This window comes from Mytilus edulis, chromosome 6 (genome assembly GCF_963676685.1).
Source record: "Mytilus edulis chromosome 6, xbMytEdul2.2, whole genome shotgun sequence".
NCBI lineage: Eukaryota > Metazoa > Mollusca > Bivalvia > Mytilida > Mytilidae > Mytilus > Mytilus edulis.
In genome coordinates, this window is record NC_092349.1 from 42382555 (window position 1) to 42513537 (window position 130983).

Below are 130983 nucleotides of genomic sequence, written 5' to 3' on the forward strand. Positions count from 1 at the left end.
ATTTAAAACAAAAATGATTATTATATTGTATTTACTTTTGTTAATCTTTTTTTGTATCTTTAGTGTAAATAAAAAAAGTTGTCATTATTGTCCATCTGTAATATTTTGAATTATGTACTATACCTTTTGATCCTACTTAGTAATACCTAGTCCTAGATTAGAAATTCTATACAGTGCAGCTAGGTGATTTCTGTTCAATTTTTAACAAAGAAAAACTATTTGATTTTGATCACATAATTCTATCTCAATCTAATGATTTTTTATTCATAAGTTTTAATTGTTTTTGAGATTAACGTGTTAAACTGTGTTATGAAGAAACCTAAGTTTTTTTCTGGTTTTTTTTTTTTAGATTTTTGTCTGTTAATTTTTTATTTTCCTTTTTTCTACTGAATGCACAAAAAGAAATCAATACCCATATTTAATTTTATCAATTCACAATTCACATTTCATATAGATTCCAATGAAATACGTTTATATTAAAATCAAAGGTTCAAATTCAGAAATTAAAATTAATAAAAATAAAACATATCTAATTTTTTTTACACACTTTTACATCTAGAATCTTTAAATCATCAAATATACAGGCATGTATTCCTTTTTATTTTATATTAGTTTTATCAAATAAAAACATGCATTTGTTTTGTTCTAATTCTAATTCTTATTGTCAAATCGTTTGTTAATGAAAGCTGTATTTTGTATGAATAGAATATTTATAATATACAAAATAGACAGGTTTCATCACATCGGTGCAGAAATGCAGTCATGAATGCAATTAAAACCAGATGCTCCGCAGGGCGCAGCTTTATACGACATCAGAGTTCGAACCCTGAACAGTTGGGGCAAGTATGGACACAACATTCAAGCTTGATACAGCTCTGAATTTGGATTGTGATTAAATAGTTGACACAACATAGGTTTCTAACACAGAATAGATGTGGTCTTAGAACTTAAACTTACAAAAATTTAAAATTTAAATTGGACATTTAATTACCTATTATGGTCCAATATCCAAAATCTAAATACATGGTTAGATCCAAAATATCAGAGAACCCCAAGAATTCAATTTTTGATGAAATCAAATAAAGTTCAATTTTGGTCCCTTTAGATCTCAATGTGGACCAATTTGATAACCGGGTCCAAATATCAAAAATATAAATACATGGTTAGATTGAGCATATCAAAGAACCCCAAGGATTCAATTTTTGTTGATTTCAAACAAAGTTTAATTTGGACCACGATTTGGACCAATTTGAAAACTGGTCCCATAAGCAAAAATCTTAATATATGTTTAGATTGAGCATATCAAAGAACCCCAAGGATTCAATTTTTGTTTAAATCAAACAAAGTTTAATTTTGGACCCCGATTTGGACCAACTTGAAAACTGGGCCCATAATCAAAAATCTAAGTACATGTTTAGATTCAACATATCAAAGAACCCCAAGAATTCAAATTTTGTTAAAATCAAACTAAGTCTAATTTTTGACCAACTTGAAAACTTGGACCATAATCAAAAATCTAAGTACATGTTTTGAATCAGTATATCAAAGAACTCCGAGATTTCATTTGAAAACGGGACCAAAAATTAAGAATCTACATTCACAGTTAGATTCGGCATAACCCCAATTATTCAATTTTTGATGAAATCAAACAAAGTTTAATTTTGGTCCCTTTGGGCCCCTAACTCCTAAACTGTTGAGACCAAAACTCCCAAAATCAATCACCACCTTCCTTTTGTGGTCATAAACCTTGTGTTTAAATTTCATAGATTTCTTTTTACTTATACTAAAGTTATGGTGAATGTTAGGGTGCGAAAACCAAGAATAATGCTTATTTGGGCTTCTTTGTGGCCCCTAATTCCTAAATTGTTGGGACCAAAACTCCCAAAATCAATCCCAACCTTCCTTTTGTGTTCATAAACCTTGTATTTAAATTTCATAGATTTTTATTAACTTAAACTAAAGTAATAGTGCGAAAACCAATGTTTTTTCGGACAACGACGACGACGACGACGCCAACGTCATACCAATATACGACCGTAAAAATTTTTTGCGGTCGTATAAAAAAATTATCAAAATTATGCATGTCATTTGCCATTCATTGTTACAGGAGTAAATAAGGGAGCTACCATTTGATTTTTATGGGGGGGGGGGGGGGGGGGGGGGGGGGGGGCTAGGATGAAATTTGAAAAAAATAGGCAGGACAGGAGTTTTGAGTAAAAAAAAAAGGCAGGATGAGACACTTGCAAAAAAAAGAAGTCAGGACGACAATTTAAGTAAAAAAAAAACTGGATAAACTAAAAAAAAAAGGCAGGACCGAACAGATTGAAAAATAAAAAGGCAGGACAGAGATCACAGCTAAAAAAAAATGCAGGACAAAATTTTTCATCCTAGCCCCCCCATAAAAATCAAATGGTAGCTCCCTAAATAAAGCATGAAAACTATTCAATACATTTAGTTTAATTTTGATTTGAGTATGTTTCTGCAAAAAAAATGTGTATGCATATTGCTTTTCATCTGTGCTTCGTAGTCCCAAATTGGGTATACGGTTGGTCTAGTTGACTCCTTCATGTTTTGAAAAATAGAACTTTTATATTATGTAAATTATTATATAAAAAAGAAGATGTGGTATGATTACCAATGAGACAACTCTCCATAAAAGACCAAATAACACTCGAAATGACAATGTAAAACAGTTAAAATGAGGAAATTAACTAGTTTCTTCAGTTTATTATCAGTTTACTTAACCCATTAAGTGGTACTACATTCTTGCATACAACCAGCAAGCATTTTTGTCTTTTTCTTTTTAAATCCAAAGGACCATACTGGTAAATTGAGAATGGAAATGGGGAATGTGTCAAAGAGATAACATACCGACCAGAGAGCAAACAACAGCCGAAGGCAACCAATGGGTCCTCAATACAGCGGGATTTCTCGCACCCAGAGGCGTGCTTCAGCTGGCCCCTTTACAAAAATGTGTTCTAGTTCAGTGATAATTGACGTCATACTAAACTCCTGATGTATAAATGACTAATAAGGACCAGAGGCTCCTGACTAAGGACAGGCTCAAAAATGGGGCAGGGTAAAACATGATTTTTTTTATTTTTGAATAATGTAATACAAGAGTGCACACACTAAAATGTCTCGCCTTCTTTACTAATCATTGATATTATGTTGATAGTCCTAAGTATAAAGCTTTATTACAACTGTCACATAAACTTAACATAAACCAAGATAGCTAAACAAATACCAATGAACCATGCCAGGCAGATATGTACAGCTAACAAAGCTTCCATACAACAAATATAGTTGACCTACTACTTATAGTTTAAGAAAAATAGACCAAAACACAAAAACTTAACACTGTGCAATGAACCGTGCAATTGAGGTCATGGTCAAATAAAACCTGCGGGACTGACATATAGATCATAATATATTTCCATACACCAAATATAGTTGACCTTTGGCATATAATATTAAATTAAAAGACCAAAACTTAAAAACTTAACTTTGACCACTAAACCATGAAAATGAGGTCAAGGTCAGATGACATCTGCCCGCTAGACATGTACACCTTACAATCATTCCATACAACAAATATAGTAGACCTATTGCATAAAGTATGAGAAAAACAGACCAAAACACAAAAACTTAGCTATAACCACTGAACCATGAAAATGAGGTCAAGGTCAGATGACACCTGCCAGTTGGACATGTACACCTTCCAGTCCTTCCATACACCAAATTTACTAGCCCTATTGCTTATAGTATCTGAGATATGGACTTGACCACCAACACATAACCTTGTTCACTATCCATGAAATGAGGTCGAGGTCAAGTGAAAACTGTCTGACGGGCATAAGGACCTTGCAAGGTACGCACATACCAAATATAGTTATCCTATTACTTATAATAAGAGAGAATTCAACATTACAAAAATTCTGAACTTTTTTTTCAAGTGGTCACTGAACCATGAAAATGAGGTCAAGGACATTGGACATGTGACTGACGGAAACTTCGTAACATGAGGCATCTATATACAAAGTATGAAGCATCCAGGTCTTTCACCTTCTAAAATATAAACCTTTTAAGAAGTTAGCTAACACCGCCGCCGGATCACTATCGCTATGTCGAGCTTTCTGCAACAAAAGTTGCAGGCTCGACAAAAAACGAAGTACAAACAAATATCTATTACTTAACACAGGTAGAACTGGTCTGCATAGCAAGACACTAATACCCCTGTAAATGTATAAATTTTGGTTGTTTTCTGTGAAATTCAGTATTGAGATTATGACATTTTTGTTTTTAGTTTAATGGTTCAAGGGTCAAGGTCAGAGTCATCTGGTATTGGTATTTTACACATTCCAATTCCTTGTTAATCAGTATGTGATCGATCTGGTTTTTCACTTTCCCATTTGGATGCACCCATGTGGCTTTGTGTATGTTTTTATGTTCAAAGATTGTTTCCCCAATTATCAGATTGTTAATAATACAGATCTCTACTAATCTTTCACCATTGTTGCTAATTTCTCCAAGCCCATGTTTTTCCATCACTTCTTCTGAACCTGTGTTAGTTGAACCTACGTTTGCATTAAAATCCCCAAGTAAGTACATCATGTTTTGGTGTGCCCATTATCATCTGATTTAATTTATCATCAAAATTTCCCTTTCCATAAAAGAGGGACGAAAGATACCAAAGGGACAGTCAAACTCATAAATCCAAAACAAACTGACAACGCCCATCTATGTAGTCATAGCATTAAATAACCTAAATTAAACAGTATATGTGCCCATATAGCCCAGCGCACAACCCCTTACCAGGAGAGCCAGGGATTTTATATATTCATCAAGGTCTCCTTCCTCTAGATGAGCCACTAGCCAAAGTTTATGATTCCTATCTTGCGATTGGTTTTGTATGGAGTTGTCCTTCTCTTAGATTTACTGCTTTAACATAGCTATGATCTTCATCTGACCAACTATTTACCCAAAGCTCTGGCAAGGTTGGTGAGTGCTAGGGCATGTCCACACGCCGGTTGGCCTACACACTGCATCTCTGGGGATCTTCTGCTCCGAGATCCTCTACAATTTTGCCTAGGATGCTAGACCCTAGTTACATATTAGCGGATATTTAATTTCATGGTTTTGGCAAAGTCTGCATACATTTCTTTGAACAATTTGTAATTCGATGAACATTTAAATTTGTGGTTCCCTTGTACCAACGAAATCCACAAAAAATGGTATCCAAAGAATATTAATGAATCCACAGTAGCCAATTTACTATTCATGACCTTTAACAGCATATTAAATGTCCAACACCTAAAAATTTTAAAGAAAAAATCAATGAATAGTTGTTTGTAGGATCAACCTGCAGTTACATATTTTTCTTAAACAAATCAGACACCAAAAGAATTCTGGAAAATCAGTGCCAACAAATGTGACGTTTTCATATGCATAATAAATCAACTGACATACCTGTCAACTCACCCGTTTTTTGCGGGTGACACCCGTTATTTTCACCTCTCACCCGGGAGTTTTTCTTTACCCGGCGGGTCCCGGGAATTTCTAATATTACCCGTTTCACCCGGATTTCTGACCGGAATTGTTTCCGGTATTTAGAAGTAATGCGACCTTCGGTTTTATCGGTCTTTTTCAATGTAACCAAAAGTCAAAATGTAGGACTGTTTACCTGAGCTGTGAAATAGCTTCAGGTTATTCCTGTGGAAAAACTAAAACCACCCAAATAGTAAAGAGGGCCCTTTCAGTTGAAAATAACAAAGTGGTAGTTGAAAACAAGCCAAGATTTTTTGTTTTGTCAAAACTTGCTAAAACATTACTGGTTTTGCCAAACAGCAATGCAGACAGTGAGAGGGCATTTTCTTTAGTAAAGAAAATAGCTACAGAGTGTAGGGCTGATCTTAATAAGGATACACTGTGTGCTCTTCTTACTTGTAAAATGAATACACATTTGCATTGCTATGAACTGAAACCAAGTGCAGTTCTTTTAAAGAATGCCAAGTCTGCTACTATGGAATATAACAATAGTCTGAAATAAACTTGTATACATGTTCTAACTGTTTCATATACATATTGACTATATAAATTATATGTAAACATATTTTTGTTCTTCAATTGAGCCCGCAAAATGTCGTACGCGTTATGACCTGAGATTTTTTTTCTCAATGCAGGTCATGACCTGACTTTTCATTTTCAGAGGTTGACAGGTATGTCAACATCATATCAAATCCATTGTATGTTATATTAGGGAGCTACCATTTGATTTTTATGGGGGGGGGCTAGGATGAAATTTGAAAAAATAGGCAGGACAGGAGTTTTGAGTAAAAAAAAAAGGCAGGATGAGACACTTGCAAAAAAAAAGTCAGGACGACAATGTAGGTAAAAAAAGTCAGGTTAAACTAAAAAAAAAAAAAGGCAGAACCGAACAGAGTGAAAAATAAAAAGGCAGGACAGAGATTACAGCTAAAAAAAAAGGCAGGACAAAATTTGTCATCCTAGCCCCCCATAAAAATCAAATGGTAGCTCCCTTACTGATAAATATTATCTACATCAAAAACACTATTGTAGAACATTCATGTGAATTCACAAACATTTAACTGAAAGGTTGTTGTTTGAAAAATGTCCAGTGACAAATATGTCATGCCTTGCAACCAAGCATCTCAAGTATTCTGATCAGTAGTTTAGAGCACACTATAATGTGCTGAACAAACAGCACTATTAAAATGGGACAATAGAATAAACGTCCCAGACAAAATGGATATCATCCCATTGAAATAACCATAATGTTCTGTGCAGCACACAAAACTACCTATTACAAAAAGATAGCACATTTTCAATAGAATGTACTGTGCCGCGCACGACACTATCTATACAAAATTCATTGTCAGTGGCATAGCTACCATTGATGCAACAACGCACTTGCGTGCATAAACAAAATGGCCAGAAAAAAACATAATAAAAAAATCATTACAGTCAAAAAAGAAAAAGTGAGACTGCCTGTCAATAAATATATATATATATATAGGTGCTCTAACTTGTCAGAAAGGTTTCCATGTTTTCTATAAGTTCAGTTTTGTTGTGCGCACATCTACATCACCGGTATATACAATTTTTAGACCATCTACTAAACGAACTATGAGATCGTCTTGTCAATTCAAGGAACGTTTTCTTCCAAACAATCTGAAAAGTTTGAATCGGGACCATCAAATTCGCATATTTCCCCGCCTACAAGTCTGATCTTCAATCAGAAGACTGATCAGTTTCCTCTCAAAATTAAAAGGTGGGTTGCACGATGTGATATTTATTTATCCATCTAAGAAACAAGACCAACTCACTGCAACATTGGAGATGATGCCGAAAGAAAATTTGCCCAATATATTCTGTATTCTGCAAATCCTTCTCACCATGCCACCCCAAAACTCTACTGATGAACCCTCTTTCATCGCTATGAAACGTGTAAAAACGAATCCGAGTCGACTATGGGATAAGAAAGAATTTCTTCACTTGCACTGCTGCACATTCATTCTGATTTTGACATTGACAATCAAGAAGTTATTGACAAGTTTAACAATGCTAGGCAGATGAAAATGTTACTCTCCTAAAGGACCTCGGTTGTAAACTTCAGTCTTACATACGGTCCACAGGCACTTGTCTCAGATAAAAAAAAATCTATATGCCTTAATACAAAGGTAGATAGGAAAAAACATTCTGAGACAAGTGCCTGTGATACGGTCTTACATACAAATGTCACATTCATATATCACAAAATTAAAAATTGATTGTTTGAATTGCTTTGTTTTCGTATGTTAACATATATGTCATAAGATGATCCAGTTCTCTAGCCCTTCCTTTCTCAGAAGCATAATAAATTGATGAGCATTGGAATTTGTGATTTTTTTCAGTCAGTTTTAGGTCTTTGATTTGACATATAGCAAAACACTCAACTGTGCATACTTCACTTCAAAATTAACAATCTTAGACTTAAAAAAGATTCATATTCTGCAAAAAAAGGGTCCAAATTTTTTTTTCGCATCACCCCGCTCGGCAACTTCTGCATGCAAATCACTAGAAGTCTTTCTACGCCACTGTTTGTATACAAAGTGTTATGCCCTGCTCTAAACATTGTAATACAGAATAAACATGGAATTTATTAAAAATTTCAAGCACAAGAAATTATGCAAATTCCTTAATTAAAAATAATTCCAAGTTGAAATAAAAGCCTGTTCATTGTATGCAGCATATTATGTATTGGCTTTGAAGTTAGAACATGACAAAAAAAAACCAGTAGAATTTTAATGTGCTTTACACATTGAAAACTAACAAAATTTGTACAGATAACAAATTTGGTCAGGACTATACAATACAGAGCTTGAGACAGAAAATTGTAAATCTATCACAGTGTATAATCACTCATACTTCTATGGATTAAAATATAAATATCCTTCATGAGATCTAAGAAAATTAAGATACAAAAAAAAAAACGATTTAGGATTCTCCTTACATGGATGTTAAAGGGGAACGGGAAGGTCTATTAACAGGACAGATAAAACCAGGACAGTTATTTTCGATACATTTTTATCTGTAACTTTTGTTTTACTCAACATATTGTTAAAATTTGAATTGTATAATAAAGAACATGGTATTTACTTATATTATTTGTAAAAAATATAAAAATGAATAATAACTAAGTTAAAAAAATCTGCCAGGACAGTTTAATTTTATGAAAAAAAATGGCTGAAATTGCCGAGAAAAGTTTACTTATAATTAAAATATTTTCTCCAAAAAGACTGTCTGGCATAATATTTTTGTACCATTATAAAGATTATTAAATATTCATTCTAACAATCTATAATTTAATATTTTTTTCATCTTTTAAAGGTAAAAAAATCTGCCAGGACAGTAGCCTTTCACGTTGGTAATTTTGTTGAAATTATTTCAATATCAAAATACAAAGTTAAATATCTTCTTCAAAATAAATGTCTGGTAAACAAATGTTAGTTCATTGGAAAGTTTAGAATATAAGCTTTATGAAAATATAAAATTATATGAACTTTTATGTCATTAACACCAAAAAAATCTGCCAGGACAGTAGCCTACTCCGCTAAATTTTAAGAAAAAAATGGCTGAAATTGTCGAGAAGAGTTTACCTATAATTGTTATATTTTCTTCAGTACGACTGTCTGGCATAATATTTTTGTATGATTATAAAGATTATGGAATAATCTTTCTAAAAACCTATGATTTAATATTTTTTTCGTCTTTTAAAGGTAAAAAAATCTGCCAGGACAGAAGCCTTTTACGTTAGAAATTTTGTTGAAATTTGTTCAAAATCAATATATAAGGTTTAATATCTTCTTTGAAATAAAAGTCCGGTAAACAAATTTTAGTTCATTTAAAAGTTTGAAATATAAGCTTTATGAAAATATAAAATAATATGGACATTTTTTTCATAAAATTAAACTGTCCTGGCAGATTTTTTTTAACTTAGTTATTATTTATTTTTATATTTTTTGCAAATAATATAAGTAAATACCATGTTCTTTATTATGCAATTTAAATTTTAACAATATGTTGAGTAAAACAAAAGTTACAGATAAAAACGTATCGAAAATAACTGTCCTGGTTTTATCTGTCCTGTTTTTAGACCTTCCCAAGGGGAACTAGATACAAGATATATAGAAAAAAATCTAATAAATTATTTTTTTTGCTCAAACATTTATCAAATGCAAAAAGTGAAATAATAATTCTCTTTTAGCAGCCAGAATGGTTCAATTTTGTCAAAATATTCTAAAAATCACTTGCAAGTGAATAATTCGACCTCATTGAATCCGTATTCATGTGAACTTTAATTTAACCCCTAAGCTTGAGATGAATAACACGTGAATTGTATGTGTAAAGTTATCTAAAGGAAAAGAATTTCAACATTGAATGTGATACAAAGGTAAATCATTTGATTGACTGATTTGATCCACAAAAAATCATTCTCATACAGGTAAAAACGATGATAAACATTTATTTTCAATCTATAATATGAAATTAAAATGACCTAGAAAAATCCAACAGCATGAGTTTGCTTAATCTATCTATATCTATATTTATGTTTACATCGCTAATGTGGTCATCGGATGACTTTGGAGGTCATTAGATAGTTAATTACATGGCATCTAAACTAAAATACACACGAAACGAAGTTACAAATTTTCATGCCCCTGCCATGTTAATTGTTTATTTCAGACTTTTAATAGTTTGAAAAAATGTTTTACATTGTTATTAATCAAATATGAGAATTTATTTAAAATCGAGGAACATGAATTTGACAGCTAGTGCCCCTTTAACTATCCTGATACTGATATGTTTTTACAAAAACAACTGAATAATAATAAAATATATACTGTAAAATTAGAAATAATTGTGAGGTTTTTAAAATTTGTGAAAAATGTAAAATTAGAAATAATTGTGAGGTTTTTGAAATTTGTGAAAAATGCAACTACTTTAGTATTACAAATGCAGGCAATAATTTAAACAATTACATATATAGAAAAGACAAATCATTTTTAGCGGAGGGCAAAGGTTTCTCAAATCCATTTGGATATAAAAATAATATTACTTTCCCCCCTTTTTAAGTTAAATTTTATCAAAAGAAGTTTATCCAGACTGTTTAAAACTGTGTGTTTCCTTAAATATTAAAAAGAGTTAAACATAAAGCTTTAGTTGCAGCAGACAGCACTTAGACAGGATGCAAATCTAAAAAAAATATTTTTAGACACTTGTAATATTTGATTATTGTCTGATATGAGGACATTTTAGGAACCTTTAAAAACAAATAATGATATATTGTAACGATTAACAGATATGATAGCAGAAAAATATAAAAACATTATGGACGGTTTGTCAATTTTCAGGAATTCCTTGCACAACCTTATAATAATCAAAGCACTGTTCTCAACACTATGGTCAAAACAACAATTGACACTCAATATCTGTGTTTTCTGGACTACTGTTGTGTTGTTGTTTAGCTGTACCAATGAGGCTAATAGCTGTTATTCACTATTCAGGTGGTTAAAGATGCCACATTTCATAATTAAAAAATCCATGAACAGTCATCAAGAAATCTTTCATGTTGTTGTTGATGGTGGTGGTACAACTAAACTATCCAGTTCTCTTTTGTAGTTTGTCTCTGCTAACCATACCTACAAATATATATAATTTACCCTGCAATCAGACATGTTTATATCTAAATACGACTGTTCATTTGTACAAACAAACTTATTGGATATTCAACTACCTAGTATATAAACATCTACTCGTGGTAATTTTCTCGTTTGAATTGTTTTATATTTGTCATTTCACAGCCTTTTATAGCTGACTTACTATGCTATATGGGTTCAACTCATAGTTAAAGGCTGTACAGTGACCAATAGTTGTTAATTTCTGTGTCGTTTGATTTCTTGTGGAGAGTTGTCTCATTGGCAATCATACAACATCTTCTTATTTTCCTAACCTGCTTCTAAAGCAGCAATAGTTTATCTTAAAATTACACAGTTCTTTTTATGTATTCTTTGGCAGTCTGTTTATTAATTAGCACTGTCAATTTCGAAATATATTGTTAAATATCAATTATAAAGTATTTTTTATATGTCAATTTTTTTTTATAATTTATATATGCTTGAAATAAGCAAAAGCATAATACATGAATTGACAATGATTGCTGTTCAAGGGTTGACCTTTTTTTTCTTATACTTTTGGTTTCAGAGAACTTTAATCCTCTAAAACAGGTCTAAATAAATGACAAATCTAGCTTAAAATTGCAATTCTTATAAATGGCAGGACTATAACAATCCAATAATTTTTTTAGGAAGTCACAAGAAACCAAAAAAATACATACATGGAACCTAGATTCTACTAATTCCTGGAACTCTTTCCTCTGCTGTTTATTAAGTCCAGCATCTTTGACAGTTTTCTGCCAGCTGTCAATTTGTTTCTGTCTCTGAGTCACAGCTTTCTGATATTTGTTTGGTAGTCCTCCTGGAATGCTCTAGAAAAAAAATAATAACATAAACATATAGATATAAAATAAAGCTACCCATTATGGAGAAATTAAGAAATTCACTTGCTATAGAGGAAGTTGTATTTTACCAGATTGGTATTTAAATTATAAGTGGTGTTTTTCTTTTAATACAGTACATGTAAATCATTTTATATATTATGTTCTCAAAACTATGCATTGAAACATTCTTTATTTGTAAAACTAAGTTTTACTGCAATGTGTAAATCAAAAAGCACAAAGAGAGATAATACTTGTTTCACACAAAAATGCTTATTTCCACATATTATTAAGAATCTACAGATTCTATTGAAAATAATATGCCTCTATTACACAATTTCTTCTGTCTTTTCAAATTGCAATTTTAAAGAACGAGTTTTTTATATACCAGTACTTGTACAATATGTTTAAATCAACGTGTTCAGGCTTTTCTTACGAGCATCTGACATCACTCCATTTATTTTCTGTTCTTGTAATTTTAAAAAGAAGCAATGGAATTTTAGCCTTTAAATTTTGTAGGGTATATTAATCAGCCAAAATCAGAGGATCCTGAAAGGTCTTTAAAACAGAAAGTAGAATGAAGCTTTTTTAGATCTATGTACTAAGCAAAGCTTGGACACAGGATCTGTATATGTACTTTCTTAATCTTAAAAAATGATAGTTTTAACTTAAATCCAAACTTACAACTTGAAAGTCTTAATTCAGAAAATACTTTTTAGCATTTAAAAAATTAAACTGAAAGAATTTTGATCTGAAACATTCTAAAATAACTGAAAATGAAAACCTACTATAGTTGTTCCTTCCACTTCAAATGGAATGTTAAAGGTAAAGAATTCTGACACCGGTAACAGTTCCCATACTGGTCCCTCATCTTTGTGGTCTGGTCCTGCAGAAAACATTAAGGATGATTAAACCAAAGGTAACAGATTATATCAAATCTCTCATTAGTTCACTCATGTACAAGACTGATAATGGTGAGTTTATCACTATACTGTAAACCAACTTATTTTTCGCAGATACTTAATTTCCCGTTTTACCCTTCCTAGACCACTTCGCAGCTATTTAATTTTGTGATTTTCTGAAGTTCAATAAGGAATGATCCAAGTGTTACATATTCATGACGATTAATATTCGCATTATTATTGTACTCGTGAAAGTCGCGAAAATAAATTGCTCATGAAAATAAGTTGGTTCACAGTATATAGAATGAAATTCAAAACAGTGTGGCTGTGGCCATTGATTGACACATTAAATTCATCCATTGACTGGGACAATTTACGTGAAGGTTTGTCTGTAACGACCACTGTTCAAGACGTACCTACGATAGACATTTAAACTGTGGGGTCACCAAAGGTTTCTTAACGCCTTTAATTATAAAATAATTCGAAAAATTAATCAGGAATAACCTTTATGTTTTGATTTATATAATTGGTATAAATCGAAACATCGTGTTATTTCTGATTAATTTTTCGAATTACTTTATTTCGGTGTTGAGAACCTTTGGTGACCCCATAGTTTAAGTGTATTTAAAAAGTACATAGTGATCAGTGGTCGTTACATACAAACGTTCACCTAAATTGTCCCAGTCAATGGATGAATTTAATGTGTCAATCAATGGCCACAGCCACACTGTTTTGAATTTCATTCTAAACATGATGTTATAGTAAACAAGAATGTGTCCATAGTACACGGATGCCCCACTCCCACTATCATTTTCTATGTTCAGTGGACCATGAAATTGGGGTCAAAACTACAATTTGGCATTAAAATTAGAAAGATCATATCATGGGGAACATGTGTATTAAGTTTCAAGTTGATTGGACTTCAGCTTCATCAAAAACTACCTCGACCAAAAACTTTAACCTGACGGACGAACGGAGGCACAGACCAGAAAACATAATGCCCCTCTACTATCGTAGGTGGGGCATAAAAATAATTGAAAACTCTGTTTTCACTGAATTAAAATTTACTAAACACAGGATTTCTGAGAAACAAACTGTATTACTTGTTCAAATTCAGTTGTAAAATAGTTTGATCAATATATAATGAGCTGTGTTGGATAGAAATTGACCTTATGCAAGTTCACAAATACATGTACATAAATAAGACTTTGATTGATTTTGGAACAGTCAAATATGAAATAAAAGATGAAACTCTGTCTGTTTAGTTAGGTTCTTAAAACAACTGAATTTTTAAACAGATACATTCTTTGTGAAATGATTTTCAAACAGGAAATAGTTTTACAGATGTTTTGATAATCATTTTTATACTGCAATCAGCTATTTTACTATACAGATAAAGCTATACGTATAAACGTTAGCTTTATACGTCAATGATCTCAACTCACCTATAAGCCCCGCCTACTTACAACGTCACGTCACAACCATGACAACGTGTAGTAACAATGGTCAAACTTTTATGTATTTAAACCTGTTATGTCTTCAAATTGGTAATTTATATACCATGTTTATCAAATGTTATTAATCAAATTCATTTTCCCTTTCTAATTCCTTAAATTGTCAATGCTTACCGCCTAGACTACGCTCATAGGGAAATACCCCAAAATGGTACCCCAAGGGGGAAATTCCTAACACTTTTTTTTAATAATATTTGTTTCATATTTTTATTATTTTTTTTTGTTTTTTTATCGATTTCAGTATAAAAACAATATACGTATAGTGTCTTGAAATATGAAATTTATTTGTATTCGGCACGAAACGGGAAAATGCTCGGTAGAACCTCGCATTTTCCCGTTTCTAAGCCTCATACAAATAAATTTCATATTTCAAGACACTATACGTATATTGTCTAAGAATAAGGTCCATTTCTATCAAACACAGCTTGTATAATAAAGATTATTCCAATACCTACCAACACATAACGGCTGATCCCAGAGATTTTTAGAATTTCCTATTCCAACTTTGTTCATATGATCCTCAATGCTAGGATAGAATGTGTGATATGGAGCTAGAAGTAATGTGTCATTCCCGCCAAGTATTACTGGTCTGTTTGGTGTCAGTGTGTATAAATTACACAGAGTACTGCCGCTGGAAAATAAAATAGATCAAATATTATACAGGAGGATGTTGAAAATAAATAACCTCACCTGGTAAGACTGTCACGGAACAGAAGTTCCTTCATAATATAATTTCCAAATGGAACAAATATTCTGGAATATTATTTCCACAGGAATAAATATTACAGTAGATGTTCCTAACGGAATAAATAGTATAGAATATTTGTTCCATCAGGTACAGGTATTATGACATTGTTTATAACAAAGTTTCCACTGGAACTTCTGTTAGGTGGAACAAATATACGTTAACAAGACAAGACAGGATGAAACCGAATATTGTACAGTACAAACTGCAGGATACAAAAGTGTACAAAAGTGAAATATACATTTTTTTGTGGAGCATACCTGTGATGCTTTGCAAGTAATGAAAATATATATCCAATCCACAAAACATCCCCTTGCACCCCCTTAGTATTTCAAATGTTGTCCTATTAGTAATAGTCTGTAATATTCATCTCCTCCTTCTCTATTGTATTTCTATATATATATCAAATAGCCATTACCAAAAATTTACACATAAAATCCAAATTTTTCTTGCTTTTCTAAAAAAAAAACACCCTAAAATTACTGTACCTGATCATAATGTTTCTACAGGGTGCTATCAGTGTAACCTTCTCACAATGACTTAGATATATTGTGGTTTCTACAGGTCCAAGAACTATAGTTGTACTTCTACATTTTTCAATTGTTACTGATCTGAAAACAATAAATTATGTTACTATAGTATGATTTTTTTTTTCAATAAAAAAAAGAATATAATATTAGTGCTATTTCATTCCATAATCCTTGCTCAGCATATGTATTAACCAAAAGTTACTAAGACTCAGGAAATAGTAAAGTAATATAATTCCCAGACTTTTTCATTTAACAAATACTATGTTATTTTCTATTTGCGTTGTTAAGAGTCTCTTCAAATTTGTACTTTATTTGTCCTTTTTATTTTTATACCCAATTTATTATGCCCCATTTATGGGAATTATGTTTTCTGTTCTGTATGTCCGTTCATCTGTTCGTTCGTTCTTCTGTCAGTTCATTTGCCTGTCCCGATTCAGGTTAAAGATTTTGATTGAGGTATTATTTGATGAAGTTGAAGTCCAATCAACTTGAAACTTAGTACATATGTTCCCTTTGATATGATCGTTCTAATTTCAATGCCAAATTAGAGTTTTTACCCCATTTTCACGGTCCACTGAACATAGAAAATGATAGTGGGGATGGTGCATCCGTGTACTAGGGACACATTCTTGTTTTTATTTGAGTCACTAATAATTCTTTTTGTAGATAAAATGTGTGTCTTTTATGCAATGTTTTTAATGATCATTACTTAAGGTAAGGCTTATCAATGAAACATCCAAAACATAAAACTAATATATGATATTGTTTGATAACTGTATGTGTCGATCATCATCATCATCTTCTAATAAATACAGAACTTACATTCAGCAAAGTTTCAATAAACTGTCGACAGAGAATTATGTCAAGCCTGCCTGTAATTCCAACAGTGTAACGCAAAAATTAAAATGGCAATACTTTTAATCGGTGAAGCATGACTGAAGGTGCAGGGAAAATAATTTCAAGGAAATGAAATCTGCCAATTCTAATACAACAGCTAACAAATACTACTGACTTATTCTCTAATTATTGTAATTCTATTTAGTTACCTTACCTCAGAGGGGACAGTAAATATAGGTAAGAATAATGACATCTGTGTATCTTCACACTGCTATTCTCTAATGTATTGGAACTCTGAAGTAGTGAAATGAACAATTATTAGTTTCGGATATCCACTGAATTTTTACAAAAAAACATTTGTTTGTAAGCAATTTAGAAAAAAAAGTGTAAAAATATATATAAATGTAAAAAGATCATCGAACAGAAGCAAATATGAATCAAAAACTCTGTTTCTTGTAGTGTCAAAAATTATAATTGATTAGATTATAAAATTCCATAGTTTCCAATTAAAAAGTAAATATTTTATCTCTTAAAATATAGCTTCAATTTTTTAGGTTTCATTTTCCTTGTGTCAAAAAAATTAAGACAATGACTAACATTAATTTAATAAGAAGTATACCTCATATAGAATAAGATGTTTTATTGTATAGCAATATAATATTTCCCACAGAAAGTAACCAAAAGTTAGCGTGCAATAAATTCTAATATTGCACTAGTGCAATAAATCCAGGCACGGATCCAGAGGGGGGGGGGTGGGGGGGGGGGGGGGGGGGGGGGGGGGGGTTCCGGGGGTTGGAACCCCCCCTTTTTTTGGACGATCAATGCATTTGAATGGGGACATGTAATTGGAACCCCCCCTTTGTCCCTGGGTTAGGAACCCCCCCTTTTTAAAATGGCTGGATCCGCCCCCTGAAATCTTCAAAATTCATGATGTCATTAACGACAAAATCTTAGTTTAAACCAATTTTTACTTTTAAATATTATATTGCTATACAATAAAAGGGTTATTGCATGAATATTAGGGAATATTGTCCCTCGTAGAACATATATTGCACTCGCAAGCTCGTGCAATATAAAATTCTACTCAGGACAATATTCCCCAATATTCATGCAATAACCCTATAGTATGATCATCGATAAGCCAACTATCCATTAGAATCTAAATGATGTGGATTTCAGGAACCATATTATTTTATTTTTCCCAAATATCAAACAATTCCTTAAAACATAAGTATATTGGGAATTTCGTGCTACAATAAAGACCCATTGGTGCCTTTCGGCTGTTGTCTGCTCTATGGTCGGGTTGTTGTCGCTTTGACACATTCCACATTTCCTTTCTCAATTTTATAATATGTTATAAAAGGACTAACAATGTAATTCCAGTTTTCCAATGTGTGAATGGGGAATAAAATATTACAAGGAAAATTTTGGCAAAATTTAGACAGGGCCTGATCATGAGCATCACCTAAAATAAATAATATAATCACAAAGTAAACTCCATGTTTAGATCTCAAAGCTTGTGCTTTTTATTACAATCAAGCTTGAGTCAAGGCAATCAACTCTTTTAGTAATTCTGTCATTTTTCAAATGATTTCTCATCATATAGTTCTATAACCTATGAAAAGGAACTATTCTAAGGGGAAAAAGTGGAGTTTTAACAAAGAACATAATTCTGCACATTGATATTTTTTTAAATTGCAAATGATTCATGGTCAATTTGGCCCAAAGACCTTGTCTTGTGTTTGAAAACCTATATAGTACAGATGTAACTTTCCACACTTACTCGTCCTATCGTCTGTTTGCTGACCTGACTCATTATTATGATCTTGTTTCTACAAAAAAAAATCAAAAATATATCTTAAAAAAAGATCTTTTAATCATAAAGAAATCATTTTCCTAATTTTGAATAAATGAAAAGTTAACTTTATGAAATAATTCTTAAAAAGATTTAAAGATTCAACAGATTTTTTTTTTAATAAAAGGATTAAAAATCTATCTATATCTAAAGTGAATATTCAAACTATGATACTTTTTTTTTTTTAAACATATATGAATTATTTGAAAGATAAGATAGCTTTTCAAGCTTTGGATAACATAATCAGCACTTAATTAGAATTTTTTTGTAAGCTGCAGTATAAAAGATTTAAATGCTTTACAAGCAATGTCTGTATAGACAGAAAGAAGGTTCTGTAAATATTTTACAAATAATTGTCTTTGAATCTATCGTAAAATGTAAGACGTTATTCTTTTTAAGTATAAATGTAAGACATTATACTTACATTTTTTATGCATGGTTAAGATAAAATGTCATCCTCTCAAAAACCAAATCAATTATTTCTGAAACTGTTTGATTCTTACCCTTTAATGTGTTCTTTTGGCACAACATGAGCATTTGTGGCTATTTTCCCTCTCTTCTTTGTTTCTGATTTAACATCCTTTTCCTCTCCTAAAAGAATTTTTATTTCTGTAGTATTGATCTTTGAAACAATGTATTCTTTGCTTTCATCTATACCTTTGTTTTTTTGGGGGAATTTGGGTGTTGGGATTTAGTGTAATCTATTTAACTGTCCAATATTTTTGGTACTTTATGTTGACCATTTATGTATTAACCCTTTTCAAATCTGTATTATTTTATTTTTTTATGTACTAACTGTTAAATTCACTTTTATTGGTTGGAATTTGTGTAGGATTATTTGGGTACTGGGGACTAATAGACAGGGTTATCTGCATCTATTAACTAGTTTTTATTTAAGGTGAAGGTTTTATTTCTAAATATAAACTGGGGTAGGGTCTTTAAAAAGAAACAAACAGTTGAATTTTAACAAAATAATTTTAAATTTAGCATTCTAATATGACGTTCTTCTTGAGCTTTGGGTACAAAGCCATGTTCTAATTCAAATAGAACATGGGCTGCACGTGATTGACGTCACAATTGAAATTGCAACGTCAGATGAATTTTGAACAACGCCAGGGATCAAAATGGACATTTTTGTTGGTGTTGCTCGCTAGGAAATTAAATAAAAACATTCTAAAAGTAAGTTTAAATGTTTCTGTTCTTTTTTTATTGATAAACTGTTGATTTTCTATAACGTTTTTGGTTCATGAAATCAAAATGGCGACATTCCGAGCGTCTACTATAGGTCAGCATCGAAGTGAAAAAGTTCAAATATTCCTATTAGAATCGAAATAATTCTATCCTGCCATGCTCTATGCTCATTTTAACATGGGTAGGCATTATATTTGTAAACATTTAATACCTCGCTTACGCTCGGTATTAAGATATTAACAAATATAATGCCTACCCATGTTAAAATGAGCATAGAGCATGGCAGGATAGAATTATTTCTTAATTAACTTCTAACTAGAAACTAAAAACAAATGTTAATGTATTAAAAATTTGATCTGTTATCTGTTTGTTGTAAAAGTGTCTGATATCATGATCCATATATTTGAGTGTTTTACATTGATATATCATGATTCTGATAAGTCTGTTATTAGCACCACCCAGTCATTCAATATACCTTTTATAATCTATACTGAGTATCAAATTCATAATACATTTGTAATGGATGGAACACAATTTCAATTTGATTATCTCCCCTTTACCATAAAAATGTTACTTATATTTATGTGTAAAAATAATTCAAGGTGATCGCCAATTACATATAGCTTGGATTATTATTATGATTACTGTGGATTCATTTATTTTTCGTAGGTACCAATTTTTCCTGGATTGAGAAAAACTTTTTTTTTGTAAATATTTATTTTATGGTTTAGGCAAAGTCAGCATACATTTCCTTAGATATATTTTAACTTGATGAACATCTACCAAGGAAATCTACGAAAATTAGTGGCCAACGAGTAATACTGAATTCAATGTAACCAATTTTGAAGAGTCCTATGATAAGATTATGGCTGAAGTAGTTTTTTTGTACTCGTCTTCATTAAAATTGTAATTCACAAACCTGCTCCTGCCCAAGACAATCTACGACCACTTGCTATGCAGGCTGATATACCAAACATATTTTGAACCAAACAATCCTTTATCCATAGCTGTAAAGGTCTTAGAGTAAAACTTTTTGTTAACTGAAATGTAAAGAAAACATTTACCTATGGTGAAACAATTGAGTGAGGCCTATTCAATTCAAAACATATTTTTTTTATTATTATGTTAGGATTTCTGTATAGATATACTTACTTTTAAAATAGAAGTCTTGTCTAAAAACTTAAAGTTTCAAAATAAATATTGCTTTTCACAATGATGAAAATGTGATGTGGGTATATGTCAATGAGACAGCAAAATAAAATCCCTATAAAATAATTGATTTAAATTATATTTCTGTGAAAATTTATGTAGTCATTTCAGTTTCATACTTCTTTATATATAAATAGAAATTTTAGACTGCATGTCCTCAATATATACTTTACCAATACATAACAAACAATTATATCATTTTAGAATTTGACAATTTAATTTGCTTTATGCATAAAATCCTTAGGCCTTTCTTATGTATAATGTATAGGCATATGTTGATTTTAACATATGATAAATATTATGTATTGTAATTTTGCTTGTGTTTTCCCCTTTATGTTACCCCTTTAATTTACCTTTGAGTAACCTGTTCTATGCTGCACTGTTTGTAATACTGCTATATCTTGAATAGGTAAAAGGGATCTATAGAAAAAAAAAAACACATTATAAAACTAAACACATTAGAAAATTTTACAGGTATCATATTTTACACTTCCATCCACCTCAATCAAAATATTTGATGGCCTTTATAAAAGGTTAGTGGGAAGGGATGAGGCAATTTGCAAACATTCCCTCATGCAAATTTAAAAACAAACACAGCCTGTCCTAACAAATCTGAAAACATTTCATAATCTTTCAATTTCCAAAAGGGCAGTATTTAACTAACTGCATCATCCAACTGGTCCAAGGACTCAGTTATCGTCCTTTGGTTTCGTTGTCTACGAATATAGTCCCTAGTGTAAACAGTGTATAACTTGCATGTTTTATTTAATACACTTTCCCAATTTATTTCTTGATATTAAATGAATGAAATATTAAGTAGGGGGATGTAGTTACATGTTAAAAAAATTTGGGTGCTGCATCTTTATGTTAAGTAGTGATTTGGTCCAGTTGAAAAAGGTCAAATTTTATCACGTCTGAAGCTGTCAAACTGAATTTTACACCCCCTTAACACAGAAGTGTCAATATTTTGAGTTAGAGCTGGTAGAAGTTTCTATAATTTTGATATTATTTGTCTCACTGGTAGTACAATACACTGTAAAAATCTTTTTGAGAAAAGATTTTTTTAATTTGAATTTATGGTCTAAAAGAAATGCACTACGAAATAAACTTATTGTAGTAGCAAGCATATTTTTACCCTACTTTTTAAATTTATGCCTGTTTTTTTTATTTCCTTCTACAAATTGTCATTCTGTTTGTGGGACCATTGTGGAGGTTCATTATTGGGTGTATTTTTACAATACAGTTGAACCTCGTTGTGTCGAAGTCGAAGGGACTGGACCAAAGTATTCGACTCATCCGAGGTCGAGTGTGTCCTCATAAATTTTCAGGTGAAAAATGTTGAACACACTAACATTCCACTTGAACAATCAGCAAAGGTGTTAATTAGTGGTCACCATAAACATGTCATTTTAACTAATATACAAACAAGTATGTTTACTCAGCTTTAATCTCTTTTGAAAATGATTAGTTGACATAAAAAATACATCCGACTTAAATTTTTATCATTAGGTCTGCATCTTTCGAAAAATTCTTACTTTCAAAGTTCGAGACATCAGGGTCAATTTACATTAATTTTACTTAGGCAGGACTATTAAATTTATTGACTTAACCAAGTATTCGAATCATCCGAGTTTGACTCATCAGAGGTAATTATGCATTGATCAAACAGGAATTTTACCGGGACCGAGAAATTACTTCTACTCATCATTTTTTTCGTTACAACCGAGTTCGACACAATAAGGTTCGACTGTATATAGTTTTGATAGGCAAAAGGTGGTGGTGTTTGTGCATACATACAAATGTTTTAACTCTCACTTCGTATGTGTGCCTCTACCAAATCAGGCTATGTAGACCATGTGTTATTTCTTTCTTTGTACATATCTTTCTGGAGAGTTAGATGTTGGTGATTACTGTGTGGTGCTGTACAGTTCAATGTTTTGAGTCATTACTCTTATCTTATTATTAATGAATTATTTTAAAAACACTGTCCTATCATGTAATAAAGTATGCTTTTGCAGTTGATTGGGATCAAATGATTAAAAGCTTTTTCAAGAAAATGAACCACTTACTTGCATTTATCTATGGAACCAGCTATGAGAAAACTTATTGCTGACAATGCCTGTATAGAAACCAGGGACTCTGATGGATTGTTTCTGTTATAAGACTCTGAAAAAAATTGAATTTATATCATATCACGTTACTTTATATAGAGATTAATGCATGGCCTTTTCCATATCGGCCCGGGTATCACCCCAAGACGTAGTCGAGGTGCTGATATAGGTCGAGGGATGATACCCGGGCCGATATTGAAAAGGCCAAGTATTAATCTCTTTATCATATACTTCAGACAATTGTTTTATGTATGGCAAATTAACAAATAAAATTACTAAAACAGTCAAAACTTTATAAAACAGTTAAATTATGAATCTAACAAATACACCATAACTGCCCAACAATAACATTACTACCTCCATATTTATTTATGTTACTATTTCCCATAGACGCATTTTGAAACATTGAAAATTTGGAAGAGTTTTATTATTATTATTATTCCATATTTGTTGTACTATAGAAGGATTCATAATTGTCAATGGCATTTGTTTATATCAAGTACAAAACCCCCATAAAAGTTCCCGTAAATTTTGACGTCATCATAAAAAATATTTGATGTCACAATGGAAAAGTAAACAACCGATACCGGAAATACCAGAAGTAATTTGCACAAGAGGCACTATTATGGGTTTTGTGCCCAAGATGCCCCTGATATGGGTTATCAGCCCGGGTTGGAAATTATGGCTTGTGTACTTCTGCTCATTACACATATGCAAAAGCTATCATATCAATGCTAAGTATATGATAAAATGAAATAAAATCAATCAGCAATGAATAATTGTCTTCAGGTTGGAGACAAATGCACCTTCAACTAAAGATGCCAGGCTAGAGATTACTGTATACAAGCTACTTAGACCCATTGATCATTTATGAAAGATTTAAAATATTTAGTTTTAAAAATATAAATAAATAGAGCATTATGATCCTGGCAATAACATAATAATGACTTTTCAAACAAAAATATATATATGTTGAATTTATGCAGTAATATTAGGAAGTTTTATACATTCATGTGATTTTACAGCAAAATCCATGCATATACCATAGTGGTGCTAGTTTGAAGTGTAAGGCAGATGTTGGTCAATAAATTTAGACAGATGACCAATCACAGCCCCTCTTTATATAGGTATTCAACAGGATACTTTTTTCATACTAAACTAACCTGGATCTACAAGAAGTTCAAGTATTTCATGCATATTGCTCTGTATATATACCAAATGACTGTGGTCATCTAAAGTCTGAAAATACAAAAAATAAATAAAACATAAAAAAGTTCTTTTCTCAGTGATTGATTTCTCTAAAATAATTTATTCACAGATACAATTCATTAAAAAAAAAATAACCAGGTGTTATCAAAATTGAAATCAACATACATTCACTGTAAATTAGATAGAAAAATAATATATGTATAATTTTATTATGGTTGCAACCTACAGGAACATTTTACATCTTTCTGATGGTTGGTCAATCTTAAAATATCTCGAATGGACAGTACAGTTTGTGTACTGTTCATATTGTTTTCATTCTGACTAAACTATCTTCTCTTGTTCTTTGCATTTGATTGATAATCCCCTTAGTAGTCCCCCCCTATATTTTTGACCAAAATAAATAATTACACCATTATCATGAGGTTATGTTCTATTTCTATATCATTTGTTCTTTTATATTCATTGCATGCTAAATAACAAGATAAATTGCCCTGATTATGATCTATTACAATTTAATTTAATTTTGGATGTAACACGTCTTCTGATTGTCTGACGTTATTTTGTTATCAGCCCAGACATAATTAAGTCATGTGACCGTGACGTCATCAACGTTTTTTCATGGTTTTCTACGGTTTAAAATGGAATTTAGAATTAAATTATAAGAAATGACTGTAATATTTTTTCTGTCTATTGAAATAACATAAAAAATGTGGTGCACACTGTTAAATAACCCGCTACATGCGTTATTCGGTGTGCACCAAATTTTTATGTTATTTCTTCAAAGACAGAAAAAATATTACAGTCATTCCTTAAATGTTTTATTTGCTCTTCAAATGGTGATCTTTATTTTTTTTTTTTTTTTTTAACTCTATATATCTGATGCTGAAACAGAACATGTGTTTATACCAGCCTATGTTTGCATCCAACATGACTTATCCATGAATACCTCCACTAAATATATTCATTTTATATTTTCTTCTGCAGTTACTGCCCTTGCAATATCAAATTAAAGATAACTTTCTTTTGGGGAAAACTTTTATGTACAGTCCACACTGAAATATATTTTTTGTACCATAGTCACACATAGGGTTGAAGATGTGTGTTCCTCGGTTTTAGTTTTTATCCCTTATTATTTTTCTCGATCGATTTATGACTATTTAACCAAAGGTATACTACTGCTGCCTTTATTTAAAATACAAATGGTTTGGTGCCAAAGTAAATTTCCCAAAAATATTTCTGCAGAATACTAAAATAGTATGATACCTGAATAAATGAAAGTTAACTTTTACAGAATAAAAAAAATGTAAATATAATACATTGTAACAGCTTTATTCACTTTGAAAAATAACATGACAAAGACTCACTTTATTTCCTCTAGGCGTTGATCTCCCTGTACCATCCAGATCTGGAGAACTACTTCTTGTTGTAGGCCATCTAATTCAGTGTTAAGGTTGTAAAGAGATCTGCTGTAATTTCATTTCATATAGACAAAACAGTTATTCATAGTACTTTTGTGTATCGCTAAGTTGCTGTCACAGATATGTTTTCCCCACACTTCCTTTCTTTAGTATTTAAAATCAAAAACTAAAGTTGTCAGGAAACTTGAAATTGTTATTACAGGAAACTTGAGAATTCAAATGTGAATATCTTGTCATAAAATATGACTGTTTTGTAAAGAGTAAAAATGTACAAGGTAAAATAATATTTCAACATGTCATTTATTTCAAATGCCTTTGTTTATTTTCTATATATAATCATGAAGATGTTGAATGAATGACAATCAGACAACTATCCACAAGACAAGAGATTTAATTTATAACTATGATAAAAATTAATGTTTAAATTATATATTTTCATTTATTGTATTTCTTGCTACGGCTTATCCATGAATTACTACAATAACCAATTAGGTGGAAGATACATAGTTCTAAACAAGTTAGATTTAGATGAAACATTTTTCCATGTTAGGACTATCATTTTTCAAGAGCATATCAGAATTTACTTCACCAATCAACTTTTGATTGTTAAAACAGAGATGAAATGAGTGCACACAGCCTATAAATTAGATAGACAATGATGAAAACTTCAAAAGATCATGATGTGATATAACTTCTTCCTCTCTCATTATTTCTACTAATTGTATAGTTATGATCTGAATAAGTGTACAAAAAATGTATTCCATATTAAATTGGATTATTTTCTTTGGTGTAACTGTTTCTTTGGTTTCTGTTTCTTTGATTGATATATTTACTGTTTATGTCACATCTAGATTTTATTCTTTTTCAACTTGATATTAAGGATCAGTAGGGAGTTTGTTAATACTATTCAAGTTTATCATTTTGCCACTTCAAATTTTCAGCAAACACACAATAAAAACCAGACAATAAATTGTTTTTCAAAGGATACTCATCTCCAGCCACAAGCGAAGCTTTCAAGGACACTTTATGTATCTGTTGTACATATAAATACAAAACAAATTTCAATGTGTTTACTTTTACTCTGGATTTCAGATGATCTGAAATAAACATAAAATTACATCTAAATGTTAGACAAAATTCATTTATTATTATAGGATTAAACACATTTTTTCTAGAGGTTATTGATGTGTAAACCAGGGTGATTAACTCACAAACTGAATAAAAGTCCGAAGGACTTTTATGTTAAGTTTGTGAGTAAGAGACCCGGTTTACACATCAATAACCTCTAGAAAAAATGTGTTTAATCCTTATAATTCTTAAGCCAAACATACACGATAATTAATTTACATTATATGTTTGATGGCTGCTATGTTTGCCATCAAAAGCACAATGGCATGTTGTAACTAAGGAGTACGCCGCCATCTTAACTTTCTAAAAACCATAAATGTCCGATAAATGCATCAGAATCTAAAATGAAATATAGCACCTACCTCAAAAACTTCATTTTAATTATATATTATCCAAATTTGAAGCGTACACGTAACGAAATAATCTTTCCCTTGAAAATTTTCACCCGTATGACGTCGTGTTATGCCAAGACGTAAATTCGGCAGAATTTTATTTAAATTTTATTTTTATACATTTTCGAAGCTTTAGTGCATTTGTTTAATATTTTTTGTTTTTTTTTTGGTTATATATGCATTATAATAGAAACAACTGTTATGCAATTGTTTTATAATCGCAATTTGCTGAAAATCCAAGTATTCCTGCAAGAATCGTGCATGAATAGATTACGAAAGTAGTTGCGGAAACATGGTTTATCGAAGTGTAAACCAAGAGAAAAATTTGAATTGACCAATCAAATTCAAGTATTTAAAGATTTGCAAATGATATAAGAATTATCTATCGATATAAGAATTATCTATCAAACAATTTTCACAATTTATAATTTATGAAGACATCTCAAAATTTTGTGTTTTAAGTAGAGATCTCAAAATTTGCATTTATTAAAGAAGAAATTCATTTTTGGCCATTATTACTTTTTCACTTATTTAAAGTGTCCCTTTGATCTGTAACTGCATGTAAGTTAAATGAAATATACAAAGAGAATGCATATTTGAAAACCATTCTAACTTTCAAACCTCAAAATATATAATTGACTTTTCAAACTGTCTGCCTCCAATGAAACTCATAATGGTTTTTCAAGAAATGTTTGGGTACAGAAAAATAGATATTTCATAACTTTCGTCTATACATCCATACAAACTATATGAAAATACCTGCTCATAATGAAAATATACATTTTGATAAATTTGACTGAATCTGTACCTCTTTCTTGTTTTGTTGAGCAATTTGACATTTCTTGGTCCCATTCCATCCTCTCAACAGGGGACAAGTCTTCACTAAACAAATGGCAAGTGTGGAAATACCTTAAAATAAACAACTTCCATGTGTTTATTTATTTATATCATATTTTATAAATGGATTATTTGAATTTTGCTCAAATAACACAAAAAAATTAACATTCGTGAAGCCTCATTCACTTTGCTATTTGGACAAATGTATGTAAACAAACTGCAAGATACACAAGAATTTACCAATTGCAATATATAATTTCTTTTTATCATTTGCTGGTGGGAGTTTACTGAAACACATGTAAATTATACAGATGATTCAAATACAAAATATCATGAAAGTAACAAAGAAACAAAGACATTTGAATGATATAGTAATCATAGAGTCAAACCTGGTTTCTACTGATCCCATTTAAAGCAACAAGAGTTTTCTGTCAAGCTTGAAAAGGAAATGATATTTACACAGAACTGACATGTTTTGAATAACATTATTTTTGTTTTTGGAATGACTTTACAAATATATTTTGTAGAGTTATAATTATCATTCAGTCACATGACTTAAAACTTAGGATGTACTTAGGTGATCTAAGGTAAAATTTAAAAAATCAAGAATTCAAAACTGATACTTTAAGCTGGAAGAGTATTAGTTCAGGATCAAAATAAGCTAAAAATATTGAAAGGTCATGGAGCTCCTTTTCGAGATATTTGTTTTATAAAATATGGAGGGAAAAGGCTGACTCAGACTTTTATCTTATATTTGCATTGGTATTATTTGGGTCTCAAATCAAAAGAAAGAAAATCAAGAATCTGCTTAAATTTTGTCAAATGACCTTTTATGAGCTATTTAAAAGTCTTATGTTAACCTTGTAACTTATGGAAACACACCAAGGGTGTGGTCACGATTCTCCAACATTTGGTAATTAGACAAAAATAACATTAGGGATTATGGGGTCCTCTTAAGGACTGGATCTTGATATCCACCTGTAATTCACCTGTTCTTAATCAAAATATTGTTGAAGGGGTAAATATTGTTGAAGGGGTAAATATTGTTTTAAAGATATACATGTTTTTTAATAGTCTCCAAAAATGTAAAAGTCGATATTATCTAACGCAATGATGTATTTTTTCTTTTATATCAATAAAGATGTGCATGGTATGATAGACAATAAGACAACTCTCTACAAGAGACCAAATGACATTGAAGTTAACAATTATACATAAAAAATGAAGATGTGGTATGATTGCCAATGAGAAAACTATTCACAAGAGACCAAATGACACAGATATTAAAACAAATATAGGTCACCGTACGGCCTAACAACGCTGAGCAAAGTCATACCACATAGTCAGCTATAAAAGGACACGAGAAGCTTAAGACAAATGTTTAACAACTCAAACGAGAAAACTAACGGCCTAATTTATGTAAAATATAATGAACGAAAAACGAATATATTACACAGTAACGACAACCACTGAATTACTGGCTCCAACACTCCCCCTTATCTTGAGACATTGGTGCAATAGAACAATAAAAGAACTGTACAAAACATAAATAGGCAACAAATAATTTAAGACTAAATTATCAATCACTACACATCCAGTATCTGTTACCGTACGGCCGGTTACAAAATAATTACAAAATGAGATACAGCCAGTGAACATTTCGATTTTTCATGTTACTTTTAAATTAAAAAAAATCTTTTAAAAAAATAATTTCGAGATTATTTCTTGATATTTTTTTATGAAATTTTCAGTTTGATTAATATTTCCATTGTCTATATAAGATATTTTTTTGTTCAATAAACTTTTTAATTTAGTATATCAAATACGGATGAAAATAATTATGTAACAGTTTCGGGATATACTGATCTATACTCGACCAAAAATTTTTGGTTTGTTAATGTTTTGATATAATTTTTTTTAACAATATCCCTTTTTACAATATTTTAGTTAAGACCTGATATAGGTGAATTACAGGTAATTATCACGATGCCAGTCCTTATGAGGACCCCCTAATCCCTAATGTTGTTTTAGTCTAATCATCAAATGTTGGAGAAACGTGACTAAACCACACCAAGGAGTCAGATCATTTGACACTTTTTTCAAAACATCACCCAAGTACATCCTTAATACACGCCTGGTAAACCATCTAATCTCAACCAAATGGTTGAGACGGAAAAAAGTATTCTGGCACTTCCTGTTGAGCTTTTCTGGTTCAAAATATTGAAAATAAACACAGGGTAGGTCGAATTTTCGTCGATTTACTGAAAATCAATCACTTTTTCGTAAAATCGGAGAATGTCATGCCATAGATAAATCATAATTGTAACTTATATGTCTCTTCTTGGTTTAAAATATTTTAAATTGAAGTCACAATCACTTTTCTCCTACGGATAATAATGTTTACATTCTTTAAATCCGATAGAACTGCTATGATATTATAATGACTAGCAAGAAAATATGTCAATTATTTGTGTTTTTTTAGGCTTTACGATAACCACGTCTGTAAATTGCCCAAATATTTTTTTGTCAAGCCTACACTGAGCAGAAAAATAAAAAATATATAAATGGTTGAGATATAAAGGTATTGGTTGAGTCTTTCTGTCACAATGTTGAGACTTTCTGGTTGGGCTGTACTATTCGAGTTTACCTTTTTTTACGGTTAACCTGATTCATGTTTTCTGTCTGTGGTAACATAAAATCTAAATACACTCAGATACAATTTTAAGCATTTGCCGATAGAAAAATGCATGCCTTACAAATATAAATAAGATTATTTTACAATGGTTATTTATTAATATGATTTGGATGAATTCGATTCCTAACAGACATCAAAATTTATTTAATGCCGAAAATGCGTTCATTTATAAAGAAATAAAATAGTTAAAAACTAAACAATCGAACTGGACCCCTTTTCTAGGTTTATTTTATCGTACACATTATTTCGGGTAAAATGTGGTGATAACTTAAATATGAGTAAAAGATGTCATTTTTGTCATTATAATACTTATCACAAAAAAAATATGATTCGATTTTAAAATTGCTTTGTAAGTATTATAAGTGACGTCCAACTTAGTGTAATCACAGGTGTTGTATTGAAATAATTAAAACTTTAAGTTAGATGTTTGTTCACAACTGCATTCAAGGCAAATCCTTAATAATTGGTAATATTCAGCAACATTTATATTATAACCCGAGCCCTGTCACACTAGGCCGTGATCGCACTACGATCTCTAAAAATATAATGCTATTGGCGATCGTAGTGCAGTATGGTCATGTTACGGTCTTGATGAGGTCTTGGTATTCGTGTTGAGAGTAGCCAACTTTTATTAATTTAAACATGTTCAAAACAATCGTGATGCGTTCGTGGCGTAAGCAGGTCGCAGTTCTGCGTATATTTTTTTATTCTTGATTACCCAGACGCATATTTAAATATATCTACTTTGAAAAATAAAGCGGCTGAATGATCGAGATTAAGATTTTTTTAGCCGTGGAACTGTCAGGATCAGTTCCAGGTTAAACTGTGTAAATCGATTCTACGTATAGAACTTACCAATGACCAAATCAGTTCTTGGTTAGAACTGTTCTAGCTTGAATTGTCTTAAAAGTGTCAGGAGATAGTTCCACATTTGTCCGCTAGAACAGTTCTCCTTCAGATTATGACAGTTAGAGGTAATCTCCATTGTATGGCGTCTCCTTTGCAATTTTTTAAATGAGAATAACTTTTGATGAAATGAATGAATTTAATGATTATCCATTTCTGAATATTAATTCAGTTTTCTTTTGAAATATTTTAAAACTAGATTCGACGTAGGTAAATTGTGGGAGATGGTTAGTTTGAACTCTGGCCTGGTCAACTTAAATTCTAAAAAAAATTGTGTGTGTCTATGCTAAGCATGCGATATCTGCTAAAAACTGTGGTCATACCTTACCAGATAGCTCGAATGAACGCAGAAAGGATAAACAAAATTTTTACATTTACAAAATTTTTGCATCCGTTAGGATAGTCCAAATAATTATGACGTCTTGAAAGGCTATTATAATTTTTTTCTTTGACGCCTTACTTCGTCGAAGTAAGGCGTCAAAGAAAAAAATTATAATAGCATTTCAAGACGTCATAATTATTTGGACTACCGTTAGGAGACCGCGATGTAATGACCAAATAAAAAAATATGCCGAAAAATAGGGTGGAAGAGGAATAAGAAAAAATAATAATATCAGAATAAAAAGCCAATAATTTTGCCTGATCATGATTAAGAAGTTGAGCCAAAAATATTAATGATACCAAAGAAAGCTAACATACCAATAATTGATTTTTCTTACGCGATTTGTTTTCAATTTGTATGTATCCGTTTTATTATCAATGTTCTTTCTGTGGTACGATTTCCTATAATACAACTCTCCACAAGAGACCAAAATGACACATAAAGTAACAACTAGAGGTCGCCGTACGGCCTTCAATAATAAGCAAAGCCCATACTGCATAGACAGCTATAAAAGGCCCCGAAATGACAGTGTAAAACAATTGTAACGAGAAAACTAACAGCCTTATTAATATATATATATATATAAAAAAAATGAACGAAAAACAAATATGTTACACATAAAAAAAAAAAAAAATTCTAGCCCTGGAGATGTCAATTACAACATTATTGACGCTAAAGATTTTGTGCAAAACTGCATCTTAAATGCTAGACTTAATCTCCAGCGTTAGAACTTTAATACTAGTACTTAAAACACAGCTATTTACTATTTAGACTCTATTACAACCAAAGGCCTCTTTAGAAGCTGCTGTGATAACTACAGACAAGATTAAAATGACTTTTGAAATGTCAAACAATATACGGCAAGTTTATGAATTTTGACAGTTGTATATGTAATTGATACTAAGCTACACAAAGTCATGTTCTTCTCTGACTGTTTATGACGTCTTTACACTAAATTCATTGGATGTTGGATGTGTACGGATTGATAGTTTAGTCTTAGATGCATGATTTTTTTATTAGTTGTTAGTGGCTTTGAACTAGCTGTCAGATAACTGCGAGTACCCTCAGATCTGTTCCTATTGTCTTTTTGTTGTCGGGATGTTCAAGAACCCGGCCACGTCCAATTGTTTTTTTTTTTTGGTATATCTGATGAGTTAAACCTTTTTCAACTGATTTCAATTATAGTTCGTTCTTATGTTCTTATGTTGTACTGTTATATATACCACTGTCCCAGGTAAGGGGGGGGGGGGGGGGATCCCGCAAACATGTTTAACCCCTCCACATTATTTATGTATGTGCCTGTCCCAAGTCAGGAGCCTGTAATTCAGTGGTTGTCGTTTGTTTATGTGTTACATATTGAATCATATTTGTTTTTCGTTATTATTTTTTTTATAAATAAGGCCTTTAGTTTTATCGTTTAAATTGTTTTGCATTGTCATATCGGGGCCTTTTATAGCTGACTATGCGGTATGGGCTTTGCTCATTGTTGAAGGCTGTACGGTGACCTATGGTTGTTAATATCTGTGTTATGTTGGTTTCTTGTGGACAGTTATCCCATTGGCAGTCATACCACATCTTCCTTTTTATAGTTGAAAATTTCATTCACCAGAAGATCTCAACATTTTTCCAGAATATCTCAACCGATACCAGAAAATCTCAACATGACATACTTTATAACATATTTAGCATAATGAAATTATATTAGTAAAGAAAAAGAACAAACTATAATTTTATGTTTATAATGTTTTAGAAAAATACTAATTTACTAATATATATGCTAGTTTATCAATGATATCACTGTCATTTTGTCAATAGCTGACTGCGCTGGCCACATTTACCTGCTGGAGAAAAGTCATTACGATGTCATTTTAAATCCCATTCATTTGTGTTATACACGAGACAAACTGTAAATCAAATATCTCTGGCATGACATTCTCCGATTTTACAAAAAACACATTGATTTTCAGTAAATTAACGAAAAGTCGACCTACCCTGTGTTTATTTTGAATATTTTGAACCAGAATAGCTCAACAGGAAGTGCCAGAACACTTTTTTCCGTCTCAACATTTGGTTGAGATTAGATGGTTTACCAGGCGTGTAATAATCAAACTCCATTTTGCTCTTCATTGAGACCTGACAGTTTAGTCCCTTAAAGGGAAAAGCAGAAATTCCTAAAATTTCCTTTACTTGTTCTGGGATATCAACATATAATTTAATTAAAATGCACTAGAAATTTACATTTAAGGGGAGCTTATCTTGCAATTTGCTATCATTCTAACCAAAAGTTATCTCCAGATTTCTTGGACACACAAAATATAACTCAGGATAAGGATAACTTGAAGATGTTTAGGGGGGCAAGTTTTTTTCAGTAATGTTTGAAATTCACCTACATTGCGGATTGGTAAGTATAATTTTTTTGTTTAACTTAACCTTCATACTGCTACTACTTACATCCATGCTAAATCTTCTGTCAACAGAAGTTTGTTACAAGCTATGTGTCTCCATACTGAATAACTGTAACAAAAAAGTAAATAAATATGCTAAAAATAGAATTTTAATGTCTTGATGTAAAAAAGGTCAATACATGTATAAAAATAAGAAGATGTGGTATGATTGCAATGAGACAACTCTCCACAAGAGACCAAATGACACAGAAATTGACAACTATAGGTCACAGTACAGCCTTCAACAATAAGCAAAGCCCATACTGCATAGTCAGCTACAAAAGGCCCCAAAATGACAAATGTTAAACAATATTTCATTGGATGTTAACCAAACAAACAAACAATTTTAAACAGTACAATTATATTATACATTACATCAATAATAAATCAGAATTAGTCTCTTGTTCAGAAAATGTCATGTTTATTGAGTATAATTCACACGAAAATATAAAAGTGTATGATAGTATGAGACACTAAAATATATAAAAGTCCTTGTTCATGTTGTTACCTTTCAATAATGTTCTCCTTTCTTATGTGGACATGTACCCATGAATATAAGATAAAATATAAAGAATGTATACAAATAAAAATTCATACCTTATTTTTGGAAAACAAGACTCTCCTTTATTTTTAGCATATATAACAATTTTCTTTATATTCTACAAAGAAAGATAGAAATTTATGATAACAAAATTCTACAAAATCATCGGAACAGTAATAAGAAAACTATTCTTGAATTATTATGTACAAGATAAAGTGTAGTACCTATAACAAATAAATGATAATGAATTATATCATAATTTTATTTAATAAAATATGATCTTGCAAATAGCCTTCTAAACCATTTTTTTTCTTACTCTTCATACTTTCAAATTGCACATTTCTATTACACATTTTGTTATCAGAAATAAATTCATACAAGAAAATCCTTTTTGTACCACCTGGATGAAACAGTTGTGTTTGTTCATCATTTAAAAAAAAAAAAAAAAATAAGTAAGCAAGAAATTGAAAAAAGGCAGTTATCTCCCATGTCAACAAGCAGTTTCATGGTGTACTAGTGTAGTACTGTGTGGTTACATTCATTATGCTAATTTTCATTGATTTCATGACAAGGATATAATGATATCTGCAATTTATATTAAAAACTTTTTATTAGTTCGAATATCTCCCTTTCAAGATGTCCACTAGAATGTGTTCATGTACTACATTTGTTTGAAGTTTCATTAGAATTCATTTGAAGTTAATCTTTATTTATCAAGATTAATTACACTTACAAGACTCATGGAGAAAAATATGAATGAATATTTTATTACAGAAGCAAACATAAAGCTATAGCAAAATACATAATATATAATGACTATAATAGAAAATAAGAAACCTCAAATTATTGTTATACAGGCTTGATGCTTAGAAACCTATAAAAGATTTTTTTTTTATTGTTGATTTTCAGCTCTTGCTTTCTCTGGCTAAGAAATTTTGCGGTTCATGGTGTTAAAATGAATGATTATAAACAGATTTTCATTAATTAATCTGATACTTTTCAGATTTATTAGAAAACACTCAAACACATAAATTATAAAAACTTGTAACTTGCGGTGATCAATACATTGAGCTTCTCTGCCCTATTAAATGGTGATAATTTGGCTTTGTTTTTACTCATTAAGAGCTGTAATTGCAAAAAGAAATCTTCAAAAGACTCCCTCTAGCTGTGAGTGTGAGGTGTGTACATGTATGTTTGAAAACCAAAACAGCCATGGTGTTACATGTTGTATATATATTTTCAAACATGTTTTATAAGGACTTACATTAAATGTTAGTCTTGGATGAGGAGCTATTGGAAGAGCCCCATAACTAAATAATTCTGATTTAACCCACAGGGTGATGTTAGAATCATTTCCGGAAGACATCATGTTGGTGACAGTTGGTATCAACTCATCATCTGAAAAATAAGAGAGACATTTATAAACTTGAATACATAACAGTGTTCTCCCCAGAAATTTTGGATAGCATCACATTTGGTGTAAAAAAATTAATTGATTTTTTTTCAATGTTATTTGTTGCGTCGTGGCAATGCTCCATTTCCTTTATGTTATATACATTATTGTTTATTACAAAATGTATTATATTGTTTGTATGCTATAGGCCCTTATTTGGTGAATAAAATATTCTATTCCACCCTATTCTTTGTGTTTATATTGTTGAATTCATAACTGAGAATACAATTAAACTATAACCATGATAACAGTATTTTCAGTTCATGTTTTCTATATTCATTTATAGTTCCAGAAGTATTTTTTTTCCCTCTTAGGCCAAATAAAAATATATGCGTGCTTCCAGTTACCCTTCCTACCCAGCTAAATGAATGAATGGTTTATCATAGTGCAACCTGTATCGATACAATTGCACTAAATATGTAGGAAAAAACACTGGTTCTTATAAAAAAAGGGGAAGAGAAGATAAAGAATCATATAGCAATAAAATTTAAATTGAAAATTTTTTGGTTTATCATGTCTATCATGTCTATGAAATTATATTGGTTCATGGTACTCAATGAATTAGTCCCAGTTGTTTCTTTTTATCAAAATGATACATATTTTTAACAAAGTTATCTAACAAATAGTCTGTTAATGCTTAGTTTTCTCATTAGGTATCATTGTTTTCTGTCTGCTGTGCCATTTGTGCATATGTAGTTATTATCGTAAAATGAAGATTTTTGTCATATATGAACCCCCCCTGGCTACAGGTATGATTTAGTATTTATGTATATTACTTCAGCTTGAAGCTGATATAAAGTGTGTTTTTTTTTAATTAGTTAACCAGTGTGTATGTACATTGTACATACATGACATAGATCTTCTCATTTTTTTTCGAAGTACTTTTTGTACCCCTAGTGCTCTGTGTATTACCCATTTAAGGATCATTGGAGATGTGTCACTAACTTTATACAACATATTTACATGAACTTATTTACAGGTATGGACAATCCTCGAGCCACAGAACAGTGGGAGTGTTATGACACTGAAAAGTCTGTAATGATCTGCAGGTCAAAGTCAGGGGCCACTTTAACCAACCAAGGCCACATTACTATCCATATAGTTTGAAACTCACTAGTCCTGGCTTGGTAATAATCCGAATAATTATGACTTCTTGAAAGGCTATTTTAATTATTTTTTTGTGAATGTGTCACAGAAAAAAATTAAAGTAGCCTTTCAAGACGTCATAACCATTAGTACTAGCTAGGTAAATCACTATACTGTATATGTATCGTTGTCTCATGGGCATGATGGTTTTTCGTACTATTAACATGATGTCCCAATTTCTGTTGAAAAAGCATGCATACTCACAGTAGTACAAATTCATATGACGTACGAATACATATGATCTGACCATACTTTTCCAAAAAAATTCCAACACCCAAACTTGCGACAAGTAAAGAATAAATAACCTGAGACCTCCAGCACTTCTGCCATCAGTCATAATCATTAGGACGGCAACCAGTACTGTATAGTAGGGCTGAGAATATTTTAACTTAGTATAAGTAGTCGCAGAGTACTGAGTAGGGGCACTGATTTTGTCAGTAGTCAGTACACTGACAGTGACTGAGTGACTCCAGTACTGAACCAGGGACTTTCTATACTAATAAAGTCCCTGCCTGAACTCACTAAGATCATGAAGATAAAATATTATTCATGGATTTTTTCTTTCAATCTATTTTTGACAAATTTAACTTAACAATTATTAAGAAGTACACAAATATTCTTCATTACATTATTCTTCGTAATTTTGTTGTTGTTGCTAAACTGACATGCTGAAACAGAACATTGTTTACAAATTTCAATGAAAAAAACACAGACTTCCGAAAATCAACCGTCCTTATGATGACTCTAGAGAAATCAGAAAAATAGAACCAATCAAAATAAGTTTTGTGGCAAACGATTTATTATAAAGCGAACGTTCTCATTGGCCCACATCATCTTATTGTAAGCATGGAACCAAAAGCAGAAGTCTATCTTGGTTTTTTGCTGTTATTTGCTTTAAATGCAATTGGCAACACAGAAACAGTTAAAGGATCGATCCAGCTGAACTCTGGGGTGTTTGAAAAGGTAAAATTGATCATAGATATTTATGTATAAATCATTATTCAGCATTTACCCAACACCGGCTTCTGGTCACAGATGACTGTCTATATAAGTAATTTAATAAAAATATGAATAACAAAAACTCTTCAATTTTATCAAAATTTTCTGTAAGCCCTATTCTTTCTACAGATAAGTCTCTTTAATATATGTGAATTTTCTGTCTAATTGTGTTTCGGTGCGTCTGAGTGTGATCAATTGATTGGTTGTTTAAAGCATGTGCAGTCGCAAATATTTCATGATTGTTCATATGATTACAGATTAACAATGAATACAATTGGTAGGTCCTGTAAATAAGGGTGTCTGGGATGAAAGACGGGGGAGATTTGACATGCCAATGGAAAATGAGGGTATATTGGATTATAGGGAAAAGAGATTTGACAGTTGCAATTTAACAGGCCACTTACTGATCCTTTAAACAGTTATCATGGTTATTGCAAGGGATTTTATATATGCCCATTTACAGAATGTATTATGGCTTGCCGTTGACTCTCTGTTGTCAACATGTCAGACCATTAGATCAAAAACACTTGAACCAATTGGTATGAAACTTTGCTGAATTGTTTATATCTATTGATATATTGACATTAGCTCCTTTTCATTTTTAATCAGTTTTAGATTTTAAGTTTTTTCAAGTTTTGGTGTTTTTTTCATGAAAAAAGGGGGATTTTCCAAGTTTTTGGACAATTACTCAAAAACACTTTCATCAATTTGCAAGAAACTTTGTTGAATTGTTTAAATCTATTGAAGTAAGCTCCCTTTCAATTTTTATAAATTTTAGATGTAAATTTTCTGAGTAATGTGATTTTATTCTTAAAAATAGGGGGTTGGATATTAAGAGTTACCCCCCTTTAAATGGTTTTGTTATTAAGAAATGTTTTGTCTTGAGGTGATAAGCTGTCAATTTAATTTTAGGAAGCTACTATTAAATTCTGATGAAGGTATAAAGATTTCAGAAATTAAAAAAAGAAGATTCTCCAATTATGTTTTTGGCAAAAAAAAGGGGAGGGATTTTTTTTAGGGCAGGGTCAATTCACAACAGTATAGTGTATTGCTCAAAAGCCAAAAATTGAATATAAATTCAAATCATATGACCAATTCTAAGTTATTTGACTATAGTTATTCTGTGTCAGAAACCTATTATGTTTCAAATATTTAGTTACAATCCAAATTCAGATCTGTATTCAAGCGTGAATATTGTGTCCATTTTTGCTCCAACTGTTCAGGGTATGCAAAGCAATTTATAAAGTAAGGCCAAATAAAAAAGTTTGTGTGGTTCCAGTTACATCTGAAAAAAAGTTAGGGTAGGTAGGTAGGGATTTTTTTTTTTTTATTTTATGTTTTTTTTTTACATTGAGTCTATGGGAGCAACATTAATTCTGACTTTAACAGTGCTTAATGAAAAATGACAATAAAATCTTTAGGGTAGGCTATTTTTAAGCCGAAAAAGTAGGGACGGTAGGGTTACTTGAACCACTCATATATTTTTATTTGGCCTAAGTTACACATGTGTGTACTGTATAATCCAAAAAAAACAATTATTTCTTTAAAATTTATCTTAATTCTATATACATACATGACATACATTACACATATGACTAACATTTAACTCTTTACAAACAGGATATAGTTTGTTGACACCAAGAATATATATGCAATTCTGCAATACTTAATTTTTGCACATTTTTTAAAACCCCACATGGTTGGTGTTTACCAGTCAAAATGATAAAATTGTGTACAATACTATTCAGCTATTGTATATTCATGTTTTTCCACAAGTACACATGTAGTATATTATTGCTATAAAATACAATATTTAACAAATTAAATGCTTGATTTAACATGTTTACCTGACACACATGTAATTTCCTGGTATTAGCAATGTTTTATTTAATAGGAATTTTCTTGTAGGGTTGTAAAACCATTCAGAGTGTGCTTTGGTCTATACTTTAACATCACTGGCAATAAACTATTCAGTTCTTAGATATAGTGAAAAACTATTTTATTATGTACACAAAATTGTATTTATGAATTATAAATATGGACTGATTTGTTGAAAAAAAATCAGGAATTATAGATGATCACTTTTAATTGTTTTAAAATTGTATCAACAATTTGAATTTGGTCTTTTGAATTATAATTGAGATAGTACCCCTGCCTGTAAAAATTGATATGTCGATGATATATTCACGTTCTGAATACACAGGTACTTGAAATATAAATTTATAAATTGAAGAAATGAAGCTACAATCATATAAGAATTACAACTTTTACAAAATTATGTAAATGTTTTCTTTATTGATAAATTACCATATGTCATAATCAATAACAGGCGTAAAGCATGTTACATATATTGGAATTAAATTGTACAACATTGAAAATATTGTTCAAAGGTAAGTAGGATTTTATGGTAAAATGTTGTCAAATTACAATTCTTTGTACTTATTGTAATTGAGGGTCTTACAATACAGTATGATACATTACTATTCATAGGACATTGTATTTGTAGTCAGGTTGTCAATATACAAGTTGTCAAGACAGTTCATTTGAGGTTATTTGTAATTTTTCTTCAATGAAGATCAAAGGTCATTGGTACTACTTTAATGAGTTTAGTATGTATCTGGAAATTTACATTAGATTGAACTTTGATGGCTTTTAAATTTGCATTTACCACAAAAATAAAAATCTTTATAATAAAAAAAATGAATTAACATGATAAATATTTTAAAAGAGTTAAAAATAAAAATTGTTTTATCTATCTTAGTATTTTTTTGTAATAATGTTACCCTTAGTAGACATATACATAATATCCATCTGCCTACAACAATTGTCATGATTGTAAGCTTACTGAAATTAAATTTGTTAATCTGAAAATGATTAAATCAAGGTATGATAATTCATTAGCTTGTAAATTTTAAAGGCAGCCTGGTTATACTAAGTGATGTATTTGAAATGACAATTGAGGCTACAGATGAATTATTTTTGTATGGAAATAGGTGCCAACACTAGCATGACTTATGCATTCTAGATCTGTAGCAGGAATAAAGTTCATAGTCAAATAAGTATAAAATATGGAGTCAGTGGCGGATCCAGAGGGGATTCAGGGGGTTGGAACCTCCCCTTTTTTTGGGATGATCAATGCATTTGAATGAGGATGTATAGTTGGAATACCCTTTTATACTGGGTTAGGAACCCCCCTTTTTAAAATGGCTGGATCCGCCCCTAAGAGTTTTAAGTTACCCTAGAATACAGTATCGTATATATTTTTATTCTTCAGATTGTGAAGCACCACAAAGCAGTCCTTGTTAAGTTTGATGAGACGTATCCATATGGAGATAAACAAGATACCTTTAAAGAAGTCGTGGAGGCCACTATGTCTCAGGACGATGCCTTATGTGCTGAAATACAGGTATCAGGTAAGATTTTATTTACCATGTTTACAGCAGACCTATATGTATACAGTAGAGCAGAATCCACAGATGGATTTAGAGGGAACAGGTGCCCCGGGCTTGGTCCTTTTGTCGAAAAATTTGGTTGATTATTTAGGGAATCACTGAGATGTGACTACCCCACTTATGAAAATTTTTGGATCCCCAACTGGAATAAAATTTATTTCAAATGTGTTTATGGGAATCTTGGACATCACACAATAAATAAGAGTTTTAAAAATGCAAATTTTTTTATTTTGGAGTTGAAATTTGAAGTATCCAGTCAGAGTTTTAATACATTGTACTAGTCGAAAGATTTTCATCAATTTTTCTAAACTTATAGTATATCATGGTTTCTATTAAAGTGTGTAAAAGATCAAGTTTTAGCACAATGTAAATTGTCAGTGCTTTAGAATTAGTACATGTAGTATGCACAGTCTCATTGTCATATTCAGTTATTTGCAGCAAGTCCAGAAAAAAATGAGTTTTTTAACGTTGAAATCTATAACTGTAAAAGTTTAGCATTTCCTTCTTTAGATGTTTAAAGGAGATATCTTAGGTATAATAAAAAGCTGCACACCTTTTTATTTGGTATGTGCGACGTAGTGCCACAGAGATGTTAGCTATTCACTTTTTAATTTTATCGTTAAATTCTTTGCTAATTGTTCAAATTTAATTTTCCAGACTATGGAGAGAAAGAAAATCTAGACTTGGCCGAAAGATATGGTGTAATAAAGGAACAATTCCCAGTTTACAGATTGTTTCTGAATGGAGACCTTGATGGCGTCCTATACAAAGGAGATACAAAAAATGCTAATGACATTAAATCATTTTTGATGAGTGAAGCAGGTAAAACATGTATACATATATAATATAGAGGCTTAAGTTTTAGGGGGTAGAGTTTGCTGTAACATTATTCTTGTCATGTACAGAATTTTTAAAAAGAAATTTCTTATGCAGTGATTTCAACAATATATAAGTTTGTGATTTGCTCATTTAAGATGAACCACTGATGATGAGCGTTGTATTTATGTGAAAGTGGGAAAAAATTGTTTTTCCTGAGGAAGATGAATGGTAGTTTTATCTTTCTTCCAGTCACTTTTTGTTATAACATTTTCGAAACAATAAAAAAAAGTAACCTTTTTTTCTCAATGTATTTCATGTATTTAGGAGAGAAAGTTTTTTTTTATGTCCCTGCTACTTATATTACATATTAATATATACAAATTTTTCAACATATCCACATCATTTAAACTTTGGTCACTTTTGTGTATAACTGTCTGATTGGAAATCATACCACATCTACTCATTTTGAAAAAGGAGTTTACATCTGACTGATCTTGGGGAAGAAAAATAATGTTGTGAGTTGAACCATTATTGATTTCTTAAACTCAAATTCTAACTTTTCATTTTCAGGTCTTTGGTTAGGACTTCCAGATTGTTTACAAGAATTTGACGAACTTGTCACCAAATTTTATAATGCAGCTGACAATGACAAAAAGACAGCAGTAGTTACAGAAGTTGAGAAAGCTGCTGAAAAATTGAAAGAAGAATCTCAGAAAAAATCTGCTGAAATTTACATAAAAACAATGAAAAAAGTTTTGGAAAAAGGTGAATCCTTCATTGCGGAAGAAGTAAAAAGAGTTGAAAAAATTAGAGATGGAAAAATAAGTGATAAGAAGAGAGAACAGTTAGGCTCAAGGTTAAATATTTTAACATCATTCAAACTTTTATTAAAAAAGGCTAAAAAAGAAAAGGATGAACTTTAAAGGATATCATTTTAATTTTCTATTTTTCATTTTGTTCTCCAAATTTAAATGATTTTAAATCTTGTCTTTTTTTCCTATTTTACATTTATCGCCCAAAACATTTGTAAGGGGTGGAGGAAATTTTATGATTTTTTTTTTCTATTTATAGTTTTTTTTAAATAAATTTCTCAGTGTGGGGATAAGTTGGTATGTAAATTTCCAAAATTAATTCTTTTGGAGGAAATGAATCACATGTGCCATTTTCACACATCTTGCAATAAGTAAATGAGATTTATTTGTTAATATACACTTGCCAGTTGTGCAGAATGTATTATAAATGTTGTTATGGAGTTGCTGAATGTAAATGCATTTAAATATTTTATGCTGGCATTTAAAATATTCCAACAAGATGTAGATTTTATACTTTATAATTTTATAAAAGTAATATATGGAAGAAAACATTTATACTATACAAGTTTTGAAATGCCAGAAATATGTGTTTTTGATATGTTATTATAGGTTTAACAATAATAAAATATAAAAACTAAGTAGACTTGTACTTATCTGGCCACTTGTATTTTTGTCCATCTGATGAGTTAAGCCTTTTTCCTTCTTATGTTGTACTCTTATACCACTGTCCCAGTTTAGGGGAGGGTTTGGATCCAGCTAACATGTTTAACCCAGCCACATTATGTAAGTATGTGCATGTCCCAAGTCAGGATCCTGTAATTCAGTGGTTGTCGTTTGTTTGTGTGTTACATATTTGTTTTTCGTTTATGTTTTATTTATTTAATAAAGGCCATTAGTTTTCTTGTTTGAATTGTTTTACATTGTCATTTCGGGGCCTTTTAAAGCTGACTATGTGGTATGTTTTGCTCATTGTTGAAGGCCTTACAGTGACCTATAGTTGTTAATTTCTGTGTCATTTTTGTCTCTTGTGGACAGTTGTCTCATTGGCAATCATACCACATCTTCTTTTTATATTTAAACAATGAGTAGTTGAGTAGATATAAATGTGAATGAGAGAAGGTTAAGAGATAACAGAAAAGAAGAGACATGCAATGGAGCTTTATTTAGAGTAGTTACATACACCAAAAAGTACAACATAACTCTGATGAGCTTTAAAAACCGACATAGACACTACCTAATGCAAATTTTAAAAAAAACTAAAAACATATGCACAATACAGATAAACATATACATTTTAAAAGATACATATGCTCATAGATGCTTGTCAACAAATCATTTCATGCATTTTAAAGAGTACAATTAAGCGTAATTGCATATAATATAATATATGTAAATAAAAAGCACTAAAACAATGTATTCATGCAGTATGCTAAAGCACCAAAACCATAAATTCAAACTCAAAGCAGTTAAAACTTTTAATCGTGCATTATATACTTAAACAAGATTAAAACCAGTTATCACTTGTGTTGTATAAAAATTGTCTGTACAACTCGTATAGTTTTTGTCAAGCCTGCATCTTTAGTTGCAGAAAGCTTGACATAGGAATAGTGATCCGGCAACAGAGGCTTTCACTAACTTCTTAAAATATTTTAGAAGGTAGAAGAACTGGATGCTTCATACTTTGTATATATATGCCTTATGTTACGAAGTTTCCGTCTGTCACATGTCCATTGTCCATTGTCCTTGACCTCATTTGCATGGTTCAGTGACTACTAGAAAAAAAAGTTAAGATTTTTAAATTTCTCTCTTATTATGAGTAATAGGATAACTATATTTGGTATGTGCATACCTTGAAAGGTTCTCATGCCTGTCAGATAGTTTTTACTTGACCTCGAACTCATTTCATGGATCGGTGAACAAGGTTAAGTTTTGGTGGTCAAGTTCTTATCTTAGTTACTATAAGAAATAGGTCTTGTATACATGTATTTGGTGTATGGAAGGATTGTAAGATGTACATGTCATCTTATCTTGACCTCATTTTAATGGTTCAGTGGTTATATATTTAGTTAAGTTTTGTGTTTTGGTCTGTTTTTATACAACCGCAAAAATTGAAAATTTTTTGGTCGTATGTTGGTATCACCTTGGTGTCGTTGTCGTCGTCGTCGATAGACATTTGTTTTTCGCACTCTAACTTTAGTAAAAGTAAATAGAAATCTATGAAATTTAAACACAAGGTTTATGACCATAAAAGGAAGGTTGGGATTGATTTTGGGTGTTTTGGTCCCAACAGTTTAGGAATTAGGGGCCAAAAAGAGCCCTAATAAGCATTTTTCTTGGTTTACACACAATAACTTTATTATAAGTAAACAGAAATCTATGAAATTTTAACATAAGGTTTATGACCACAAAATGAAGGTTGGGATTGATTTTGGGAGTTTTGCTCCCAATATTTTAGGAATAAGGGGCCAAAAAAAGGTCCAAAATAAGCATTTTTCTTGGTTTTTGCACAAAAACTTTAATATAAGTAAATAGAAATCTATGAAATTTTAACACAAGGTTTATGAACAAAAAAGGAAGGTTGGGATTCATTTTAGGAGTTTTGGTCCCAACAGTTTAGGAATTAGGGGCCAAAAGGGTCCAAAATTAAACTTTGTTTGATTTCATCAAAAAAAGAATTATTGGGGTTCTTTGATATGCCAAATCTAACCGTGTATTTAGAATCTTAATTTTTGGTCCCGTTTCAAATTGGTCTCATTAGGCAGCAACCATTTGATTTTCTGGGGGGGGCTATGGTTTTTTTTTCTGGACAAATTTTTTTTTTCGCCTGCGGCGAAAAACAATCTATTTTTATCACGACAAGTCGAAAACAATTTATTTATTTCAATTTTAGCATTACATATAGTGGCAGCTGAGGGTGAAACAAACAAATTTTTTTTCTCAGAATCAAAAACAAATTATTTTTTCTCCAAAAACTGGAAACAAACTTTTTTTTCCAAAAAAAACCATAGCCCCCCCCCAGAAAATCAAATGGTTGCTGCCTTAAGGTCCAAAGGATCCAAAATTAAACTTAGTTTGATTTTAACAAAAATTGAATTATTGGGGTTCTTTGATATGCTGTATCTAAACATGTACTTAGTTTTTAAAGCAATTGCTTTTATGCCGTCGCGTATGGCCATCTTTGTGACCCATATCAGAGACTCCGCCCAGATCAAGCCATAGTATTTTGTTAAACAGGCTCCTGGTCAGTCATTCTTTAACACCTATGTATGTTTTCTAATGCAATACATAGCTTGAAACTTTAAAAAGAAAGTTAGTGGATTTAAGAAGTTTCAGAATATGTTCTTGTAGATGTATTTTTGTATTTAAAGGGTCAACCGTTTGACTATCAAATAACATAGAAGTCCGAGTGAAAAAAAGTACATTTTTATAAATGCGATTCCGTTTTCCGCCGTTCGTACGATGTTTCAACAAAATATGGATTCATTTCAGTTGTTGATTTAGTATTGAAAATTTAACTGAATTATCTCCTAATGAATACGGTTTTTTATGTTTAATTTGTGTTTCTTTAAGAGGTCAGGTGCTCTTGTTCATTCATAAAATTATCGTTCATTCATACATTTATCGTAAAATCAAAATCACTACATAGGTTAATGCGTAGTGTCAAATTATTACCTGTAATCTAAAAATAGACAAACTTTATTTGCGCAAATAATTTAGCGGAACGAAACCCTTGTTGAAAACACATAACAATAAGTTCGTTTTCCTTTTCTGTCAAAACTCCGTAATATTTATCGATCACCTTACTAATGAAATGGACCCGTCCAAACGTAGTAGATGCCAAGTCGGTCCAGATGAAGAGATATTTACAATTTGGAATTTTCTAGTTTATTAATACATAGATTGGAAAAAAGTACGTCTTTTTAAATATCATGATCAAAACTGGGTTTGCATAACAAATGTCAGATGAAACCATTATCCTCGTCTTTTCAGTGAACAAGTCTACTACGTTTGTTGACACTCGACGGTCCACCGTGTTAGCAATTTTATTTCACATGTTTTCGAAATATTGAAGATCATTTTTCGCAATGTTTCCTGAAAATTGATAAATATCAAAGCAACGTAGAGCTGTTTGTTCTTGTTCGTATAATAAAATTGAGAAAGGAAATGGGGAATTTGTCAAAGAGACAACAACCCGACCATAGAAAAACATACAACAGCAGAATTAAGGTCACCAACAGGTCTTCAATGCAGCGAAAAATTCCCGCACCCGGAGGCGTCCTTCAGCTGGCCCCTATACAATATATTTTTACTAGTTCAGTGATAACGATTTAATGTCATGTTTGTCTGTGATGACCCCCCTTTTCGGGATTGCATGAGAATTGTAGTTATCTCGTACCCACATGCACTTGTTTCTATCCATAGGAAGGTCGACTATCCATATAAAACTATTTATATGGATAATCGACCTTCCTATGGATAGAAAGAAGTGCCAGTGCTCGTACCGCATCAGAAGGACACATATCAACTGAGCAATAATGTTTGGAACTTAGTTTTAAAAATGATGACAAAGTAACATTATGAAAATATTTTTATTAAGCTGAAATATACATTTATTCTTTACATGTTTATGTCTTGTAAGATATTTTATTTCTTTCCCGTTTTTTAACATTTGCGTCTGGAAAGTTGAAATGTTTTAACTTAATCATTTGTGTTAATGGTTAAATATAAATTAATAATGAAAATTGTTAAAATTAAATCAATAAAGGAAATTATTGCCAAGGAAGTTACAAACACTACCAGGGGATAATCCATGATGATTTCTTTTTGAGTTATATGTTTCAGCACATGTATATTTGACCCCAACTTTAGCCTGGTAAACGTGTTGTCTCCTTGTGAAATATAAAACATATTAAAAATGACTTTCTGCTAAAGTCTTTTATTTATATAAAGTTAAAACCTTCTTACTTTTAACTAGACAACACTCATGTCAGGTTTAATTCTTGTATATATGTGGATGAAAAATAAAAGTCCCCAAACATTAACATGGCAGCAATTGCTTTTACAGCCTTTAAGGCTTTGATTTGATTATGGGCCCAGTTTTCAAGTTGGTTCAAATTGGGGTCCAAAATTAAACTTTGTTTGATTTCATCAAAAAATGAATTATTGGGGTTCTTTGATATGCTGAATTTAACCATGTGTTTAGATTTATGATATTTGGGCCCGGTTATCAAATTGGTCCACAGTGAGGTCTAAAGGGTCCAAAATTGAACTTTATTTGATTTCATCAAAAATTGAATTCTTGGGGTTCTTTGATATGCTGAACCTAACCATATGTATTAAGATTTTGGATATTGAAATACCACAAAGGGATGGTAAGAATTGCCTTTGGGAGTTATGGCTCAAACCGTTACAGAATAAGGTGCAAAAAAGGGCTTCAGGTTAATGAACAATTACATAAGTACAAAACATAATTTAAAAGCAGTGTAAGGTTGGTGATTGAAACTCATTTGAATATCTCACCTAAACTGCTTTTAAATTATGTAGATTGGAAATTTGCCAAAAACTTTATTATTAATAAATTCCATTGGAAATTTGCCAATAACTTAAGTTTAATGAATTTCATTGGAAATTTGCCAATATAAAATGTTAAATTTGAGTTATCTTTCTTTGTCCAGAATGGTTGTTGAATCACCTAAAACCAATGCTTTATAAGATTTTTGAAAATTGGAGTTATCTTTCTTTGTCCAGAATAGTAGTTGAATCAACTTAAATCAATGCTATATACAATATACAATACAATATTCACTTTACTACCAACTGATAAATTTAAGCATTCTTTACCATTCAGTGATTACAAGCACTTTGATTACCATTCTAGGGTTATGCCCCTTTATAAATGGAAAAATTGAAGATTTTTTTAGTTTCTGTTCTCTACTTAAGTTTGTCTCAACTAAATTTAATGAAATGTGCTAATATAATGGTTATATTACCTCTAAATTCAGTTTAGGTTCAATTTTTGGCAGCTTCACTTTTACAGTTCTTGAGTTTTGTTCCTTTATAACATTATATGCTAGTGGTAGTATCATCTGTGTCCCTTTGGACACAATATCCATTTATTTTTTTAGAAGTTACTATTAATTAATATTAATCTGAACCATGACTGTATGACATTTTATATTTTAATATTTTATGATGTATTTAAATGAGTAGTTATTGTTGCAAACTCCATTAGAAATTTGAATTGAAATCATTTTTGGAATAAGTGAAAGGGGGAGGTGAAACAAAAAGTTGGGGGGGTCAATTTTTCTTATTTCAGAAATTAAAAAGAAAATTTCTTCAAATATTTTTGTTTTTTGAGAGGATTAATATTCAACAGCATAGTGCATTGCTCAAAAGCAAATGAAAAATTTTAAGTTCATTAGACCACATTCATTCTGTGTCAACTATTAAATCACAATCCAAATTCAGAGCTGTATCCAGCTTGAATGTTGTGTCCATACTAGTCCCAACCTTTCAGGGTTCGACCTCTGCGGTCGTATAAAGCTTTGCCCTGCGGAGCATCTGGTTCTTCTACTGTATCCAATAGTCCTCCTATATTTGGTGTATGGAATGATTGTAAGGTGTACATGTCCAATTGGCATGTGTCATCTGACCTTGACCTCGTTTTCATAGTTCAGTGGTCAAAATTAAGTTTTTGGGTGTTGGTCTTTTTTTCTAATACTATATTCAAAAGGTCAACTATATTTGGCGTATGGAAATATTTTATGATGTACATGTTAGTCTTGCAGGTTTTATTTGACCTTGACCTTATTTTCACGGTTCATTGCTTAGTGTTTTTAAGTTTTTGTGTTTCGGTCAGTTTTTCTTAAGCAATAAGCAAAAGGTCAACTATATTTGTTGTATAGAAGGATTGTGAGCTGAACATGTCTGCCTGGCATGGTTCATCTGGCCATGACCTCATTTTCATGGTTTAAAGGTCAATGTTTAGCGTTCTTGGTCAACGACGACGCAGACGACGTGATACCAATATACGACCAAAAAATTTTCAATTTTTGCGGTCATATAAAAAGTACAACACTATCTTTGTTTAACAGTCTTCATTCTTCATTTGCCAGATCTGTCAAGTTTTACAACAATGGGATATTAAAGAAGGTCTTGGAAAAACTTAAACTATGAAAATATCATGCTGTTAACAATATATACTCTAGTAGCTATAGAGAAGTGAGACATAAAGATCAATCATTGCATTAACCAAGGCGGTTTACATCAGAACAAACAAACAGGATTTTGTGTCTATATGACACAATGACCAGCTTCTGCTATACCTATTCATTATTCGGTGAACCATAACATAAGGGTCAAAAAAATTATTTGACTTTTATGATATAGAAAGTTCACATCCTAATGCACATGCATACAACATTTGAAGTTGGTGTTGGAACAACCTCATGGTTAACTACCATAACAAAAAACTTTAACCTAAGAATTTACTGGTTTCACGCTACTATTATTCAGAAATATTTGCATCTTACTATCGTAAGCTAGGCATGAAAAGGCTGGACAATTTTTAACACAGGAACAAAATACAAATGTAAAGCATGCACTGCCAACTGATGCTCCCCAACTGCACATTTATTCAGAGAATTGAAAAGATTTTTATGGGTTCAAAGTACTAGTATACTTTTGTCTATGTTAGTTCTTTTTTGTGCTTTGTTCAAATCCTGATGAACCAAGCCATTTTGGACTGACTTTCACAGTTTGGTTTTTAAGTTACACTGGGTTCCAAGTTAGAAGAGGTTGTTAATCCAAATAGTTTATAGCAGAGGAACACATAAACATGAGCCTCTGGCCTTTGTTAGTCTTGTATGATTTTAATTTTAGTTTCTTGTGTGTTCTAATTCAGAGTTTAGTATGACGTCCATTATCACTGAACTAGAATAGATATTTGTTTAGGGGCCAGATGAAGGATGCCTCAGGGTGCTGGAGTTTCTCGCTGCATTGAAAACCTACTGGTGACCTGCTGTTGTCTGTTCTATGGTTGGGTTGTTGTCTCTTTGACACATTCCCAATTTCCATTCTCAATTTTTGTGATTATTATTGATCATTTTTCTCAGGTATTTTAAGTGTTGTACAAGTTCACAATTCATAGTCCATCCATCCCCCAAAAGAACAATGAATTTTATCTTTGACCCTTGACCTGGAATTCAAAAGACTTCTTCCCCTTCCCTATATCTTCCATCTGTTTCCATTTAATCAAGGAAGGAATATTATCATCTGGAAACTATTTGTTTCAGACGCCCAAAAGGATGGACAGATCTAATACTGTGTGCTGCAGAATTTTCTTAGAGGAGCATAAAAAAAAATAAGACACCAAAGTATCCCTATAAGAATAGTTGCAGCACTCCATACACATTTATATGGGCTGGACATATGAACAATCAATAACAGGCAAATAACCAAACAAAGAGTCTGTCCGACATCTTTATTTTCTACAACTAAGAATACCCATATAAAGATTATGCAATCAACAAAAATGTTCAGGTCTGTTTAAATAAAAACATGTCAAAAATTTAAATGAATGTAATTCTTTTGGATAAATTTTTGGAATATTAATTTTCTTCAACTATGAATACCATGTGAAGATTTTTAAACCAACAAAAATGTTGAGATCCATTCAAATATACAGATGTCAAAAATGTTAAATAAATGATATTTTTGGCAAATTTTTGTAATTACAAGTGATTGTCACAAGTTCAATTTCATTCATGTATATTCAAATGCAAGCTTATCTGGCCATTTGACCTTTAAAATGTAAGCTTTAAATAATTTTATAAGCACTATTCATTGAGTATTTCTCCAACTTGAAGCTACATGTGAGCATATACAGGATTTCATAAACTGAGGTACCGGTACATACCTTTCTTGTTACACTTTCGAACAATTTCGCAAACATGTATGCCTTCTGAATATAGCATCATTTTATAAAGTCTGAAATATTTTAAAGCAGCTGAAACCATTGGTAATAATTGGCTTTAAACCATTTTTAAGAATCCAAGAAAGTGAAACAATCGATTTATGATTTGACTGATTGCAACAGCTATCATGATCTTGTAAATTTGTCATACCCTATCAATAATAATATTAACCTCTATTTAATAACTTTAAATACAGCAAACATATAAATATCAAGATTGTCATACAATCAGAAACATGCATTTTTGAATGTAAACAATAAACAAAATAATAAAAAAAAAAAAAAACAACAAACAAACAAAATACTGTAAATTCATAAATTATTGCATGCATTTATTATTGCGATTTTGTCATTTTAGACTTAAATGCGATTTTAATTTTAACAATTTTGTGAAAAAATCCTCTTTTCACATAAAATATTTCAAAATGTGAATTTAAATTATTGCATTTACAACTCTGCGTATTTTTCACAATAATAAAAATCTCGCATTAATTTCTGAATTTACGTACTATAAATCACATCAAAACAGTATAAATAAATATATATAATTTAAGTATAAAATCTGATAAGATTTCAAGATATGAAACTAATGCACGGAATGTAACAGTACACTACAATCTTGCATATAAGCAAAAAATAAAATGAGTTTGATCATTTTGATATACATTGCTCATTATCTCCATTGATTTGAAACAGCAGATATATTTGCATATTGTTCTTCCGAGGGGATTTTCACACCATACTTTAACATGAGGCTGTCATAGTAGATTTTATTATTGGTTGTGTTATAAAGAAATAGCTGTGGTGTAGTGGTTAGTGCATAAAGGTTCCTGGTTTTATTCCCGTTTGGGATAAAAATTTTAGGAACTCAATTTTCGGCCATCCTTGACACCATCTGCAAGTATGGTCTTGAGGAAACGATGATAGTCCGTCGGAAGGGGACGATAAATGGCTGACCCGTGTTAAAAGAAAGCCATATCTCTTGCACTTTAAAGACACCCTTGTAGATTTCGAAAAAGAGTAGACTAATGCCGCTACAAGGCAGCACTCGCACCCGAAAAGTGGAAAGGGATTAATATAAGTTGCAAAACTTGTTTCCCAATCCACTATAAATAGATATGTTTAAACTAAACTAAGGTAAATAACGTTCGAAACTGCTATTTTCAAATCACATGGTACATGTATTATGAAAATTCTAGTACATTTATAACATTAAATTTGGTGAATTTTCTGCTGATGATCATATTTGTGTCATAGCTTATTAGACAAAATGTAAACATATATATTCCCTTTAGTCTAATAGCATTCTTGTGTTAAATAATTGAATGAGTCGACTCAATTCTTAAAATTCTAAAGATGTAAATAGACATCAGATAATTTTTTGTTGAACATTGACTATACAGCAGGTTTAGAATATTATGGGCATGATGAGATATATCCAAAACTTCAATATTTGCAAACTTAATTTGTTAGATAAAATGAAAATGGTGTTACAACATTAATAATACATTTAGTATATAAATATCACAGTCAGAAAATGTAAAAATAATAACAAAGATATGAATGAGACAATATTTATAATAAATATTGATCAGCAGTGACCTTGAACATAGAACAAATATGACACAGCTCAAATACATGCAATTAGCAACAACTATTGGAACTATTTTATTATTTTTTTTAACCAAGCATGATTTTCAAATTGTTATTTCAATAATGTCCATTGATAATGTATATTATTTTTACAACAAAGACCTCAGTTGCCAAGTTATCTTACGTAGTTGGCTTACATCCATGGCTATTTTCACAAAAAAAAGTCTTTTCTGTCACAAATAATTCAGGGTTACATTTAGCAGATTTTACTTGCAATGTTGTTTTGCGTAAAGATCTGCTGCCTTTTTAGAAAATGGCAGTCTGCATCTACAGTAGCAGTGGAATAACCAAGGGGTGGAGTTCTAGGGGTTGGACCCCCTTTTTTTTGACGATCAATGCAATTGAATGGGGAAATATTGTTGGAACCCCAGTTTCTCCCAGGTTGTACTTTTCAGGACACATGTGGTAACTCCCATCTACACTTGATACCTAGATATTATCCAGTATTTGATTCAAATTTATTGTGTAATCTTCCCTGCAATTGTAAACATAATCCACTATTTGCAAGTAAAATGTCTATTCAACTATGCCTTATCTGTCAGATCTAGATAACTGTATAAGATAACTGGTCAATACAAAATAAAAAATACAAAGCAATGTATAACAGTATCTTTAACACAATCAGAGAGGGCAACTGTATAAAAATACTACTTTTCGTTGTTTGTAAATCCTTTTATATTCTTTCAGACATTGATTTTTATGATGGTAGATTTTCTATGTCTCAATAGTTACAGCTTATTGCAGTATTGATTATATCTTAAAAGCAGTGTTTCCAATCAAATCAAAAGCATAAAAAATATCATACCATTATACACAATCAAATATGTATCCAGAGGTAAAATAGAGATGCTAAAATGAGAGAGATCTCTTATGTCCATATATCATTATCATGATGAAATGGTAAAGTTTTCACTAGTAATAATACATCTACAAAGGTTAAGTAATTGCCGTTTCCCATTTCTACTGATAATTGTGAAATTACATTAGTTATTCTTTAATACACAGTTCCTACAGTTATGAAATGTTTATACAAGTTAAATAATTCCCATCTCTAATTGTTGAGGAATGTCAGTAATTCTGTAGTTCCTTGATGTTATGATAGAGTTCTAGACACTGTGGATTAGCCAAAGCTCCTTTCTGTACAACCTCCTCACCCATTATAGCCTTCCTTACTGCTGCCTCAACCTTCTTACTATTAATAGTGTACTGTAATATACAAATAAATACTTATCAACACTTTAATAAACATGTAAATATTTATGTGCATACAATAAATAGGTCAGTACTCTGGATTCATTAATATTTGTTGGATACTAATTTTTCATGGATTTTGTGGAACCACGAAACTTAAATGTCCAAGAAATACAAGTTTTCTAAAGGAATGCATGAAGACTTCGCCAAAACCATGAATTTAAACATGTTAAATATCCATGAATATGCAAGTTTTCCACAATCCACGAAAATTGGTACCATTGAAAATAAAATTAATCCCCAGTATTATAAAACAAGTGGTACAGTGTTCTATAGTTGCTTTAACATCCAAATCTTTTAGATTCTAATCAATAGTTGTCTCATTGGCAATTCAATCATACCACTTAAGGAATAACAGTGCTGTAGTTGAAGAGTTGTCACCATCAATAGTAGATTTGACGGTCGCAAATGCAGTTTTACTGGGGACGCGTAGCGGAGACAGTAAAACGAAGATTTGTGACCGTCAAATTAAAATTGACGGTGGCAACTCTTCAACTACAGTACTGTTATTCCGATTCTAATGCATTTCAAAAAGAAATAATATGATAAAACTTGGAAAAATGTCTAAATTAATTTGACAAATAAAAAGAAATCCGTGAAAAACTTCATGAATGATTTTGGTGCAAAGACGTCATGGGTAAACGTGACGTCATACAAATGAAAACTTGCAAACTGGAGGTTATTACGTTATCTGTACGCTTCAAATTTGGATAAAATAACATTAAAACGGCGAATTTGAGGTAGGTGTTGTTTTATTTTCGATTATATAGTAGTAATCGAACATTTATTATTTCAATCATTTCAAAATGGTTGTTCCGCCTTAGTTATGCCTGGTCAACTGTGGATTTGACGGCAACTTTTAGCCAATGAAAAAAATTGTTACATACAAATTGCATTAGAAACTAAAAAAGAAGAAAAAAATGGAGGGTCCGTGTGCTTGTTTTCGAGATATAAGCCATTGAAAATTTGGCGGGAATTAATTCTCTCTAGATTTTTCATACATTTAACATTGGCACCTTTTTTGTTTTAAAAACTATGAAAAAATAACAAGGATTTTATAAGATTTTGAAATATGGCTTTTTAAACTTAATGTTATAAAATAATGAAAAGAAAAATAGGGGTTAGAAGGCAATTTATTTTTAATGGCAATACATGGATAAAACCAGAGGATTCCGAAAATCTGACTCAAATTGATACAAGAGGCTGTCACAACGACAGCAAACCGGATTTATTTACATTTATTTGTGTCCTGGCAATATCACAAGAACTATTACTGATGAATGGTGAAAGTGAAAATCATCAATATCAAATTTGACCTCTATTTTGTCATCAGTATCAACATTTTGAAATAATAATATTTGAAAAGCTTAGATTGAATGGTTCATGAGTAAATGCAACAACGTGAATGGAAACGCCATTTTACGATCTTTCAAGAACCATAACTCCTGAACAGTAAAAGTCAAAATCGTCATTATGGAACTTGACCTCTATTTTGTCATCAGTAACAATATATTAAAATTTCAAAAACTTTGGTTGAATGGTTCATGAGAAAATGCACGGACACGACGGGAAACACCATTTTTCAATCTTTCAAGAACCATAACTCCTGAACGGTAAAAGTCAAAATCGTCATTATTGAACTTGACCTCCATTTTGTCATCAGTAACAGCATATCAAAATTTCGGAAGCTTTGGTAGAACAGTTCATGCATAAATGCACGGACACGACTGGAAACTCCATTTTTCAATCTTTCAAGAACCATAACTCCTGAACGGTAAAAGTCAAAATCGTCATTATTAAACTTGACCTCCATTCTGTCATCAGTAACAACATATTAAAATTTGGGAAGCTTTGGTAGAACAGTTCATGAGTAAATGCACGGACACGACTGAAAACTCCATTTTTCAATCTTTCAAGAACCATAACTCCTGAACGGTAAAAGTCAAAATTGCCATTATTGAACTTGACCTCCGTATAGTTGTCAGTAATAACATATTAAAATTTTAAAAGCTTTGGTTGAACGGTTCATGAGTTAATGCACGGACAACATTTGATTGCCGCCTTTCAAGAACCATAACTCCTGAACGGTAAAAGTCAAAATCGTCATTATTGAACTTGACCTTCGTATAGTTGTCAGTAATAACATATTAAAATTTTAAAAGCTTTGGTTGAACGGTTCATGAGTTAATGCAGGGACAACATTTGATTGCCGCCCGCCCGCCCGCCCGCCCGACCGCCCGACCGCCCACCGTACATCCCCAAATCAATAACCGACATTTTTGTCACAAAAATCCGGTTAAAAATAGAGTAGCAAACATCCTTAAAGTTAGGAATTATATTTGTAGTAAGCTTTCAGTACAATTACTGCATAGCAAAGACAACTGATTGCTCAATGTATCAAAAATATTTGAAAATGATCAAGAAAATGATTTACGAACTGCAGCATCTAAAAATTGAGGATGCCCTAAGAATTCAATGTGCCAAAAATATAAAATAGAAATAGTATCTCCTTCTTTCAGCCAGAAGGTTTTCAGGTTTGAAACAGTCTAACTTATCCCTATTTCTTAAAAAAAGAGGACATTGTTCTGTCAAAAGAAGATTTTGGGTAAAACAAACAAGTGTAACTGTGAGCTACTGCTCACTGATGATACCCCCGCCGCAAGTGGATAATGTCAATAGTGTAAAAATATGTAAGTGTTCGGTAAACAGGAAGTTGTCAAGTGATGAATCTGAAAACACATCACACGGTATAGCTGACTTATATAAACCCTGAAACCAAATTTTAGAAATCCTGGCATTGTAGTTCCTGAGAAAAATGCGAAGAAAATTTTCAACTTGGCCATCATGTGTAAAATGATACAAGTGTTCGGTTAACAGGAAGTTGTCGAGGGATGAATCTGAAAATGCATCACACGGTATAGCTGACTTATATAAGCCCTGAAACCAAATTTCAGAAATCCAGGCATTGTAGTTCCTAAAAAAAATGCGACGAAAATATTCATGGAACAGACGGACTGACGGCTGGACAAACAGAGGTAAAAAAGCATACCCCCTTTTTAAAGCGGGGTAAATTCAAAGCGGGGGTATAATTGAAGATATAAGTATAGGTTAATAGTTTGGTTCACATAAATAAATCTTACTGGAATATCATCAATAGGTAATACTACAGTTGGTACATATCTGACACTTAATTCATTTCTGATACAAGTCTTAATTCTGGTAACCAGTTCACCGGAGAAATTGCTTCCTGTGGCCATCTTGACAAACAGAACAACCCTCTCTTCAGAGTTATCCTTCTTCCTTTGTGCTACACAAACACTGTCCTGGATTTCTTTAAAGGATTCAACTGCAAAATAAAAATATGATCCCAATAATATAGTGAACTGCCTAGAATATTTAATATTAGTATCATATAAAATTGAGAATGGAAATGGGGAATGTGTCATACCAATGTAGTAATGCCTTTAACTAGTAGATCTACAGTTTGTAATGCAAGTATCATTCTTAGTACAAACCAGAACTTACATAACCTCGCAAATGCTTTAGAAAAAATTCAGTGTAGAGCATGTGAAAAATGTAATATAACATATTCTATAGTTTCTTTTTTAACAAGTTAATAAATCTGTAAACATAAGGAAATATATTTCAATGGAATGCATTTTTTAAGCCATCATTGCATGCTTAAAATAAACTTCCCACCCAAAAAAACATTCCACTGTTGAAAATTTACCTGCACCCCTATAGAGTATTACTAGCTCTGAAGTCAGCACTTTTGTATAATCATGAAACAGCATTGGTATATTCATCTTTTCTTCTACAGTTTATGAAATGAAATGTTGAATTTAACAGAGGTTTTCACCCCAAGCCATAGATTGCCGTTGTCAATTTTTTGCCATCTTTTCACCCAGTTTTCAGTTTTTAAAGCTCTACTTTGAACATGTCCTACTTTGTATTTGACTTGGTCTTTCAATTGTTTTGATGAGAACACCTTTGATGAGTCTTATGTAGATGAATTCACATTAGGCATACCAAATTATAAACCAGATATCTTTGATGATTTTTGTTCCCCAACTCTGTTATATTACTTGAAGTCATTTTCTGCATCTAAATCATGTGACAAAATGGCTACTCCTACTTTTTACATTGGGAAAACATTGTTTTGTAAAATGAAATAGTAAAGGACAGTGTCCAACAAAAACCTTCCCTTATCTTTAGCCAGCAAGGTTATAATACATGTAGATGTTTTTTTACCTGAATTTTCGTGGGGGCGTGGACAAATTGCCAGTGGGAACTATACAAGCCCGATTATGGTACTATAGTTTAAGGACAAGAATTGCTGTGACATGCATGTCCACAGAATGTAAATTATTCAAACTGTTAACTTATTATAGACTTACTAACCTACATTGTAGATTTCAGCACTACCAAACCTAACACCGTTAGGATTCAATACACCATCACTGAAATAGATGTTGATAATGATGGTCATCTGATCATTAATACTTATAAAAGCATAAAAAGTGAAGGGGCTTATTATCATCAGACTCTTAAACAAAAAAGAAAGTAAAAAAAATGCTATCCCCATTGAGGCACTCCTTTAGTACTACAATGTTCCTGTTCAATTCATAAAACTTGACTTTTCCAAAAATAACAATTGATCAGTTTTTTATTAATATTTGTTCATTATTTGTTTATAATAGCAGATCTCAGTTTCTTACAAAACAAGTAATACTCTAGTCATAATTTGTTAAAATGGGCAAGGAATTGTTTGACATAAGTACTATGACTGGTGTCACTAGTGGAGCAACAACTGATTCCAAATACAGATGATCCTCAACAAGCAATGTTATTAAAGAGTTTGTGCTATTCAATATTTAGTTTATTCTGTGTATTGTTTTGAGGACTGAAATTCATCTTTTCTTATAGTTTCTTTTTGCAATAAAATACATTGGATTACTTAAGTGGTATTATCATTTCGAATGCACATGTATGACTTTGGTGCAAATTGAAAATATACATATCAATTTTGCCATTAGTAGTTTACCATTTTAAAAGAGATATAATCTGTCAATTATCATATTTCTTACCTTCTTCCTAACATAACAATACCACCCGTCTGACTATTGATACAACAATGGTCTCCATGTGCCCAGACACCTGCAATTAATAAACAAATAACATAAAATTTAAACATTGAAAATTATCTTTTTAAATTTTCTCAATTATCTAATACAAATCATGGACTTGATTTTTTCATCATTTTCAGCCTTTTCTTATTCATGCTGAGTTCACATGTAATTCGAATTCGATTTGCATTAACTAATTCGAATTAGTTTAATTCACAGTGGAAACGTTTAACGTCCTAACGTCAATTCTAATTCGAATTGGAATACGCATCAAATTCGCTTTACTGTCCTAATGACGACCAATTTTAATTCGGATTAACAAAAACGTGTTTCTAATGCGAATTAGTTAATTCGATTAGCCAATTCGAATTAAAAAAAGAAGAGTGTGTGAAAGAGGCATCAATTTTCAATTAAATTTCCATACACATCTGGTTAATGTTACTCATATACATTGTTGCATGCATATTTGGACCTTTTTTCTTTTATATATAAATTTTCTAATATAGACAATAATCTTCTTCTGTAATCAAAACATTTGGTACCCAAAAATGATGATATTCTATAATTTTATTTATATTATATCAAGTTTAATACCTGGAAACATTTCAAAGTAAGCCTTTTTGTACTTCTTTCCATCTGGATCATTCCAGAAAAATACAGGCATTGATGGAAATGGTTTGGTACAGACAAGTTCTCCTGCTTCATCAAAGACTTGTTTGCCTACAACAAATGAAAGTTGTAATATACATCTAAGCAATGCTAAGTAAATATTACAGCAAACAAAATGAAAATAAATATTTTTATTTAATATAAAGTTTTGAGGGATTTCTATTAGGTATGTTAAGCGTATGCCTTATTGCTCAATATATATTTAGTGTTTACTTCTTATTTAACAACTTAATCTATAGAACAAAACACTAAGAACCAAAAAAGACTTTAGTTAACAAACAAAAAAACAACCAAAAAAGTCATGAAACTTTTTAATATTTCTGCTTTCTATGGGAGCATTAAAAACAAACAACTGAAAATTAATTACTCTTTGAATTGAACATTAACCAATGAGCTACCATTTCAAAATCTTGCATGTTCCTCGAGGAAGGAAAAAGACTAATTCTTGAAGAATGAATTGATATATTTACCTTCTTCATCCCTCGTTTCTATGGCACAGCCCAAATTAGGACCCTGGATCTCTCCTTTATATACTGGTACAGTCCAATTCTGACCCATAAAACAGGCTATTATATCTGTTCCACCTATAAAAAAAAGAGAAAAGATATAAGTATTCACTTATACAAAATGTATGATGATGTACAGCATAATTCTCATTTAAACACATGTTAAGGTGGTATAATAACACTACAGGGATAACTCTTTAAAATCAGCTGAACATTTTAATCAGGTTCTTTTGTTAAGAAAATATGAAACTTATCAATTTATAAAAATTAGTCGTTTGTCAAACTGCTATAGTATCCAACCAAATTTTTCTGATAATGTGTCTGGTTCAAGTTTTTTGAAATTTTAATATTTTTGTCAAAGGGGCAAAGTAAATATTTTGTTAAAATTTAATGAAAATTAGACAAGCCAAATTAATCTTAGTCAAGGTGTTTGGTACCACCTTTATGTAAATGTCTATTTCAAAATATATCTTCAGTAAAATCTCTCTTTTTATACTTAAAAAAAAAGACAATTTTTACAGAAATTGTCAATTGTTTGATCTTTCTTAAAGTTTATCATCAGTACAGCTTCCTTCACTAATAAAAGCTGACCACAAAGAAATAGCAATATACCAGCAATAGACATGTTGAAATTGGTGTTAAGGATGTTTGCTACTCTTGTTTTTGACTTTTTGTCAGATATTCGGAATCCTCTAGTTTTATCCATGTATTGTCATTAATTAATTTGCCCACTGACCCCTACTTTTCTTTACAGAATCTTATTACACATAGTTTAACAAGAGTGCACACGCTGAAATGTCTCGCCTTCTATACTAATCATTGATATTATGTTGATAGTCCTAAGTATAAAGCTAAGCTTTATTACAACTGTCACATAAACTTAACATTAACAAGATAACTAAACAAAGACCAATGAACCTTGAAAAAGAGGTCCAGGTCAGATGAACCATGCCAGGCAGACAGGTACAGCTAACAATGCTTCTATACAACATATATAGTTGACACATTACTTATAGTTTAAGAAAAATAGACCAAAACACAAAAACTTAACACTGTGCAATGAACCGTGAAAATGAGGTCACGGTTAAATAAAACCTGCTCGACTGACATAAAGATCATAAAATATTTCCATACACCAAATATAGTTGACCTATGGCATATAGCATTAGATAAAAAGACCAAAACTCAAAAACTTAACTTTGACCACTGAACCATGAAAATGGGGTCAAGGTCACATAACATCTGCCCGCTAGACATGTACACTTAACAATCATTCCATACAACAAATATAGTAGACCTATTGCATATGGTATGAGAAAAACAGACCAAAACACAAAAATTTAACTATAACCACTGAACCATGAAAATGAGGTCAAGGTCAGATGACACCTGCCAGTTGGACATGTACACCTTACAGTCCTTCCATACACCTAATATACTAGCCCTATTGCTTATAGTATCTGAGATATGGACTTGACCACCAAAACTTAACCTTGTTCACTGATCCATGAAATAAGGTTGAGGTCAAGTGAAAACTGTCTGACAGACACGAGGACCTTGCAAGGTACGCACATATCAAATATAGTTATCCTATTACTTATAATAAGAGAGAATTCAACATTACAAAAAATTTGAACTTTTTTTTCAAGTGGTCACTGAACCATGAAAATGAGGTCAAGGACATCGGACATGTGACTGACGGAAACTTCGTAACATGAAGCATCTATATACAAAGTATGAAGCACACAGGTCTTCCACCTTCTAAAATATAAAGCTTTTAAGAAGTGAGCTAACGCCACTGCCGTAGCCGCCGGATCACTATCCCTATGTCGAGCTTTCTGCAACAAAAGTTGCAGGCTCGACAAAAAGCCATATTTGAAAATATTATAAAATCCTTGTTATTTTTCCAATGATTTTTTAAGGGAAAAGGTTCCAATGTTAAATGTATGAAAAGTCTATAGAGAATTATTTCCCGCCAAATTTTCAATGGTTTATATCTTGAAAACAAGCACACAGACCCTTTATTTTTTTCTGCTTTTTTGGCTCCTTTATTTATATACTATCAATATATAACAATCTTTTAAAAAGCTTGTTATTTTGAAACAAAGTAGCAAACATCCTTAAACACCAATCAATCATATATTACAGCATTACATCTTGAAGATTAAAAGTTTATAATAAACACAATTCAATAAATTAGTAAGCAATATGTTACCCGATATAGAAGCTAGGAGTAGATCTTTCTTTATATCTGTGTATACATAATCATATGACTGTGGTTTTAATGGAGATCCAGTAGATAATATGGCTTTCAGACTTTCCAGTTTGTGTGTTTTACCTTTAAAAAACAATGAAATCAACATGTAAGAAAAATATAATTAAAAGTGCAAATATTAATTCATTTTTGTTTCAATCAAACTCATTTCTATGTGATGTACAGTCATAGGACAAAGTCAGTTCCTCATTCAAAAAATGTCCTATCATTTTAACCAAAATAAATATTTTTCAAAAAAATATTACCAAGTAACTTGAGGTGTGCAATTTTTATAAAATAGATACCATAAGATGTAGAAATGTCTGAAATTTTATTGTTTATTTGGTCACAATTTTTTGTGAGGTTCATTTTCATTATCTTATGGGTTAAAAACAAAGGCAAATTTGTAAGTCAAATTTAATTTCAAATCCATTCTCTCGATTTTGGTAAAATGTACTTTTCAATCAAGAAAGTATGTCTGTAACAGCTCATCTGGTGCTTGTGAAAATTAGTCAAGTGCTTTGATACTATAAGGTACATTATTATACAGGATACTTTATTATCATATTCACCTGGTTTTAATCCTCTATCCTCCATTACTGCTAACCATTTGGCACTTGTACCTAAAAATGTTATCCTGAAATTCAAATGTTCAAAATCTGCTTTAATATCAAAGTTCAATGGAATACATGTGACATGAGTAATGCATATTGACCTCAAGTTATTTTTTCATTCTTTGCATGTGTTATTTGTTTACTTGACCATTGGGGTATGCCCCTATTTAAATCTTGTTTTATTCATGATATTCAAAACAGGCTAATTTCATAATTAGCATGAAAGTGCCTATGTTAAACTTTTTTTTAAAATTTTGACAATGATCATCAATGTAAAACTTTTTTCCATAAACACAACAAACATTTTCTTGGATTTCAGCGGTATTGATAAGCCAACATATTAAAAAGTTCAATGGAGAATGTATGTTTAAGCGTGACCTATAGTTGTTAATGTCTGTGTCATTTTGGTCATTTGTGGATAGATTTTTCATTGGCAATCATACCACATCTTCTTTTTTTATATTGTATGCTAAAAATGAATATACTTGATAAATACAATGTTCCTCAATCAATAAAAATAAGTCAATCCATATAAATGTTTTATCCCTGTTATCTAATTCACCTGACTCTATTGCTTATCCACATGATCCACATGTACATTCATGTGCGATTGTTTATTTACTCTAATTGACCATTGGTTCAAATTGGACCTTTAACTTATGTTATATTTTGATTGTAAAGTTACAACTTAAGTTGCACTAATTTCAAAAGCAGAAATTGTTTGTTTGTTTATCAAACTACAGTATATATTCATTCGAAGCTCAGTTTTCAGTGCAGCTATATGTTCGGTTAAGGAATGAATGAGAACATAATTATGTTTAGTTCAAACAATATTTTGTTGATTTATGATTAGTCTCATATCTTCTAATTTATGTTTAACCTTCCTTTTCAACTTTTTGTGTATTTATAGATTATCGTTGATCATCTCAACGAGGTTGATTTTCTCGCTTGAGCCGGTACAGCGAAAGCAAGAAAGGCAATCGAGTTAAGATGGCCAATGATAATCTGTTTATCGCTATTTTACCTATGACGACATTGTCAATTTCATGTCAATTTTCTTAGCAACGCCACGTGCCGCCTTAGTTTCTAGCGATAATTTTCCATCTCAAGCGAGTAGCATAATATAAAAAATTGTCACAAAAAAAGATTAAAGGAAAATGGCACATAGCGATAAAATCTAATACAAACTCTAGTTCATATGAGTTAAATGATTATCAATCATTATATAAATTTTTGAAAAAATAATAATAACAATTACCCTATTTCATCTATCAGATCCCACAGAACTGTATCTTTTGGTACCAGTGGTGAACCATCATATAAAACAATAGCAGCTCCAACAGCCAATACTGATACCAACCAATTCCACATCATCCAACCAACCTATAATGAGGTCACAATATATAGGTTACTATGACCATCAATACATTTTTGAACTTGCATGTAAAGTATATTAAATCAAATAAATGAAAATAAATCTTTGAATAGATGTGTGTTTTAAATGTCTTAGAGAGGTGGATGTTATATAGACAACTGGATTACTTATCTTACAACTCCTTACTCGAAATTTAAACTCTGATTATACTGTAGAAACATTAATTTTGGTGGGGTTAAAATTTCGTGGTTTTGTCTCTATAGTAGATTTCATGGGGATTTAATTTTGTGGTTTCCAATAAATGCAAGTGATATTATGTGTAGGTTAAATTTTTGTGGGTTTTTTAATTTTGTGGATATTTTCTTTCAACGAAATAAATGAATCCTCCACGAAAATTTCTTCTTTTACAGTAATTTAAAAAAAAAAAATATAATATCTTTGGAGTTTGCTACTACCCAAGTTTTAGATTACAGTATTTTCTGTCTTTATCATATGATGCTTTCTTCATGTCAGATTAGAAGTGTTCAAGTCCTTGTCTTCTATCTGTTGTTTTACATAGTATCATAAGCAATCTTATAGCTTTTTCTATGGAATGATAAATCACATAAAACACGTTTTGTGCATAGTTATTGTTCTAGAACTTGCATAAAATGAAACCAAATTCATATATATTTGGTATTATGAATTTCAAAAATAATTTTGTACTTACAGTTGTATAATATAACATAATATCATCTCTATCCATATCACTTTGTATAACATGCTCCTCCATGTGTTTAAGTAATGTCCCCTAGAAAATATAATGTCTGTTTTACCAATTAAAATGAACAAGATTGAATAAATAGTAGCTGCTAATGAGATAACATAAATAAGAACTTCAGCTAGCATCCCAACATTATAGGTTTACTGGTGGTTGTTAACATATACAGAGGTTTATGATCTATGCATTTTCAAGAAGGTATCAAACATGTAAATATGAATTACAGTACACCTCCTTAAATAATAATAATTTTGAATCATATACTGAAGAGCAATAAAAATGTGCCACTACTGTTTATTTCTTTGATGTGTCTATAATACACTTACCCCAACAGAGTGAACCATACATTTAGGAGCACCAGTTGTTCCTGAGGAGTACATGATAAACAGGGGATGATTAAATGGAACTTGCTCAAATTTTAATTCTGTTACTTCATCCGAGTTTGGTAAAAAATCTTTTAAAGCACATCTAAATTTAAAGAAAACATGCATTATCAAACAATAACTGTATTGACATAATACTTGTATAAAATGGAATCTTTACTTTTATGAAAGCATTTAAGAAGGTTGACCTAGGTTAAGGGAAATAACTCTTAAAATCATCAGTACGTTTGTGTCAACCATTTTCGTAAATATAGTCTAAGCTTCTAGGTTACATAGATTATTTCCAATCTGTTTCAGGTAAATGCTTAAAAAACATTGATGAAACTTGACTTTAAGAAACACATAACTGATTTAAACAGTTGTCTCCCTGAACAAAGGTCTACCACCTTAAAAGGGCACAAATGCCATTCTTACTGACAAGTGAAATAAATTAATAAAAATCTTAATTCACAATGTTTTTTCACTGAATCCCACCCTCCTCTTAACTTAATTTTGGGAAAATTGATTGACCAATATGGATATATGAAAAATCGATTTTGGATAAACAAAACTAGCAGCAATTTTAATCCCCGCCCCACCCCCCAAACTATTTGATTTAATTTTTTTTTATATCCTAAATTGATCTTTTGATGTTGTCCCTTATGATCTTTGGTTATGTATAATAAAACTGTGGAGAAAGTGCTATTATACTCATTAACATGATAAAAAATAAACAACAAACTTACCCATTTTTTATATTAGACACATCAAATAATGCATCTGGTACAAATGGTATCACAACAACTTTCTCTAATTCTGGTAAACCTGGAAAAAATAATAAATATTTAATTGTATTTGTTAAATGTTACTTTTATCTGTTATTAATGTGTGATTGTTTTCCCTTTGCATTGTGTGGATAAATATGGATATAAAGTGTTTTTAAAGTCATATGAAACAAATGACTGGTGAAAAATAATGTTTATCCAATTATTGAACCAATGCATGTATAATATATCATAAACTTAGTATTCTGTGCATGGTTTTATCATTGTTTACGCATCCATATTTTATAATCGTAAACTAGAGGCTCTAAAGAGCCTGTGTCGCTCACCTTGGTCTATGTGAATATTAAACAATGGACACAGATGGATTCATGACAAAATTGTGTTTTGGTGATGGTGATGTGTTTGTAGATCTTACTTTACTAAACATTCTTGCTGCTTACAATTATCTCTATCTATAACAGTACTTTCTGTGGAAAATGTTATTGAAATTCTTCAAATTTTAAGAAAATTGTTAAAAATTGACTATGAAGGGCAATAACTCCTTAGGGGGTCAATTGACTATTTTGGTCATAGTGACTTATTTTTAGTTCTTACTTTGCTGTACATTATTGCTGTTTACAGTTTATCTCTATCTATAATAATATTCAAGATAACAAAAAAACAGCAAAATTTCCTCAAAATTACCAATTCAGGGGCAGCAACCTAACAACCGATTATCTGATTCATCTGAAAATTCCAGGACAGATAGATCTTGACCTGATCAACAATTTTACTTCCTGCCAGATTTGCTCTTAATGCTTTGGTTTTTGAGTTATAAGCCAAAAACTGCATTTTACCCCCATGTTCTATTTTTAGCCATGGCGGCCATCTTGGTTTGTTGGCCGAGTTACTGGACACATTTTTTTAACTAGATACCCCAATGATGATTATGGCTAAGTTTGGTTAAATTTGGCCCAGTAGTTTCAGAGGAGAAGATTTTTCTAAACGATTACTAAGATTTACGAAAAATTGTTAAAAATTGACTATAAAGGGCAATAACTCCTAAAGTGGCCAACTGACCATTTTGGTCATGATGACTTATTTGTAGATCTTACTTTGCTGAACATTATTGCTGTTTACAGTTTATCTCTTTCTATAATAATATTCAAGATAATAACCAAAAACAGCAAAATTTCCTTAAAATTACCATTTCAGGGGCAGCAACCCAACAACAGAATGTCCAATTCATCTGAAAATTTCAGGGCAGCTAGATCTTGACCTGATGAACAAATTTACCCATGTCAGATTTGCTCTAAATGCTTTGGTTTTTGAGTTATAAGCCAAAAACTGTAGTTTACCCCTATGTTCTAATTTTAGCCATGGCGGCCATCTTGGTTGGTTGGGCAGGGCACCAGACACATTTTTTAAACTAGATACTACAATGATGATTATGGCCAAGTTTGGTTAAATTTGGCCCAGTAGTTTCAGAGGAGAAGATTTTTCTAAAAGATTACTAAGATTTACGAAAAATAGTTAAAAATTGACTATAAAGGGCAATAACTCCTTAAGTGGTCAACTTACCATTTTGATCATGTTGACTTATTTGTAGATCTTACTTTGCTGAACATTATTGCTGTTTACAGTTTATCTCTATCTATAATAATATTCAAGATAATAACCAAAAACAGCAAAATTTCCTTAAAATTACCATTTCAGGGGCAGCAACCCAACAACGAAATGTCCGATTCATCTGAAAATTTCAGGGCAGATAGATCTTGACCTGATAAACAATATTACCCCATGTCAGATTTGCTCTTAATGCTTTGGTTTTTGAGTTATAAGCCAAAAACTGCATTTTATCCCTATGTTCTATTTTTAGCCATGGCGGCCATCTTGGTTGGTTGGCCGGGTCACCGGACACATTTTTTAAACTAGATACCCCAATGATGATTGTGGCCAAGTTTGCTTAAATTTGGCCCAGTAGTTTCAGAGGAGAAGATTTTTGTAAAAGTTAACGCAAGACGACGACGGACGACACCGGACGCCAGACGCCAAGTGATGAGAAAAGCTCACTTGGCCTTTCGGCCAGGTGAGCTAAAAAGAATTTCTCTTAGTCTGTTATGATGTGAAAATATGGCAGCTAATCAATTGTTGTGTTTTGAAACCATAGTTTACCAATTGTCACCTTTTTAGTAAACAATCAACAAAGAAGCATGGAAATTGAGCACATGTATAATATGTACAATAAGATAATAGTTTATTTCAATCACAGATCCATACATATTGCAATCACCGAAATTTTTACAAGAAAGGTCACATATTTGTTTTTCGTTCATTTTTTTTACATAAATAAGGCCGTTAGTTTTCTCGTTTGAATTGTTTTTACATTGTCTTATCGGGGCCTTTTATAGCTGACTATGTGGTATGGGCTTTGCTCATTGTTGAAGGCCGTACAGTGACCTATAGATGTTAATGTCTGTGTCATTTTGGTCTTTTGTGGATAGTTGTCTCATTGGCAATCATACCACATCTTCTTTTTTATATATTCACGCTGAGTTCACTGTAAACGGAAACATATTGGCGAATTGTTTACTGGAAGCAAGCAATTAAAAAACAAGTTATTTCTTCAAAATTTTGACAAATTATATAAGTTTTATAATAAAAACTAACCATTTAGTTATAAAAACATATGCATCATTTTTTTATAATTTGAAGTTTCATATGACTTTAAGATGAGATAATTTTTTTGTAAGTACAGTTACATTACATCATTTGAGCATAAACTTGATATTTGTGTATTCATTATGCTCTCTTCACTAAGATCATCACATTGTCTGGATTCAAAATTATGACGAGGCAACTTAAGGTGATTACCAAGCCCCTTGACTTAAATTAATTAGGCTTGTTTGTAATTTTGAAATTTTCACTTTGACCCTTTGATACATACATAAATTAAAAAAATCTTGAATCACTCACTTTATTCGAAAAATTTCATTAGATATATATCAGTTTGACAAAATCTTATTTTGATCATTGAGAAGATTAATATTTCCTTAACAATACAATGCAGAACATGTGTAAAACGTTCAGTTTATTTTTACAGAGTTATGTCCCTGTAGTGTTATGTATCACCTTAATTCTTACCTTGTACAACCTGTGCAAGTTTATCTAAATGATTATGTATTTTCCCATTGTACCAGACTGCATTTACACTAAAAATAACTTTAGGTCTGATCTGTGTAAATCTGTCTAAAACACCCTATAAGATAACAGTAAAAGCATCATCATATGCTAATCTAATTTTGCAAAGATATACAAGCAAATCATTTTTCTCAATACATTTGTTGCTGTATTTCTTTTTTTTATTATCATTATTATTTTGTACATAAATCAGGCCATAAGTTCTCTTGTTTGAATTGTTTGATGCCTTTTATAGCTGGCTATATATGGCTCTGGTAACATTTAATAGCTAGTATTTGTGTGTTTCTCTGTTCTTTATGTGCTCCCATTTGTTTGTATTGTAGTCCTGTCATGTAGTGTTGTCATTTTAATATTATATATATCATTGCCATAAAAGCGGGAGGTTTGTTTAGCCACAAAACCAGGTTCAACCCACCATTTTTTCTAAAAATGGCCTGTACCAAGTCAGGAAAATGGCCATTGTTATATCATAGTTTGTTTCTGTGTGTGTTGCATTTTAGTGTTGTGTTTCTGTTGTTTCGTTGTTCTCCTCTTATATTTGATGTGTTTCCCTCAGTTTTAGTTTGAAACCAAGACTTGTTTTTCCTGAATTGATTTAAGAATTTCAAACAGCAGTATACTACTGTTGCCTTTATTTGGCTTATTGTTAAAGACTGTATGGTGAACTATATTTGTTAATTTCTGTATTATTTGTTTTCTTGTTGTCTTATTGGCAATCATATCACATCTACTTATTTTTATATTTGCAGTGATCACTACTTCATGGTAACTTTATCTGACACAGGACAAACATGGTGGGAAGAAAATAAAAGATGAACACATAAACCAGAAAACATAATGCTACTTTGCTATTTTAGGCAGGGTATAAACATATCATATAGAGAAGCCATTATTTTCTTTTCAAAGTTCTTTGAAACATTTCTGAATATCTCCTACACTACCTGAACACCAAAATCTGGTGATGTAGAGCTCCACACAGCACCAATGCTGGCCACAGCTAACATAGCTTCTAACGCCTCACAACAATTTGGTATGTACCCTAATGAAAATAAGTTTTCTACAGTATTTTTTATGCATTTTCAATCAGTTTCTACAGTATTGTTTTCTCGCTTGAATTGTTTTACATTTGTCATTTCAGGGCCTTTTATAGCTGACTATGAAGGCTTTGCTCATTGTTGGATGTATGGTGACCTATAGTTTTTAATGTCTGTGTCATTTGGTCTCTTGTGGAGAGTTGTCTCATTGGCAATCATACCACATCTTCTTTTTTTATAGTTACAGTTTACAATACAAACATCAGCAGCCATAGTCCATCAGCTTATGATGCATTCTTTTTGCCAACATCAATTAATGAAATAAAGTCATTTTTAAAATTGAATGTAACATTTGCAAAAAGTTGGTTTTTAAATTACATATAAATTCCTTTTATGAATTTTCGTACTTGAAATTCCATACTAAGTTTATTTTTATAATTCAATGTTGATGCAAAATAAATATTTGTGAAAGTTGTTGAATTTGACAATGTATTCACTTTGATACGTGTATGTGTCCTGTTTTCTTCAGATACATACCAACAACTCTGTCCCCTTTTTGTACACCCATTTTCTTCAGTGCTGTTACATATCTAGTTACTGACTCTCTTAACTGTCTGAAAGAAATCTTAGATACACCAAGACCTTCTCCTAAAACAATAAATAGTTAAACTATCTCAACTGTCTGAAAGATATCTTAATTGCCTCCTTTACACATTCCCTATTTTCATTCTCAATTTTACACGTCAAAAATCACAACCTGCTAAAGAAATAGCTGATGGTCTCTACTGAAATAAATTGTTTACCAATTGTTTGAACTCTGAAATTAATATTTTACACACATATTTTTATCTATAAAAAACATTTGATACTATCATTTGCTAAAGTAAAGATGTCTTTCATTTTTTAAAAAAACCTTTACCATATTTACCATCCACTTACCTGTAGCAAAAACTGCCACCCTGTCATCATTGTATCGTAATATATGTTCTGTGAAGTTAAGATGACACCCAGAGAACCATTCTGGTATGTCTGCAATATTTTTCTCTTTATCAACAACCTGCAAAATACATTAATTTCATTTTAATAACCATAACTGTTAATTTTTTTAAATTTCATTATTAAACATTATGCAACACCTATCACATGCATCACATTGATATAGAAAACTCAGCTCTTATGATTGATTGATTGGTTTTTAACTCCAATGTCATCACTATTAAAATTGAGAATGGAAATGGGGAATGTGTCAAAGAGACAACAACCCGACCACAGAGCAGACAACAGCAGAAGGTCACTGACAGGTTTTCAATGCAGCGAGAAATTCCTGCACCCGGAGGCGTTTTCTACATGTATTTCGGTTGGCTATTTCTTGAATAAATTATTTTTAAGAGGGTCAGGGGAGAACCACTACCTTTAGCAGCAAAACTGACAATCCTAGTAAATTAATATTAGAAATGCATCAGTCATGTGGATGGTCAAACTCAGTGTTGACAGGACAGTGATATGGTACATGTAGTTTGACAACTAAGACCCCTGGGCCACCAAGGACTAAGCTACTTATGAAGACTGTATATTGACTTTGATATTTCATCCATGTTTTAGGGTTTTTTAATTGTTATTTAGTGAGTGTTTTATTTTTGTTTGTATATAACCCAAACAGTTCTCTCATTTATTTAAAATACCTGCGAGTACGGTTGAGAATATATAATGTCTGTAAATTTGAACACTTCCTCCCAGAATTCACTGTAATTGTCACATGACCACTGATGAAATTCTTTGTATGTTTCTGAAAAGCAATAAAAATATGAATCACTAAAATATCCTGTAAGGATTTCTTTTTACAAGAACATGTACTTTCAGTGAATTTCCAAATTTTGATTTTATTTCCTCTAGTTTACCAAACAATGGTTGACATGTCCAATGTTGCAGTCTAAAGGCCTTTTAAAACTGACCACAATTACTGTATTGAAATGACCTAAGATCAGCTCTGAAAACCTTCAAGCAACAATCACTTTTTAATTGTGACATCAAACTTTTAAAATTGTAATGTCAAATTTTATAGGGATCTAACCCTCAACTTGTGCGATTTTACATAATTATGGTGGATACATTCATTTTGCATAAAACTGTAAATAAGTCTAATAAAATATTTGTTTAATTATAATATTATGACAATATGTTTCTGTTTCAAATGACAAACAAATCATTTAAACTTGAAGTATAACAAGATAGGTAAAACATATTCATTTTTAGCATTTTTAAATGACAAAGTTGCGTGAATATCAACCCCAAAGCTGCCTGATAATCTATCTAAAAAAATATATGGAAATGTATCAAGCCATTTGAAGTTTTTGGTAAAACAGTGTTTTGAACAATGAGCCAATGCAAGGCACCTCTCTGTATTGGGCTACCGATGCCAAAATCAATAAAACGAGTCAAACTTTAAATTTTCATAACAATCATTGATTTGTTTAAAGGAAGGTTGCTTAAAGTGAAATGGCAGATTTTACAACCAGAACCAGCTTCAAATGTCAAACAAAACACATGTTTTTGTTATAAGCAGGGGTTTCATGATCTTTCTTGTTGACTGGGACATTCTTATTTGTAGGTGATACCTTTTCAATATATTCCATGAACATCTAATATAAAATACCTAAATTCAAGCGATTTTTGTCAGTAGGATAGGAGAGGGGGATAGGAGAGGGGGGATAGGAGGGGTCCTGATCCCGAAGTCCCGGGCTTAAAAACACGAAATCTCGAAATCCCGGGCTTAAAAATATGAAATCCCGAGGTCCCGAAATCTGAAAAAAAGAATTCCCGAATCCTGAAAGGGTCAATCCCGAAATCCCGAGCTTAATAACACCCGATCCTGGAGTCCCAATAAAGGTCCTATCCCCCCTAATAGGAGTGTAAAAGTACCAGGTACAGCCTCCTAATAAATGGCCAGTTAAAGTAGTTGTTACATTGTGTGTTTTCCAGTAAAAAACACAAGTTTAACTGTACATACTTATTGCTGTATTCTACATTGGAAATAGGAGGGTTGAGATCTCACAAAACATATTTAACCCCACCACATGTAAGTCAGGAACTCTGGCCATTGCTAGTCTTGTATGTTTTTCTAATTTTGTTTCATTTTTATGTTTAGGAGTTTAGTGTGACGTTTTATTTCCATGAACTAGTCTAGTACACATTTTTGTTTAGGGGTCAGCTGAAGCCTATCACATGGTGTGGGATTTCTTGCTGTGTTAAATTTAAGGCCCATTGGTAGCCTTGGGCTGTTTTTTCTGCTCTTTGGTTGGGTTGTTGTCGCTTTGACACATATCCTGTTTTGATTCTCAATTTTAACTTGATGGTTAAACAATCTTTTACTTATTCTAGCATAATTTTATTATTCAATGATAAAAAAATAAACTTGTAAAAGTCTAATGTTGAGATTGAATTGGCTTAAAAATTTCCTTGCATTTTTGTTTTTTTTCGTGCAAAATGGATTTTTAAAGTTTGATCTTATGTCATGTATGTGTTCTGCAATGTCATTAAAAACAAATCCTTGAATTGCTCTTGTTCTGATATGTAATGCATCAAGGTCAGAACAAGAGCAATTCAAGGATTTTATTTTAATAAGATTGGTTGTTCTGTTACATCACTGTACAGGGTCTGTGCTGGCAAACAATTTTAAAGCGTCACATTCTGTATGTTGCTGTCCCAAGTCATGAGCCTATAATTTGATGGTTAATATCTTTTGTTGCTGACTTGCTGTATATATGTATCATATATGTTTTGTTGTGTCCTGTAATCAGACCATAGGTTTTCTTGATGAATCATTTTACATATTTTGAAGTCCAGTTATTATACACCTTTTTATCAAATTTGGATTTGTTGACGACTGTAAGGAATCCTATCGCTGCAAACATTTAACTCGTTTGGTCTCTGGGTAATAGTTGCCTTATCGTAATCATACCTTATCTTCTTAATTTTATATAAATTGTTTTCCTTTGAACAGTTATTTTTCATATTTGGGATTTTAAATCAACTTTGGATATGATTTACTTCCACAAGCCATGCCATAATGATGGTTCAACGTTACTAACTGTCCCTTCAAACAAATGTGAAGAAACTTCACTAAATACCAAAAGATAAAACCACTTAGTCCAAATCTTTAGTGACTCAGGAAGGTAAATGTAGATTAGAACCCTTCAGCTTATCTAATAAAAAGTGCTCATTGATGGAATTCTTGCCCTCAGATTCCAAAAACTGGCATACATGTACATTTTTGTATTTCAATAATATATTTGGAAGCCAATCTTTAAGTTCAATTCAATTCAATTCAATTCAAATCTTTATTGCCATAAACCTACATATTTATAATTTTATAGTATGTGACACAACATAACAAAATGAAAATAAAAATAACAACAAGATCATTGAGGGCCAAAAATAAAATATTGTTTGTTTCCTCTCCCACGACTGACCCGGTAAAATCACCGCTACTCGAAAAAAAATTTGGCCATTCCTGAAGAAATTTTTTTTGTTGCTAATTTGGTTTTTAATGATATCTTTCCGATGCTGTAGTCAACAAGCGTTGGTTGTTTGATACCCTTCCGATGCTGTAGTCAACAATTTTTTTTTAAATCAAGGCATTTTTGCATTGAAGCGTCTAAATGATTCGGAATCAAGGAAAACAAACATAATGCTTTACCACACGAATTGTGTTGTGTTTTCTATGAGTGATCTTTGAAAATAAAAAATCTGAAGCACCTTTCAACCCACTGAGTGCACCTTGATTGGCTTTGTCTTTAACCTCTGTTCATGTTTAAAGGATAAAATCTTTGAGTAAAAATGATCTTTGATATCAATCTACTTTGTCGTCTTTGAACAGGTTGGGCACAAGTCAGGAAATGTGGGATACGTGTTTCCCTGCTTTCAGGGAACCTCCCTGATTTCTGATGTAAAAAACAAACAGTTTAAATGTGATTGCATTCTTCAAGTTATGGCATGAAATTTACAAAAGGGCACGTTTTAACGTTATAACTTCATCAGTTGAATTTGTAAATACTTAAAAGTATTCTAGGAACAATGAATAGTGAAAGCTTGTTTTTTCTGGAATTTAGGTGATTCAACAATCATTCAGGACAAAGGAAGATAACTCCAATTTATTGTCTTGAAGCTTCAAAAATACTTGTTTTTGGCCCCATTTTTAGCCCTTTATACCTAGACTGTTTGCCCCATAACCCTTAAAATATATCCCAACGTTCTATTTATGGTATTAATTATTGTTGTACAATTTCAGAACAATTGAAATACTTATACACAACTTATTGTCTTGACACTAGATAAATGCTTGTTTTGGGTCCTGTGGGCCCCTTGTTCCTAAACCTTAGGGACCATAACCCCCAAAATCAATTCCTTTTGTGGTTATAAACATTGTGTTAAAATTTCATTGATTTCTATTTACTTCTACTAAAGTTATTATCCGGAAACCATCCGTCTTCGGACGACGCTGACGACGACGAGGAGATACCAATATATGACTGCAAAATTTTTGCGGTCGTATAAAAACCATATCAAGAAATAAAATAAAATAATTTGCCTACCTACCTATCAAAACCCTGACAACCTCAGGCGGGGGAGGGGAAACAATATTTTTAATGTTGGCCTAATATACACAATAAAAGTAAATATTTTAGGAGTCCCCTGTCCTCAGTTCAATAGACTGTTTTAGAAAGGATCCTAGCTTCTTTACCTGAATGTGTGAAATTAGGTTGAGTATATACTATATATGAGCTGCGTCGGATAGAAATCGACCTTATGCAAGTGCATGCAAACAGATACTTGTATAAGACTTTGATCGATTTTGGAATGATGAAGATATAAAAGATGCATTTTGGTCCCTTTTAAAGGGTTGTCTTCTTATGAAAACCTACCTTTGGAACAACTACAGACTTTCCGAGAAATTATTTCAACCCAAAATAGGTTAACAGAGGTATTGATTTTCGTTTGCATAAGGTCGATTTCTATCCGACACAGCTCATATGTTATTTTATCTATGTCATTTAAATTTATAAAGTGGATATTCTCAGTTATAAAAAAATCAAAATAAACTTTTCTATTATTATGGTTTCTATTACAATATAAAAAGAAATGATTTTAACTAAAACAAGAAGCAATAGCTCATCAGAGATTCTGAAATTTTATCCAATTCATGAAATTTATTTAAGAATGACTAAATGTTCTTTTTTATTTGGTGTACACAAGGATTTGTATAGTAAGAATCTATACAAATCCTTGGTGTACATGTATACATATTTATATTGAAAAAACAATTATACGGTCTTTTTAAGACTTTTGTTGTTGATCAGGACACAAATGTGAAGTCAACCATGAAGGGTGTTTCAACTTGTGTAGAACTGGTTATTATTACTCAATGTTGAAAAAAAACAGTTGACAGCAATCCAACAACATTAAAATAAATATATATTTATTAAAAAACATAAGTATTGCTTTTTTCAGTTACTAAATCATCATCTTTGTATTATATTTTAACCATACACTAGATTAATGAATAATGATCATCACTTATTGATGAAGACAACTACAGTAAGCTAATCGTTAAAGTTAATCTGACGAAAAAGTCAAAATGAAAGTAGAGTTTTTTTCTGACACTCACTTAAATTCACTGAATATTTGTCATTGATCAACTTCCTAAGTTTGTCCATCTTTGTATTTTCAGAACATTGTGGTTCCCATTTAATTGGTGGAACTAAACAACCCGAATCACCGGCGCAATCCATTTTCTACTTCAGAGTACAGTTTTGTTGATGTTCACAACGTGTCTTATGTAGTCGAATTGCATCTAGATATTTAAAACGGCGACTTCCGGTTAAGTTGTAAAATATAGTGCATAGACAGCTAGAAATGAATAGATATTACAGTGTGCGAATTATTTTACTTAATAAAAGGAATACGAAATTGTTTATGTTTTTTTAAAAGTCTACATTGGGATTCTATGAAACATATTTTCACTTTATACAAAGACAAGTGGGGAGTAATATCTCGGACCATTTTCACAAGATTTGATTGGTTATATCAGACACACCTCTCATGTGCTCTAGTTTTGACATGTTGACCTTTTCGAATTTTTATATATGATCATATATACGGGGCATAACTATTTTTAAAAGAGTTCCAAAACGTACCCACAGGTTGAATGAATACAATAACAAAACAAATTGCATTTCAATCCGTGGATGCCATATGAAACTCTCAGATGAAACTGTTACCGAGTATTTTGAAAATGCAGCTGAGGAATATAACTTGAAATGGAAATTTTCCCTCAGATCAGGCTTAATTTTTGCGGCCTAATATTTTGAAAACCATACTCATAAATTAAATTCATAGCCTTCATACACGACATATAACCTGATATGCATAAATATAGAGATAAATTAGATACCGACCACGTGCAATTGGATCATATATTCTAGGTCTGTTTGATTACATAGTCAGGGCCGTAACTGCCCCCCCCCCCCCCCCCAAAAAAAAAATAAGGAGGCAGAAGTCTTGGGGCCACCGGCTGAGGCCCCCCCCCCCCCCAAGACGAACATTGTAATATAAGGGTTCGAAATATGTCTTGAAACCTCTTTTTTTGTACCTTACTTATATTTTTTCAAGTTTCATATTTACTGTATGAAGAAATGCATCAGGCATCTAGAGCCGGCTGAAAATACTTGCCTCGTATTTTATTCAATCAAAGCATGTATCCATTTACAGTAGATGTAAATGTAAATGTAAATGTAAGTGTTTAAAAGTAGAAAAAGCGGATCATTTTACGATGGATATTTTTTACATCAACATGATCAATGACAACTTTGTTTGCAAAGGGAGTTCATGAATTTGACACTTTTGCTCAATCTTTTTTCATATATGACAAATCAAAAAAAGTATGTAATGCGTACAATTGATGATGACAGTTCAGAGTATCGTGACTTTTTTTTTAATTTGAATTTTAAATAAATATATTAGGTAACTTGTACAAAAAATAATTTTCACCAGCTTATGTGAAGTATACCAACAGTTTAAATATGAATGGTTGACATATTGGGTTATATGACCAAGTATAATTTATCAGTTGTTTCTTTGCCTGTGTTATCATGTTTTTGATAAAATTGCATATCATGACTTTGTGGCATGACATTCTTTTGACAAACATGTTTAATCTCGCCTTATTCTTTATGTTTCTGTCCGAAGTCAGGTGCATGTATTTAGTTTGATGTATGCCTTATTTGTTGTTCGTTTCCGTTGTTCTAAACACAAATCCATCCATGGTTTTCTCTTTTGAACTGTTTGATATATGGCCATGCCAAACTTCTGACTTTCAACAAGCAAATACAAAATGTGCGGAGTGAAACATGTTAGGGAGCACTAAATCATGTACCTTACTAAAGACAGGCGCGTAGCTCCATATACGCTAACACGCAGTTGCGTGCACATCGATTCGGCAAGCAAAAAAAAAAAAATGCCAAAATAAAAATTTATAAATTAATTATGGTTAAAGGAAATACATATGTTGTCACTTTTTTAATTGATGAACTTTCATTAAATAACGGCATTTCAAATTAAACGTTTTATTGGAGATCATGTAAAAATCGGACAGTACCAGATTTGAATTTATTATACTCAGTCTAAGACGTGTAGTTTCGGAGCACATTTTACAGAGTACGGCTTATCTGTTTGCGATGCGATGTACCAATCGAGATTTATCGAAACCCTTTGATATTATTGAAAATATGCCGAGGCGATGTATTCGACAGACTATTAGAGCCAATCACCATGAAAACACGCCAAAAGAGCATTGGAAAGTCTCATTATATTTTGCGTTCACACACGTAGACCATATGATAATGGAATTGGAGAGTAGAGGGTGTCTGGTATTATCAGAAAATAGCTTCTTTGTGTCGTATCTGCTTCCTCGTGTTGTAGGACATATAACCAAGGAATAATTCTCAACATTGTCTGAGACATACAAAATGACCTGGCATGTATTTGGCGGACAATTTCAATCGGGAGGTCGCTCGATGGAGAACACGTTCGCTGGTTTATAACATCTCGCGAGTGCTACCATGCAGATCTATCAGTTTATTAAGTCTGTTGAAAACAAAAGTACGATCAACAATTAACAACGTCAGGTTATCATCGCTAGCATTACTGCATATTGATCGGGATTTCAGTGTGAATGTTGACAAAGTAATAGAGAAGTTCGTTTCTGCATAGACCCGAAGAGCAGATTTTGGTCAATGTTGAGTAAATTCTGTAATTCAAAAATGTGTTGTTCATGTATTAAATTAACCATGATTTACTCTATTCAGAAGATTCAAGTATTAATAGTTTTACGTTCATAAATTGTTTATAAGTCCTATTTACATGTAGCTCCTCTTTAAACCGTCATATGACCGAAAACCGAAAAAAAAAACATTTTTCTGCAGTAAAGGGTCCCAAAAAAATTTCGCCTCGCTCCGCTCGGCGGTAGTTGCTTGCACATCGTTTTCTCCTGGCTACGCCCCTGAAAGATAGTGGAATAATAACACGACATAAAAGAGCAAAACACTGTATAAATCAGTTGAAAAGGTTATTCTCATCAAATCGACAGACATTACATAAAAACTAACCAAAAGACTACAGGCATTAAACATTGATCTATGGGTGTTACAATATAGTTAAAACCAAAATAAATCACGTTTCTAAAACACAAAAGAATCCAAATCAGTACGTATCAAATAGATCGAAATAACAGACGCTGTCACTATACCGTCATATATAACTGGTAGAATGTGTATAAATCATAACATCATGCATTTTGACCATGACACTAAACGTTAAGCAAGTAACAATCAATATTTGGACAATAATGTTGCCAGGCCAACTAACTAATGCTATTGCCTCTTGGTACTGTTAATTCAGTTGTAAATGGCGAAAAAAAATAAAGTTTCCTGCTGAAAAAATATAAATATTCCAACCGGTAGTTTATGTGCTCTCTCTCTCTCTCTCTCTGTTTAAGAAATTTTTAAATTACATACCGCAGCAGATATTCCAGCAATGTATCCTTGTACGTCATATATTAAAATAAGAGCCATGTCGTTGTCTTTAACATATCGACGACCATGTAATCCACTCGAATCTATTAATAATTTCAAATAAAGATGTAAGAAATTCTATGCTATCGGACGATGATATCATGATATAATTTATATATTTACCTGACCAACATTTTAAAGAATTAGTCAATTTTGTATTCAAATTAGTTTAGTTTGCTCGTTTTTCATGAGAGGAATACATTTTTGTAGGCAATGCATAAAATAAAACGACAATATTTTTCAAACTTACAACATCATATATAATATGCGCCTACTTCATGTGCATTCAAAGATTGAATCTGGGTTTTATCAATATTTTCTTAAAGTTTCTGTGAACTAATTTGCATACAAACTTTTGTTACACAAAATTGACAAAAATGAATTTTGTCTCAACAAAATTGACAAAATTGACAAAATTGAAATTTGTCTCAACAAAATTGACAAAATTGACTTTTGTCTCAACAAAATTGACAAAATTGACTTTTGTCTCAACAAAATTGACAAAATTGACTTTTGTCTCAACAAAATTGACAAAATTGACTTTTGTCTCAACAAAATTGACAAAATTGAATTTTGTCTCAACAAAATTGATTTTTGTCTCACGAAAGTCAATTTTGTCTCACGAAAGTCAATTTTGTCTCACGAAAGTCAATTTTGTCGTCACAAAAATGAATTTTGTCATCACAAAATTGACTTTTGTCTCAACAAAATTGACAAAATTGACTTTTGTCTCAACAAAATTAACAAAATTGACTTTTGTCTCAACAAAATTAACAAAATTGACTTTTGTCTCAACAAAATTGACTTTTGTCTCAACAAAATTGATTTTTGTCTCAACAAAATTGACAGAATTGACTTTTGTCTCAACAAAATTAACAAAATTGACTTTTGTCTCAACAAAATTGATTTTTGTCTCAACAAAATTGACAGAATTGACTTTTGTCTCAACAAAATTAACAAAATTGACTTTTGTCTCAACAAAATTGACAAAATTGAATTTTGTCTCACAAAATTGCATTTTGTCTCACAAAAGTCAATTTTGTCTCACAAAAGTTTATTTTGTCTCACAAAAGTCAATTTTGTCTCACAAAATTGAATCTTACCTCACACAATTGACTTTTGTGATTTAATTTCCATATCAGGTAACAAAAGTCAATTTTGTATGCAAATATCTTATATTTGCATACCTTTTAGACAAAATTGACTTTTGTCATGACAAATATGAATTTTGTCTACAAAAATGAATTTTGTCATGACAAAAATGAATTTTGTCTACACAAATGAATTTTGTCATCACAAAATTGAAGTTCTCACAAAACAAGTCTGTAGCACATAGTTTTGTAAGACAAAAATGATTTTGTTATGACAGAATTGAAGGGTAAAAATGTAAAGGGAATTTTGTGTTTTAAGTGATTTTGATATTTTACAGATTTGCACATGATTTACTTTGTTGCCATGGAAATTCGTCACAAACGTACAATTTTTTCAACACCTTTTATTTAAGTCATGTAGAGCCAAATTTAAGAGCATTGGAGTAAATTCGGTTGACCGAATAATTACGCACCTTATAGTCCTTTTTTTTTAAGAACGATTAAAATTCTCATACTCATTGACGGAAAACATCTTCCTTCTGTCCATTGGGTGGATGCTATATTAATAGAAAAACCCAAGAAAAAAGAGTACTAATATATATAGAAACCGTTCTCCAATCAGTAAACACTTATATTACTTATTTCAAATTTAGACGTATACAATGATATATGTCGACGCTTTAAAATTCATGAGTGTATCCTCAAATGAGGTAAATTATAAGGCCTTGCAAATATTGTTCGATCCCTAACATCACTAAAGAGACATTTATCGTCAAAATCCGTATATGGTGTACACATTTTATCTTCGTGGTCTATTGGAAAATGTTGTTTGTGTTGTATTTAGACCCATCAACAACGAAATTTATTGCATGCACGCGTATAAAAATTGCGAACGCAATCATAGGTTTGAATGTTGTTTTTAATTTAGACTTGTCTATATTTATTTCTTTTGGGTTTGCATTATATATTTCATATATAATGCTATATCACTCTGTTCATGGGGGATTTTAAATTTTTATTTCCCCCGGTTTATATGAGCCGTTCTTTCTATTTTGACTCTTTAAAATTCAAGTCTATCCTTAATTGAGGCAAACTAAATGGCTTACTAAATATTTTTCGATCCCTAACATGACTGAAGAGATATTAATTGTTGAAATCCGGATATGGGCTTTAAAAAAAATCATGCACATATAAAACCCCTTTTACTAAATTTTCAACATTTTGAATTCTTGTTATTGCATCTTCAATGTAAGCAGAAATCCTGTGTCAATGATTGCCTGATGGGGAAAAGTATACTCCTGAATGTAAAACATGTATCCAATGAAAGATATATAATCCGTGTGCATGTGTTACAATAGAATGACAGGCACAACACGGGAAAATAGAAGGCATTTTTTTAATTGAAACTTTAAGCTCTCAATCGATCCGCATTGTTAATTACTACAAGTACACATCCGTGATATCGCGGCTGAATGAAAGTATATAACTATGCCTAAGCCTTATTTTAGTAATTGGTATTGTCATCTGATAAAGTCATGTCGATAATAAGATACACAGTTTTCTCTGCTTTCAAATCTTTCTGTTTGAACCCGTCGACCTGGAACTTATCAATTATTGGAAATATTAATTATTTGGAAAACAAAAGGTCCAGGCTGTCCAGGAATGGGGTATTTGTTAATCAACAGCATTGGCCTATATTAGTTATCTTAGAAAGTCTTGCCGATTGCTGAATAAAGCTACAATAGGGAACAATTTGACAATGATTGAATTTAGTAGTGTCAGCCCTTTGATTATGACCCGTGTATATAGCAAAATCCTAAATACACCGTTTGGTGGTGCGCCTGTCAAATGCGGAACGTATAGATAAGGTAATAGCTAACAGGTGAATATACTATTGGTATCGGTATCGGATTAGACCCGGAACTTGTTAATTATTGGCAATATTAATTACAAATGTATGTGGAAAACAAAAGGGTCTGGAGTGGTGTAATTTTTAATCTACACCATTGTCCTATATTAGTTATATATAGAGTTGAATTCTTTGATTTGCGGTTTTTACCCGATGACGGCTGACAAATTGGACCTCGTAATTTTAGTATTAATTATAGATATGTAAGATGAAGTAACGCAGACCGAAGTCTTATTGTCATATTCTTCATTTCAAGTCTCGGTGAGGTGAATGCGATTAGCATTGTCACCAAATTTTGAATATCATTCAGTGAGCAGACATCGCCTATATACATGTAAACGTGAAGTAAAAGAAGAATATTAACTTTGGAAGATCTTTAGTGGAGTCTACTCCTTCGAATAGAAGAAAGGGTCGACGAGGAGAGAACAGTTGCTTCCCATAGGATATCAGAATATCTGTTGGAAAACAAGCCCGTCTAAATTCTTTGAGAGTCAATTCAGCAAGATTGTTTTTTTTTTATAACAAACCTCCACAATCTGATATCTCCTGGAATCCCTTGGCTTTAGCATCAGCCTCTGTTAGTGGCATTGCTGCAAAGTTATAAAAGTCCGTTTGACTTCTATAAATCTTCAAAAAATAATTCTTAAAAATTCATTTTTAAAGATGATATTTTTTTTCTTCATTTTTGTTAATGTATGATATATACGAACTCTGACTATGAATATCATAATTTTAAACCTATAATCAAGAAAGTTACTCATTAGGTCGCTATATGTTACTTCAATTTATTTTAATATAAAATACTCAATGGAGTACGTATGAGTAGTGTAACAGCCTTCCATTCAAAACAAAAACATTAGACATGTGCTCTTAACCTGTTTCATGATATCTTCTAAAAGCTTATATCTAATATTGATACTAGTATTGTAAAAACATCTTAATGAAAGAGCATATCACGAAACAGTTTTGGTTTCGGATACCAGATCAATATTTTCTTTCTTTTTTACTTCAAGGAAACAATATATTCTTATTTTCATAATATAAGATAAAAAGTTGTTGTATGATTTCCCGGCCAATAGAAAACTATCCTCAGTAGAACAAAATATACGTAGATGTCAGCAACTATAGTATAGGTCACCGTTATCGTGTTTGACTGGCTTTGGTTCATCTAGCCAGTTGACAATACCTCTGGATTCTAATGTGATTTGTAGAAGTGCTTACATTGGATGAATAGTAATTGGTGTCGTCTTAATAAACCTTGTGTGTTTATAATGCAAATTACAAAAAAAAAATACTAATAAAAAAAAAGGGAAAATTTTGTTCACCACAATTTGGTAAGAAAATGATGATTACTGGAGTATTCTATTTATTGTATATTTTGTCAATTGTACTCATCAGGAATGTATTACCCGTTTTTTTTCTTTGTTTTGGTGTGATATTTTAAGGAGGTTAGTGTGTATGTTCACATTGAATATTATAAATACTTTGCCGATTACCATGCTTTGTTTTTGATATTTTTGTTTGTTTGTTCGGTTTGGAGAATCTTCAGAATCTCATAAACATGTTTAACCCCGCCGCATTTTTGTGCCTGTCCCAAGTCAGGAGCCTCTGGCCTTTGTTAGTTTTGTATGATTTTTAACTTTAGTTTTTTGTGTATAATTTGGAGTTCGTTCATTATCACTGAACTAGTATATGTATTTGTTTAGGGGCCATCTGAAGGACGCCTCCAGGTGCGGGAATTTCTTGCTGCATTTAAGACCTATTGGTGACATTCTGCTGTTGTCTGTTCTATGGTCGGGTTGTTCTCTCTTTGACACATTCCACATTTCCATTCTCATGCAATTTTATTAGGTATGTCATACTGGATGGGTCACATTTTTTTGTTTGATTACTCAATTTTGCACATTCTGTTGGTAATCTTTCTTATAAGCAACATATAACATCAACTTTAAAATCAGCTTGATCTTTGGAGTTAGGTTCCATTTGACATACGAATCTTGAGTATAAAGTTCCATTAGAACAGTAATATCTACCTCTAAGGTTATCCCATGTGCCGTCTAAAAAAGAAAAAAGAAAACGTAAAATTAAAATCTTTTCTAACATTGGTTTCTCATGACTCCCATTTGTATTTTGATCTTACTAAAATTATCTTTTGCATCGTAAAATACCATATATAATAACGTAATGAAAAATAAAATTTTAATCAATCAATGACTGAAATAATCGTAACACCGCCTTTGTATATTGCAGCCATAATACATAATAGACCAACCAAGACATAAAAGTAGGAGGAAATCTCACTTGAATGACGGTCTTTTAGTTTATAAATAATAATACACGACCAATAAAGTAAAAACAAAATTTGTTTAAATCTAACTTTTATAATAGTTCGTTGTGATAATATCAAACGATAAGTGACACTGAAGTGGGTTTTTCAATCACCGACTTAATCATTTTGCTGTTCAAAAGCCAAAATGTCTATTGCAACAACCAAATGTAAAAAAGAATATGTGGTATGATTGCCAATGAGACAATTTTCCAACAAGAGACCAAAATGACACATAAATTAATAACTATAGGTAACCGGTCTTCAACAATGAGCAAGGCCCATACTGCATAGTCAGCTATAAAAGGCACCGACATGACAATGTAAAACAATTCAAATGAAAAAACTAACGGCCTTATTTATATAAAAAAAATGAACGAAAAACAAATATGTAACACATAAACAAACGACAGCCACTATATTACAGGCTCCTGACTTATGACATACACACATAATGTGGCGGGGTTAAACATGTTAGCGGGATTCCAACCCTTATCCTAACCTAGGACAGTGGTTTAACAATACAACATAAAAACGAACTATAAAAATCAGTTGAAAAAGGCTTAACTCATCCGATGGACAAAAATACAAGTGGACGTGGCTGGGTACTTGTGCATCCCAACAACAAAAAGACACTAGGAACATATCTGAGAGTATTCACAGTTAACTGACAGCTAGTTCAAAGCCACTAACAACTAATATAAAAAATCATACATTTAAGGCTAAATTATCAATCTGTACACATCCAACATCCCAAAAAATTAGTGTACTGACGTCATAAACAGTCAGAGAAAAGTGCAAAGCCAAGATACAGGTATCGACAGATTGTAGATCCATGAATTTGTATATGTATGATAATATACTAGTAATATTTATTTGCTTTTAATTTACTGATAACAAAATCAACATTTATACCAATAAAAACAATATTCAATGATCTCATTACAGTGTTGAATTGGTAACCTTTTATAATTAGTTTATTTAAAGGACCGATAAATTTACCAGGATCATATCTAAAATTTCCGGATACGGTTAACAACATTTCCGTAGAAATTTAATGAGGTTGTGCTATCCCGTTTGAGATAAGTTTTCTACAGGCACAACCTAACTTCAAAACCAAATCTTTATATCTATGGACAAATTTAGTAAAGGTTTTAAAAGCAATTATCTGTAATGACCAAAATTAGCTGGAAATGCATGGTTGCATATTTTTTGAATTTCAACATAAATTTGAAGGACCTCCTAATATATGTTGAAAAAAATAACTTTGATTCATTGAAATGTTTTGGTTACCATGGATACGGCATGCAAATTTTCCTTACTCCACATTTCCTGTGAAAATATAGCTAACATAGTTACTACAAAGATGTATTTTGATGCTTTCTCTAATAAATAAATCTCCATTACTGGTTCCATTTATCAGTGTGATATCCAAATAATTCTTAAATTTGGAGAAAGAAAACTTTATGCAAAAAGAATAAGTTTGTTGTCCCATGAAACTTAGTAATATGACCTAGATTCGGTCCAGCTCACTTATTTTTTTTTTATCACAAAAAAAAATATTTTGTCAAAATCAGAAGAATTAATTCTTTTTCCCATTTGGAAGAAAAAATATAAAACTACATATTTCAAAACAGTAATGTTATATGATGAAGTGAATCATTTGAAAAAGTATGACTGAATTCTAAGAACATGCATTTCCAAGCTCCTATTTAAATAGTATGGTCCTTACAGAGAATTGGTATTAAGTGATTTATGGTAACGATATCCCTGGTTTAAGCATTTACCAGTTATACATAGAAATATCTCTATATGTCGGAGCAATTTCCTAGATTTTTTACTTCAGTTATACAAATTCAAAATCATAAAGTTGTCAAATCCTACTTGAAATTCAACATTAAAAAATCTATATCATTTAAGTTGAACATATTTTAACAATTTAAATCTATTTCCAGAAGAAAATATGAACTTTTAGCTATTTGTTATTGGAAAGTATAATACTTCTGTTACATAAATATTGGCTATTTTTGACAATACAACGCGAAAGTTCAGAATTTTGGTTAATTTTTAGACGGTTTCAGTCTGAAACGGAAGAGTGGCCGCATTTATCTTCATTCATAATATTTATTTAATGACTAAATCAGTTAGAATATTTCACGTAAATAATTTAATCGACTGAAGTAGACACATAAGTGTTTAAAATAATGTCCAAAATCTTTCATCAGATGAACTTGGAAGTTTGAGGCCAAAATCGGTCCTTACCGGACCTACTCCTTTGCCATTTATATTTGTAACTGACATAACTATTTAAATATATTGCATCGAATGAATTGTCAGGGCTAAATGAACAAAGTTGTGTCGAAAGACCATATGCAGACGTACGTTTAAGCTTTTTAAAATTCGTTCCGAGTATACACAGTGTAATAACTCACTGCATGCTTTCAAGTATTCAATTCAGAATTGAATGCTTCTTTTTGTAACTTCATTTCAAATTAAATTTTATATTATTGCTCTTACATGTGTACTTTTGTAGTACTTAGATTTAGGACTGATAATGTACCTTTGCAATGTAAAACTGTTTAAATACTTCAAAACTGTGGTACTTTTTCTAAAGGTTAGTTTGACGTTTTTGGTTTGTACTTTAAGCTGAAAGTAATAGTTCTACACTTTTACAGAAATTTAAACTATTAGTAATATTACTTTTTAATACTGTTGGATTGTTTTGTGTGATATCCGTTTGACGTGGCTCGGTACTTATACATCCCGTCAATGTGTTTGTATTGTCTTTCATTTTTTGGTGGTGTGTTTTGTATATGCGACTTTTTGTATTTCTTTGGTTCTTATAACGTGACTCTGTACTTTAAAAGATCCCGTCAGTATGGTATTGTTCTATTTTATGTCATAATGATATATTTCTATTATGAATTACATAATACGTTGAACCACAAACGTCACAATCATTCAATAGTCCATTTTCATATACATTTCCCTTTCCGTAGTCGGTTCCGTCTTTTATTATCTTAAGTCGTAGTGGAATTAACTATTTGTGGATTCTTATAATTTCCATATAACTTTTGGACTATTTTAAATCTCGGTCTATTTTTGAAATTTATTCTTACATACTTTTGATTTTTTTTAACCCTGTATGCTAACATTGCCTATGTGAAATTTTAAAATTGTTTGTATACGTGTACATTGATCGACAAATATATGTGACGTATAAAATTTTCTGACGTCATACACGCAAATCAATGAATGTATTTGTAGATAGATGTTTTTTGTTCTGTTAAATTGTTCCTTTTAAAATTGTTACACGATGATGACTGTCGTACCCATATTTTGACAATTTTTTTATTGTGTCTGTTTAGTTAAAGCATCATTGTAAATATAACGGAATTTGATGAGACTGTCATCAAAATGAGAGGGTTAGCGCTATGAAACCAGTCTTAATCCACCATTTTCTACATTTGAAAATGCCTGTACCAAGTCAGGAATATGACAGTTCTTGTCCATTCGTTTTTGATGTGTTTTGTTATTTGATTTTGCAATGTGATTATGGACTTTCCGAATTGATTTTCCTCTAAGTTCAGTATTTTTGTGATTTTACTTTTTACAGGACTGGTACACCAAAATTCTACAGGGGTTGTGAACCAGTTTAGTATCTTAGATATTTATGCTTTCAAAAAAATAATCCATTTTTTTCAAGTCTTGTATTTTTCTTGTAAACATGTTATGTTTGTTTTCTAGTCCGTCAGGGTTTCACTTTTTAAAAATAATGTAAAATAAACTACCAATTTGTGATAAAAATAAACTAAATAATATGATTGCACATTTATACATGTTATACTACTACACTACAGAGGTACGGAGCTGGTATTTCTTATTTGTATCACTAATCTAATCCTGTAAATAAAAAGATTCTAAAATAAGAACATTTGTTATCTATAGTTTTGAAGTACTACATCACCACTAAAATATTTTAAGCAAATGTCAACATTGGATTCTGGTCCATGATCTCTCCGATCTCATGTGTCCTTTAGACTTAAGTGACCTATCTTCGTTACCCTTAACCGATCTATCTTCGCTATTCTTAACCAACATATCTTCGCTATTCTAAGTCGACTTATCTTTGCTATCCTTAACCGATATATCTTCGCTATCCTTAGCCGAAGGGCCAAGTGAGCTTTTCTTATCACTTGGCGTCCGTCTTCTGTCGTCGTCGTTAATTTTATACGTTTTGAACTTCTTCTAGAGAACCACTGAATGGAATGAATCAAAACATGACATGAATGTTCCTTATGAGGTGCTGACCAAGTGTTGTTACTTTGTAGTCGATCCATCATCTAAGATGGCCGCCAGCGGGGGACTTAGTTTAACATAGGACCCTATGGGAAATGCATACAAATGACTTCTTTTAGAGAACCACTAAATGGAATCAAACCAAACATAGCACGAATGTTCCTTATGAGGTGCTGACCAAGTGTTGTTACTTTGTAGCCGATCCACCATCCAAGATGGCCGCCAGCGGGGGACTTAGTTTAACATAGGACCCTATGGGAAATGCATACAATGACTTCTTTTAGAGAACCGCTGAATGAATTGAAATCAAACATGCCATTGGCATGAATGTTCCTTATGAGGTGTTGACTAAGGCCGTGTTCACATTGACCTAAACTCGGTGTTGTGTTAGTGTAACACACACATAAACTAAACATAGTAACGTTCCCATTGATAAAACTCAATGTTTACATGTAGTTTAAATCATGTTTTGTCTACATGCAGTCGATAGTCGAAGTAGGCGTTGTGTAGGTTAAGTGTACACAAAACTAGGCATTCAGAACTTTAATTTTCCCATGTGTATTTATAAAAGAAACGATTTTTATACGATCGTCAAAATTTTGACGGGACGTATTATGGTATACAAATGTCCGGTGTCCGTCCGTCCCTCTGTCCCACTTTAGATTAAAGTTTTTGGTTAAGGTAGTTTTTGATGGAGTTAAAGTCCAACCAACTTCAAACTTAGTACACATGTTCCCTATGCTATGATCTTTTTAAATATAATGCCAAATTAGAGTTTTTACCCCAATTTCACGGTTCACTGAACCATAGAAAATGATAGTGCGAGTGGGGCATCCGTGTTCTGTGGACATATTCTTGTTTTAATTTTTTCTCGCCTACATGCGCGTACTGCAGTGTCAACAATTTTTAAATGTTTGTGACCAATGATATTTGGTATGCATTGTACTGGCATTGGTCTAATTTCCGTGAAGATGTGATGTCGGCCAACCGCCCATGCCCGATGGGATGTAGAAGTACATAGCCACGTCATGTAACAAAGAAACACGAAAGGCATATAGCAAAAATGAAAGACACGAATACACAATTTTTACAATAGAACAGTAACACAATGACGGGATGTATAAGTACAGAGCGACGCCAAATGGATATCACCAAAAACAGACTAAACAGTATAAGTAATATACTAGCTAAAAGAATACTTTCAGTTACTTCAAATGAAAACATTAATCTTATCATAAATGGACAACATATTAAAGAAAGTACATGTGAAAAGGTTCTAGGTATTTTTGCTGATACATCTCTATCTTGGTCTTTTCATATTGATTATATAATCACAAAAAGTTTACTCTTCTTTAGCTTTACTAAAAAGGATAAAGAAAAATTTAAATCACAAAGCCAAACAAATGTGCTATAATGCTTACGTTTTACCTCACTTATATTATTTTTGTTCAATATGGGGAATTGCAATAACTTTCTATTAGATAGTTAATTAAAACTGCAAGAATGAGTTCAGACGAACATGATTACACCAAAGCATGGCTTAGCTCCAGAATATATGTCCAGTCTTATGTTATCAGCTTCTGCAAACCCAAAAAAAAACAATACGAGATTTTAGTCTTCATATAATTTTATAAATCCAAAAGAAAATACAGAGTTGTATAATATTGTTTAAAATTGTTGTTTGATTGTATTGCTTGACCTTTATGGGTGTTATTTTGCAATAAAGATTTGATTTATAATTCTAGTTTCTCGTACAATGGACCAAAAGTATGGAATGCTCTTCCTCATTCAATAAAAAAAAATAATACACACTCAGTATTCGAATTTTACCATGATATTTGTACATTAATGCCATATAATAATTGTTCATTGTATTACATTTTTATTTATCGTTATTATTTAATATGTATTGTTCATTTTTAATGAAATTATTATTGTAATTAAGAGAGCTGTATTGAAAATTGGTGTAATCCAAATAAGTTACTCTCTCTAAATCATTATTATTATTATTAATTATAATGACACGTTATAAAGATGATAAACAACGTCAGTACCCAGAAGCTGTGTATTTATTTATTCTACATTGGCTAGAGGTATAGTGGTAGGGTTGCGATCTCACAAAACATGTTTAATATCGCCGCATGTTTGCGCCTGGCTCAAGTCAAGAGGAACTTGGCCTTTGTATTAAGGGCATACGGTTACAGGGGAGGTAATGACGTTGCTAACGTAAATTGTTATTTTCGCGACGTCAAACTACAACTTATCGGGCAAACATTCAGTTTTCGACTGATTTTTAGCATTCAAACTTATTTAACTTGAAAACGAGTTCTTTGGACCCCTCTTTTTTAAAACGCTATTTGGTTTGATTACGTAAGACGATAGTGTGTGCAAATTTTCATGAAAACGTAAATAGTGCAATTTTTTTAAATTGAATAAATATACAGCAAAAAATGATGTTTTTTTTCTACATTCGTTAATATTTGATAAATATGAGTAATTTGAAAAAAACAAATTGCACCAATTTAAACTACATTTATATAAAACAGAATTTACGAATCATTTAACAAAAACAGCTTGTGTTTATCTTTTAATACAAAAAAGTTAATGTATTTCTGTCAAATGGAAAAATACGTCCCCAAATTCGAATTTTGAGCAAATTTATCAAATTTCAACCTCATTTTACCAAAAAAAGTAGCACATGTAGGTATACTTTTTATTAGATATTTGATTTAATCAGACAAAAAATAGCCTATGTGCAAATTGTCAGCAAACTGTAAATATGGAATCAAAACTGTATCGTATGCCCTTAAAGTCTTGCATGTATTTTTAATCTTAGTTTATTTATATGTTTTGGAGCTTAGTATGACGTCCATCTTCACTGAACTAGTACACATTTTTATTGGTGACCTTCGGCTGTTGTCTGCTCTTCGGTCGGCTTGTTGTCTCTTTGGCATATTCCCAATTTCCATTCTCAATTTTATTTAAGACCATCGTATATAATAAGAAGATACGATATGAATGCCAAATGAGACAACTCTCCATCAAAGTCACAATTTGTAAAAGAAAAAAACACTAAATATAACGGTCTTCAACACGGAGCCTTAGCTAGTTTGAAATTTTACACTGAAAAAGTACTTTTAGAAATTTATTTAAGTTACTTTGAACATACAACACATGTCAAAGGTTTCCCGTTAACATAGGGAGGACATTTTAGTGATCCACACATTCCTCCAACCAAGTAAACAACAGAGTCTCCATTATCTCTTTCCCCTCCTGGAACACCAACTGGTTTGTTATCTACACAAACTTGTTCAGTTGTCTGAACACCTTCCGACATCAAATAACCCCAATATTCAACATTCCAACCTGCAGGACATGACTTACGACCAGGTATCATCAAAATCGAGGCTTTATTTTTCGTGATGCAGACGGCACATGATGCATCTTTGTTCGCAATATCTGGATAAAAACCATTAATGTCGGTCTCAACACCGAACAAGGACTTAGCTATATTTGGAGACTCCAGATTTGTGTACTCTGGTTTTTTTGGAAGGCACAGATAATTAGACCCTCCTAATTTGAGACTCTGCTTTTTCCCAGCCATGTAACCTAAAAAATTTAAAGTTCTAAGTCTTAAATGACAAAAATGTGTTTCTATTTAAATTTATACGACGAACGACATCTGTTTTACTTCACATATCTATGAAGTTGTTTAAACTGATAATATGAAACTCATGATATATATCATTCCTTTTATACAATTGGGACACCAGATACTTTTATCGGCGTGCTTCGCATACAAATACCATGCATAATACTTGCAGACAGTTTGATGTATTAATACTTTATTCCAATAACCTTTGCACATGCATGCAAAATCCAGTGCTATATCAACGTACACAAACTTTAGCTGATGTATCTGTCCTATATTTCTTTTCTTCAGTTTATAAACAGAAGAAGATATCATATGGAATGGTTGCCCATAAGACAGCTGTCCAGAAAAATGTCCAATAAAGACAAGAGGTCACTGTTCCTGTTCTCTGTTGATGAATATACAATAACACTATACGATGTAATTACTATTATATCATTATTTTTTACCGATTACATCTAAGTATCCTTTTGTTACATCGAGATGATCACGAGGGCATTCCGATGTATTGCTATCGCCTAGATTTGCATACGTAACTTTCGTTTTGAGTTTGTAACCGATCTATTAACATGATAAATACGCGGATATTACTGCCAGCGGGCCGATCTGGGCCGAATGACGTTACCTTTAACTGCCATCGTGCCGATCGTGCCGATTGACGTTGTCTGTAACTGCCAGCCGGCGATTGGGTCGATTTAGGTGTTCTTTAACTGCCAATGGGCCGATTTGGCCGATGGTTAGGGTAAATGATATAAAAACATTAATTTGATATTCTGTTAATATTCTTTCTTTTTCTCTACATTCTTCCTTTTTTCGTGACGTCATATACTATTCTCTGACGAAACAGTGACGTCATTGCTGTAAAATTCAGCGCAATGGTTTCCGTCAATCCATGGATGCGAGCTTTTCCTCCAGAACCGGAGCAGAACACAATATTCCGCGCGAAACATGCCGGCAGCAAATTCAACACCAGTTAAATATTTCTATTTGCTGTTTTTGATAGAACTGATAAAAGAAATCGTCAGGAGAACAAACAGGTACTTTGTAAAATCATTTTTAAAGAGCACTGATAGGGAAAAAAATTGTCTCCAATGTTTTTGTACCATTAAAAAATTCAATAAACAAACCAATGAACCTTAATCAATTATTGTTTAACAATGTAATACAACTTTCATTTCGTTAGCGAAATAAAACGAATCAAATTGAAGAGATATAATAAGGAAAGATAAACATTAGAATAGTTCACGTTACACGATGCCTTTCTTTATATACATATATCATCTAATAGTTTGAGAGAAAAAGGCAAACATTTAAAGGGGACAAACGTTTGGATTTCTTGAGGGGAGACATGAGGATTTATAAACAAAATATATATAATATCCTTGCATGGTTATATATAGAGAAGAACATAAATATATTTGCCAAAGACAGCACGAACAAACAAAAATATTGGCATTCGTATGAAAATAAATATCCGCATAAAAATCTTCCTGTCCTAACATAATAACAAATGGACGTCCTCTAAATATAAATCTAAATATAGATCTTAAGATATACCTCCATTCCTTTATACAGTTATGCAAGAAATTTCAAAAGAAAAGGTGCAGCCACCGCCAAAAGATATGCCAGAATGAAGTCTTGGAGACCGCTTACAGAAAATGAACTGAAGTCTTTCCTAGCTATAGTATTTAACATGGGTTTGATTAGGAAGTCTTCCATAGAAGAATACTGGAATTCATCTTTACCAAGTCAGGCATCCCATTGGTTCAAGAAGGTCATGTCAAGAAATCTTTTCCAGAACATACTAAAGTTTTTATATGTGTCAGACTATTCAAGAAACGTCCCGAGACAGGTACGAATTAGACTGTGTAAACCATGCTTAAACATTGAAAGGAAGAAATGATAGGATCTCAAATAAAACAACTCTCAACATGAAACCAAAATGACACAATAATATATAAACTATAGATCATCGTACAGCCTTCAATAATGAGCAAATTCCATACCGCACAGTGATAAGCTTAAACAATCAGGCTGTTTTCTGCTCTTTGGTTGGGTTTTTGTCTATTTGACATATTTCCACATTCCATTCTCTATTTGAAGACTAATTTTTAGTTTTGTCATACCTTTTTTTGTAGAAATAAACGTTCAATTTGTGTTAAAAATAAAGGTTTCCGTTTAATCCATTTATCCTCGTCGATTCCTTAAATGTCTTGTACGAAATCTAACATTTCTTATTGTTTGTTATAACTACATCTCTTCAATGAATACTGATAATCATATTTTTGTTTAGATCATAAATTAATAATATGAAAATGTTTTGTCGTCAGATATAATATTAATCAGTCTAAAGATTTGCACAACGGTACTGATATAAGATGTTATAATACGAAAATGTTGTTATTAAATCGTGCTGACAAATATTTCGGCTCAACAAATGGCCTTCTTCAAGTGATATATATATATAGGCGTAAAAAATACGGTTTCCATGGTGAATTTAATCGACGGATTAGTATTGCGGAGATTCAAGATGCGATGCTTGCGGTCAAGATACAAAATAATTTAGAAACGGGTAAAATGAAATCATTTAAAGATGACAAAAAATTTCATGTGAACACCAATATGACTTGTAAGACGACAAATCTTATTTACTGTGTCACATGTCCTGGTTGTCACGAAAATTATATTGGACAGACCGGGAATAGCCTCTGTGAACGGGTGCGAGTTCACAAAGAACAAATAAAACACCCACAATACAGAAATTCGCCAATTAGTGCCCATATTGACACTTGTGGTAAAAAGCATTTTCAAATAATGCCTTTTTTTAAATGTAGACGGGATGAAGCATAATATAGAAAAGAGATGGAACGTTATTTCATAACATTAACAATATTATATATATATATACATGTAATATATAACAACAAACACGTGTATACTGATTAGTATCACTACAATACAATAGTTATTACGGTGAGGTTGAATTTCCTGTCATTTATTCATCATCCACGCACGAACTCGTCTCAGAAAAAAAAATCTCTGTACATTAACCTCAGTTTCAGGTATAGAGATGTGATTTTATTTCTGTGGCATGTGATTTTTTTTCTGTGACATGTGCTTTTGACCATCAACAAGAACTTGCGGTCATCCGATGTTCAGAACTTCAGTACTTTGATTTTACATGTATCAAAATTATGCCGCTGAAAATATATGTGAAATACTTATAATAGGAAACTCACCGTCGTATATCAATGAAGATTTCTTTGGACAATTATTTCTTCCCCAGCGTATGTAGGTTGGACCAAATTTAATGTCTTTATTCACTTCTGAAAAGGAAAAACATATCTTACGAAACACACATAAAAGCCATGCAGTCAGTCCAATTAAATTGATATCAATATATTTGAGTTTTATATTTGAATAATATACCAGATTATGATCGAAATAACATATATTCTAACATTAACTTTAATCAGAAATTAATTTAATAATTTAAAATAAAGTAGGAATAGGTTTACTGTTTAATAGCTTTAAATACTTTCTGATTGTTGAAATAAATAATTAAAGTTACAATCAGAAAAAAATCTTATAAATTCAAAGGAAAAAAATACTTTTAGCTTTTTCGAAAGCACGGAACAGTGGTGCGTTTCTTTGTAATATAGTCCATTTGCCAACTACCGATTTGATTCTGTTATTACACACTTTTTAAACGAATTACCTCCCTTTTTCAATCGTAGACTTGTTCTATACTGGACAAAATTGGCTATTGCCAGTGCAAAGCATGCTGAATTGAAAGTGATCAGATGCATCGGCGGTAAAACTAACTTTCATGAAAGACTTGAAATTTCTGATGTCAAAAGTATTAGGCTCAACAACAAATTAATGTAATTAAAAGATTTGAAAACCTTAAAAATTACTCACATTACGCACAGGTAAAATTACTCTTTCTGCTAGCTCTCCATTGTAAAAATATTTTTAATGTCCCTCATAAAGGAGACAAATAAAAAAGGGATCTCTTAATACGACGGGTGCCACATGTGGAGCAGGATCTGCTTACCCTTCCGGAGCACCTGAGATCACCCCTAGTTTTTGGTGGGGTTCGTGTTGTTTATTCTTTAGTTTTCTATGTTGTGTCGTGTGTACTATTGTTTTTCTGTTTGTCTTTTTTATTTTTAGCCATGGCGTTGTCAGTTTGTTTTAGATTTATGAGTTTGACTGTCCCTTTGGTATCTTTCGTCCCTCTTTTAATACAGGGTCAATAACGGGAATTGGCAAATGAACTATTATTGGTACATAGCACCTTAAAATATTTTTTTGTGCAAATATAAGTGTAAATTTTGTATTGAAAAACGCCGAACCAAACAAAAGACAGGGATGATAACAGGTGCTCTTGGAGGGTATTAAGGCAAGCAGATCGACCTGCTCTGTATGTGTCACCCATCGTGTTTCTCATGAAAGTTCAATTCAAATTAATATTTATAAATATATTTATGTACGTGGCGGAAGAATTTTATTGTATGACAATTCTATTAATATAACAATAGAATTGTAACAGGTTTTATGAACCCGAGTGTATTTAAATACGGTGGACTCGATTTGAAATTATCGATAAGAGCGTTGACCATTCGCATGTACACACGTAGTTTTTGTTAGTTATACTCTAATAAGCACATATATATTCGAAAACAGTATTAAATACTTTTTGTTTGTATTTTTGTATATTGTTGAGGCAATTTTTTTTAGTTTATTTAAACAGAGGACTTATTCTGTGATGTGGACTGTATTTACACAATTACAAACCTTTGTAATTTGTTATCATTTGATAAACATGTATTGCAATTATTTGATATAATGTATAAAAAAAAAGAATGGTCATCGTGCCTGACAAGTTCTAAAACTAGTGTTTTAGTTATTTATATTATGAATAAGATAAGAAACAGATTGGGTCGAGGTATATAGAAACTATATAGTCTAGTATATAAATAATTTATGTTCGTTTGAACGAAGAGAATTTAGAAAATAAGTCTATATAGACAATGAAACAGTTTAAATAATATCCACTAGTAAACATAATACAGAATATTCAATAAAAGTGTTATCCTAAAGCAATCATGTTAGATATTTGGTCTACTATGTCATTATGTTCTTGCGACAACATAATTTTTTTTCCCTTATAGAAGAGGACTTTCAAAAATACCTGTCTTACCATATGCATGCTGCAGATCATCTCTTAGGTCCTTGAGTGCACGTTCCATTCTGGTGATAATATAGTCGTCACACATTTCTGACGAAACAGACAAAACACCTAAGCTGAACGTCAGCAGGAAGACTATTGAAAACATCTTCACTTTGTAGAACAATTGTGTTAGCCCTTTATATATAGACACTATATACACCCTCATTAATGTAACATATGTGTTGACATGAAATAAGAACTGGTATTATCGAATTTCATATAGGTTGCACTTTGTAAATACAGCTGTTTCTCAAACATGCCTCTTTTGGGGAGATTTAGAATATTCATAGAAAATTAATTTTGTTTACATACTAGTTCCCAGTTATGTTCTCTGTGTTCCATCTCACAGAGACTTAACTTGGGAATGTTACCAGTAAATAAACATGTGCATATTGTTTTCATTGAAATCTGTGTTAACCTTTCATTCGAGGTAGGGGTAGTTAAGAAAATTGGTCTTAGTTAAAACTCTGAGAAGTTCAGGGCATATAAACGTTGAAAATATGCCGCACAGCCCTATATTTTGACCTTTGAAAAAAAATGTAGTGCATATGAACTTTCAATTGTAGGATAAGATTAGTTTCAAAACTTCATAGTAAAAGTGTTACAGTTTTAGCCGTAAAAGGAGTTCCTGTGGGAAATTGCATTGTCAATATTTACAGAAATGCAACCTATAGCATTGGATCATGTTGTAATAATGTTTGCCTTAAATTTTATACTTTAAATATTAATAAAAAGTTGTTTTTATGTGGCATGTTCGAAACGACAACGGAATGTCAGAGAGGTAAAACATTTTGAAATAAGACCAGAGATCGAATTTAAGCTTTTTTATGTACTGGCCAGCCGGACCTGTGGACTGAAAAATCTCCTTGTCCGGTTCTAAATCTACTGGTCCTGCAAAAATTACATTCATTTGACAAACACAAAATGTTTTGATTTAAAGTTTGAATGATTTCCCTGCCATTGATTCCTCGGGTAATTTCATCTTCTTTATTCTCGTAGATTTTTTGTGCTTTTCTGATTGTTCATGACCAAGTACAGAATCTAACTTAAAATTTGAAGATCCTGTCTCCAAAAACATTTCTAATCTAGGTCTGTCACTGCATTTCCCAGTTTGTTTTTATTTGTACTAGAGATTGCGATGCAATCAGTGATTTTATCAACAAATTTCGACTGGTCCACCTGCCCACCAGCTGACAAAATCTACTGGTCTCGGACCACCGGACCAGTGCTAATTTCGACCAATGCCTAAGAATGTAAGAGTATACATTTGGTAATGTTTGGATTTATCATATCTTCAACGCATGTAATAAGTTTCGGATTTTGAATTACTTTGCATTGATCGTTACTTAAAGGACATTAAGTGTCGAAATGCGCATCATGTGCAGTAAAATATGTTCAATAAGAAGATTAGTATTATTACTACAACTGTGTTGATACCTTTTATAATGGATTATTATGCCAAGGGGTATCACCAGCCCAGTAATAAAAATTAAAATCACAAAAATACTGAATTCCGAGGAAAATTCAAAACGGAAAGTCCTAATTGAATGTTAAAATCAAAAACTTAAACACGTCAAACGAATGTATTATGAATAACAACTGTCATATTCCCGACTTGGTACAAAATCCACCATTTTCTACATTTTTTTAATGTAGAAAATGGTAGATTTTGAACCTGGTTTTATAGCTTACTAAACCTTTCACTTATATGATAGTCACATCAAAAATAGGGGTACAGCGGTCAACAAAGTGTTATAATCAAATCACTAAAAAAAAAAAATATGTAACAAATAAGCACAAAATGGCATATAGACCAAACATATAAGCAAAAATTAAAGACAAGAATACAAAAATTTACCATAGTACGATAACACAATGACGGGATGTATAAGTATAGAGCCACGCCAAATATGTATCGAAGAAACAACAAAAGACATAAAGACAAAGCACAATAGCAAAAATGAAAGACTAGAATACAAGAATATCATAAACAATTACATAACGACAGGAGATATAAGAACCACAAGTATCTTAATCACAATAAAAACAAATAAATATTTAACAACGAAGCAAAAAAGCATATAACAAATTTAACAACCTCAATTCATTTTTTTCTTATTTTTTAATTCTATTTATATGTCTGTTGAATCAACCCATAACCGATTGAAAGTACCGAATTGTTAGATTATCAAAGTTATCAAAGGTATCAGGATTATAATTTTATAACGACAGACCGCGTTTCTTCTATAAGACTGATCAGTGACGCTCAGATCAAAATAGTTATAAAGCCAAACAAGTACAAAGTTCAAGAGCGTTGAGGACTCAAAATTCCAAAAAGTTGTGCCAAATACGGCTAAGGTAATCTATTTCTGGGAGTTTTTCGAAAAATGCAAAGTTTTATGAAACATTTAATTTATACCAATGACCATATATAATTGATGTTCATGTCAACACCGAAGTGCTAACTTCTGGGCTGGTGATACCGTCGTGGACGAAACATCCACCATCAGTGGCATCGACCCAGTGGGGTAAAAAGTTATCAAAGGTACAAGGATTATAATTTGATACGCCAGACGCGCGTTTCGTCTACATAAGACTCATCAGTGACGCTTAGATTAAAATAGTTATAATAAAGCCAAACAAGTACAAAGTTGAAGAGCGTTGAGGACCCAAAATTCAAAAGTTGTGCCATATACGGCGACGGTAATCTATTCCTGGGATAAGAAATCCTTTGATTTTCGAAAAACTCAAAAGTTTTGTAAACAGGAAATGTATAAAAATTACCATTTAATTGATATTCATGTCAACACCAGTTTTGACTACTGGGCTTGTGATACCGGCCGGGACGAAACGTCCACCAGCAGTGGCATCGACCCAGTGGTGTAAAAAGTTTTCAAAGGTACCAGGATTATAATTTTATACGTAAAACGCGCGTTTCGTCTACATAAGGGAGCTACCATTTGATTTACATGGGGGGCTAGAATGAAAAATTGTTATGCATTTTTTTTAGTTGTAATCTCATAAATTGTCATCCTGTCTTTTTCTTTGGCCAAGTTGCTCATCCTGCCCTTTTTTTTCCTCAAAAATCCTGTTCTGCCTTTTTTCAAATTTCGTCCTAGCCCCCTCCCCGATAAAAAATCAAAAATAAGACTCTTCAGTGACGCTCAGATTAAAATAGCTATAAAGCCAAACAAGTACAAAGTTGAAGAGCGTTGAGGACCCACAATTCCAAAAAGTTGTGGCAAATACGGATAAGATAATATATTCCTGGGACAAGAAAATCCTAATTAATATTAACATTGACTGACGGAGAATCGCGCGTTTGACGTCAGAATGTAAACGTCACACAGAAAAAGATATCAAATAATTTTGTCATTCAAAGTATGAAAAGAATATAGTCTATAGTTCTTTTAAGCATATTCTCTGCAGAATATAAGTTTACCTTTCATTCTTTCCGCTTGTATATATGCTTATTGTGTATTTCTTCTAAACAAAAGAGCCACGTCACTATGTATAAAAGAAACATAAAAAGGCAAATAGACAAATTATAAGAAAATATGAAAGAGACTTGAATACAAAAATTATAATAGAACAATAACACAAAAGTGGGATGTTTCAGTACAGAGCCACGTCATATATATCAAAGAAACACAAAAGTTCCCACGTACAAAGCAACAATGAAAGATAATACAAACAACACAATGACGGGATGCATAAGTACAGATCCACGTCAAATGGATATCACTAAAAAACAGACCAAACAGTCAAAGTAATACGAATAAAGACAAATAAGAGAACACTATAACACGTATTAAGATGATAAACAACGTCAGTACGCAGAATCTATACTTCAAGACCACTGTGACTGTATTATTTGTGAAGTTGATATGGAATATTTATAAGTAATTCATTACTGACATGGTAGTATAAAATATGTTTTAATCAAATTTAATATAAAGCCGGTAAAATACGACGGTTGATTCTATTCATAAGTTCATTTGAAAAAAAAACCTCTTAGTTCAACGAAGTCTTGTTTCTTATTAATCTTTGTCCTTTTAGTGATTAAGCCATTAACTGTATGATTTCAGTATATTTTACTGTTATCTCACTTGTAGATGTATATGTATTGTTTTACTGACATATTATATCCATATATAAATCTTACAGAAGCATTTTCTGTGTGCAAAGGCAAAGCTTTTTGGCCATTCTGAACCATTAATTATAAACGTCACTTCAGACAAAAAAGGTTCATATTGCCCTTGTTTAAGTTTTCAATGCTTTTTATTCTTTCAAATCCTTATTGTAATGTTTCTAACGACAATTACTTGTTGTCCTGTTTTGTTCACTTTGATTTATCTTCTCTTAGTTTTTCCTCTGAATTTTGCTTACTGTTATCGGTTGTTACACTTCCATTTATTGGCGGACTTTAAATTCCTTACAGACAAAAAACAGGGAAACAAATACCAATGAGATAACAAACGGAAAACGCCATAGCTGAAATGAAAAAAATATCAAAAAGACAAACATCAGAACAAAAATACAAGACATCAAATCCAATAAAGCCACACGAACCCCACCAAATACAAGAGGTAATCTCGATTCCATATGTGTTGCTCATGTAGGTACACCGTTGGCGAAAAGGCTAAATTGGTATAGGTCAAATAAGACTATTTAGCGGATTTGTTATGACATGAGTAACATGACGGGTGCCACATGTGGAGCAGGATCTGCTTACCTTTCTGGAGCACCTGAGATCACCCCTAGATTTTGGTGGGGTTCGTAGTGCTTATTCTTTAGTTTTCTATGTTGTGTTAAGTGTACTATTGTTTGTCTTTTAGCCATGGCGTTGTCAGTTTATTTTCGATTTATGATTTTGATTATCCCTCTGGTATCTTTCGTCCCTCTTTCACAGTAGAAGAAAAGAGGACGAGATTATGGATATGACAATTGGAACATTTCTGTTGTCATCTGTGCAACAAATTTTCCAGAGCGTCCAGCCAACTCGTAATTGGGTCCGTAAATTTTTAGACGGGATGATACCAAACTCACCACTTGGAAATCTTGGTTTAAAAGCTTCCAAGAAGACATCAACTCTTTTTCAAGGAAATCATGATAGGAAATGCAAGCGGTGCTGAAATGTTGCTACATAATAATGGAAAGTTTATAATTGGGAACTCGAAATAATTTGTTTTTGTCATAAAGTTTTGTTCTTATCTGATTATCGTGTCAATTTCTTGTTTCAAATCAAAACTAGAAGCACAGCTAGTATCCATGGGAATGCAAATTGTTCTCCCTACGTAACAAATATGTTGTCGATGAGGAAATAATTTAATTTTGGATTTAAGGCGTCTTCTGATTGACTGACGTTGTAATGTTTATCTGCTCATAGACATAATTTTGTCATGTGACCGTGACGTCATCAACGTTTTTTTCATGGTTTACTCCGGTTTAAAATGGAATTTAGAATTAAATTAAAAGAAATGACGGGTTATTCACTGTGCACCACATTTTTTTTATGTTATTTCGAATAGACAGAAAAAATATTACAGTAATTCATTAAATGAAGCATACTGATAATGTTAGATTCGAAGTACTTTCTTTTTTTTTTTTTTTTATAAATCAGAGCAATAATTTACAATGTACGATTCCCCCTTAAGACAAAGTACTTGTATCTACGCTGGTCCTTTTTCTGAGACAAAGTTAAACCAATCAAATGCATAATAATATTATTTTTTATAAATTTCACTAGTCTGTTACCAAACACGTTTTTTCCATGAATTGTCTAAGAAAAATAGTGCAATTTTGGCACAACTTGTATCCTAAAAAACTGAACGCTGACCAAATATTTTTCTCAAAAAACCAGCATGGTAAATCTAAAAAAACAGGTAAATCTACAAAAACAGAAAAAAGTCTATCCGAAGAAATATTGAAGGAAGATCCATCTTTATCGACAGCCAACATCCCTAATTGGTTGATCGATCAAATGTGATTTTGTCTCAACTCACTATAGCTACATGTTTTCGCGGTCTTCGATAATTATATGATCAGATATTTCGTAATTTCGCCGACTTTCTTCTGTTACCGATTGCAGTATTTTGACTGAGTGTGGATTCCTATGACATGAAGAATCCATAGCGGAAGCACCCGGCAATCTCGTTACAATTTGGGTTCATGCAATTTCCTCAGTGTTTTGTATGCTACCTTGATTTGCTTCCTCTAAAACGATGTCCGGGAATTGAAAACCGCGAGACTAATAATGCTTTAATTGTGAACTTTCCATTTCTAAGTAGCAACATTCCAGCAGCACCTGCATACGGGGTATATATCTCCCAATTGATACGATATTCCCGTGCTTGCATTTCCTATCATTATTTTCTTGATAGAGGGTTGCTGCTCACAAGGTAGCTATTAAACCAAGAGTTCCAAATGGTGAAGTTGAAATCATTCCTTCGTAAATTTTACGGACGCCATCACGAGTTGGTTAACCGTTATGGAATAACCGTATCACAAATGATATCGGATATGTTCCTTACGTTGTAACTACTATCCCCTTCCCTTTTCTGAATGTGACCTACCGAATTAGACTATTTACCGGATTTGTTATCACATAAGGAACACGACGGGTGCCGCATGTGGAGCAGGATCTGCTTACCCTTCCAGAGCACCTGAGATCACCCCTAGTTTTTTGGTGGGGTTCGTGTTGTTTATTCTTTAGTTTTCTATGTTGTGTCGTGTGTGCTGTGGTTTGTTTGTCTTTTTCATTTTTAGCCATGGCGTTGTCAGTTTGTTTTAGATTTATGAGTTTGACTGTCCCTTTGGTATCTTTCGTCCCTCTTTCTTAATTTATATTCAAAATCTGTTCAAATTACTCTTGTTGTAGCCATTAGATACTTGTCAGGTGACAATCTGACGGATGGAAAAACACACCCAAATTAATATGTTTCAAAACATTATATAAACACCAAAGACGCAATGCTAATGAATAAGGTTGTTAAATGTTATAAATAGTAGTGTTGTCAAATCGTACAAATTTGCCTAAACGGTTACTCGGATAATCGATCAACCAATTAACCGGTTAACCGATTTTTAAGTTGATGTGTGAAGGCCTTATTTATCCCACACATGGATTTTTTTTATGATACGAGGAATTTTAGTTTGTCTTTTGGCATAATGATTCTCATTTGTGAGGATTCCTGGCGAAGTTTGACTTTTAATCCAATACCACCGTGTCTACTATGTAAATTTAGATTGAAAAATTAAAAAAAACCTTCTTCATCTCGTCGAATTGAAAATGTATGAAACCAATGATTCTGTCATTTCTCTTGATGTCTTATAAAAGTATTTGTTTCAACTTGAAATGATTAATATATAAAAAGAAGATGTGGTGTGATTGCCTGTTACTCGTACCATCAAGTATACATTATTTACATTCACCTGATTTGCTTCCACAAATTTTTTAGTTAGCATTTAGTTAGTATGACGCAATATTGGATAAAAAAAATACAATAATTAAACAAATCGTAAAATTTAATCCGATTACTGATTTAAAGTTACTGTTTAAAAAAAACCATGTATATATATTATGTTTACTTTAGATCTTGCCCCGAGTTGATAGAGAATTTGTCTAAGACTAATTTATTTGATGTGTAATTAACAATAGCAATCAATAATCTGGACAACTGATTTTCAAATTAATTATTATGACGATGAATAGGACACAATTGTTTAATGATTTCAATACACATTTATATCAAATCTATTAAAATTGAAAAAAGTCCGGATAACCGGTTAATGAGACAACTCTCCATCCAAGGAACAATTTATATAAGTAAACCATTATAGGTTAAGGTACAGTCTTCAACACGGAGTTTTGGCTTACACCGAACAGCAAGCTATAAAGGACCACAAAAATTACAAGTGTAAAACCATTCAAACTAGCAAAACCAACGGTCTAATCTATATGCCTTTTTGTGCTTCTTTTGTTACATATTTGTTTGATTTTATAGTGATTTAGATTATACCACAATGTTGACTGCTATATCCCAATTTTGACATTTTTACCTATTATGTCTGTTTGTTTTGTTCACGCATCGTTGTCAATATAATGGAATTTGATGCGCTGTCATACAAGTGAGAGGTTTAGCTTGCTATAAAACCAGGTTTAATCAACCATTTTCTACATAAGAAAATGGCTGTACCAAGTCAGGAATATGACAGTAGTTATACATCAGTTTGATGTGTTTGAGCCTTTGATTAGGGACTTTCCGTTTTGAATTTTCCTCGGAGTTTAGTATTTTTGTGATTTTAATTTTTAATAGTAATCTGTTGACGGAATTCGTCTGTTCCTAAATTGCAGACATGTTCTTTGTGGTTCATAAACACATGCATTATAAGAAAATTAGAACATGGTACATAATGTTCTAAAGTGTAATGCACCGATGTTGATAATTTTGTATGATCTTTGATAAAGTTTTATCACACAACATATTGTAATTTTAATCAAACTATTTACACATGTGCAATATCAAAGGTTTATTTATTCATAAATGATAATAAAAGATACAATATTTGAGTAGTTTTTTGGGTTGTTTTCAAAGGATAAGTCGTTAAGATGTTTCGGAAAATATTTGTTATCCTCTTTGTTCCCTTCACCATTGGATTTTTGTTGGACACAAACAATCCATAGAAACCAAGCGAGACGTACATGACTGTTTCCGATTTCTTTGACGCTAAAACAATTTTTCAAAATAGAATGGACCAAAATCACAAGGAAACTTCCGATTTACGCCATGATGTAGACTCAAAGTTAGCTTTATTGACGTCACAGATGTAAGAAATGTTTGTTTCGTTGCAAAATAAAACCAAACACGATAATGTACAAAACGCAGCAAACGGCACACAGGAACTGGAGCGGAAATATCAAGCACTTTGGGAAAATTACACTCATCTTCAAAATAAGCTTGATGAGATACAAATGAATTTTACCAAGGAACTGGCACAGTGCAAGAATAAAATTATGGGACATGAGAAGGAATTATCGGATTTAAGGACTCTAAAAAATATCCAGCCTTTGCGTGATGTAACCATTGTAAAGAACCAGCTACAATCTGTTAATACGGAATTGCATGCTCTGAGTGTTAGCGATCATGCTAGAAGAGAAGATTTTCGGGCATTATACAATTTAACTGTCAATGGACAAAAAGATACACAAGAGCAATTAAGGGAGCAAAATGTGTCAATTGCTCAACGCTTTTATCATTTTGGAAACCGCGAACACGCGTCCCTTGATATGCTGAATAGAAAATTCGAAGTCCTTATAGAGAAAAAACACAACATGACACAAGAAAAACAGAGAAGCCAAGACAGGATGCTAGAAGATTTAAAGAGAAATGTTAACTTAACATTCACTAATCTGCAGCTTCAGATCAGTAATAATGGAGATAAAGGTATATTTGAAGCATATCATTCAAGTGAAGCATATGTACTTGGGTAGTATTTCGAATTTTTATGAAATTTCGTAAGCATTTAGAACTGAGTGAATTACAGAAGCAACACAAGGGCACTTTCAGTGGATTGTGTTATTAGTTTTAAAGTCTTCTTTGGTCATAGTTGTTCAACTGTTTAGTTTTTGTACATCCTTGGCTTTCAAATACTAGTATTTGACTCTAAACCTTTCGTAGCATGAAAGTTATAAAGTGTTGTGTTCTTTTTTGCATCACTAGCTCGATACTGCTGCTGGCTGACTATCAGTTTCGGCTGAGAAGTCAGTATTAATATGATCCTTTCTGAATTTGTCCAAAAATAAATATACATATAGATGCCAGTATCAAAATTTTGTAAGCCGGAGACGCGAGTGTTTTTGATTTTAGCATCACTGATTAGACTTTTGTACATGAAACACGCGTCTGGCATACACAACTAAAATCCTGGTATCTTTGATGAACTACATTTACAAAAGACCAATCAGTGTCGCTTGAATACAAAAAGTTTAAAAGGACAGATAAAAAAAAGATGAGAAACATTGACGACACAATACTACGAAAAGTTTTGTCAAATACAGCTAAGGTTATCGATTCCTGGGATAGAACATGTATACTAAGCATTTAAAAAAAATCAATGTGAATGTGCTTACTTTATAGCTACCCTTTCCATAAACCAAGCACTTTCCCTGCAACTGTTTTTCCTTTTTTATAATGAGTTTGAACAATCATGTATCATTTAAGGTGAATGTTGGTCCCTTGCAAACATGTTTAACACCGCCTTCAGCCTGTGCTAAGCAAGAAACCTTGTAAAACGAATAGGTAGGGAGATGCGAAAGATACTAAAGAGAAATTCAAACCAATAAGTCGGAAACAATAAATGACAAAAACAATAGCACACAAGCAACAACACGACAAACCAAAGACCGACATGGAGTAAGACTGTCAATGTAAAATAAAGATAAATTGGATAGGGGCATACATTTTGCCTTGTAAAAGGCCACCTACGGACACCTCAAAGTGTTGTTACAAGGGTTCTTCGCGTACAGGAAGCGTGACACTCCATGTTCACGAGACATCGAATTCAACATTCCACGTTAGAACCGAACGTGTCTGCATACTTGTATATCACTCACAGCTGAATGAACGTCTTACTTTGCAGTGACCATATTTCTATTCCCCAGTCATCCTTAGGGGCGTTATCTTTGGAAGTGAAAGAGATGAACGTATAACCTTTTTCCTTTCTTCAATTTTCAACAACTCGGATTCAACCTCACAACTTCTTAATTAAAAAAAAAAATCATAAATAGCTAATGCTTAATAACTAAATTATCAAAATTAATAAATTGCAAACATGAAAGTCGTGCTACAAAAAGATACATCATTGATTATAATTTTTTGAGTTATATATAAATCAATATTCGTAATGTAATTGCTCTACTCTGAACAAGAATTTAACCAGCTTTGAAACGCATATTCATATTTTTGTTATACCCCCGCTTTGAAAAAAGGGGGGTATACTGTTTTACCTCTGTCTGTCCTTCCGTCAGTCCGTCAGTCTGTCAGTCCGTCCGTCCCATGAATATTTTTCGTCACATTTTTCTCAGGAACTACACTACCAGGATTTCTGAAATTTGGTTTCAGGCTTGATATAAGTCAGCTATACTGTGTGATGCGTTTTCAGATTCATCACTCGACAACTTCCTGTTTACCGAACACTTGTATCATTTTTACACATGATAGCCAAGTTGAAAATTTTTCGTCACATTTTTCTCAGGAACTGCACTACCAGGATTTCTAATATTTGGTTTCAGACTTGATATAAGTCAGCTATACCGTGTGATGCGTTTTCAGATTCATCACTCGACAACTTCCTGTTTACCGAACACTTACCATTTTATTTCGTCGCATTTTTCTCAGGAACTATAATTCCAGGATTTCTGAAATTTGGTTTCAGGATTTATATAAGTCAGCTATACCATACCGTGTGATGCGTTTTCAGATTCATCACAAGACAACTTCCTGTTTACCGAACACTACTATCATTTTACACATGATGGCCAAGTTGAAAATGTTCGTCGCATTTTTCCCAGGAACTACAATACCAGGATTTCTGAAATTTGGTTTCAGGGTTTATATAAGTCAGCTATACTGTGTGATGCGTTTTCAGATTCATCACTCGGCAACTTCCTGTTTACCGAACACTTACATATTTTTACACTATTAACATTATCCACTTGCGGCGGGGGTATCATCAGTGAGCAGTAGCTCACAGTTACACTTGTTTTTTTTCTTCATTTTTCTCTTTTATCTCAATCTACACTATTATTCCCTATATTTTTGTTGTTTGGTAATATTTTTAAATATCTATCTGTACCCAGGCCATTAATCTAGCTCTAGCATGTACAGCACACATAGAACCTCGTACAAGAAACCTATAAATGTTCATATGATTGACGGATACTTGTCTTAGCTATATTGTTATTTATTCGTGATGTAGACACATGGAATGGATTTGCATTGATGATCTTTCAGGAAATACATCTATATTCCTAAAATAAAAAGATAAATAAAATTAGGATGATGTGAATACGCGATAAACTTATAACAGCGTATGATTCGAAATAAGGGATCAAACCCATATTTCATGCATTTGTGATGTATTCTGCAATCAAACAGATGTAAACATCATTTTAGCCATTTATACTAAGGACATGATATATCATGCATGCAGTTAAAAAAAATGTTCCTTTTGAAATATATAGGATAGGATGTGATTACCTAACATTTTTTCTAAATATTATCAAAATTTTATATATTTCAGTGGCAATGACTGCGTGTGTCAGTTATCATCATTCACTTTCAGCAGGTATTGTTTTGAAATTCGGCGATATCCGCACACATGTAGGCATCCTCAACGACAACCTATCTTCTTTTAGAAGTAGTGGAAAGTTTACCTGTCAAAAAGAAGGTCTTTACCGAATTTCTTCTTGGATGCTTTCAGACACAGATATTGCCACAATTGGAATCTACAGAAACAGCAACAATCTAGCAAAGGTTTATATAACTTATGATAGTGATAGCGATACATCTGCTGGAACAGGAACAGCCGTTGTTACAGTGGAACTGCAAGTTGGAGATACTGTATATGTAAAAGCTGAAAACAACATGCAGTGTTTAATGATATGAGATGCTGTCTCTCTATTGCAAAATTAAAATAATTATAAATACATGAATTATTATATTATTACAAGTTATGGTGAACTCTTATGTCTCTTTTATGATTCGCCGCGGTTGACAATGTTTTCCCGGGGTAACAATCTGCTCTATCATCCTTTCGTCTACGTGTTATTTAATTAATTATACTGAATGTCCTATCATTATAGTCTTTTACAGAATAATTGTATTTCAAAAGTATTTTCTATGACGTCACGTATATAACTACGTTATGTACGTTACCGGTATTTGAAAAAATAAAAAAATTAATCAAGATGTTTAATTTTTTTTATTTTGACAGTCAAATAATAAAATCTGAGCCAAAATGTAGATCTTTAACATTGTATTTAATTACTTGGTGTAAATTCAATGCATTGTCCTTTAAATTATCGATGTTTGATTGGCCTGGACGAGAGGGTAACATTAAAACAATTGTCACCCGCTCAGTAAATTAACACCCTCGTATTAGCCAATAAAAAAATGGCATTTTAATGTGAAGTATGATAATATTTAACATACGTTAATGAAACAAAGTAATACTATTATTCGTCTATGGCAACATACATGTAACATTGCATTGATTTTAGTTCCATTATTGACATTTTAATAATTCATTTCTTTTAACCTTTTTTAACAAACATATAAGCTGTTCTAAGACAGATTGAGATGCAGGTTTGTCAATGTTTCAGAAGATTGAAAACCTTTTCACTTTTTGCAGTTATTTTTGTGACTTCGTGATTACACCAGATAGATCTTTTATAATTGGATTAAAACATGGGTACGAATGATAAACTTTCTCTTAAATCCGTTGACATTTTTTGACAACTCATATTTTCAACTAGTATTTTATTCATGAAATAGCTTTATTTTTTGCACATGATAGTCAGCAGACCTATGGATAATAGTTATCAAAGGTACCAGGATTATAATTTAATACGCCAGACGCGCGTTTCGTCTACATAAGACTCATCAGTGATAAGTGATGAATTAAATATCATTACCAAATAGCCTATATGATTAACCTGTCGTATAGTTAATAAGTTAATGGATAGAAATGTAAATATTTAACAATGTTTGAATATAATTGTTTTAGTTATATTGTCATTTTTGTAATATTAGACTCGAATATGATATTGTGTACATATAAGTTTCAATTTCGCACATCCTTTTTGTTGTCTATATTCATACAATTTCACTCTTTTTGGGGGGATTTAAGCAAAACATAAAAAGGGAAGAAGAAAGAGATCTGAACACAAATGGATAAAACCGGTTACATATTAAGTAAGGGCCGTGGTGTAGTGGTTAGTGCATCGGACTACTAACACAAAGGTTCCTGGTTCGATTTCCGTTCGGGATGAAAATTTCTAGGACTGAATTTTCTCTCCTTTGACACCATTTGCGAGTATGGTCTTGAGGAAACGATGATAGTCCGTCGGAAGTGGACGATAAATAGCTGACCCGTGTTAAGAGAGAGCCATATCTCTTGCACGTTAAAGACACCCTTGTAGATTTCAAAAAAGAGCAGGCTAATGCCGCTACAAGGCAGCACTCGCACCCTCAAAGTGGAAAGGAATTAATATAAGTTGCAAATAAAGGCAACAGTAGTATACCGCTGTTCAAAACTCATAAATCCATGGACAAAAAACAAAATCGGGGTAACAAACTAAAACCGAGGGAAACGCATTAAATATAAGAGGAGAACAACGACATAACACTAAAATGTAACTCACATAGACAAAATCCCACGAGAATAACAAATATAACATATATATATAACATCAAAACCAAATACATGAATTAGGGATAGACAAGTACCGTGACACGTCTTATCGCAATGCGAATTTACACTCAAAAATAAGAGAAAACAAACGACACAACGTTATAATGTAATACACACAGAAACGAACTAATAATATAACAATGGCCATATTCCTGACTTGATACAGGGCATTTTTAAAGGAAAAAATGGTGGGTTGAACCTGGTTTAGTGGCATGCCAAACCTCGCACTTTTATGGCCATGTGAAATATAACATCAAAATGACAACACAGGACTACAATATAAATAAATTGGAGAACACAATTGACAAAGAATCGCACGAACAACAGCCAACAAAAGGCAACAAGTTCAAAATTTTAATACGCCAGAAGTGTATTTTGTCCACACAAGACCTACGTGTGACGCCCAGATACAAAAGTTTGAAAGCCGAAACGAGTACAAAGTTGAACAGCATCGAGGAACAAAAGATCAAAAAGGTTGTGCCAAAAACGGCAAGGGTTTTCTGTTAGTTGCCAGAAAATCCCTATAATTTAGAAAAATTTATACTTTTGCAAACAGTAAATTTTATAAAATTAATATTCAAAAGATGTACATGATAAAACTGAAGTATTAACTAATTACAGGAAACAACTGAAATACATTTACATAACCAGACATTTGAAACACAAAAGTAGACACATCCGAATAAGTTTAATCCTCTACGCCAAGTGACGTCCTATTTGAAAGTGAAAAATTACGAAAAAATGACGTCATTTGAATTTGTAAAACAGATCATCAAAAAATGAAAAATGACGTCACATAAGAAGGAATAAGATAGAATTAGGATTGATTTAAGATTATATATATGAACTAAATACTGATATTGCATTTAATAACAAAGCACATTTTTATACCTATTAATATCAAACTAAGGTAGCAATTAACTATATTATAAAACTATGTCCGGTTTGTTTTGAATCTAACTTCAAACGTAAAATATCGTACTGATTACGTTGAACGAAATCAAATCTGATAAATGAAGGCGGTGATTAATTTTCTTTACCATAACACATAATAGAAAAGACAAACACATTTGACAAAATCCGATGAGAATTACAAATATAACATTAAACATTTAAACTAACTACATGAATTTGGGATAGACAAGTACCGTACCACGTCTTATAGTAATGCGAGTTCACACTTGGCAAAACAGTCACAATCGGGAATAAGTCACATTAGGTAATTAAAAGATTAGACGACATTATAACAAAACACACTCTACCATGTGGTAAAAATGTCCTTAGCTAGTTTGGTCAACGACACATCGTATGGATCCACCAAATCGTGATGGTGTCAATAAAATTTACGAAGTGTCAATTTTAATCTGTCCTCCTCATAACTTTGTTGGAGCAGTTTCTGCGTAAGGAGCACACTCCTGTATATGAAGTCCGTATAGTGTGAACAAGCACGATAATAACGTATCAATTGTGATATGTAAACACCATACGAAGGGGCAGAGGGTATGTTACTGCTGAGAAATGGGAAATTGATAATTGGGAAGTTGAAATCGTCCCGTTTATCATAGATTTTCGTGTGAAGTCGTCCATCTACGTCAATATTGAGGAAAAGATCAAGATATGAAGCAGTCCTTCTAGTATCAGTGGTATCCTTAATTTCAAGTTCACTTGGATATATGAGATGTAAGTATTGGCTGAAATATGGGTTATTCAATGATAGAACATCATCAATATATCGGAAAGTAAAATTAAAGAATTTCACAAGGTGCTTTTTCTTTTTTCTTTTAGAAGGTTCTGAATGAATTCTGCTTCATACGAGTACAAAAACAAATCAGCCAGCAGGGGTGCACAATTAGTACCCATTTGAATACCGACTGTCTGTTGAAATATAAATCCTCCAAACTTAACAAATATATTGTCGATCAAAAAGTCCAGCATTTTGATAATATTATCTTCAGTATATTTTCTGGGAGATTCAGCAAAAACTTGTTTTCCAATCCACTATAAATAAATATGTTTAAACTAAGTGCCTGGTTCGATGTAAACCTTTTTTTGTTTGTCTTAATGTCTTTTTTAAAATTTGGTGTTGATTGCATATCTTTGCTTGTTTCTGTTTAGTTAGATCACTAGTTATAAATTACGGGGACGTTTAAGAACTGTGTATTTTTAAACAAAACACAAGTCTGTTTTTTTAGACTATTTGCAATTTAAGTCTTTTGGCTTTTGTTAGTCGTTATATAAATTCCTGTCTTACACCTATATGTCTTAAGTTCTGCCACTGAAATCGTCATTTATTCCCTTCTAATTAAGAAATCTTATGAACAAAACATGTTATTTAATGAAGTCTGGAGCTAGCATGTCAGTTAACTGCTAGTAGTCTGTTGTTATTTATGTTTTATTGTCATTTTGTTTATTTTCTTTGGTTACATCTTCTGACATCAGACTCGGATTCTCTTGAACTGAATTTTAATGTGCGTATTGTTATGCGTTTACTTTTCTTCATTGGCTAGAAGTATAGGGGAGGGTTGAGAACTCATAAACATGTTTAACCCCGCCGCATTTTTACGCCTGTCCAAAGCCAGGAGCCTCTGGCCTTTGTTAGTCTTGTATTATTTTTAATTTTAGTTTCTTGTGTACAATTTGTAGTTAAGTATGGCGTTCATTATCACTGAACAAGTATATACATTTGTTTAGGGGCCAGCTGAAGGACGCTTTCGGTTAGATAATAATTATATATATTGTCCTTCCCTCCGTCTGTATCACCCTGCTCAGTCGCTTCAAATTACTCGTATCACGGCTTTGAGAAAAAACAGGCATCATCAGCGAAGTCACAATGTGCAAGAAGAAGTTATTAGCGATGCCACAATGTGAGAGGAGACGTTATCAAGCTTGCTTTTGTCAAGCGTAAAACTGTGTTGTGGAGGGGGAAAAAGACCAGTAATAGAAAGATAAATAGATAATCGTGTTTTTTCATATAGATATCGTAAAATATCAGCCGCTCTACATAATGTGAAGTTCATATGAATACGGATTTAATGGAGTCGAATTATTCACTTGCAGATGTTCTGTTGACAACTGTAAGCTTATTTGGCTAAAAAGTCCTGAGCTCTAGCGTTAGTTTGGCGTCTGTCGTAGACTTTTGGGATGGTCAAAAACTTTAAAAAAAAAATCTACTCATCTTAAAATCTAAGACTGTTGTGCAGATCAGCCATAATATGTCTTCAAAATATGACAATAACAAAAATAAAACTAACGTGAATGCAAAATATTTTAAGCATGATGATATCTGAATGTTTGTAAATTATTGAACATATAGAAGTCAAGTGTTAAAGTTAATCGCTTAACATTACGTTTTTTTTTGTCAACCAGCTTTTGACCTTCATTCCTTTATTTGGGAGCCTCCTCGTTGTCAAAAATATCTGATGTTCAAAATTAATACATGTCCCCATTTTTCAGGATCAGGGGTTTCGTGTTTTACTTATGACTGTACATCCAAATATTATTTTTAATATCACTTGAAGAAGTCACTCACAGTTCTGGTTGGTAGGGGTGTTCAGTTGATAGATAAAAGTCTCAAATTTTCCATTCATTTTTGGCAAAGATATCAGCATGCTACCATTACTTCCCTGAATCACAATCAACAGAAAACATATTGTCAACCCATAAAAACAAAGATAAACGATTCCTTAAAGTTTCTACTAAAAATGTTCTCTTTTGGTAGGGATCTATTGTGTGTGTCTCAGTTTGATTTTCGTATGAAATTTTTTGATGTCACATGTGTCCATAACTGGCCATAGAAGTTCATGTGAGCTCAATTTTTTTCTACTAAAAATGTCCTCATTTAGAAGGAATATATCATGTATGTGATCCCTTGATGCTACTTGATTTTATTACAGCCTATTTTATAATTTAAAACTGGTGTAGTTTTGAAATCATAATGAAATATAGATAACCTGATTTGAGGTCTACAACAATTCTTGCCATACTTTTGTTTTGTATGTTGGAATGTTTGTTTATGATCAGTTGTTCTTAAAATGATTAAAATAAGATGTTTTCATTTTCTTTTTTCAGATACCATGCCATCTGATGATGAATATTATGACGATTCAGATGACCCCGACTATAAAGTATAGAACTCCGAGAGAGAGGAGGGCGACTCTGAATCAGCCGGATTGCACAGAAAAAATATATCCGATTAGTATGTATAAGCCTGCATTAAATTTTGATACATCTTACAATGTTACGCTCGAGGACACAGACAGGAAATTGAAAGATAAGGGTGAAATAGAAAAGATGACATGCAAACTTAGAAATTTAGGCAATTACTTACACAATAATGATGTAAAGTATCGTACATCTGATGAGAGTAGTTGGGAAGATTATGTTCCATGTGTCCAATGCCTTGGGTATTATGTTCATTGGGATATCTGGAAACACAGGAACAGATGTGTAATGAAACCTGAAAAACAAAGCAACAAAAGGAAGAGTCGTTAGTAAATGCAGACTGCTAATTCAAAATAACAAATCAATAAAAACAACATCTGAATTAGATCAAATACTAGCACGTCTTACGAATGACAATATTGGAAAAGTTGTGAAAAGAGATTCCATGATACTACGTATACAGCTGGGAGAAGAACTTTCTAAAAAAGATAGGCATGATTCAGACCAGTTTAGATGCGTACGCAATACATTGAGAGAGTTAGGGAGACTTTTGATAAGACTAAGGGAACTTGTTCAGAAAGAAGACGCAGAACTATCAGAATTTTCGCACCCTAGCCATTCAGGACCATTGTTCTTAATGCAACTAAAGATATAGCTGGGTATGATGAGATAACACATTTGCTAAAAACTCCTTCTCTAGCATTAAAAATTGGAACATCTCTAAGAAACTGTGCTACAATAAGAACAAGAAATAAACAATTACGTGAAGACAGAGAAGGTTTAAACTCATGCTCTGCGGACACTAGGGGAAAGCAAAAGGAACAAATTAAAACTTATTCCTTTGACCTCCGATTGCAGAATATTGAGAGAGTATTTGAAGGAGAAAAGCAGAGATGCATATAAGGCCCTGGAAATTAGAAACTCAAATGAAGCATGTAAAGATATAATGAAGTTGCGTTGTTACAGATAAAGAAAAGACAACGGAAGTTTCAAAGAATTACTGTTGATAGATCAATGATAGCATGTGTGAAGTTGCATTGCTATCAGTTCAAGTTGACAACTATTTTGAGGCCATGTCCCCTATCCAATGGTTCAGTGATTTTCAGTTGATTAGCAGTTTTCATTGATAAGTTGCACTATCAGTATTAATCAGATTGACGACTATTTTAAGGCCCTGATCGTTAGTTCATGGCCTAATGACATTCAATCAATCAACAATTTTCAATGCTGAGTTTTCTGATTAAATTAGTTTAATTTGGACTGCTAACAATAGACAATATTATCTACAAAGCCACATTGCTGTCTGTACATCTCAGTTTTCAACTATGTACAGGCCTTGTACCCACTAATTAGTCCAGCGACTTTGATTTTTTTAATTTATAAGCAATTTTGCTGTCCATCAGTTTGTCTTTTTCTAAATTTTATGCACTAGTCATTGCAGACGGGCGAGACATATCTCTGTGTCAACAATTTATTTGAACAATGTAGGGAAACAGGACAGTGTGATAAGTGCCAATAACGGGCCCTTGAAATTGCAAAAACAGTGAATGTCCTTTCAAATTAAAATAATGCTAGTTTAACAAATTGTTGAATGAATAGAATGATACTATTGATACTTTGTACTGAAATATTAAAAATGATGTGATTTCATTTTAGTTTCTTGTGTACAATTTGGAATTAAGTATGTCGTTCATTATCACTGAACAAGTATATACATTTGTTTAGGGGCCAGCTGAAGGACGCCTCCGGTTGCGGGAATTTCTCGCTGCATTGAAGACCTGTTGGTGACCTTCTGCTGTTGTCTGTTCCATGGTCGGGTAGTTTTCTCTTTGACACATTCCCCATTTCCATTCTCAATTTTATGTCTATTCATCGATGAGAGTGATACCAAACGACATAAATACTGCGACATGCCTTAACTTAAAGAGGCATACTTTTCAGTTGGGCGAAGTAGATATACACTCATCGGTTAGATAATAATTATATATATTGTCCTTCCCTCCGTCTGTATCACCCTGCTCAGTCGCTTCAAATTACTCGTATCACGGCTTTGAGAGAAAACAGGCATCATCAGCGAAGTCACAATGTGCAAGAAGAAGTTATTAGCGATACCACAATGTGAGACGAGACGTTATAAAGCTTGTTTTCGTCAAGTGTAAAACTGTGTTGTGGAGGGGGAAAAGACCAGTAATAGAAAGATAAATAGATAATCGTGCTTTTTCATATAGATATCGTAAAATATCAGCCGCTCTACACAATGTGAAGTTCATATGCATACGGATTTAATGGAGTCGAATTATTCACTTGCAGATGTTCTGTTGACAACTGTAAGCTTATCTGGCTAAAAAGTCCTGTGCTCTAGCGTTAGTTTGGCGTCTGTCGTAGACTTTTGGGATGGTCAAAAACTTAAAAAAAAAATCTTTTTATCTACAAATCTAAGACTGTTGTGCAGATCAGCCTTAATATGTCTTCAAAATATGACAATAACAAAAATAAAACTAACGTGAATGCAAAATATTTTAAGCATGATGATATCTGAATGTTTGTAAATTATTGAACATTTAGAAGTCAAGTGTTATAGTTAATCGCTGAACATTACGTTTTCTTTTTGTCTATCAGCTTTTGACCTTCATTCCTTTATTTGGGAGCCTCCTCGTTGTCAAAAATATCTGACGTTCAAAATTAATACATGTCCCCATTTTTCAGGATCAGGGGTTTCGTGTTTTACTTATGACTGTACATCCAAATATTATTTTGAATATCACTCGAAGAAGTCACTCACAGTTCCGGTTGGTAGGGGTGTTCAGTTGATAGATAAAAGTCTCAAATTTTCCATTCATTTTTGACAAAGATATCAGCATGCTACCATTACTTCCCTGAATCACAATCAACAGAAAACATATTGTCAACCCATAAAAACAAAGATAAACGATTCCTCAAAGTTTCTACTAAACATGTTCTCATTTAGTAAGGATCTATCGTGTGTGTCTCAGTTTGATTTTCGTATGAAATTTTTTGATGTCACATGTGTCCATGACTGGCCATAGAAGTGCATGTGAGCTCAATTTTTTTTTCTACTAAAAATGTCCTAATTTAGAAGGAATATATCATGTGTGTGATCCCTTGATGCTACTTGATTTTGTTCAAGCCTATTTTATAATTTAAAACTGATGTAGTTTTGAAATCATAATGAAAGGTAGATAACCTGGTTTGAGGTCTACAACAATTCTTGCCATACTTTTGTTTTGAATGTTTGTTGGAATCTTGTTTATGATCAGTTGTTCTTAAAATGATTAAAAAAAGATGTTTTCATTTTCTTTTTTCAGATACCATGCCATTTGATGATGAATATTATGACAATTCGGATGACCCCGACTATAAAGTATAAAACTCCGAGAGAGAGGAGGGCGACTCTGAATCAGCCGGATTACACAGCAAAAATACATCCGATGATTATGTATATGCCTGCATTAAATTTGGATACATCTTACAATGTTTCGCTCGAGGACACAGACAGGAAATTGGAAAATGAGGAGAAGAATTTGATAACATTAATGGGAACCAATGGTACAGAAGATATTTTCCGTGTTTATGATAAATCACTGCCAATACTGTTCCAAAACGCAGTTAAAACTACCTAGACATCTCATTCCAAGACATGGTAAAGAAACTGAGATATTCAAATATGAGATTGAAAAAGATAAGGGTGAAATAGAAAAGATGACATGCAAACTTAGAAATTTAGGCAATTACTTACACAATAATGATGTAAAGTATCGTACATCGAATGAGAGTAGTTGGGAAGATTATGTTCCATGTGTCCAATGCCTTGGGTATTATGTTCATTGGGATATCTGGAAACACAGGAACAGTTGTGTAATGAAACCTGAAAAACAAAGCAACACAAGGTCTGAAGGAAGAGTAGTTAGTAAATGTAGACTGCTAATTCAAAATAACAAATCAACAAAAACAACATCTGAATTAGATCAAATACTAGCAAGTCTTACGAATGACAATATTGGAAAAGTTGTGAAAAGAGATTCCATGATACTACGTATACAGCTGGGAGAAGAACTTTCTAAAAAAAGATAGGCATGATTCAGACCAGTTAAGATGCATACGCAATACATTGAGAGAGTTAGGGAGACTTTTGATAAGACTAAGGGAACTTGTTCAGAAAGAAGACGTAGAACTATCAGAATTTTCGCACCCTAGCCATTCAGGACCATTGTTCTTAGTGCAACTAAAGATATAGCTGGGTATGATGAGATAACACATTTGCTAAAAACTCCTTCTCTAGCATTAAAAATTGGAACATCTCTAAGAAACTGTGCTACAATAAGAACAAGGAATAAACTATTACGTTAAGACAGAGGAGGTTTAAACTCATGCTCTGTGGACACTAGGGGAAAGCAAAAGGAACAAATTAAAACTTATTCCTTTGACCTCCGATTGCAGAATATTGAGAGAGTATCTGAAGGAGAAAAGCAGAGATGCATATAAGGCCCTGGAAATTAGAAACTCAAATAAAGCATATAAAGATATAGTGAAGTTGCGTTGATACAGATAAAGAAAAGACAAGGGAAAGTTTCAAAGAACTACTTTTGATAGATCAATGATAGCATGTGTGAAGTTGCATTGCTATCAGTTTAAGTTGACAACTATTTTGAGGCCATGTCCCCTATCCAATGGTTCAGTGATTTTCAGTTGATTAGCAGTTTTCATTGATAAGTTTTCTGCTTACCATTACTATCAGTATAAATCAGATTGACGATTATTTTAAGGCCCTGGTCGTTAGTTCATGGCCTAATGACATTCAATCAATCAATAATTTTCAATGCTGAGTTTTCTGATTAAGTTAGTTAAGTATGGACTGCTAACAATAGACAATATTTTTCTACAAAGCCACATTGCTGTCTGTACATCTCAGTTTTCAACTATTTACAGGCCTTGTACCCACTAATTAGTCCAGCGACTTTGATTTTTTGAATTTATAAGCAATTTTGCTGTCCATCAGTTTGTCTTTTTCTGAATTTTATGCACTAGTTATTGCAGACTGGCGAGACATATCTCTGTGTCAACAATTTATTTGAACAATGTAGGGAAACAGGACAGTATGATAAGTGCCAATAACGGGCCCTTGAAATTGCAAAAATAGTGAATGTCCTTTCACATTAAAATAATGCTAGTTTGAGAAATAAAGACAACAGTAGTATACCGCTGTTCAAAACTCATAAATCCATGGACAAAAAACAAAATCGGGGTAACAAACTAAAACCGAGGGAAACGCATTAAATATAAGAGAACAACGACATAACACCGAAACGTAACACACACAGAAACGGACCAAGCATCAGACAAAACACCACGAGAATAACAAATATAACATGAAAACCAAATACATGAATTTGGGATAGACAAGTACCGTGCCACGTCTTATCTCAATATCTCAAAAATAAGAGAAAACACAAACGACTCAACGTTAAAATGCAACACACACATAAACGAACAATAATATAACAATGGCCATCTTCCTGACTTGGTACAGGACACTTTTAAAGGGGAATAAAAGTGGTGGGTTGAACCTGGTTTTGTGGCATGCCAAACCTCGCACTTTAATGGCAAAGTTAGATATAACATTGAAATGACAACATAATATTACAGGACTACAATACAAATGAATAGGAGAACATATTAGACAAAGAAAAACATGATTAATAGATAACAAAAAGCATCAGGTTTAAAATTCAATACGCCAAAAACGCGCCTTGTCCACACAGGACTTACAAGTGACGCCCAGATATAAAAGATCGAAAGTGAAAAAAATACAAAGTTGTACAGCACTGGAGATCAAAAGTTGAAAAGGTTTCGCCAAATACGGCATTGTTTTTATGCCCGGGATATCACATTCTTATTATATAGAACAATTCATGCTATTGCAAACAGTAAATTTTATCAAATGAATATGAAAGAGATATACATAAAGAAACTGAAGTATTAACTAATTACAGAAAACTAAACCCGAATACATAACGCCCAGATATAAAAGATCGAAAGTGAAAAAGGTACAAAGTTGTACAGCACTGAAGATCAAAAGTTGAAAAGGTTTTGCCAAATATGGCATTGTTTTTATGCCCTGGATAAGAACATCCTTATTATATAGAACAATACATGCTATTGCAAACAGTAAATTTTAACAAATGAATATGAAAGAGATATACATAATGAAACTGAAGTATTAACTAATTACAGAAAACTAAACCCGAATACATAATGCTATAAAAGTTGAACACAGAATAGACACACCCGAATCAGTCCAGGCGTCAACGTAATTACAAAAATGTGACGTCACATACGATGGCGAAAAGGTACAAACGTTATGCCACATTTGAATTTATGAAATTTAGAAACAGCATGACGTCACATATGAAAAACTATCAAAGTGAGATAGAATTAGGATTGATTTAAGATTATATCAGAACTAAATACTGATAATTCATTTAAACAAAATGCATATTGCAATACTTATTAAAAGCAATTAACTGTAAAGAAATATGTCCAGTTTGTTATGAATCCAACTTCAAACGTAAATAATCGTACAAAATTTAATATAATTAATAAAGGCGGTGATTAATTTTTCTATCCGTAACACCTAAATATAATAAAAAAACGTCAACACATTTGACAAAATCCGATGAGAATTACAAATATAACATTAAACATGTAAACTAAATACATGAATTTGGGATAAACAAGTACAGAAACACGTCTTATAGTAATGCGAATTCACATTCAGCAAAACAGTCACAATCGGGAATAAGTCGCGTTTGGTAATTTAAAAATTAGACGACATAATGACAAACCACAATCTACCATGTGGTATAAATGTCCTTAGCTAGTTTGGTTAAAGGGACATCATATGGATCCACCAATTCGTGATGGTGTCCATAAAATTTACGGAGTGTCAATTTTAATCTGTCCTCCTCATAACTTTATCCTCCCCATAGAGAAATTGTTGAATGAATAGAATGATACTATTGACACTTTGTACTGAAATATTAAAATGGATATGTGATTTCATGCCACTGTGACTATCTACTATAGTAACCAAAGAAAGAATTGTTAGATCTAGCTATTATCCAGTCTTGGTCAAAAAGTTTTATTTGTCCTTTGTAAGGCCTACAAATCTTATGACCCTTGAAAATCAGAGAACAACAGAGGCATAGCTATTAACAATATTATTGGTAAGTTTTTCAATGCCCTAAACTGTTTTCTGTTAATAAATTTAACAAAATCATGACTGGGTTCTGTTAGAGATCGAAAAACTCAGATCGTCAATATAAGACTGCAATGCTCAGACCATGTGCGTGTGCAAAACTGTTTAATTTTTTACTCGTCTGTCGCAGTATGAAAGACATGTGCACCCCTTAAATCGTTTCTATGGTGAACACAGAAAATATATTACCTCGTCACCATAGAATTTGCAGTTTTGCTCACTCCACACGTTTAAAGCCGACTCACAATCAAGCCCTGAATTCTTCATGTTTTTATCTGATTTCATCATATGATTGAATGGAAAGAGCAAAAGATAGGATAGTAAATATTCTATTCCTGACGAAATCAGGGATCACTGAACCACGACTTGAGCGCGCCCCCTCTTTGGCAGTCAGTGCTGAGCCCTCCCCTCATCAAAGTAAGGAAACTATTTGTATCCACCACTAGTCATTGCCTTGCAGTGGCTATTCCAGGGGTTGGACCCCAGGCCTCTCTTCAGTGGACGATCAATGCATTTGAATGGGGCTCCAGGAATCAGTGGCGGATCCAGGTCTTTTCTTAAGGGGAAGGGGCGCTGACTGACCTAAAAGGGGGATGCTTCAGTCTTGCTTTAGTGATTTCCTATCTAATCATCCGTTTTTTTTCTCCAAGAAAGCCCCCCTTCCCCCAGGATCTGCCTTTGGGAATGGGGACATATGGTTAGAACCACTCTTTTTTTTCCTGACTGGATCCGCCCTCGGCTCGGATGCTCTCTACAATAGCGAAATTGAACTGTTAAACATATTTTAATTTATAATGTGTATTAATATTCATAATTATTTTGTTTTGTTTTTATATGACGGTATATGTTCCTTGAATCAGCCCTATGAATACGAAAATAGAAATCGTCAGAAAGGATTTCATGAATTTTAGTTTAAATATTTATACAATGTACTCTTTTGATATATACTCTCACTTAATCTCATTTTTATAAGAGGGGCTTATAAGATCTTATAACTTGTGACGGTCGTATATCATTTACATTAGTGAGTCTAAGTCTCGCCTTAGTAAAAAGTAAAATTACAAAAATACTGAACTCTGAGGAAAATTCAAAACGGAAAGTCCTTAATCAAATGGCAAAATCAAAAGCTCAAACACATCAAACGAATGGATAACAACTGTCGTATTTCTGACTTTGTACAGACATTTTCTTCTGTAGAAAATGGTGTATTGAACCTGGTTTTATAGCTAGCTAAACCTCTCACTTGTATGACAGTCACATCAAATTACTTTATATTGACAACGATACGTGAACAAAACAAACAGACATGCTAGGTAAAAATGTCAAAAATTCACCGGTCAACTTTGTGTTATAATCTTCACTAAAAAAAAACCGAACAAATAATATGTTACAAAGAAGCACAAAATGACATATAGACCAAGCATATAAGCAAACATTAAACACAAGAATACACAAATTCACATACCTGCCAACTTTCACTATTTGCGGGGGATTTCCCCCATGACAGCTACCAAATGGAATTTTTTTAAAGAGCAATGTTTTCCACAATTTCAAACAAAACAATCAATTTTACTATGGCTATAGGCTTTAAAAAGAAAAGTATGAAGAAGCCAAAAACAACAGTAAGATGCATTTGAAGGCCCCCTTAAAGGTTTTTTTTTAGGACTGCGGTAAGAGCCATCTTGCACGTTAAACCCCCATGGGCATTTTTAAAAGTTGGCAGGTATGAATTCACCATAGTAGAATTCCACAATGACGGGATGTAAAAGTACAGAGCCACGACATATATGTAACAAAGAAACATAAAAAGGCATATAGACAAAGCACATACCAAAAATGAAAGACAAGCAACAACAAGTTTTACAATAGCACAATATATAACGGGATGTATAAGTACAGAGCCACGCTATTTATATGTATTGAAGTATCACTAAAAAGCACATTAGTAACAATGAAAGACAAGAATACGAGAATATCAAAAACAATAATGACAGGATGTACACGTACTACCAGTATCTTAATCACAAAAAAACAGACAAATATTTCACAAGAAGTCTAAAAAAAAAAAGGGGGTAAACGCCTGTAGACACTGATAGAATCATTATTTAAATGGTGTTCGTGTTGTTTATTCTTTAGTTTTCTATGTTGTGTCATGTGTACTATTGTTTTTCTGTTTGTCTTTTTCATTTTTAGTCATGGCGTTGTCAGTTTGTTTTATATTTATGAGTTTGACTGTCCTTTGGTATCTTTCGTCCCTCTTTTAAAGAATAGATAACGTGTTTGACTTTCCATAATGGCATCGATTTCCAACAGGTATATATATGTGTAGTGTAAAGTAAACTGGTATATCATTACAAGGACGTATACTAGGCCTAGTTATACACGTCCGGCCCTTAATCATTTGTATAAATCTACCATGTGGTCTACCGTGTGACGTCATTGTAAGCGGGTTTTGGATCTTGCATCGTCCAATTGGTTTCTTTCCCCCTTTCTAAATAAATCCCTCAAAGTTGCAGCCTATCAGCTCGCTGGTAACAATGAATGGTTAAACCATTATTTATATAAAATTAAGGTCTACACAAGGACGTATAACTAACGTCCTTGGTCTACAGTAGTAACCGTTTTATATATATCTTTTAGAAAATGTTTTAATCAGTATAATAATTTAAACAATTTGTTTTTCAAGAAAAGACCAACCCACAGTCACGACGAACCTAGATTACAGATATATATAATATATATATAATACAGACGCCCTACTAGAGTGGGGTGCTCATTTTCGCTATATCTTTCCATGTTTTCTTCAGTTTATGATCAGGTCCTAATATGTTTTTGAAGTATACTGATATTTCTATATGAAGATAACTTCAAATGCAAAATATTCTTAGCTTTAAAATGTGTTTGCTTTGAGAAAAATCATTTGAAATGTTGGATTAAAGGGTGTTTGAAATTTCCTGATGTTTTGTCAACGGGGGACACATATTCGCCGTTGTTACACATCTATCATTGTCTATTTAAAACCAAATAACTGCAGCTTTAAACAATATGTATCAAATAAATTTCATTATAGATGAATAGCAGACATTTGATTTGAAAGGTGTAAAAAAAAATGAAATTTAGTGCAATCAGTCAAAGAATTACTAAAGAAATACTTCTTTGAAATCGTTTTTTTCATTCTTGAAATTGGTTGAAAATCGTTGTCCGTTTTTCGGTCCTTTGCGCATGCGGTCTCATTTTCTAAAATTATCAAATTTGTTATAAAAATATTATTTACCGGCATATTTCTTCAATTTTAACCATTCTTTGAAGTTTTTACACCTCAAAATCATAAAAAACGGCGAAATTGTGTCCACAGCGAATATGAGCGCCCAACTCTAGACTGTTAGTTCAAATAATTATGACGTCTTGGAAGCTAGGCTGTTCTAATTTAACGGGAAAAAAGTTCGGGAAAACGAAGCACAAGTAATAAAATTGTAAAATATTAAAATATGAAGGAAAAAGTACTAGAACTTCAGAAGTTATACTCGGCTGTTCTTGGGGATCATGCAGCAATTTATTAATGGAAGACCAGTTTGATAGCAATTAAGGGGGTACCCAACACTTTACCCCCAAAAAATACTTTATGAGTTTAATTGATTCAGAAACAGTTGTATACACTTGTTAAGCTATGTTTTTGGCCATCAATACTAATATTGAAATGTTCAACATGCCAAATGTAGACAAGTCATAGGCGGATCCAGGGGGGGCCCGGGCCCCCCCTTTCGTGGGAAAAATTTGGTTGATTATATAGGGAATCATTGAAGCATGACTGGAGCGGGCCCCCTCTTAGGTCAGTCAGCGGGCCCCCCCTTAGGAAAAGTTCTGGATCTGCCACTGCAAGTGTTTCCCTAAAAATATCCTAATGTCTCCCAGGTATAAATCAAATTTTATTTTTAATATAAGATTTGGCTATATTTTTAGAAAAAAGGAAATAAAAAATGTTGTCATCGTTCATTCATGCTCACAATCTGCCTCCGAAAGAAAGCATACATTTTTGTTATTGTGCTTTTTTTTCTGTTGAACTAATTGGAGAAATAGAGGTAATATCGAAATAAAAAAAGAACTAAATTACAGAAATCGCTTAAATTTTACAATTATTTAGTTTATGTACATGTACAGCTAATTTAAAAACAATAATAAAAAATATAGGTCACCAATGAGTTAAAAAAGATAAAAAGAAAAAAACAGACAAATATTTCACAAGAAGTCTAAAAAAAAAAGGGGGTAAACGCCTGTAGACACTGATAGAATCATAAGAAACAATTTA

General features: G+C 32.1%; 5 protein-coding genes across 6 annotated transcripts; 2 read left to right on the plus strand and 3 right to left on the minus strand.

Moving 5' to 3' along the window:
* Positions 1-8293: 8293 nt before the first annotated feature.
* Positions 8294-38236, minus strand: LOC139527682 (TBCC domain-containing protein 1-like). Of its 2 annotated transcripts, none has more exons than XM_071323277.1 (20): positions 38128-38236; positions 36166-36299; positions 34958-35019; positions 34368-34430; positions 27905-28005; positions 26565-26673; positions 25523-25592; positions 24113-24188; positions 22908-23004; positions 21192-21258; positions 20549-20669; positions 18942-19029; positions 18367-18415; positions 16798-16877; positions 15705-15827; positions 14927-15102; positions 12844-12941; positions 11897-12046; positions 10503-11201; positions 8294-8539 (listed from the first exon to the last, which is right to left on the minus strand). In XM_071323277.1, exons 2-19 carry the CDS (start codon positions 36268-36270, stop codon positions 11127-11129), a joined length of 1710 nt encoding a protein of 569 aa, XP_071179378.1. In that variant the 5' UTR covers positions 36271-36299; positions 38128-38236; the 3' UTR covers positions 8294-8539; positions 10503-11126. The 2 variants fall into 2 exon arrangements, with proteins under 2 accessions (XP_071179378.1, XP_071179377.1); XM_071323276.1 differs by lacking the exon at positions 38128-38236 and adding an exon at positions 37806-37845.
* A 59-nt stretch (positions 38237-38295) lies between these two features.
* On the plus strand, positions 38296-44220 carry LOC139527683 (endoplasmic reticulum resident protein 29-like). The gene is made up of 4 exons (XM_071323278.1): positions 38296-38463; positions 41774-41912; positions 42609-42773; positions 43341-44220. The coding sequence occupies exons 1-4, from the start codon at positions 38347-38349 to the stop codon at positions 43691-43693; spliced, it is 774 nt and encodes a 257-aa protein (XP_071179379.1). The 5' UTR covers positions 38296-38346; the 3' UTR covers positions 43694-44220.
* Positions 44221-52049: 7829 nt separating this feature from the next.
* On the minus strand, positions 52050-78990 carry LOC139527684 (acetoacetyl-CoA synthetase-like). Its single transcript, XM_071323279.1, has 18 exons — positions 78790-78990; positions 73808-73911; positions 73065-73182; positions 72663-72773; positions 72033-72130; positions 71035-71149; positions 67873-67951; positions 67091-67232; positions 66714-66794; positions 65888-66012; positions 64588-64652; positions 63977-64099; positions 61726-61839; positions 61181-61306; positions 60548-60617; positions 59862-59920; positions 58601-58806; positions 52050-55415 (listed from the first exon to the last, which is right to left on the minus strand). The coding sequence occupies exons 1-18, from the start codon at positions 78911-78913 to the stop codon at positions 55278-55280; spliced, it is 1998 nt and encodes a 665-aa protein (XP_071179380.1). The 5' UTR covers positions 78914-78990; the 3' UTR covers positions 52050-55277.
* Positions 78991-95027: 16037 nt separating this feature from the next.
* On the minus strand, positions 95028-100861 carry LOC139526094 (uncharacterized). Its single transcript, XM_071321245.1, has 3 exons — positions 100736-100861; positions 98769-98855; positions 95028-95486 (listed from the first exon to the last, which is right to left on the minus strand). Exons 1-3 carry the CDS (start codon positions 100809-100811, stop codon positions 95032-95034), a joined length of 618 nt encoding a protein of 205 aa, XP_071177346.1. The 5' UTR covers positions 100812-100861; the 3' UTR covers positions 95028-95031.
* Positions 100862-109355: 8494 nt separating this feature from the next.
* Positions 109356-113634, plus strand: LOC139526095 (uncharacterized). The gene is made up of 2 exons (XM_071321247.1): positions 109356-110211; positions 113069-113634. Exons 1-2 carry the CDS (start codon positions 109602-109604, stop codon positions 113431-113433), a joined length of 975 nt encoding a protein of 324 aa, XP_071177348.1. The 5' UTR covers positions 109356-109601; the 3' UTR covers positions 113434-113634.
* Positions 113635-130983: the final 17349 nt, after the last annotated feature.

Excerpts from the sequence above, each read along its gene's own strand:
- LOC139527682 (XM_071323276.1), bottom strand. The coding sequence starts at position 37,830 with ATGGCAGAAGTGCTGGAGGTCTCAG. Across the intron at positions 36,300-37,805 it reads AGAAGTGCTGGAGGTCTCAG|ATGATGAGTTGATACCAACT; the intron begins GTTATTTATTCT and ends CTTATTTTTCAG. Across the intron at positions 34,431-34,957 it reads TCTTGTTTTCCAAAAATAAG|TTATTCAGTATGGAGACACA; the intron begins GTATGAATTTTT and ends TTTTTGTTACAG.
- LOC139527683 (XM_071323278.1), top strand. The coding sequence starts at position 38,347 with ATGGAACCAAAAGCAGAAGTCTATCTTGGTTTTTTGCTGTTATTTGCT. Across the intron at positions 38,464-41,773 it reads ACTCTGGGGTGTTTGAAAAG|ATTGTGAAGCACCACAAAGC; the intron begins GTAAAATTGATC and ends TTTATTCTTCAG. Across the intron at positions 42,774-43,340 it reads ATTTTTGATGAGTGAAGCAG|GTCTTTGGTTAGGACTTCCA; the intron begins GTAAAACATGTA and ends TTTCATTTTCAG.
- LOC139527684 (XM_071323279.1), bottom strand. The coding sequence starts at position 78,913 with ATGGATTGCGCCGGTGATTCGGGTTGTTTAGTTCCACCAATTAAATGG. Across the intron at positions 72,131-72,662 it reads AAAAGGGGACAGAGTTGTTG|GGTACATACCAAATTGTTGT; the intron begins GTATGTATCTGA and ends TATTTTCATTAG. Across the intron at positions 67,233-67,872 it reads GTGTCTAATATAAAAAATGG|ATGTGCTTTAAAAGATTTTT; the intron begins GTAAGTTTGTTG and ends CTTTAAATTTAG.
- LOC139526094 (XM_071321245.1), bottom strand. The coding sequence starts at position 100,811 with ATGTGTGACGACTATATTATCACCAGAATGGAACGTGCACTCAAGGAC. Across the intron at positions 98,856-100,735 it reads TGATCTGCAGCATGCATATG|AAGTGAATAAAGACATTAAA; the intron begins GTAAGACAGGTA and ends TTTCCTTTTCAG. Across the intron at positions 95,487-98,768 it reads ATCTTCATTGATATACGACG|GTTACATGGCTGGGAAAAAG; the intron begins GTGAGTTTCCTA and ends TAAATTTTTTAG.
- LOC139526095 (XM_071321247.1), top strand. The coding sequence starts at position 109,602 with ATGTTTGTTTCGTTGCAAAATAAAACCAAACACGATAATGTACAAAAC. Across the intron at positions 110,212-113,068 it reads CAGTAATAATGGAGATAAAG|TGGCAATGACTGCGTGTGTC; the intron begins GTATATTTGAAG and ends TATATATTTCAG.